Raw genomic sequence first — 144,179 nt, 5'->3', positions numbered from 1 at the left:
ATATTCAGCTAGCCCAAGTCAACTTTTAATTTTATATAGAAATTGCATGTTTTCCCACTGGAAAATATATTGTTCCTCTTAAGAAAATATAGCTAATGCTCAAGAGTTGGTAGCACCCAAGGTTGGATTAATGAAAACAGGTAAGACATAACAAATATCTAAATCACTAGTACTCAATTACTATGTATGGTTACAAAGGGTGGGTACAAAGTTGGACCATATTAAGTGGTTTAATGTGTGCTGGATATTTTAGGCACTTCATTAATTTCTCAAAGCTCTCTAAAGGGTAAAAAGTATCATTCCATTACTGGTGAAGATTCAAACTAGAGAGACAGTAAGCATCTAATTCAGGAACATAGGGATATTCATCCATGGAGCTGGTACTTGAACTCTCCATTATTGTCAATTCTAGATATCAGGTCTAGTTGATTGGTGGCTTGGGTGTTTGTTTTCTCTCTAAGCCATGCAGTTTCCTATCAGGGTTATGTGAATAACAGGTTACTTTAAGGAGAACTCTCCCAATCAGACCTAGTGGGTGGAAATGGACAAGTGTGACCTGATGGAGTAAAAGTGCCTTTTGGCCATCAGCACTCTTCCAGGTGCTGCACAGGAACACAAGGGTCTGGAAATGCAATTAACTACTCCAAAAAGCTTTCTGCCCATTGCTACTCTGACATTTAAGATTTGTGACAACTTGTTACCTTTCTTGTCTCCCCTGGAAATACTGTTTGCCAAAGGAACATAATCCTAAAGTCTCATTCATACTCTATTTACTAAGCAATCATGGACTTGTCACTAAGATATTAATTTGAGTTTAGAAACAAATTAAGCTATCTAGCTCTTGATGTCAGTGCCTTCACCCATGAACGGAAAACTCAACTCTTATTTATTGATAAGAAAGTATTTCCAAAGCCTCAAAAGTATTTTTTTAGTGTAATGTTTGACTCTCCTACAGTATTTATATTGTTTGTATATCAAATCATGGAGATTATTTGTCTTTTTTAATTCCCACTTGTATGTTTCCTTCTGGTGCAATGGGATACTTTTCATTTTAAGTAATGGAATTTCAAAATAAATTGCAAAACAAATCAATCTCCAATAGATAAATGAAAAACCTGCAATGAAGCTAAAAATATCCTCCACAAAGGTGCTAGTTGGCTGTGTTGCTTAGCTACCCATGACCACACAGGCTGACAGCACCATGAACTCCCAGGCTGAGCTGAGTATAATTACCAACCAGATTTCCATTTCATTAAGTTCCTCTTACAAATCTTGAGAATTTGGAAATGTGCATATTTAGATGATTTCACTACTGTAAATTAGGACAAAATTTGCTTCCTTGAAAAAAATAATATTCTACAGTGTGTTTATGAGTAACTTAACTTGCAAAGGTTGAAATGGCGACACTTTGAAGGCAAAATTTGAATTTTAAAAGAAATAACTAGATTCAAAGAGTTAGAGCCAGATAATATTATTTTTTTCTTTTTTAAAATCATGAAATTACTTTTCCAGTTTTGCTTTAAGTGCAAATAAAATAAGGAATGAAAAACTTAGAACTGCTTTATTTTCTTGAAAATTATAAAACATTGATTTTTCTTTGCCAACAGAGGTAATCTTTTCATGCTCTTTCCCCAATTCTAATGTTTAAATGGAGGTTAATTTCACAAATATCTTGTACCATTTAGCAGAGTCCTGTGCAGAGAACACAGTAATTCAGTTCATCAGACAACAAAGCCCATTAGCAGATATTACCAAGTCACTACTAAAAGGCAAGGATAAAGGAAATGCAGAGATTCATATCCCTTCATAATTAACACACAAAGCTTTGAGTGCAGATTACAGTAGGATTATGGTGAATTAAAGAAGTACATTTGATGCTCATTTTATAGATTTCTTATTATCATACTTATCTGAAATGTATATGCATTCATTTAATTCCATAAGCATATAATTGAAACAAATAGCTGAAATCCATTTATATCTTCTGAAAGTAAAAAGATTATCTTGCAAGCATATTTGCATCCATTTACAATCTAATAAACTGGACAAATTTTACTGTTTCATTTCCTCTATTCTCTTAAGAAAGAAAACTTTTATCCCCCTGATCTGGGCTGGATTTGTATTATTTAAAACATTTTTTAAAAAAATTATTAAAATAATGCATGCATAAGATAACATTCCATAGTATAAATAAATACTTGGTGAAAATCAACAGTCTCTGGCTTCTTTGCTTACCTCCCCAGTCCTACATTCATTTTTTTTTTTAGTAGTTAGAATTTTTTTTGAGGTGAAATTCATGTAACATAAAACTCACCATTTTCAAATGAACGAGTTAGTGGCATTTAGTACCTTCCCAGTGTTGTGCAATCACCACCTCCCTCTAGTTCCCCCCAAAATTTCATCTCTCCTAAATGAAGCCCCACACACCCATTAAACTGCGGCTCATACTGTCCCTTACTCCAGCCCTGGCAACCACCAAATCACATTCTGTCTCTATAGATTTACCTATTCTGGATACTTTATATAAATGGAATCATACAATATTTGGCATTCTGTGCCTGGCTTCTTTCACTTGGTATAATCTAATACTTATAACTTTCATTTTTCTGAAAGGAATTCTTATAATTTTTGATAATATATTTACACCTCTTCCAGAAAAATATCTATTGACTTCATGATATGGAATAAAAGTATTTACTCTATATTAACAATTTCCCCTTCGCATTCTATTGTTTGAGTGACTTTATTATCCTTAGTTTTTCATTAGTTGCTATTGTAATTTAAATGATATATTAAAAGCCATGTTTTTTGTTCCTCTTTCGATAGTTTCTGACTCCATATTTTGTAAATTGAGGGTATTCAAACTACATTTTCCTCTTCCTTTCTTCCGTCTTGTTACATCTTGTCTTCTCTCAGTTGTACTTTTCCACCATTGAAGTTTATGTATTTATTTATTCTTCAAATATTAGTGAAGAGTCACATTTATTATGGACTCTGTGTTAGGTATAGAAGGTATAAGTTGAAACATATTATTTTTATCTTGCAATCACAACCTAGTCTCCCATACCTTGACAGTAGATTGACTCTATTACCTATAAATAGCACTCTCAATAATAGGAAGTAGTAAATATTGTTAAACAAAGGGCTAAGTTCTCTATTAAGATACTTCTCATTTGTTACGTGCACAGTGTTATTTTCTTGAGCCAATTGAATATAAATGAACCCATAATTAAAATTAAAATGTGTTCTTCTTACTTTAGCTCTCAATTGTTTTAAAGCATACTTCATTTTAATTTGCTTTATATTTGGACCATGACTTTCTTATATATTTTTATTGCGTGTTGTTTACCTGGGCATTTCTAATTTTCTTTTTATCTGTCATCTGACATTTTCCTATTCACAAATTATCCTAACCTTTCAATCACAATTTCGCCTTCTTCAAGGCTTCCTTTTCCTTAGCAACCTTTTCACTGAAGGCTATAAGCCTCCTCCAATTGGGAACAATTGCCTTCTAATGTGTTACAGAGGGTTCTTTCAGGCTATTCTTCAAAGTTTGCAGACTTGTAGTCATTGTTTCCTGGATTACTTGCCTTCCTCTTTTGGGATTTATTCTCTCCTTTGACTGTAATTTATCTTCCAGTAATCCCCTAAGAGAAATGCATGAACGATAAATGTTATGTAGCCTTGCATATTGAAAATCTTCATGATTTTATTTTACTTGGATGACAGTTTTTCTGGGTATAAAATTTTAAAAGCATTGTACCTTTTTCATCGAGCATCCATTGGCTTTGAAAAAATTTATTATGCCAGAATAATTTTATTTTTATGTGTATTTTGTTTTTTATAACTTTTTTCTTCTCTACAAGTTTTTAAGGTATTCTGTTTATCGTTAATGTTTTGACATTTTGCCATAATATGTATATTCATTAATCCTTTCATCCTCATTGAGCAGAGTAATCATGGAGACCTTTTATGTTGCTGAACATGTCTTCTCACATCCCTTTTTTCATTTGTGGAACAAATAAACATCTAGTTTCATGTGTTTGTGTTTCATATTTTCTAATTCTTTTGCTTTTGAATTATTTTTCTATTTATAATCATGTTGAATTTTTTAACAGCCCTTTTAAAAAAATCTCTAAGAGGTTTTATTTGTCTAATAACATTTCTTTCTACAATTACATTGTGTTTTCTGGATGCAGTAGAGCCCCAATACTCTGTTAATGCATTTGATTTTTGCTAGGTCTCTTCTCTTGGTAGTGATTCTGAGTGGAAGCCATGAATGGATTCACTCTCCCTTTTTTGCTTTGTGTTGAGCAGTGGTCTTTTGTGCAGGCTTTGGGGCTGCAATCCAACATGTGTCAAAATAAAAGGGGCTTTAATTTAAGGCATCGAAATGGAGTAGAGAATTTTTTGGCTATCCCTGGAATTCTTGTCTAATTTGTTTCAAAGATAAATATTTAGTTGTTTGCCTGGATATATATTATAGCCTGTGACACTTTCACTCTCTGTGTGTGTTTTTGTGAATGTGTGTGTGCATATTAAGGAGAAAGTGTTATTGTGGGGATATTGCCAAGTAGAGTTTACCATGTATAATTAACCCCCATATATCACTTGTAAGCCCCCTGGCAGTCCCATTAATTTGGGGCCCAGAGGTGCTTAGAGATTTTGTTCAAAAGAACTTTCCCCAATATCAATATAGTTCAGTCCCTTACTTCCTTCTAGTTGTTACTCAGATGTTAGCTTTTCAATCAAGATGATACTCTACCCTCTTTAAAACTGCAACCCATATCCCTTCCCAGTACTCCATATTCCTCTTGTTCTGCTTAAATTTTATATTTTATGCACCATCTTTTGCAAAATGAATTTGATTTTTTACATTTTTGAATTAATATACATTTTAATGGACTGACAAATGTCTTAGCTATCAATTTTACTACTAGAATAATTTTAATGAAAAGCTAACAGCTTATTAACCCACAATTTTGTGAAGCAAGAAAACTTGTTAGGACCTTTGCACAGCAGCACACTCTAAGGAGGGAATAAGTGGATCACCTTGGAATTTAGCTACTAGGAGAACTGTAGCTCTTGTTCCTATTAATTGCACATCCTTCAGCTTCCTGTTGGCTCATGACTTTGCCATAATGATTTTTTGAATTGAACCTTTCTGGTTAATATTTCCTTTGGATGCTAGTTTTCTTCTTTAAATAAATTGCTGAAATGTATCTCAAAAAGAAATACTGGGATTACATCAGTTCAGCAATTAAAAAAAAATATGTGAAGAGAAATTGGATAATATCCTAATGGGATTACATGGAAAACCCCAAAGTATTCATATTTTTAAGTCAGCAATAAAAAAATCTCAACCTATCAGCTAAAATCACCTAGCTGGGAAAGTAAGGCCAGGTTCTATACATTTCTGTCCCCCACGGGAAGAATGAATTAATTACAATTTCTCACTTAAAGTCAAAGAAATTGAATTTCTGTTAAAATATTGGAAGATGTTAACAAAATGTGCAGGCTATCAGTTATTTCCAATGGTTACTTTCTTTTCAAAAAATACATTAGCTACTTTGTAGAGAATCCAGTTTGAATGGGCACATGATGGAGGTTTTAATAAAGATCATTTGTTTCAATGGGTACATATTAGATGGTTTCTAAATCTTTAAAATATTCTTTTCTGAGGAATAAGAAGTCTCAATATTGTGTGTTTGTGTGTCTTTATATGAGTGGGTGCCTATCAATGCTTTCAGGAATTTTTTTATTAAAAAATTATTTTTTTTTACTTAGGGAAATATACATATTTTCCCATATGAAACAGTTGATAGTAAATCTTGAAATGCATTTCTGAAAACACAGCTCAATCTAGTATTTTGTAATTTGATTCAAAGAATATCAACTAACACAAATAAATGTGACTCAAGTAATTTCTGTACCATTTGTTCATTCATCTCAGAACTTCTTTGTGTAAAAAGATTTATTTTGTATGTATTATGTATGCTTTAAGCAACATGAATTAATTTGGTAACTATTCCATTAGGCTTTCTTTGAATGTATATGTGCATATAGGGTTAAGGGGAGGGAGGAGGAAAAATAGTTGAGGGGAAGTTGGTTTAAAAAAACGAAATTATTCTGTGATGCTTTCCCAAATGAGAAATTAAGAGAAAGAATAATGATAATGATAATAATTAAAGAAGAATTGATAAAACTTTATTTAAGTTCAATAGAAACTGTTAAGAAAATAATGGGGTGAAATTGCTCATATCTCAAGAGAGCAATTGCAGTGAATATGAGAAAGTGGTAGGCAAGCAATTTTTTTCCATTCTTCATATCTTAATCACATGATCCTCTTAGGATGCCAAAATCTGGTCTTCTTAAATATTGCATAAGTACTTTTTGTGGGCAAATGTATTAGCTGTAGTATTTGGACTTAACTTTTTCTTCAAAATTAAATAGTGTCAAGAAGCTAAGAAAATAGTAAGTTGATAATACTCTATCTTGGAAGAGATTTATGTTACACAATTGTATGCATTTCATAAAGCTTATTGACTTATATGTTTATGACTTAGGTATTTTACTGTATATAAATTTTTTATCAAAAGAAGTATAAACAAATATTGAATTCTAGCAAATGATGTGAATGCCAAACAATCCAGGAGGAAGTATATTAGTATCTGCTACTTACTTTGACGTGTAAAAAAAATTAAGATAGATGAATGGGAAAGGGATGATTAGACATGTGATTAAGCAAGTAGAGTAACATGTTAATTGTACAAACTACACAATGAATATATGAAATATATTGAAATACATGAAAAATATTTCAAATTTTCAGTATGTTTGACATTTTGTCATAAAGTTTCAAAAAATCATAATAAAAACCCAATAGTAAATAAATTAAAACATTCCATGTTCACATGTTTTCATATTAACAAATATTTTTTAGTAAAAAATCTTTAGATATGAAAATTCAAATCCCTGTGTAATAATTTAATATTTTGAATTGAAGGCTGTTGGCTTAAAATATAAATATTTTACCAATGTATTCCTTTGGTTCATTATTATCTATCTTCTTCCACAATCAATTCAATAATTTGATAAGTCATTGATACTGGGTGGGATGATGGGGTTAAGAGGGAGTGCTAGGGACAGAGCATGGCGCATTCCCTGGGGAGAAGCCCCACATTAGGCTGAAGCCCAGAGTCAGCAGGGCTAAGCAGTCATGTGGTGGCATCCTCTCAGACAAGTTGTAACTTCACAGAAACTGAGTTGGTTTCAGTTCGAAGTAGCTAGAAAAAGATTTTCAAATGCATTTTAAAAAATAAGGTTTATTTTAAGGCAGGAGCAACCTCACTATTCTGAGCTAGTAAGTTTTTGGATGTTTGTTCATTTGCTTGTTTATTTTTTTTAAGTGGGAATTCTAGAATCAGAATTGACATCCACATATCACAATAAATATATCTGCAGTAGATACTACATCCTAAAGCAGATTTCAAATCGCACAGAACATATTTAAGAAATACACTTGCTTAGGTTTCTGTAAGACAGATGTATAAGACATAATGTACTAAAACGTTGTATTTGCCTAAATGTATAAATACATTTACCTTACCAGGGAAATTTCTTTGTGTTACATAAAGAGTAGGCAATACAGTGCCCTGATAGGTGTGGAGAAATTCATGAGTGTGATCAATGAACTCAATTATGGCCCCATTCCAAGGATTTCCAGCTTTCCTTTACAATGATACATAGTTGCCTATGAACCTGACACTGCTCTCCAGATCTTTTCAATAAATAAGAAGGATACTCTAGAGCATGTGTGCACATTCACTCTGCCTTTCTCTCTCTGTCTCTCTCTCTCTCACACACACTGGGTCCCCAGCTGATTTTCTTCGCAAGGTTAGTTGCTAATACATTCCTAGCATCCATGCATTATTAATGCTCCCCGCTCTCCAAGGTGGCAGTGACAAATAGGAAGCAAAATCTACTGACTAGTGGGGAATGTACTTTTTAGTCATGCTTGAATTTTTCAATCCATTCTGCTTGTTGAGGATTTTTCTGTACAGATTCTGTGACTGAATGTGCCTTTATATCCCTCTTCTCCTTTCACCCTTTCCCCACTTTTTGTTTTTCAAATCTAAGAGGCATTCAAGTAGACAGAGGAATTATGTATCAGGGCTTTGAGGGGGAGTAGAGCAAAAAGTAATTTTAAATAAAAATTTTGTTGAATACCTTTGAGAATTCCCAAAGCAGGAAGGTCATTGTTTCTCCTCACATGTAGTAAGCAGCAGTTTTTACTCCAAAAGGACTTGCATGTAGTTAAATAAATTGTACTATTTTAACTAGGTTATGCCAGCTTTAGTATTCCCAGAAATAATACCAAGTGTGTATCATGAGAAACATTGATTGCTTAATGTGCAGATTTGTTTCTTCAGATATAAAATCGTATTCATTCTGTAATATAAGGAAGCAATCTGTGAAGTACATTCTGAGATGATTCTTGGGTACTATAAATCCCACTAACAGCTCTATTCATTTGTTCAATTCAAAATTACTTCATTTAAGGTATTATACCTTTGCACATGTGATGAGAAGCTTTTAGAAAATACCTTTTTGATGTATAAAGATTTAATTGGTAGAGAACAAAGTAATTGGAATTCCCCCAGCAACTAGAGTTGGGAGCAAATCCTTTTTACTATGTTTCCCCAGTTTGAAGTTGGAAATCACAATCCTTTTTATTTTATTACTGTTTAATTTCAACAGCTTTAGGGGTACAAGTTGTTTTTGATTACACGGATGAATTGTGTTATGGTACCCATCACCTGAGTAGTGTACATTGTACCTACTAGGTAGTTTTTCATTGCTCACCCCCTTCCCACTCTCCCCCTTCTACATGTCCAATGTCCATTATAGTACTCTGTATGCCTTTATGCACCCATAATTTAGCTCCCACTTATAAGAGAAGATGTAATATCTGGTGTTTGATTCCAGAGTTACTTCATTTAGAATAACGGCCTCCAGTTCCATCCAAGTTGCTGCAAAAGAAAAACTTACTTTCTTTTCTGAGGCTGAATAGTATTCCACGGTGTATATATACCACAGTTTCTTTATCCATTCATTGGTTAGTGGGCACTTAGGTTGACTATATATCTTTGCATTTGTGAACTGTGCTGTGATAAACATATGCATGCAGGTGTTTTTTGATATCGTGACGTTTTTTCCTTTGAGAAGATACCGGTATTCAGATTGCTAGATTGAATAGTAGATCTACTTTTAGTTCTCTGAGAAATCTCCATGCTGTTTTCCATAGAGGTTGCATTAATTTACATTCCCACTAGCAGTGTACACCATACGCACACCAATATCTACCGTTTTTGACTTTTTAATAATGGCCATTCTGGCAGGGGTAGGGTGGTATCTCATTGCAGTTTTAATTAGCATTTCCCTGATGATTAGTGATGTTGGGCATTTTTTCGTATATTTATTGGCCATTGTATATCTTCTTTTTAGAAATGTCTATTAGTGTCCTCTGCCCACTTTTTAATGTTTTTTTTTATTAGTTTGAGTTCCTTGTAGATATTGGATATCATATGCATAATTTGTAACAATTACAATCCTTAACATCAAATAGTCAATTACCACAATATTCTTGTTTGTGAATTATTAATAAACCACTTAAAACATGGTGATCACTTATTCTCATATCAGAGAAATTAATAATTCTATAAATTAAAAGTAAGAACTAGAAAGTGATGGCAGAACCATGGTCTTTTATGCAGTTACAATTTCTCCAAGGGGGAAGATACAAAAAAATTTTGAATGTATATTTTCTACCTAATAATTTGCTAAGCGCTTTCAATATATTATCTCATTTATATATAACAAAGGTTCTATGAGGCAGGTATTATTACATCTGCTTTACAATTAAAATTAAAAACTGAGACTGAATAACTAATTTTGAACGGGCCTAATAAGTGGCAAATCTAAAATGAAATAATTCAATTTGATGTCAAAGTTCATGTTCTGTCTGCCACACAGTGGTTGCCTTCTTAGACCGTGAATTTCTGCATTACGATGTTATTATAGTTGGTTCTTATAGTTGCTTAGTAATGGTGATGGCACATGACCCAATGGAGTTATTTTTCAGTAGGTATCATTGGCTGAAACCCACTTAGAAAAGTTTTCTAACATAGATAATTGGCTCAAATGCATGACTTTTATGTCCAAAATCGATTAGAGTACATTTTGTGCTGGGATCTAACACAGGTATTGAGCCATGAAAAAATTAGCTGAAATAATTAGTGCCCTCTTGAAGGTGATTATTAAATTAATACCTGTGTATAAGTACAGAATCAGGTATTTTGCAAATAAAGGGAGAAAACTAAGGAAATCTTCTGGATTTCCAAGTATGTGAAATAGTCAAGTTAGGTATTCTAAAGTGAATATGAAATAAATAATAGAATAGTTCATAACATGGCTCTAAAAGTTACTGTACTGCTGCTCTTCATGATGATTTAATCCAAGTAACTGCACACATAGCCACAAATCTTCCAAAAAGAATACCGTTTAATAAGGATATCATATAAATCCACCTATAACCCACAAATACAACATAGCAGGGAAAACAATACAAAAACTTCTATTTGTATGTAAATGCAAGAATAAACACCTGAAATGAGCAGTAATCTCTGACACCCTGGCAGAAAGCTGAGTCAGTCTTAGATTGCACAAAAAAAGAGGAGCGTACCAGCGGGTCATGCAACTCAGTAAACCTAACCCTCAGAATTATTCAATCCCATCCTGATGGGAAAAAATACGGAAAGCAGGAACAGGTTTGACACCTTATGGATTAGAACTCTGATAGCTTCAAAAGGAATTGGCTTGAAAGTGCAAGGGATTACAGGTGGCAATTCTGAGAAGGTAAAACTCTAGAGCAGGTTGAAGCAATTTGGAAGGAAATGGAATAGTTTGAAGATTTGGGAAGAAGAGAAAAGAAGAAAGCAAGCAATCCTTTAGTGGTCCATAAAACAAAACAAAACAAAAATAGATTGTAGAATCAGAAGATGCACCAACCCATTCCCAAAACGTAGAGTTAGTTAAAGAAATCAAACTGCTCTATATCAATAAAAGAGAATTCTACTAAACTAAGAGGTCTAGTAACTACTCAAGCCTGTTATTTCCTTCCATATTTCACCTTTTATTGCTTGCCCTGAAAACTCTACCACATTTAAAAATGAATTACAACGAAATGGCAGGAACGACTCATGCAAAGTGAGACACAAAAAACTAAACAAAACAGAAAGTGGCAATCAAAATTATTCAATTGATTAAGGTGTTAACAGAAACCTAAACTGGAAAACAGAATAAAACTGCAACTCAATACTACAATATAAATTAAACAAACATTATTTGGCAGATATGAAAGTCCATGCCAAATCAGAAGAGAAATAATGATAAAACTAAATGCATAACATAAGAGTTGACTAAAATCATGAAAAATTCCAAGGAAAAGACATAATTATCTCAGAAACATAGATCAGATTATTAGGTGCCCATGGAAAATTAGATTCGACTGGAAATATAGTTATGGCAAGAGACTTTGAAAAACAAAAGCAATCAAGAGAATGAAAACAAAATAAATTAGAAATATGTAAAAGAAAGTAATACATATAGAGGAAAGGCAAAGAAATTACTTCTAGTCTTTCTAGTCCCATCAACTTGCACATTCCAATGGAGATTTTCTCCAAGTCCCGCTAGTTAGTGAACAGAGAGTCCTAGTGTCACCAGACCAGGCTTTGCTGAATTCTAAGGCTGGGCAAGGTTGAGTTTGAAAATGGCACAACTATTCAGGTTAGCTGAGTTGGGACTTGGGTAGGTAAAGATGATCATCTAAGTACCAGTTGCACTGGACCAAGCAAGATAAATAATGCAAAAAGCATGATTCCACTCTCAGTAGTTTCCAGTGTTGCCGGGAAGACAATATGAGCATGCTTGTAAGACACCACACCCAAGTGATTCATTTCTTATGGGAGATAAAGGTTAAATTGTACTGGAAGCTTAGAGGTGAGAAAAACCATCACCATCTGGGGGCAGAAGAGATCACCTATTCCAAAGATGTTGCAATTGCTTAAAACTTTTTTGCAACTTGAACTTTGAAAATGTTTTTACAATAAAAACAAAATGTTAGTCATGTTCTCACCAAAGTACACATCACCCTTTTTATTAACCCATGCTGTTCACTAGATGAGACTCCAAATGTTTTTATTCTGTTCTTAAAAATCAGATTCACTAATCAAATTTACAAAACATGCTGTCATTCTAGGTAAAGGTACAGGCTCTGAACTCCTCCCAAAGGTATGTTTAAATCTGTTATTTTCAAAAGTGATATTGTTAGAGTTATAAGAATATATTCTTAGGGTTGTGATTCACAACACCACGCATCTTTGAATATATACATTTCACATATGTTTTTTAAAAATCTGTCAAATTATAGTCATATCTCAAGTGAAATATGTAAACCACTATGATTGAATTCTTCCTTTAAGAAACCTTTGCCTCTGCACAGTCTCTCTCCAGTTGACAGCTAGAATATTCTTTTAAACTATAGATGAGTTTTCTTGTCATTGTGCTAATAAAATCCTCTAATGGCTTCCAGTGAAGTGTCACAGCTTTAAGATGCTACACGAGAAAGCCCCTGTTCAACGTTTGTCTCCATGCCCTCCATGGCCCTGAGGTGACAATTTTCCAGTCACACAGCATCCTTGAACTTTCTTGAACAGACCAAGCTTCATCCAGTCTAAGTGCCATCACCTCAGCTCTCCCTGCTTCTCAAAAGCCATTTTCTCCAAGTCTTTAGGTAGCCACCACCTGCTCTTTCTTTGTCAAGCATTAACTCAAAGCTACCTCCACAAAGTGTGCTTTCTCAGTCATCTTATCTAAAGTAATGCCAATTCTGCCTGCCCCTGCCCTGCTGGTCCAGAAATCTTTCTTCTAATAGTACCTACTCCAGGTATATTCGATTAAGTGTTTATTGTCCATCACCCCAAATGGTAAGTCCCATGTCTCTTTTTCAGTGCATAACATTGAACACTAGACAATTTAATTTATCATATTTTTTTAAATTAATTTTTTAAAAATTAGTCTAGGGCCGGGCGCGATGGCTCACACCTGTAATCCTAGCACTTTGGGAGGCCGAGACTGGCGGATCACAAGGTAGGGAGATCGAGACCATCCTGGCTAACACGGTGAAACCCCGTCTCTACTAAAAATAAAAAAAATTAGCCGGGCGTGGCGCCTGTAGTACCAGCTACTCCGGATGCTGAGGCAGGAGAATGGTGTGAACCCGGGAGGCGGAGCTTGCAGTGAGCTGAGACCGCACCACTGCACTCTGGCCTGGGCGACAGAGCGAGACTCTGTCTCAAAAATAAATAAATAAATAAATAAAATTGAAAAAAATAAAAATAAAAATTAGTCTACCATGGTTAGAACATATTTATTAAATAAATATGTGATTCAATGAATGAGGGATTAAAATAATAAATACATAAATGAAGATAGTGGAATTCAATTCATCTCATTCAGCTTTTCTCCTTTCTGATGGTTATAAGAAAATAGTTGCTTCCCTGTGGGAAGGAAAATAAAGGTATCCTTTATTCCCCCACTTCTTAGGGCTTTATTACAAATAAGTGAGGGACTAAGGAAACTTAGTTTAAAATATAATGATGAACTAAATCTAGTGTTCAATGTTATGTTACCTGACTGCTATGTTCTTCAATCCTTCTCCAACTAAACACTCACGTAGAGTTTGTTAACTGATATTAAAATGAAAGGGGAAAAATACACAGACATCATGTGCATCCAGTTTCACATTTATTGATAAGTAAAAATACAGGCTACTGTTTTGTTCTCCTACTGGCAAACAGACACAAGAGCAAGGAGGAAATACAGGTATTTCAGAGGAAAATGACAGCTGATGGATAGCTCTCTAAGATGAATGTTTTTGAACTATTTTCAAAGCTATGCTACCTTTTCCATTCTTAATTATGGAGACTTGAATTTTCTTTGACTCAAAGCAGAGTCTAGAGACAAGTGACAGTTACCAAATACAAGGGCGCCATGCAGTTCAAATTTATAAAATAGCAAATATGACAACGCACATTTTTATATTTCCTTGTGTGAGTGGATTTTATTATTTCTGACAGTGACTCAGCCATTAGGTAAGACGGCTAACTATCACTGGACAGGCATTGATAGAAATGGAAAAAAAAAAGCAAAGATCAGGAGCAGAATGAAACTCTATTATTTTCAGCCCTCGACAGTTTCTTTTATTTAAAGTTTCCAAGTATTATCTATGAATGTCACTTTTTAAACCATTGTGGTGAAAAGCTCGTTATCAAGGCCATCACAAACAAAAGGAAAATTGTTTTGTGTGTTTTAAAAAGTAAGGAGTAATTATTATGGCTGAGGAAAAAATCAATTCATTCTTTTTCTTGTTGTTCAGTTCTTATTTTTCTTTACCTTTAGCTTTAAATGATATCTAGTCCAGAGGCATGAGGCCATGAAGTCCCTTCATGGTGCTTCTCCTGGGAAAAGCAAAAATAAATAAAGAGAAAAAGCTGGAATGAAAACAGCAAAGATGAAGTCTTTATTCAAAAGCATTAGAGAAGCTAAAATATTGATATGCTACCCTACCTATAGGCTATGAATAGCTGCATATTTTTCTGAACGCCAAAGTCATGCATTTTATGGTGAAGGTTTTGTGTGAAAGCATGCCATGCTACAGCGCTGCATTTCATTATTATAGGATATAAATCCTCACATAGCATATTTGTCCTCACAGAGAATCTGTAGCTATATCTTACTCTGGCACTGTAAGTTTGGTTCCTGAATAGATTCACTTAAAATCTGGAGGAGAGGAAGGAGAGAAAGACAGGGAGATAGGGGAGAGAGCAAAATATAGGGGGAGGGTGAGAAAAAAAGGAAGGAAGGAAGGAAGGAAGGAAGGAAAGAAGGAAGGAAGGGAGGGAAGGAGGGAGGTAGGTTGGTTTAAAAATTAGCAACCATAAAAGCCATGAGTTCATGAAGGAAACTAGTCAAACAAACTTTTTGGCAAAATAGGATAGTTTAATGAAGAAGCAGCATCATATGTTTTTATCCAGAGAAACTTAGTCTATAATGGAATCCACTGCATGAGTCTTTGGAAATGTTATAAAGCATTAGCCTGGTAGCTCTTTCAGAGCCCTGTATGTACAGACCTTCATTTTATTCAAAAATAATATATCATGATTTTACTTGGAAGGCTGATGGGTGCATCAGCTAAATATTGTACAGTCTGACTTTTTAAATTTTGTTTTGTGGAAATTTTACTAATTATTCTATAACTAAAATAGCAACATGTGTTATATTACTTTAGGCAAGAAACAACCTATAGAAATATATATGTAAACATAAACTCAACACACACTATGTGACTGCACTTCATTTATCCTTTTGCCTTTAGTATGAACCACTGGGACTCACAATTACTGTCACAGGACAGAATTAAGTAGCTTATTCCCAGAGCCCAACTCCATTAGAACACATAGACTCTTTGTCACTCTAGGTCAGCTGTGAAAGGGAAGAAGGCACAAGTGCAGAAAGGCTAAGGAAGTCTCCTCTCCCTAGGTAAAAGGTTCAGTGCCATTTTTATCATGTATTTTAACCCAATGACTTTGTCATAATCTCAGGGGAATCTTCCCATTTACTTAATAAATTATTTATTGGTTATAGTAACTACAGCACAAAAGAATTTGTTTATACACAAGCCATTCGCTAGTGACCTTTAGTTGAGGTGTCCTTTCTAGTTCTGTCTGATGTCTGTAATGCAAAAATGTTGAATAGCAGTGGAAAAATGGTACAGTAAGGTTAGGTGACTTGGTCCAGTTGAAATAGTTATGTATACTCACAGTACGATAGGCATTTTTAAACTTCAGGGTACCATTGGCATCACATTCAAAGCATGGACTGTATTTAGGGTAATCATATAATTTATGGTCCTGGCCACAACAATTTTGGAAGTAGAAGAGGGCATTATTAATACACCAAAAAAGCAAGCACTAAACTGGGTATGTCTCAGGCAAATTGGGTATATGGTCACTTAATTATCTCATGATTCTACCAAAGAAAGTTCCATGGTTTCAACTAAAAGCTAGTTTAATTACTGAAAAATATGCACAGTTCAGGGGAAAATCTAGGTGGGTCAACACAAGTTCACCAGGCCTTAGGGGAGAGACATAGATGAGAAAATAGGTTACATTTATGCTTTTTCTCTTTTAAAATGTTGCCTTTGAATTAAATAAAGCAATAAAATCTTAAAATTTCTAGTGAAATAGGTGAGTTCATTCCTTGACTTTAAATTTGATTCCCTATTTAGAAGTATTTATTAAGCTTGAGAACACTAATTTATTCAATCATTCATGCAATCATTAAGAATTATTAATAGTTTACTATATTTAGGCACAGTTCCCAGTGCAAGGGTTACAAATATGAGTAAGATAAAGTCACTGCCCTCAAAAAGTTACAGAAGAGCAAGAGAGTCTATAACAAACAGTGAGACAGGTGTAAGATAATAATGTTAAAAATTCATACAGCATATTATGGAAGTTTTTTGAAGGCAATAGCCCATGACACATATGTATTCTGCAAATCATGTAATGAGAACTACACAGATATGGTCTCTCCCTCATGGAAGTAAAATTTAACTTACATAAGTGTTGAGGGGAGAGAACAGAAACCACAATGAAATGAATATATTAAAAAATGTTAGGGAGCAACCATTAAAAATATTTATTTTTAAAATGTACAAATATTTTTAAAATGTGTTCATTTTAGAAAATGGACAGTTTTTTCCTTTTCCCCTGTATTTTTCGGCTCATTGAATTTGAGTTAGCCTAGTGACTCTATGAAGAACATAATGTTGGGGAACCAAAATTTTACAAGTTGTAAGTCTGAGCTTTAAGATACCTTGCATGCTTCCTCCTGCTCTGGGGACCCCTAATATTGCAACCAAGTGAACAAGCCAGGGATAACCTCTTGTCTGATAAAAGAGGAGAGCCATGTTGCCCGAGCTGACAATCATCCAATTTGCAGCCTTATGGCAGAGGCGTGAGTGAGCCCTGAAGAGACTAGAAAAATATCCAGCAAAACTCAGTACAAATATCCAGCAAAACTCAGCATAAAAGCACCATCACAAGAACCAAAAATCAGGTGAGTGATCACAGTCCCTGGCTTTAACTTTATATTGCTGAAAGAGCATTGAAGAGGGTAGGAGAGACAGTCTTGAATTGCTGATGCTACCCCTCCCCTATCCCCTGGCAGCAGCCATATGGCATAGAGAGACTGTGCACATAGGAGAGGAAAAGTGCAGTGACTAAGGGTCTTTACATTATACTCAGTCCTGTCCTGTCACAGTGAAGAGTAAAGCCATGCTGAATTCAGCTAGCACTCATGCATGGAGAGAGCATTTGGACCAGACATAGCCAGAGGGAAATCACCCATCCCCATGGCTGGAATTCGAGTTTCTCAGCAAGCCTTCCCTCCATGGGCCAATGTGCTCTGGGGTACTATGTAAACTTGAAAGGTGGTCTAAGACACAAAGACTGCAATTCCTGGGCAACTCCTAGTGTGGGGCTAGGCTCAGAGCCAGTGGACTAGCGTAGCACGTGACCTAGGGAGACACCAGATAGGGTGGCTAAGGGAGTGCTTGTGCCACTCCCACCCCAACTACAGGCAGTGCAGCTCACAGAAACCAAAGTGAATCCTTCCTTCTGCTTAGGAGAGGAAAGTGAAAAGCAAAGAGGTCTTTGTCTTGCATCTTTGATACCAGCTCAGCCATAGTAGTGTAGGGCAGAGTCATGAGGCCCCAATTCCAGGCCCTAGCTCATGGATGACAGTTCTAGACACACTCTGGGCCATAGAGAACCCACTGCCTTAAAGGGAAGGTCCTGGCAGGATGCATCACCTCCTGACTGAAGAGCTCTTGGGCCCTGAATAACCAGCAGCGATACCCAGGTAGTATGCCACAGGCCTTGGGCTCTGAGACATGCTAACTTCAGGTGTGATCCAGGACATTCTTAACGATGGTGGCTATGGTGAAAGAAATCTTGTTTCAGAAATACAGAGGTAAAAGTAAAGGGGATTTGTCTTGTGGCTTAGGTGTTAGCTTAGCCATAGTGGTGTAGAGAAACTAGTAGGCTCTTCTGGTCCCTGAGTCCAGGCCTAGGCTCTTGGACAGCATTTCTGGACCTGCTCTGGGACAGAGGAGAGCCCATTTCCCTGCAGGTTGAGTCTCAGGCCTGGCAGGATTCAACACAAGCTGACTGACAGCCCTTGGGCTCTTCGTAAACACTGGTGGTGGTCGGGCAGAGTTCTGGCATGTGATAGTAATGGTGAACCCCAGTGGTTCATACCAAAGGCAAAAAAACAAACGAAGTGCAGTCACATACTGTATGTTGAATTTATGTTTAAATATATATTTCCATAGGTAGTTTCTTGCCTAAAGTAATATAACCCATGTTGATATTTTGTTTATTAGGATAATTGGTAAAATTTCCTTAAAATGAAATTTAAAAAGTCAGACTATACAATATTTAGCTGATCTACCCAAGAGCCTACCAAGTAATATCATGACATCTTATTTTCTAATAAAATGAAAGTCTATATATACAAGGCTCTGAAAGAGCTACCAGGCCAATGCTTTAAAACATTTCCAAAGACTTATACAGTGGTTTCCATTATAGAGTAAGATTCTCTGGATAAATACATATGATGCCACTTCTTCATTAAACTATCACATTTTGCCAAAAAGTTTGTTTGACTAGTTTCCCTCATGAACTCATGGGCTGGCAGTGGTGGTGGCCACAGGGAGAGGCTCTGCTGCCTGTGAAAAGGGGAGATACAAGTGGAAAGGACTTCAGATTGTGGTTTGAGTGCCAACTTAGCCACAGTAGAATAGAACATCAATTAAACTTCTAAGAATTTTGACTCTAATCTCTGACTTCCAGACAGCATCTCCAGATCAACCCAGGGCCTGAGAGAACTCGTTGCCCTAAAAAGAAGGACACAAACCAGGTTGGCTTTACCACCTGTTGACTGTAGAGCCCTAGGGACTTGAGTTAACATAGGTGGTAGCCAAGTAGTGATGACAGTAGTCCTTGGGTGGGACCCAGTACTGAGCTGGTTTCAGGTCTGACCCAGTGCAGTCCCAGTGGTGGTGTTCACAGAGGTGCTTGCATTACCATGCCCCTAGTTCCAGGCAGCTCAGCACAGAGTAAGAGATACCATTTGATTGGGAGAAAGTAAGTGAAAAGAACAAGTCTCTGCCTGGTAATTCAGAGAATTCTTCCAGATCTTATACAAGACCACCACGGTAGTACCTCCATGAGTCTGCAAAGACTACAGCATTTTTGGGCTTTAGGCCCAAGTCCCTTGGAATATGTGGAGAACCTTTGCAAAAAGGATGGGCACAATAAGCTACGACTGTGAAGACTACAATAAAAATTTAATTCTTCAATGCCCCGACACTGACAAACATACACAATCATCAAGATCATCTGAGAAAACATGACCTCACCAAATAAACTAAATAAGACACATGGAACAAGTCTTGAAGAAACAGATCTGTGACCTTTCAGACAGAGAACTGAAAATAGCTGTTTTGAGAAAACCCAAAGAAATTCAAGGTAACACAGAGAAGGAATTCAGAATTATATCAGAGAAATGTAACAAAGAGATCAAAATAATTAAAAAGAATCAAGAAGAAATTCTACAGTTGAAAAATACAATTTATATACTCAAGAATGCATCAGTCCCTTAATAACAGAATTTATCAACCAGAAGAAAGAATTAGTAAGCCTGAAGACAAGCTATTTGAAAATACAGTCAGAGGGGACAAAAGAAAAAAGAATAAAAAAATAATGAAGCATGCCTACAAGATCTAGAAAATAGCCCCAAAGGGGCAAATAGTGAGTTATTGGCCTTGAAGAGGAGTCAGAGAAAGAGATAGGGATAAAAATTTATTCAAAAGAATAATATCAGAGAACTTCCCAAACCTAGAGAATGATATCAACATTCAAGTATAAGAAGGTGATAGAACACCAAGCAGATTTAACTCAAAGAAGACTACCTCAAGGCATTTAATAATCAAACTCCCAAAGGACAAGGATAAAGAAAGGATCCAAAAAAACAGCAAGAGTAAAGAAACAAATAACATATAATGGAGCTCCAATGTGTCTGGCAACAGACTTTTCAGTGGAAATCTTATAGGCCAAGAGAAAGTGGCATGACATATTTTAAGTCCTGAAGGAAAAAACTTCTACCCTAAAATACTGTATCCAATCAAAATTTCCTTCAAAGTATGAAGAAGAAATAAAGACCTTTTCAGAGAAACGAAAGCTGAGGGATTTCATTAACACCAGACGTGTCCTATAAGAAATGTTAAAGGGACATCTTCAGTTGAAAGAAAAGGATGTTAATAAGCAAGAATAAATCATTTGATGGTAAAAAAAAAAAGAAAAAAAAAAGAAAATCACTGGTAATGTAAGCACGCAGAAAATCCCAGAATAGCATAACACTGTAATTGTAGTGTGTAAACTACTGTTATCTTAAGTAGAAAGACTTAGTGATGAACCAAGCAAAAATAACAACTACAAGAACTTTTCAAGACATAGACAGAATAGGACATGAAGAGAAACAACAAAAAGTTAAAAAGTTGGGGGACATCCCGGGTGCAGTGGCCCATGCCTGTAATCCCAGCATTTTGGGAGGCTGAGGCAAGTGGATCACCTGAAGTCAGGATTTCAAGACAAGCCTGACCAACATAGAGAAACCCCATCTCTACTAAAAATACAAAATTAGCCGGGTGTGGTGGCACATGCCTGTAATTCCAGCTACTCTGAAGGCTGAGGCAGGAGAATTGCTTGAACCGGGAGGTGGAGGTTACGGTGAGCCAAGATCGTGCCATTTTACTCCAGCCTGGTCAACAAGAGTGAAACTCCATCTCAAAAAAAAGAAAAAAAATGTGGGGGGACAAAGTTAAAGTGTAGAGTTTTTATTAGTTTTGTTTTTGTGTGTTTGTTTATGCAATCAGTATTAAGTTGACATCAGTTTAAAATAATGGGTTATAAGGTAGTGCTTTCAAGCCTTACAGTAACCCCAAAGCAAAAAACATACAACAAATACACAAAAATTAAAAATCAAGAAATTAAAGCATACCACCAGAAAAAATAAAATAAAATAAAATAGAACAACACCTTCACTGAAAGGAAGACAGGAAGGAAGAGAAGATCAAAAACAACCAGAAAACAAATAACAAAATGGCAGTAACTCCCTACTTATCATTAATAACATTTAATGTAAACAAACTAAACTCTTCAATCAAAAGACATAGACTGTCCAAATGGACATAAAAAAGCAAGATCCAATGATCTGTTGCCTACAATAAATAAACTTCACCTATAAATACTGAAAATAATGGGATAGAAAAAGATGTTCCATGCCAGAGGAAATAAAAAAAGAGCAAGAATAGCAATACTTATATCAGACAAAATATATTTCAAAACAAAAACTCTAAGAAGAGACAAAGAAGGTCATTATCTAATGAGAAAAAGGTCAATTCAGCAAAAGGATATAATGATCATAAATATATATGCACCCAACAGAGGAGCACTGAGATATATAAAGCAAATATTATTAGAGCTAAAGAGAGAGATAGATCCCAATACAATAATGGCTGGAGACTTCAACACCGCACTTTCTGCACTGGACAGATCTCCTGGAGGAAAAAATCAACAAAGAAACATAAGACTAAATCTGTATAATAGACCAGATAAACCCAATAGATATGTATGGAACATGTCATGCAACAGTTACAGGAAGAAAAGAGAGAAGACCCAAATAAATAAAATCAAAGATATAAAGGAGATATTACAACTGATACCACAGAAATTCAAGGTCCCTAGTGGCTACTGAGAACAACTATATGCCAGTAAATTGGAAAATCCAGAAGAAATGGATAAATTCCTAGACACATAAACTTACCAAGATTGAACCATGAAGAAATCCAAAACTTGAACAAGCCCAATAACAAGTAACGAGATTGAAGCCATAATAAAAAGTCTCTCAGTCCAAGAAAGACTGGTACATGATGGCTTCTCTGCTGAATTCTACCAAACATTTAAAGAAGAACTAAAACCAATCTTACTCAAACTATTCTGAAAAATAGAGGAAGAGGGAATATTTCCAAACTCACTCTATAAAGCCACCGTTACACCAATACCAAAACCAGACAAAGACACATCAAAAAAATGAAAACTACAGGTCAGTATCACTGATAAATATTGATGCAAAGTCCTCAACAAAATACTAGCAAACCAAATTCAACAATACATTACAAAGATCATTCATGTTAATTAAGTGGGAAGCAAGGCTGGTTCAACATATGCAAATCAATCAATGTGATATATCATATCAACAGAATGACAGACAAAAATCATATGATTTTTTCAGTTGATGCTGAGAAAGCATTTGATGAAATTCAACATCCCTTCATGACAAAAACTCTCAAAACACTGGGTATAGAAGGAACATATCTCAACATAACAAAAAGCTATATATAACAGACACACAACTAGTATCTACTGAATGGGGAAAAACTGAAAGCTTTTCCTCTAAGGCCTGGAACATGACAAGGATGCCCACTATCACCACTGTTACTCAACATAGTACTAAAGTCCTAACTAGAGCAACTAGACAAAAGAAAAAAATAAAGGGCATCCAAATTGGAAAGGAAGATGCCAAATTATTGTTATTTGCAGGTGATAAGATCCTATATTTGGAAAAACCTAAAGATTCCCCCAAAAACATATTAGAATTTATAAATACAGTAAAGTTGCAGGATACAAAATTAACATACAAAATTTAATACCATTGTTATATACCAATAGTAACCATTCTGAGAAAAAAAATTTTAAGTAACCTAATTTACAATAGCCACAAATAAAATTAAATACCTAGGAATTAACCAAAACGTGAAAGATCTCTATAATGACAAGTATAAAACACAGATGAAAGAAATTGAAGATGACACAAAAATGAAAGTTATTTCATATTCATTGAATCAATAGTGTTAATCCATACAATCCAAAGCAATCTACAGATTGAATGCAATCTCTGTCAAAATACCAATGACATTCTTCACAGAAATAGAAAAAAAAAAACCCTAAAATTTATATGGAACCACAAAAGACCCATAGTAGCCAAAGCTATCCTAAGCAGAAAGAACAAAACAGGAGCAATAACATTATCTAACTTCAAATTATATTACAGAGCTATAATAACCAAAAAAGCATGGTACTGGCATAAAAATAGACACATAAACCAATGGAACAGAATAGAGAACCCAGAAATACATTCACATACCTACAGTAAATTCATTTTTGACAAGGGTGCCAAGAAAATTCCATTGAGGAAAAAATAGTCTTTCCAATAAATAGTGCTGGGAAAACTGGATATTCATATGTAGAACAATGAAACTAGACCCTTATCACTTGCCACATACAAAAATCAAATCAAAAATGGGTTAAAGTCTTAAATCTAAGACCTCAAGCTATGAAATTACTACAAGAAATCACTGGGGAAATTATCCAGATCATTTGTCTGGGCATAAAATTTTTTAGTAATACACCACAAGCACAGGTAACCAAAACAAAAATGGATAAATCAGATCACATCAAGTTAGAAAGCTTCTGCACAACAAAGGAAACAATTAAAAAAATGAAGAGAGAACCCACAGAATTGTATAAAATATTTGCCAATTACCTATCCGACAAAGAATTAATAACCAGAATATATCAGAAGCTCAAACAACTCTACAGAAAAAAACATAATAATCCAATTTAAAAACGGGCAAAAGATTTGAACAGACATTTCTCAAAAGAAAACATACAAATGGTAAATAGGCATATGAAAATGTGCACATCACCAATCATCAGAGAAATGCAAATCAGAACTACAAGGAGATATCATCTCATCTTAGTTAAAATGGCTTTTATCCAAAAGACAGGCAATAACAAATGCTGGTGAGGATGTGGAGAAAAGGGAATCCTTGTTCACTGTTGGTAGGAATGTAAATTAATTCAACCACTATGGAGAACAGTTTGGAGGTTCCTCAAAAAACTGAAAATAGAGCTTCCACATGATTCAGCTATCCCACTTCTAGATATACATCCAAAAGAGAGGAAATCAGCACATTGAAGAAATATCTTCACTCCCATGTTTGTTGCAGCACTGTTCACAATAGTCAAGACTTGAAAGCAACCTAAAAGTCCATCGACAAATGGATGGATAAAGAAAATGTGGTACATATACACAATTAAGTACTATTCACCCATAAGACAGAATGAGATTCTGTCGTTTGCAACAATACAGATGAAACAGGAGGTCATTATATGAAATGAAATAAGCCAGGCAAAGAAAGACAACGCATGTTCTCACACACTTGTGGGATCTGAAAATCAGAACAATTGAACTCATGGAGATAGAGAGTAGAAGAATGGTTCCCAGAGGCTGGGTAGGGTAGTGAGTGGGAGGAGGGAGGTTGGGATGGTTAATGGGTACCAAAAAAATAGAAAAATGAATAAGACCTAGTATTTGATAGCACCACAGTATGATTATGGTCAATAATAAATTAATTGGACATTTAAAAATGACTGAAAAAGTATAATTGGATTGCTTATAATACAAAAGATAAATGCTTGAGGGGATGGATGTTCCAGTATCCATGATATGATTATTATGCACTGCATGCTTGTATTGGAATATCTCATGTAGTCCATAAATATATATACCTACTATGTCCCTATAAAAATTAAAAATAAAACATTTCTTTAAAAAGCGAACTGGATTCTATATAAATCCATACACATGTAAGTATGTATATACATATATAATTATATTTTTATTGAAATATATATGTTCATGTGGGTCCATTATAGGTTTTATTTATTCTTTATCTTATATGAACATAGATGTATATAGCCATGTAGGTCTTTTCTTTTTTTTTGAGACTGAGTCTTGCTCTGTTGCCAGGCTGGAGTGCAGTGGCATGATCTCAGCTCACTGCAACCTCTGCCTCCCAGGTTCAAGTGATTCTCTTGCCTCAGCCTCCTGGGTAGCTGGGATTACAGGCACCTGCCACCACGCCCAGCGAATTTTTGTATTTTTGTAGAGATGGGGTTTCACCATGTTGGTCAGGCTGGTGTTGAACACCTGACCTCAGGTGATCTGCCTGCCTGGGCCTCCCAAAGTGCTGGGATTACAGATGTGAGCCACTGTGCCCAGCTGTGAATTTTAACATGAGCCCAGAGTTCTCCATTTACTTTCTTTTAGCAACTTACCAAGAAAAGTTTCTTCCAAACACCCCCACTCCCAAAATAGAAGAGATACATGACTAGTATTTCTTTTGCTGACTATGTGAAACTGCTATTGGATGTGTTGGTACGTGGAGAATGGACTGTTTATAGGAGGTACCCAGGTGTTGGTCACTGTTGCTCTCAGAGCTCCAGATGATGCACAATGTGCTAAATGGCTATAAAAAGAATAACACAGTGGGGAAAAATGTTGGGGTGATGGGAGGAGCAGAGCCCTTAGAGATGCTCAGGTTGATATTTCTCCTTCTAGATGAGTTAGTGGGAAGAATGTGCTTCCATGTATTGAAATAGCTTCAGATGTATTTGGCTTAAGTATTTTTTGAAAAAAAAAACTGCTACATCTCTCTCTCTAAATTTCTTTGATTAAAATTGCTAAATTCTGCAATTTGAGAAAATAGAAATTTTGACTAGAAGTTTAGGGAGAAGACAGGAGAGACAAATATGTGGAAACATTGTATCTACATAAGTAAAGATACCCTAGGTTAAACACTTCCTATATGTTCCTACTTAGGAGTAAATGAGTCATAGTAAATAGAACCCATAAAACTGGATATTTGAAATGTATCATCTAAGATAAATTGAGATGACCTGGAGATTACAGTTATAAAACATGAAGTCAATACTGAAAATGAATAAAACATTGGAATTATGGATGGCTCAGTTCTAAGCCCTGTTTTCTTCTTACTCTCTTCCCTCACTCCATGAAACCACTTTCTTGCCCATGTTTAATTGACATGCCACTAACCCTCAGGTTTATATTCTTAGCCAGAAATCTTTTTATTTCTGTACCTGTATATTCACTTGACTATGTCACTTTTAAATGTCACAAAGACACTGAATTCTCACTGAGTCCATAATTGAAATGATGATTTTCTCAGCAAGATTGGATTCCCTTCCACTTTCCTTTATTGGCAAATGTCCTAGCCATCCATCCAGTTCTGTGACTGAGAAATCCAGGAGTTATTTGTGACACTTGACATTTCCTCACTTTAGATCTGATATTTATGAGGTCCTATCTGTTTTATGCACTAAAACCTCAGCAAACATCCACTTCTCTCCCTCTCCATTGCCATTTTCCTAGTGCAGTGTATTATCAAGTGTTTCTAGAAGGACAGAACTAATAGGATCGATGTATATAGGAGAGGGAGTTTATTAAGAATTGACTCACATGATCAAAAGGTAAAGTCCCACAATAGGCAGTCTGCAAGTTGAGGAGCAAGGAAGCCAATAGTGGATCAGTCCAAGTCCCAAAGCCTGGAAAGTAGGGAAGCTGACAGTGCAAACTTCACTCTGTGGCCAAAGGCCCAAGAGCCCCTGGTAAACCACTGATGTAAGTCCAAGAGTCCAAAAGCTCAAGAACTTGGAGTCTGATGTTCGAGGGCAGGAAGCATCCAGCATCGGAGAAAGAGGAAGGCCAGAAGAGTCAGCAATTTTGCTCTTTCATCTTATCCTGCCTGCTTTATTCTTGCCTACCTGGCAGCTGATTCAATGGCACCCACCCAGGTTGAGGGTGGGTCTGCCTCCCCCAGTCCACTGACTCAAATGTTAATCTCCTTTGGCAACACCCTCACAGACACACCCAGGAACCATATTTTGCATTCTTTAATCTGATCAAGTTGACACTCGATATTAACCATCACGTGCTGCTACTATCAATCCTGCTTGGACTGCTTCCACAGCCTTCAGATTTTCCTCTCCATATCCACCCTTATCCTGTAATCCTCTCTCACCACTGCAGCTAGCATGATCTTGCAAAAATGCAAGTATGATCATTTTTCTATTCAAAACACTTCAATAGCTTTTTATTTTTTTAATTACCAACACAAAAATATTTATCATGGTCTGGAAGGTTCTGCATGAACTTAACTGTGCCTATTTTTCTGCTGATTCCTCTCTGAGTTCAGATGTCCAGGTGATTCAGGCAAAGTAATACCTTTGTCTCTAGGTGGAGAACACTCCCCTTTCCTCATTGTTGGGTGTAAGTTGCTCCCTTTGCTTCCACCCCACCCTCATCTTCCTCCTCCAGTAATTCCTACTCACTTTTCAGATCTTAGCTTAGGTATGACTTCCTCAGGAAACTCATTTCTGACCATTATGTCCCAGGCTAGTAAGGTCCCCTAGGTCAGCTTTATCATTCACATTATTTTTCTTTCAGAACAATTGTGATTAGTAGTTAAATACTTTCTTGGCTGTTAGATTGGCTGTCTGGATTTATGCTGGTCAATAAAGTAGCCAGTAGTCACATAAGTCTATATAAATTTACTTAGACGTTTAAAAAGTTTGTTCTTCAGTCAATCTACCTACTTTTCAAGTGTTCAATAGCCACATTGACTACTTATGACTGTATCAGACACTGCAAATACAAAGCATTTCATCACTGCAGAAAGTTTTATTGGATAGTGTAGGCCTTGATTCTATGCTGTGTGAAAGTAGAGTCAATACCCATTTGCTCAGCATTAAAAGCCACTTCTAGTAGATGCCTATATATCTATATATATATATATAGTTTGCTTGTTATTGAAGGGAAATCTCCCCAGTCCTTAGATCAAGCCTTTTCATTCTATATTATGAAATGATTTGATTAAAATTCTTCATACTGGATTTGTTTACTTCCTAAAAGATTAATGAATTTGCTCATATGCTCATGTCATCATGGTTTAATATAGCGCACATTGACGGTCCCATTTTTAATTCAGTGTTGTCCTATAACTCATAGCTAAAATTTTCCTAAATCTGATTCTAGGTGCTGATGATTTAGTAACATCTCAAGATTAAGAACCTCTGTGGTTTAAGGGCAAACAATTCTCTTCAAGTGTTCCTAAATCACATCTGCCTCTCCTTTTAAATTGCAGTATCACCTTTTTCCTGTGTAGATTGATCATGGGCCAGTTGGCTGGCATCCATGTCTTTAAATCAAACATGCACTGGTAGAGCAGGCACGTTGCAGAAGGAATGAGAAACAAGGCCAGAGAAGCTCATCTTAAGTCATTCTATCACAACCTTGAGTCAGGATACCTTCTAGTCTGTCACATCTGCAGGAGCAACTAGAGGATGGCTTCACCTGGAACTCTTATTTTTCCTTGTCTTTCCACTAAAATATTGAGGACTTTAAAAAACTGAAAAGAAAGACAATTATTTGTATGAATATGGGATCCAAATTCCTGACCGCTTTGAAATGAAATGAACTGTCAAAGAGGTCCTGGGGCATTTATATCTGATCCACCACCTAAGGCCAAACACAGTCTGGCACCTTCCACGTATTGATGTTAGGGCCTCGGTAAACTTTTTGAAAGAACCTCAGAGATTCTCTGAGATGGCAGAATTCTCCAATTGTTCTCTAAACAATTAGAGAGTACAAGATTCCATTCAAAAACAGATTAACTTTAGTGAATAAAGATTTAACTTTTTCCTAAATAAAGGAGCATCTGCACTTAAGAAAATGAATTCTTTTGGACAATCACAATTCAGTGAATATGTAATTCTGTTCAATTAACACGGACTATCTTGATTTTAAAAACTTAGCATCATAGTATAGACAAGATCAGGATTCTTCCAGTGTGTAAGATTAGTGGAATATAGGTCACAAAACTTCAGAACACTGAGTCTAGGCAGAGATAATGGTTTGGATTTTTAGTTTTACTTTATCATTTGCTATATCCATGGTTGGAATGATTAAAAGTTAACATCAAAAGATAACTCTCTGGCACTTCTAGATTCTTTGTTCATAATTATGCATAAGTGTATAATTATTCTATATAGGTTTTTTTTTTTCTTTTCTGAGATGGAGTCTTGCTCTTTCGCCCAGGCTGGAGTGCAATGGGGTGATTTGGCTCACTGCAATCTCCACCTCCCAGGTTCAAGTGATTCCCATGCCTCAGCCTCCCAAGTAGCTGGGATTACAGGCACACACCACCATGCCCAGGGATTTTTTTTTTTTTTTGTATTTTTAGTAGAGATAGGGTTCCACCATGTTGGCCATGCTGGTCTCGAACTCCTAACCTCAGGCGATCTGCCTGCCTCAGCCTTCCAAAGTGTTGGGATAACAGGCATGAGCCACTGTGTCTAGCCCTATGTAGATGTTATTCTATAGTGTTAGATCATTTATTCTGTTAACTTTATAAAGTTCAAATTCACCAATACTGATAACAAAATAAAATGTAGACAATCTTAAGTATTAGATATATGAACTATTGTCCAAATCATGCAGGGATAAGGGAAAGAAAGAGGAGGGCAAACCAATGAAACATGTAGTAGAAAGTCTAGTACCAGTCACATAGCCACCACTTTTGCTACATGGTTCCATAAGAAGTATATTTCTTTATTAGTATTTTAATGAAATTGCAAGATAGTATACAAAATGAGTAATGTAGACTTTAGAATCAACAGGTACTAAATTTAAATTTTTATTCTACAGCTCAGTAAAAAATTATTTAACCTTTTCCACTCTTCATTTCTATGGTACGAGGCTGCTCATTTTCCAGGGTGATTGTCAAGCCTTGGCGATGCACATAAAAGCACTTATCACATTGCAGGTTCCTAATAGTCATCCACTAAATAAAAACATTGTGCTTAAAAAATAAAATTACGTTTTTTATTTGTAATTTATTAAATAACATGAGCATAACTTATGATCAGATGGCTACTGAAAAAAATGCAGTTAACATAGTTTAAAAAATACTTTAGGATCAGAAGAAATATCTCCTAGAATACCGTATTCACCAGGCCCCTCACATCTAACTAATTTAGTCAATATCTGGATATTTTTAAAAGTGTAAAATAAATATGTACTTCTATAAAATTCATTTTATTCTGGGTACTATCTAGACATTTCAAATTTTTGAGAAATTATTTAGTGGCTTAGATATGATATATCCAATATGAATGGTATAATTTTAAGTCTAAAGAGTCTTTGCCAACTTTAATGAAAACACTTCTGGATGCAGTTTACTTTTTTACAGCCTGCAATCATTGTTCCTTGTTAAAACTCATGTATTTGGGAAGGACTAGAAGTAAATGTAGTAGAATATTTTGTAAGGACTATCTTCATTAGCTTTTTGGTATTTATTTATTTATTTATTTATTTATTTGATGGAGTCTTGCTCTGTCACCCAGGCTGGAGTGCAGTGGAGCAATCTTGGCTCAGTGCAACCTCCTCTTCCCTGGCTCAAGTGATTCTCCTGCCTCATTCTCCTGCATAGCTGGGATTACAGGCGTGTGCCACCATGCCCAGCTAATATTTTTGTATTTTTAGTAGAGACGGGGCTTCACTATGTTGACCAGGCTGGTCTCAAACTCCTGACGTCAAACGATCCTCCGACCTCGGCCTCCCAATGTGCTGGGATTATGAGCGTGAGCTACCGTGCCCAGCCCTTCATTAGCTTTTTAAAATTACTAAAGAGCATTATGTTTGTCATGTTTCTGGGCTGCCCATCTTTTTATATGTACTGAGAACAACTACAATAATGAAATATTTAGCAATGAATAGAGAATAGCTTCAAAGGAGAATTTCCATATATGTGGTTAAATTGTTTTTGAGAAAATATATTATAAATTCAGCAAATCTTTGCTACAATCCTGGTATATTGGCTCAAACTGTATTTGGAAAGTTTCTTGGTCGAGGCATATTATATCCCTAATAGTATAGAACTCAACATTCACATTTTATAAAAAGTGAATTGCAATGGGCCTTATCAATTCTAAAAAATACATCACACCCATTATCTGATTTCACATGGAAAGCATTGTGTGCTATACTGTTGGAAATATGATTTTACATGAAGCACACAAACTAATGTAGGTACCCAAAAAATGTTCTTTAAGAATTCTTCCCTTACTGAGGCCCCAACTCAGTAGGATGAGGTTTTGGCAGAATAATCATTTGTATTTTCTAAATGAAGCCACTTTGTGCCAATCGAATTTTCCTTCTTTCTTCTTCTTTTTCTGGTAACTAAGGAAGGCCAAATGCATTTCATGGTTTGAAAAATAAACATTGCTACTGGCTTGAGGCCTAGCCCACCAAGTATTGGCTTGTAGTTAGTTCATTTTGTCAGTCATTGGTATACCCAGAAAATGAAAGAATGTTCTGTAATAGGAATGCCAACAGACAGCTAGTGTGATACAACTCTAATGTAACTGTCTTGACTATTTTCTTTTTTTATCTAGTCATCTTAAGATGATCTAAATCTATCTACTTCTGGCTGTCAGTCTCCACATATTCACCTTTGCTGCCAATGTAGTGTCACCCATCTATGACTGTATTTTTTGGTTTCTTGCTCTCGGTCTCTAATTTGTAGAGCCAATTTTCCACTTCTCCAAAGACTCCCACACCAAGTACTCTGCCATTAACTGCTGATGTGGAACTCTGTCAAAAATTCTTTCAAAATGCAAGTGTTTTGTGAAAAAAAATGTGTAGTTTGCTATAGAAACATTTTTATATTTTATCAACAATATAATTACTTTTGTATTTTCACTTAGAGCCATACATTTTAAAGGTTAACAGAGTAAGGATGCACTCCATTTTAAAGATGAATAAAAATAGAGGCTAAAGGATAGATCCTCAAATAAAAAGAATAACCAGTAAATATTTCTATAGCTGAGATGAATAAATAGCTAATATCATTAGAAAACCTGTTAAAGATGATAACATTTGATCAATTCATAAAACAGTAGAACTGGAAAGACTTAGCATTTAATCAGGTTTCCTACATAGAGGAAAAATATCAAATCACTTATTTTTTAATCACTTATTTTTTAAGGTAAAAGTTTTCTATATGTTAAATGCTCAAACAACATTAGAAACATAACCTTAAACTCTCAAGAACAGGTCCTTATAAAATAGTTAATCTAAACATAAATTAAAAATGTAAAGATTAAGTTATTTTAAATTAAGGTGACTTATTGTGAAGCACAATAAAATATTTGATGTGGCAAGACAGGATCCAGACAGGACAATGAAGACAAGCTTTCAGGGACCCACACAATTAATAAGAAAGCATTTAGATAATCTTGTTTCTTTCCTCGAAGAAATAACTGGAACAAAATGTCCTAAAACATTAGTAAGTTAAACAAAAGCATTAGACAAAAAAAGCAATTCAGGTATAAGATGGATAGGATTTTAAAAAACAAGAGAAAACAAAAATAATTGTAATCTTACATTTTTACTTCCGCATTACCTATTATTACCTGAAAAAAAAGTTTCACAATTTTGTTCCACAGAACAACCAAGGATGCCATACAATAGAAAAAACTACTACATTTAAGTAAGTTTGGGAAATTCTGCAAGATATATCCCTTTCTTAGAATTTCAGATTAGAATATTAACATAAACATATTTAACTATATTAAGAGTGAAATTTCCTTCATGTATTTGACCATGGAAGGCTTTTAACAGAGTTACTTGTAGCAGACTCATTTCTGCAGAATGCACACCGAGAAATGTTGGCTAAGCCTAAAGCTCCTCCATTTAGGATGTAATTTGTTCTTAATTTGAACTTCAAGAGAATTTTCTTTTCCATCTTTTTTGTGTTATATAACAAAGCTTATTCAAGATTTTTTTTTTTGTCTGAACAGGTGAAAATAGAGAATACGGAGAGTAGACATGAAAGCACATTAAATCATAGTTTATTTTTTTCATGAAAACCATATAGACTTTTTCTTATTGTCTTTCCATAGACATTTTCTGAACCAATATTTTTTGTAATTGTTTATAATATATGATTCAATCACATTACAGAAAGACAAAGCAGAAATACTGAGCCTGTACAGGTGATATATTGTTCAAATCAAATAAAACTTACAACAGTGCTAATTTGAAATTTAAGTAATAATAATTGTTCTTCAGAATTCAGCATAAATTATACACAATTTGAATCACTTAATTAAAATTACCATTACATTTATCCTACAAATTCTAAAGCTTTCTTTTCTCCTTATTATCCATTACTTATAAAAATGTTACTAGTAGATTTTCCTAACCATTATTAACATTTAACTATTTACATTTGTAAATTTTCTCACACTTGCGCAAAGTAAATCTATTGGCATTCATTTATTTCCCTACAATACTGCATACATAGTGAGGCCTGCAAAACTACCCATCCTAATAATCTCCACGTGAAGGATTGACTGAGGGACTAAACTATTGTTTAGACACCAGGGAGGATGGAACTTATTATTAAAAGCCTGTGATGGATAGAGATATTGACTACTTTTCATTTTTAATAAAGATGATATTTATTTTTGATAGATAGTAAAACCCTCTTATACAACCTAAAACAATCACCCATACAGAATGCCTCTTCTTCACAGAGCTCTATGCTAGAAACTTACAACTCAAAGTGCTCTAAGAAATCTCTAAATGCCCTTCAGTGATAGACTGGATAAAGGAAATGTGGTACATATACACCATGGAATACTATGCAGCCATAAAAAGGAACAAGATCATGTCCTTTGCAGGGACATGGATGGAGCTGGAAGCCATTATCCTCAGCAAACTACAACAGGAACAGAAAATCAAAAACTGCACATTCTCACTTATAAGTGGGAGCTAAACAATGAAAACGCATGGACACATGGAAGGGAACAACACACACTTGGACCTGTTGGGGGGCCAGAGGGAGGAAGAGCATCAGGATAAATAGCTAATGCATGTGGGGCTTAATACCTATGGGATGGTTTGATAGGTGCAGCAAACCACCATGGCACATGTATACTTATGTAACAAACCTGTGCATCCTGCACATGTATCCCAGAACATAATATTAAATAAAATTTTTTTTTTTAAATCCCATTTTTCCCCAATTCCAGGCTATGTCCATGTCCTTTTGATACCTTGTCAGGGCTATGATTCACCTGAGATTACTTTTCTCTCATGAGAGTCTAACATCTAAGTGTGGACCTTCTAAGTGTCTACATTCTGTACAACCTACACCTGACAGAAACCACTTCATTTTCCTTAATGAGGAAGTGAAAAACAAAATATAAGAGTATATGGGAACGCATGGCTGATGGAAACAGGGACAAGATCCAGAGTCTCTCAGATTGTTCGCCCATTAGATAAAGAACAGAGATTGCAAACAGTATTTTTAAAGGAGATTTCATGAATCAAGGAAACCTCTAAAAGCAACAATAGTTTCATAAAGTGATGGCAAGGCAGAGAAAGATCAGGAAGAAAGGATCAGCCAATCTATGAAATATTGATACTATCAATTAAAAAAAAGTGAATGAAATAAGTTCTTTTGCTTACTTTATTGCTCCTTAGCTAATTTTAATCTAGTGAATCTCTTAGAAACACGATCTAAATTTAACATTTTGTTCCTGCACCATTATTTAAATAAAGGGTTCTGAGTCTTTAATCTTGCTGGCTGGAAAACGAAATTATTTTGTAGAAGCTTTTAAAGCAAGAGCACTGTAACTCTCTTTCATGAAAAAACATGATGTAGCAGAAAAGATCAAAGATGTATAGGGAAGTTCTTTTTCCTTTTTTTGAAAGCTGATGCCCATGGCTTTCACTAATTGAAAATTTTCTTTACAAAAACAGACCTGTAGGCAGTCTATTTGCAGCCGCCAGCATTAACTGCACATCACTGTAACTTCCTGCTTTTAGAAACTAACTAAGAGATCAATGGAGCTGGTTGCTGACAATTTGAGATGGACTTCACTAATTTGTAATGACATGGGCGTGCAGAAAAACAAGTAATTACTTAGCCATTATCTTTCATAATTTCAAGTGATACAACTGACACTATCATTATCCATGAGTAAGGATAAGAAAAAAAAAAAAGAAAAAACTCGGTGGTCATTAACATTGAAAACACTTGTGGTTCGTTTTTACTGAGAAGCTCTTTTTGATGTAGTAAATTTCACAAATTAACTATGTGTGTGCATGCGTGTGTATGTAATCATTGCTATTGATGTTCCAATGCTGAACCCTACAAAGTACCTTGTTAGAAATATCAAATATGTCATTAGATTAAATGTTTAATAATATTACTTCAAAATACCGAATCTATGATAGTCTTCATGAGTCTCCATGAGACATTAGAAAAGGATAAGAAGGCTGTACTGCTATTCTTGAGAAAGGATATTGTTTTATTTTTATTTTTAATCTGAATTAGAACTTTAGAATTTGTTAATGTCCACAGTAGAGAAGAGTCGAATCTGTTATTTGTCCAGGTCTATGTAATTTTAATCTCAGCATTACTGACGTATTTCTAAACCTTTGAAGTAAAACTATATAGCTACCATTTGTTTGCTGATATAGGCAAATTGATTTTTGTTGCTTTTACATCTAAATTGTCCTTTTTCATTATATTCAGATGAATGGACTTTGAATTCCAGATCAAAGTCTGGAGTCTGGCCTCAGGAGAAATGTGTGGGTAAGGGAGGGTGGTTTTGAACTTTATTCAGTTGGCCTAAGTGAATTATAAACTTTGATAAAAAGTCCCATTTTGTTAGACATATTTAATTAAATGGGAACATGTGTTCATTTATTATCTTTTTCTATCTTCAGATTATATTACAAAACTTATTTTTAAATAATTGTTTAAAACAGTAATGCATGACAGTAAAAAATATTCATTCAAAAAAGTAATATTTAAAAACAAAGAAAACAAGTGTCACCATTCAAAAATAGCCATAGAAATGTTTTGGTGCAGTTCCTCCCAATCTGTTGTCTAGGAAGAAGTGGGCACCTCTATTCTCTTCATGACAGCTGGAAAAATTCTTGGTACCATATGGAAACACATGAGTCACTCCCAATTGAAAAACCCTCGCTGGGGGCCAATCACTTGAATCAAACTCCAATATTCTTTCCTCATCCCACAAAGTCCTGCATAATTTAACTGCCTACTCACCCTCTGACCCTAGAACTTCAACAGGAAATTCTGCTCTTATCTACTGATTATCTTATAAACTATCTCATCAATTCTTTACACCATGACCTTCAAATTCCTACTTTGGCATTATCTAGGATGACCAAAATTGTCCCACTTTTAAACCAGAAAGTCCCACATCCCAGCAACATCTTCAGCTCTCAGAAAACAGGATAGTCCTGAAATAAGGATATTAATTACACTCTTAACATGATAGTCATGTTAAGTCATTTTAAATGATACTCTGAATAACAATTGTTCTTAAGTCCATAAAGTTGTGTTTCACAGTATGATTCATTGATGTTATATCTTCCCCACTAATTTTGGATGCCGTCTTTATTAGCAAAGACAAATAAATAATAAACCTAAAGACCAGTTTTATGCTATCTATTCTCATTCATTTATCTATAAGTCTGCATTAGGAATAAGACTGTACTTCCTGAGTACCTCTGACTTTATAATATGCTGTAATATGTAGGAATAGAAGTATCCGTCTTATTTTTACTTTTAATATGCTATGTCTGTTCCCTTATTTTTATATGAATTTCAAAATATGTTGACAAATTATTAAAAATACTGCATTAAAATAGAAATTTGAATTTCATGGAATGTACAACTTAATTTGAGAAAAATGCCAATAGTAGTACTATGGAAATTATATATTCAGGAACATATTCATGTAATCCAATTATTATAATGATTTTTAATAATATGTATTTTATATAAATACTAAGCATTTTAAAATTGAATTTAGTTATATTTTCCATTGCTCATTTTGAGTTGTTTTAGTGGATAATTATGTTAAACAAGATATTTTATTTCTAATATTATATTTTTTCTTATCTTATTCCTTTGACTAAGATTCCAGAATCATACTATTAAACCATAACTACAGTGGACGTCCTCCCTTTCCCACCATATGTAATTTAAAATAGACTGAACCTCATACTAAGACTAAGGAATTTGAACCGTTATGATTTTCCACTTAATATGATTTTTTCCCCAACTATCTGTTTCAAAACATTTTTTTTCCTTTCTGTTTCTATGTATCCCTGCTTTTCTGCAAACCAAGGCACACACTAATCAGCTTGTTAAGAAACCCTACACGTGCTCATGCTGCCTTCAAGAGAGGCTCTGTCAATTCCAGTTAAAGCCTCGCTGATTGCCACAGCTGCCTACATTTTAGCTTTGCCACTCACACAAATTCTGTCTATTCTCCCTAAGCTCCTACTTGTCATGGCGGGGGGGCAGTATTGCCTCTTTTTGAAAAAGCCCCTCTTTTTTTTTTTGCTACCCTTGTTCTCACCAGCTCCACTGATTATCGGTCTCTGCCACAGGATCCTGGAATGTCTGCCTTTAAATCTCACTTGGCCTTTTAAGAGAAACAACTTCCTCCATACTCTGTCCAATAAACCTCTTGAACTTCTAATCCCATCTCGTTGTCTGCTTCTTGGAAAACTCAAACTGATATAAGTAGTATTGTACTTGTATTGGAACAGACTCACCCACCAACTGGTTGGCAAAGAGGAAGGCTTTAATTCTAAGTTCATATTGTACACAGTAATGTTCCAGTTTCCAAATATTTCACTGAGGTGACCTGGGTGAAAAATATCCCAGTGGAGGAGAAAGCTCTTGCAGGTATAATGATTCAAAAATATGAAAATTACAAGGGAAAAATGCTTATAAAAACAGGAGAGATGGCTGCTTTCTACTAGGTTTTATTGATGCCCTGCAGAAGGATGATGAGAAACTGAGGGAAGTTAACAAGCAAAGACTAAATAGAAGAACAGACACAGATGATTTAATACCTAGAGATGCAGAACCCCCCAAATGTCTAAGTACTTAGTCAAAGCAGATCTGCTATGCATGGATCCATGGTTGGAAATCCTTGGAACATGAAAAATGAGATAGGGATAGTTACATGGATGCCTATGATGATGTTGGCTTCTGAGACTTTCTAGAAGCCTCAGAATTTGCAGAAATTATCCAAACTTTTTCAGAATTAGCACTTATTATATGCTGGAACAAAGCTCTGAAACCCCTCCTCTGCAAGGCAACAGGTTGTCTGCTCAGACATTCTCACCTCCTCACCTGACTGCAAGACAGAAACTAAGGTTAAATTCCGTCCTTAAGATGTTCTGGGCCTTGAAAGGGAGAAAAGAGATGTAGAACCGCAAATATTAGCAAGCATAACCTGGCAGGAGTCAGAGGAGCAACACTGGGACTGGCTTTTGAGAGTGCTTGATGAAGGAAGCTGGAATATAAGACTTGAAAAGTGTAACTTCAACTTAGGGATACTTTCTCAGGATATAAGATTTAATATTCTGGCATCTACCCCTAGGATAGGGAAAACTCTCTTAGGGTGACATTTAGAGGCCTGTGAAAAGTGATGGCCAATGATTAATGCAGTAGAGATGCCCAAGCTGGCCTAGAAGATGGTAGAGAAAAGAGTAAAGAGACTGAATAAAGTTGGCATTCTAGAATATATATACATATATATAACATGAGACCAGAAAATCCATCAGAAGATTATGTCCCACAGGAGGACAGGCCTTTAACCAAGACCGACAGGAATGCACTGATGAGAGGGCCACCCTAATTTCACTGGTGGCTCTGTTCCACCAGCCAGAGCTGGAGATTGGAGAGTCAGGGATAGCTCATAATATCCATCGGTATGAAGGGATGCCAAGTGAAAGAGACCAGGTGGTCGTGCTTAACATTCAGGAGTCAGGGGATATGACTACCATAACAGTTGGCAAAGCAGGGGTTTGGCCAAGGCCTATGGGGAGTTTTGGAGATGATTAATAGACCATAGTGTTCCTAGGGCCAAATTTCCAAGACAGTAGCCAACAAGTTGCTGTTTAATATCTACAATCAAACAACTAGAACTGTATAGTCACTCAATAAAAAGTCATGATAAATTGTCCAGTTCCAGATCCAAGTCAATTTTCAGATTCAGAAGCCACTGACTGAAGTGGAAGCCCTTAGGACACCTAGCAGCATTACAGATTATGATGATTTCTCTCATTGCTCTTCCATAGGGGCATAATCATTCCCCCTCAACATTGCACTGATCCATTTTTATTAAGGTGACTATACACTGAGGAAAGGAAATACCCAGGCATTAGGAAAACTCCGGGACACAGTGTCTAAGCTGACAATGATACCCAGAGACAAAATATCATCATGGCCTCCCTCATTAGACTAGAGGCTTATAGGGGCTGAGTAATAAATGAAATCCTGACCAAAGTTCAGCTTAACAGTGGACCCCAGTGGTCTTATTCCCAATAAACTGGAACAGATATATTGACAATTAGAAAAAATTCCATGTTGGATCCTTCCTATGGGAAAGGTTGAGTGGAAACCTCTGAAACTGCCTCCCACTCCCAGCCAAGATAGTAATGTAATTAAAAACATATTGCATTCTCAGTGTAGACAGGTAGGAGATGGCAGAAATTAGAATCACCATCGAAGACCCAGAGGATGAAGATGTGGTGGACCTATCATATTTCCACTTAGGTCACTGTTCTGGCCCCTGTAGAAACTGGAGAAGAAGTACTTATGGTCTCAGGCCTAACCATGTAGGAGTCCTTTCCATCTACTGAGCTGGATGTGGTATCATTACTAAACCAGATAAATAAAGCTTAAAGTATCTGACATATGGCCTTTGAGCTAGAAAATGCATTCTTTTCAATCTCAATGAAAAAGAAGGATCAGAAACAAAAATATCCATTTGCAATTTTACATTAGGAATACATTAGCTCTCTTTCTTCTGTCATAATAGAATCTGAAAAAATCTGGCCATCCTGATCATCCCTTGACTGATGACTTACACTGACCCATTACATTAGTGGCATCATGTTGATTGGACAAGGCAAGCAAGAGGTAACTAGCAGATGACCAGGATGATTTGGTAAACAACACAATCACTCCAGGGAGTAGGAGACAAATCCTAAGAGGACTTAGGAACCTGTTGGTTCAGGAACGGTTTTAAGGTCCCTATGGGCAATGGATGTGCTTGGATATTCCTCCTAGAGTGAAAGAAAAATTGATGCATCTTGTGTCCTCAACTACAAAGAAGAAGGCACAGTGCCTGGCAGCCATTTTGGGATTCTTGTGTTAGCATATTCCATCCAGAACTTATCAATATGTGAAAATATCTCTTTATTTAATAATTTGCTTACTTATAATATAAGTCTTTCACTTAAATGCAAGCTTCAAGAGAGAAGAAAATTGCTGTATCTCCAGTATCTAAAATTGTGTCTGGCTCAATGGCGTATGAAGGTTAGGGTGGTAGAAACCATGAGTCCAGGATGCAAGAAAGGAAGGGAAATCATAAGATAATTTTAAACAAAAAATAAACTACCTACAAGTTGATTTGTTTTTCACCATATACCAGCAATAGTAAGTGATTTTAATAATAAAATAGCCTCCAAAATCACCCTCTAAAAACTATTTTGGTGTAAGTTCTAAAGAATTGTTGCTATTAAGTATTTCGCATAGCTAAAAGTTTGTTTTTTTACTTCATTATTTTATTTTTTCTTTAATAAATATAGTATTATTTAACTTAAATATGATATAACTTATATAATTGAAGATAATTCTCAGAATTCCTGGTTCCAGTTGGCTCATAACTCAAAAAAAAAAAATGAGGACCAGCTACATGTGTTTAATTAAGACAGCAAGCTTACTAAGGTTTAGAATTAATGAAGTTTCCTTCAGATTCAGTTTCTGTCACCAAATTCAGGGCTACTTTATATTCCTGCATTTGAACAGTGGTTATTAAACAAACAAAAAAAAACAGTGAAACAGAACCTAAGTGACTTTACTTCTGCCATTGTATGTGGCCACTTGGGATTTTTATGTGTGTTTAGTATTTAAGACAGAAAAAATTTGAACCATGGGATGCAATATTTTCGTTTGGTAAGTGCAAATTTTAATTTATCCATGAAATACATTACTGAATTTAGACATCATTCATATGACATTTCCCCTTCTTTTTAAAATAAATTTTTAGTTTCTCTTATTATTAACATCTTACATTATAATGGTACGTTTATTACAATTAATTAACCAATACCAATACATTATTATTAACTAAACTTATAGTTTATTCAGATTTTCTTAATTTTTACCTAAGGTCCTTTTTTGTTCCAGGGTCCCATCCAAAACAGAGCATTACCTTTAGTCCTCCTGTATCCTTGCCTATGACAGTCAGGAAAAGATACTTTCAAAAAATTATCACAAATGTTCTGTGTGGACTAATGGTGGCCTGCTGACCAAGAGATATTTCAAGCTCTTCCCAAGGGTATTGAAAAAATCTTTTACAGCAAATTCCTTATTTAAAAAAATCTTTTTAATATTGGAAGTTTAAATATAAACAGAAGTATATAATAGCATAATGAAATTCCATGTGCTCATCACAGGCAAATTCTTTTTAATTTTCATAAATTTAAAAATAAGTATATTAACTATAGCATGTTTGATAGAAGTCTGTTGAAAAATCAAATTATAAGATTTCATAGCTTTTAGACAATAAAATTCCCTGGCCTTTGTTACCTCCTGCCTTAAGGAAGTTTAGGTCTTTAATGTACTTTTCTTACATAATTTATTTACTTTACTATTGTGTTAGGCCATTCTTGCATTGCTATAAAGAATTACCTGAGACTGGGTAGTTTTTAAAGAAAGGAGGTTTAATTTGCTCATGGTTCTGCAGGGTGTACAAGCATGACACTGGCATCTACTTGGCTTCTGGGGAGGCCTCAGAGAGCTTTTACTCATGGCAGAAGGCAAAGCCAAAGCAGGCATCTCACATGGCAAAAGCAGGAGCAACAGAGAGAGTCACGGGGGGAGGTTGGTGGGGAGAAGAACCCACATACTTTTGAACAACCAGATTGCGAGAGAACTCATTCACGATCGCTAGGACAGTACCAAGCTATTAAGGGATCCACCTCATGACCCAAATACTTTCCACCAGGTACCAACTCCAACATTGGGGATTATATTTCAATATGAGATTTAGAGGAGACAACACCCAAACTATATCAATTATCATTCAAATTCTACTCTAGAATGAAAGGTGGACATTTTGATTTCAAAAAGGGGTAATTATGGTCTATCAGCATGACTGTGTGCTCATCAATAATAATTACTACTATTAGGACTACGTAATAGGTAAAAGAGGTCATTTATTAATGATAAAAAGGTAAACAGTGTAAAATTGTACACAGTGATGGCAAATGTGTAAACATATACTGTATATGGTTATGCATATGAATGAGAGGGAAATAGAAAAAAACATGAAGTCAGTGCTTGTGTCACATATGTTTGCAGTTTATCTATTTTGTAATTAAAAATATTATTTTGTGATTATTGCAGGTTCACATGCCATAAGAAATAATACAGAGAGATCCTGTGTATATCTTACCAAGTTCCCTCAGCGATAATACCTTGCAAAACCCTATACTATCACAACTAGGATGACATTGTTACGGTCAATATCTATCTTCTTTTAAATGTCAATTGTTTCAAACCTAAAGATGAATAAAGAAAATAATGATTATTACCTATTGTTCCATTAGTATTACTGAAATCAATTTTGTTACAGAGAAGAGGGAGTTGTATCCACCTGAGTATCAGATATGCCAAGTATGCAGTGGCCTGGCCTTTTTGGACAGTTGTAGAAACACAGAAAGTAGGATATTATGTTAGAAGTCAAAAGGCATATTTATCACATTTCTCTTTTCAAAGTGAGTTAACATTTCTTAACTTCTCATGAAAAACAGTAACCTGATGTTCATTCTGCTTAAGTGGCATGCTTTCTAATTCTCTACCTCAATGGTAAATGTTCTGCTTCATTCATAGTGTTCTGTGTGGGCAATGGAGCAACTGAACTCTGTCTCTGCCTCTCTTCATCTCTATTTAATTCCATTTCTCTCTAATCTTAAACAAAAAAGTAAAACTGATCAGTTCTCCAAATGAAACCAAAAGACAACCTGTCCCTTATGTACATTTAAGGAATCATATGAAGATTCAATTAATTGGATTCTTGACAATCTGAAAACAGATGGTCACTAAATAAAAACAGGATATTGCTATATTGTCAATCATATCAATGGAACTTGAAGTTGTTGATTTGCTTCCCACTTAAAAAATGAATATAAACTAAAATGCAAATGAATGATAAATGCAAGCCCATTTGTAACTTAGAATACGACTCTTTAAAAAAAAAAATAAGACAACGAGCCAACCATGAGGAAGGTAAGATGTCAATAGGTACTTACTTTTAGCTCACTTTGTCCTCAAACTAATGATCAGGATAATAAGGCTTGAGTGCACCAGTTGAAAACTGTGACTTTTTTTTTTTTTTTTTTTAACTGTATCTCAGAAAAAAACAGCATAATAGATCTTGCATGTTGGGTGAGCTACATGCAAATCAGTCAACAACTTTGGTTGACTAAGAATTATATTTAACAATTGAATGTCATTTCCTACATGAATTATCATAAGGCAATTGAAAAGTAGTATCATAAGGCAATTGAAAAGTAGTACTTAAAGTAGTCACGTTTAGAGAGGTCAATTCTAAAAATACAAGTTTCAAGTTGAAGTGGATTACTTGTTAAATTAGAAAGAGTGTCAAAATCCTTCCTGTTCCTAGGATGGAGATACAGGAGCCAATACATCATGGATGAACTTTGGAGAAAAAGGGCTAAAGAGTAGAAATGGAAAATACTAAGGCCTTAAAATATTTAACTATGGTTTCTTAAAAATGTCATAAACTTTTTCTAAAAAAAAAAAAACTGTAAAACTACAATTTGGATATACAGTAGTATATTGTCAAGTTTTGTCTCTTAGCCAAGTGACCTAGAGGTAATTTTAGATTTGTAAGTTTTTATCTCTGCTCTTTTATGTGCAAATACATCGTTACTGCTCTCCTATCACCTCTAACTTCTTATATTTCTATCAGACTACACTTTTGAAAGGAAACTCCTGTCATTTGGAATATCTGTCTGAAGCTTTCTGCTTTTCAATAAGTGGAATTTGGAGGAGTTATTTTCTTTTTCTTCTTGATATATTGCATAGCTAATAGCAACAGAAACATTTTAAAGCTTCTAGCTTTAAAAAAATTCTTTCAAACTTTTTAACCCTATAATTAATCCACGTTTGAACTGAAGGTTTGTCCTGGATATTGTCAGAAATGCTCGTCTCTAAAGAGATCTAATTGTTAATAGCATAGATAACACAGATTTTATATGATCAAGGATTTATTACATACAAACTATAAACATCTCTATTTACTGAAAGAAGTTTCAATATATAAATGCATATCTTCAGCTATGCTTGAAAAGTCTCACTGCTCTCATCTACTAAAAAGTGCCTTAGCAAATAGCTTATCTGTGAGTCCAAACCCCCAACATTATTTGTTCTTCTGATTTATAGCTTACCAAAAACTACACAGATTCAATCATTTCCACTGATACTTTTCCATGTGTTGGTTCATCATATTAGCTAGCCTTCATCAAGTTAAAATCAAACGCCAAGTGAATGAGACCCAGACCTGGAATCTTTTGCTACTGGAAGGAGTACAGATTATTAGGAACATAGAGGCCTCCTGGAGATATCAACTGAGTGGACCTTGTTATTCAAAGAAAACCATAAGGGCCTTGCAATCATAGCCTTGGGGTCAGTTGAAAAAAAGTTACTGTGAAGTGGATGTTGAAAGACCCTAAAATTTTGCCTGCTTCATGACTCTGTCTAAAGCCAGCCTTAATTGTGAACTTGTTTCACAAAATAAAGAAAGGCTGCTATGCCAGCAAATAGAATGACTCCCTGCTCTCCAAATAAGACTGGTCTGACTCAGGTAAGAAAATCTAACCCCTAACCCAGCCCAATCTCCTGGCAATTTCTTTCAGGCAGGGACTGTTTTTTCTTTATATTTATATTCCCAATATTTAGTATGCTGTCAAAGAGTAGATATTTGATCATATTTGATAATGAATTAATAATGGATAATAGAGGACTTTTTATTTAATTATGATGAGAGTCAAAAATTTGAAGACTAGCTCAGGACTACAGTAGCTATGCTGAGATTTTCCCTTGGGTTAAAAGTTACAGTTACCGAATTTGAAGTAGCTAAAATGAAAAGGCAATTTATCATAAGGATCTTGAGATGTCTCAAAAAATAAAATAAAGTAGGACAGAAGTTTTTGTGAATTCAGTCATAACTGGAACAGAGCCTCCCCTTATAGTCTGTGCTCTACTCACTACTTTTTCAGGTGGCAGAGGAAGGGCATGGACCAATTTTGCATGATATACGTTTCAGCATCAGAGAGATACTGCTGTTTCTCTCTCTCAAATTCCGTGGAAGGAGGTATGCTGACCAGCCTTGGAGCAAATGTTTAGCCCTGCAACTAGAAGGCAAGGGCCCACTGTAGAAACAGAACATAGAGATCATGTTCACTGAAGCCCTGAAGGGCAATTCACAGAGAATCAGGTGCTGGGTGGACAAGCTAAAGATGGTCACGACTTTGTTATTTTAAACCCTTACATTTTTTCAAGTAAGAAAATCAAAAAAAAGTGAACAGAAAACTACTTGGGATCATTGAGTTGGAATTTGAAGAATAACTAATAGAGAACTGGCTTGCTAAGATTTCAGATTCTGGGAGCTTAGAGAGAGGTTTCCAAATCAATATTCAACCTCTTCTAGATTGTAAAACTTGAGTAAGTAACTTGATTCTCTCTTTTAGATCTTAGTTACCTCATACGTTAAACAAGGATACAAATCATATGTACACCTAAGTGAGAATTAATAAAATGAGGCATATGCCAGATATGTAAAAAAATTTATAAACAGTAACTGTGATATTCATAACCATTATTGTCATTAGTGTAATACTCTGTGAAAAAGCTACAAGACACAGCTTCCATGTGCTCACCCCTTTATCAAAAAGCTACCCTCTTAGAGCAGGGCTTGCTTTCTGTACTCAGTGTTTCCTCTAATTATGTTAGATTTCAAGAAGAAAGATTTGTTTATTTTTTGGTGCTGTAAGAAAATTAGATAGAGGATAACACTTTTTGTGCCTTTGATTGGCTAAGACATACATATATACACAAGTCTATATATATAAAACATATATATAACACATTTAGAAATACTTTGTCACACTATTGAGAAATGCACATTTTTATATCTACAAACATGAATATGGAGACAAAAAGGACTAATATGAAGGTTAGTTCAAATACAAGAAAGTATGTAACCTTTCTTCTTTACTCTTTTTATATGTCACTGTGCTTCAGATATCCTATTCCAGACCTGTTAAATGGGGCAGGGATGAATAGAGGGAAGGAGACAGCAGAGAAAATTCAATTTAGATTGCAATAAAGTTGCCAGATCATGCCCATAATATATCTTCAAAATGTAATCTGTAAAGTCACTTCAAATATACATCACTATGTAATTGTGATTGTCATTTTATATTAAATTATAATTAATAAAATACCCAGTAACAGAAATCAATTCATTCCTCGTTATGCTTCTTAAAATATATCTATTTTATTCTCCTTTATTTTTCTGTACCTATTTGTTGACTTGATCTGTAAACAATTATAGATAAGGCACAACTGCTGTGGTTCAGTCATGCTCAAGCCGGAATGCACAGAAGTCACTAACCCTAGGGGAAAACCATAACTAAAGTCAGAGGAGGTAGACTTATCTTTACCATCAGGAAGAAACACCAGAGGAGACAAGTACAGAAGCAGAATAGTCATCATATAAGAAGAGGGGAAGAAGGGCCCTAGACTAGCTCTACATTTTCTAAATATTTAAAACTAAACAAATTAATTAAGATCCCAGGGCATCCATTACTTTATTTAGAAAGAACAGGTTTAGCCCAAAGAATCTCTTAGATTTCATCCATATTCAGTAATTTGAATGTGTGTATCTTTTCTTTAGAAGAGTAGCTTCTTTATATAAACTATAAAAGAAGTTTATGCATCCATTCATTATTATTGAGCCCCTACTATATGCTAGGTGCAAGTAAAAGGAAGAAGCATAAAATATGAGTCTTTCACAGTTAATAAACTTCGTAAACAATAAGTTATGGATAAGTCTTTGTGGTAGCCACAGGGTATAGGGAAGAAACATTTAAATTTGCTCTATTAAAATCAAGGAAAATATTTTGTAGATGACATTTAAGCTGGGGCCACATAATAAATATTTGCCTCAGTGAATGGATCTACCAACTGCCCAAGTCCAAAACCCTGAAGTAGTCCTTGAGTCCATCTTCTTCATCGTATCTTGCCTATTTCTTCCCAATTATCTTATAATTCTGCCCTCTTTTCTCTATTTCTACTACCCCATCAATGTTCAAGTCACTGTCCTCTCTCACTGGACTGTGGAAATAACCTCTCACTGTTTGTCTTGCTTCCACCCTGATGCTTCTCCAGTTTTCTGACGGTAGCCAAAGTGATAAAGTGGAAACCAGATCACCTCACCTTTCTTCCTTCCACAGACAATAGCTTTACCTGGGTATTTGGATAAAGCCAAAGCGTCCTCCCCAGAGTTCACGATGTCTTGCATGGTCTCGTATCTGTTTATCTCTCCTCTTCATTTAATTCTTGCATATCTTCCCTTTTAGCTGTCTCTGGTCCATTGCTTACTCTTCTTCTCAAATGTGTCATGTTCTTGTCTGCTATGAAGTTTTTGCCTATGCATTCTCTCTACTTGATATGTTTTTCTTTTCTCTTCCCATTCTCGCCAAGTTATCACCTTCCCATCTTCATATCTTAGCTTAAGAATCATTTTCTCAGCAGAGATTTCTTGTGTGGACCCCTCTAACTATCAGCATTAGTCAAAGGCAGATGGCCTTGCTAAGTCCTCTCATGGGACTTTTTTTTTCTTCATAACAATATTTATCTTTGTTTGTAATCACAGTGATGAGGTTATTTAATAAATATCTATCACTATCAACTAGACCAAACCTCATGCTGACAAGGGCTGTCTGGCTCTGTTCACCATTGAATCTCCAGCTTCTAGAAGATTCCCTGATCAAAATTAGGGGTTAATTGATAATTAAATTGGAGGAATGAATGAATTAATCAGAGAGTGAATGGATTAATAGATGAATAGAAAGACAGATGGATAAAGAAATGGATAGATGGATGGGTGGATGGATGGTTGTATAAATGGATAGGTGGGTGAATGGAGTTTGTCAAAGGGATTAAGGAAAAGAAGAGACCTCCAGGCACATTATAGACAAAGCCAGAAGGAAATAATAGCCTATGGCCTTGCTTTGGATGGGCACAGAATGTGTGGGACACAATGTTTGAGAAAATGAGGCCATAGAAGTGAGTTTGAAAACGACTGCAAATTAGTTGTTTGCCAAGTTAAGAAGCTTAGACTTTTTATCCTGTGGGCATTTGAGAGTCAGAGTAGGCTATTAGGAGGACAAACAGTGTAATCATATTTGCTTTTTATTAAGATAACCCTGTCAGCAGTGGGGAGTAGGCAGTATTAAATATAGGGAGACTATTTACAGGAAAACTAGTTGGAAAGCAGTTCTGACTATGCAGAATAGGCATTCAACCTGGAGCAACGAGGCTGCAAAAGCACAGAATACACATCCCTGGCCTCTGTGCAGGAGGAACTGAAGCTGGCTCACACATAGGATGGTGAAGAATCCTAAAGGATGAGGGTGAAAGGAAAGACTAGAGTGTGAATACAAAGAGTTGGGAATGACAGGTTAAGTCATTCAGTGATTGTTCCTTATCTTTATGTAGTTTAATCATTGTTTATCCATAGCTTAAGTGAGGCCAATAACTAAATTAAGACCATGACAACATATTATAATATGATCAGTTGAGAGAACATTGTAAGTTACTAGTTTGTGAAAAAATAAAGAAATAAAAAGTTTCCAGGCACATATTTTACTGCATGAATTAGGTTTAGTCATTAGTTATATAGTTATGGTTCACAATTATTTGTACTTTTTAAATACATTTTATACATAATAAAACTAAAGTTCCCAGGAACATGTTAAGTTAAACCCTATTTAAAGGAAATGTTACATAATATATGCTTAGTTCATTTCAAGAAGAAATAAAAAAAAACACTTCAAAACTGGGGTGCATGCACATGAAAATATTTTATTTTTTAATAGGGTTTGTCAGATATTTTATGGGGATATTGCCTTTTCTTTGCAAGGTGAATTATCTCCCAGAAATAGACCATAGCAGGCAAAGGCTGAACCTCCATTTGAAAGCTGGAACATTCTTGCTATGCAGAGAGCCAATTGGTTAGTATATGTATTTGTTTGTCACCCCTGCCACCGGCCCCCATTCTTGCTCTTCCCTTCTTTGCCCTATTTTGAGATCTAAAATACTGGTTCTGGAAATTGCATCACCCAGGCTCCTTTGTGGGCTGGCTTCTAGTAGGGTGCAGCCCATGGAGAACACAGGCAGGAGGAGGTGAGAGGGTGGAGAAAGAGAGAGGTCTAGGTGCCATGCCTCTGTCTCTGAAGTAGATCTTTCTGGATGCTTCTCCTAGCTCCAGCTCTTACTACTCTCCAGTAACTATGATCTTTGATCCCCTTACCCTCTTAGCCCCAGGGATGTTAATGATATGCATTCTTGATCATATCTACACACCTCCATATCTTCGCGGTTCTCTTAAACTTGGCCACAGGTATATAGGTGGTTCCTTTATCAAAATCTTTATTTGAGATGAATCCTGTTTCATTATGGGACCCTATATGTTCCAAAGTCAGATAGAGTTCATTTCAATAGTTGCTTTACCCCTGTTACCTATGGAGCTTGAATAAGTTATGAATTCAAGTATCTCCACCTGTAAAATATATATCATAATGAGATGTACTTTATAGAGGACCTATGAAGACTAGATGAACAAATGCATCAAAATTCTTTGCACAGAGCTTAGCACTTAATTGTCATTGCAATAAATGTTAGGAAGAAAATAAATTTTCATGAAGTCTGCCAAGTAAAATGCTTATATTCTCTTTTGTTGTCCCAAGTGGGTACAGATTGAGTGCTAATACTATTATCCACTACTAAACCAATGTTGTTTTTAATTGAAGAAAGAAATTTCAGGCTAAGGTTGTCCAATTCTCTGGAATTTCAGGCAGGGTGTAGTCACCTTCCCCTATCAAAAAGAGCATGAAGCATAATATTTCTACCAGGAATTTTTTATATCATGTTTTAAAAAATCAAATTCTTGACCGGGCTCAGTGGCTCATGTCTGTAATCCTAGCACTTTGGGAGGCCGAGGCGGGTGGATCACAAGGTCAGGAGACGGAGACCATCCTGGCTAACACGGTGAAATCCTGTCTCTACTAAAAATACAAAATAAAAAAAAAAATTAGCCAGGCATGGTGGCGGGCACCTGTAGTCCCAGCTACTCGGGAGGCTGAGGCAGGAGAATGGCATGAACTCGGGCGGTAGAGGTTGCAGTGAGCATAGATCATGACACTGCACTCCAGCCTGGGCAACAGAGAGAGACTCCATCTCAAAAAAAAAAAAAAAAAAAAAAAATCTACTTCTTGATACCCATTTGGGGTTATTTTCAGATTTTTTAGTTGCTGTTTTAAATAATAGCTTAAGTTTTTTTTAATTTTTATTGGCTTATTAGCATATTGTACTTAAGAGAAATATTATACATTCTTCTAAAATGACTAGGAAAGCACATTGAAAATATCATTTAGTCTTGATGCCTAGATTTTCTACAGCAAGTTGTAAAAGAGACCAAGAATAACTAACTCATAAGTTAATAGACAATTCATCTGAAATGAAATGGAGCGTTACCGCAGGAAGACAAGCTTATAGTGAAAAAAATGGTGTAAAAAGAGAATATATACGTGATACTAGAATCAAAGTTTGTAGATGACAACAAACTCTGAGAAAGACTATGTTGTGTAGCAGCCAGAGAGGCAAGGGAAAAAGAAAGTGCTGTAAGGAATGTATCAGTTCCTCTTGAGCCGTCCATCTACATTGGATCAATAGCTCTTGCAAGCATGGGACATTCAAGCTTTCAGCTTGAGAAATTGAAGTTCTCAAAATAAGTCAGGGTTGCAACACAAGTCCATCATGGTGTGTCACAGAAATGAAATGAGTTGTCTCCTGCTCGATTGATGACTGACATCAAACCAGGAGGAAAAAAGAGGAAAATAAACGAGACACGGGTTTTGAAAAGTTGTTTCAGAGACTCCTGTCAAAAAGTTTACACTAAGGGTTCTGTTCTCTGCTCGAAGCACGTGCATAACTCCCTTCACAATAATGAGTGTTCCACAGCATGCCCAAAAAGCAGTGAGAGGAGAGTTCCCAGGAGAATTGTTTACTGATATGATGTTTTTGTAGTAGCTCTGCACATGAAACTCAGAACTTCTAAGACTGGTGTTGGGAAAAACCAGCAAACGCCCAAGGATTGGCAGAAGATGAGATAAACGAAGGGTAGAAACAGGTGATTTTTAAATACGAAGTGATAATATAGATCTTATATAATGACTGGAGCAACACATGCTGGCAATGGCCTATCCTGTAAAACAAACTTCTAAGAAAAAAAAATCAAAGGCTGTTCAGCATATGTCTGTGTTGTACAGCTAAAAAGACCCCTGTAGTGCCAACAAACAGGCCAGTGAAATCAATGCTTGGTGCAATTGCTAACTGAGCTTCATGTTGATAAAAGAAAACAACAACAAACTTTGTTGTCAATGCTACAAGTCCTCCTGCTCTTCTATAATCCAGGCTTTCAAAGCGATTGAACTGAAAATACTTTCCATCAGTGTAAACAGATGCCCAGATACGTTAGAGACCTGTGAACCGCTCTCTTTTCTTTAGCCATTGCCTGGAGCAAAGAAAATAGAGTGGAAAGAAATGAGCATCTCTGGCATCAAAGGTGAAGGATAGGATGCTCAGAGGTGAGATGGCTGTATTGCCTCATACTGGCCTAGTCATTGCCTCCTACTTAGCAGCCATTTTCTCTAGGAGGCTCTATACCTTTGACACTTACTGGGAGGCCTGGGTTGAAGCTACTACAATCAATAAGCTGCGATTTATCTTCCCTTCCTCTTCATGCTCTTGATTTGATGTTATTTTAATAAATCATTTCTATTTATCATTACCTCAATCAGTTCGTCTCTAAAATGGGCCTTTCTCCCCATACCCATGATAGTAGGGGATGCTGGAGCTTCTCCAATTAGGATGTGAAGTGATTGACAGGGTATTTAAGGATTTGACTTCAAAATATTAATGTATACAAATTCCCCTCCTCTGTGTGCCTGCTGTGCAAAAATCATGGGGCACCACGATGAATACAATGCAGCTATGCAATGTTTACTGAGCTAGCAGTCACTCTGCTATCAAATATATAATTTTGTACAGAATTCCTGCAATATATACAGTATTTACATCAGTGTAGCTAGAGGAAGCTTGAAGTACAGTTGTAAATTAGTGTTCAGAAAATTGCAGTAGGAATATAATGGAGCACGCTTGGAAACATATGCTAGTAACTCTATCCCCCTAATATGTTCACAGATGTGATTACGTACATGAAAACATGATTTTTAAAAAAAGCATACAGTAAATTCTTCTGATATTTTGCTTATTAGTAGAAATTAGAGCCAGGCAGCTTGTGATATTTCTTTCATTGACATAAAATGGATGGGTAACTATCTTTTTCTTAGCAATGACTCTCCCACTCTGTCCCTCTCTATCATCATCTCTCTCTCTCTCCATGTCCCTTTCATTTCTCTCTCTCTCTCTTTCTCCCTCTCTCTCTCTCCTTTCTTACCAACAGAAGGAAATTTTATCTTCAAATTTCTCTGCAAGTTAGTATAACATTAAAGTAACAGAGAATCTGAAGTGATATTTCAGATACTGATTTCATACTTCGAAGTTCACAGATATTGGCATTCTACTTAAAAATAAGTTGTTTATGTGGATATATTTGAGCCCCTTCTATTGGCAAAGTTTTTAATTGATTTATTCATTCATATCATGTATTTATTTACACATTTCTTGCTAGTATTTAAAATATTAATTAAAAATATTACTTTATGATATGCAATAACTTTAATCATTTAATTGCTTGATTGGCTAAAATATTGAGCATGCCTTTAACCCCTAGGACATAATTCCAAATTGTCTCTAGGCTCTGGCTAATTACAAGATACAAATTCCATCTTCAGTTCATGAAGAAAATTCAGGACTGTGTTCTGACTTCAGTGGTTCTCTTCATTTTATTTTCCTAGTTGAGCATTGAAAAAAAGTAGCTAGGACAGAGTCCCATCGGAATAAATTTGAATATTTCTAATTTGATGAGGTTGGAGGGAGTGGTCACCTGCTATGTGTGATAGATTAGATGTGTCCCCTAAACTAGGGTAACTGCCTTAAAACAGAGAAATCAATTTTAGGCAAATAAGTAAATTCTTGTTATCTTAGTTTATTTAATCAAAGTGGATACAAGCCTAACTTGTTTTATTGCACTTTGCTTCATTGTGCTTTGCAGATTTTTTTTATTATACTTTAAGTTCTAGGGTACATGTGCACAACCTGCAGGTTTGTTACATATGTATACATGTGTCATGTTGGTGTGCTGCACCCATTAACTCATCATTTACATTGGGTATATCTCCTAATGCTTTCTCTCCCCCCTCCCCCCACCCCACAACAGGCCCCGGTGTGTGATATTCCCCTTCCTGTGTCCATGTGTTCTCATTGTTCAATTCCCACCTATGAGTGAGAACATGCGGTGTTTGGTTTTTTGTTCTTGCAACAGTTTGCTCAGAATGATGGTTTCCAGCTTCATCCATGTCCCTACAAAGGACATGAACTCATCATTTTTCATGGCTGCATAGTATTCCATGGTGTATATGTGCCACATTCTCTTAATCCAGTCTATCATTGATGGACATTTGGGTTGGTTCCAAGTCTTTGCTATTGTGAATAGTGCCACAATAAACATACGTGTGCATGTGCCTTTATAGCAGCATGACTTATAATCCTTTGGGTATATACCCAGTAATGGGATGGCTGGGTCAAATGGTATTTCTAGTTCTAGATCCCTGAGGAATTGCCACACTGTCTTCCACAATGGTTGAACTAGTTTACAGTCCCACCAACAGTGTAAAAGTGTTCCTATTTCTCCACATCTTCTCCAGCACCTGTTGTTTTCTGACTTTTTAATGATCATCATTCTAACTGGTGTGAGATGGTATCTCATTGCGGTTTTGATTTGCATTTCTCTGATGGCCAGTGATGATGAGCATTTTTTCATGTGTCTTTTGGCTGCATAAATGTCTTCTTTTGAGAAGTGTCTGTTCATATCCTTCGCCCACTTGTTGATGAGGTTGTTTATTTTTTTCTTGTAAATTTGTTTGAGTTCATTGTAGATTCTGGATATTAGCCCTTTGTCAGTTGGATAGATTGCAAACATTTTCTCCCATTCTGTAGGTTGCCTGTTCACTCTGATGGTAGTTTCTTTTGCTGTGCAGAAGCTCTTGAGTTTAATTAGATCCCATTTGTCAATTTTGGCTTTTGTTGCCATTGCTTTTGGTGTTTTAGACATGAAGTCCTTGCCCATGCCTATGTCCTGAATGGTATTGCCTAGGTTTTCTTCTAGGGTTTTTATGGTTTTAGGTCTAACGTTTAAGTCTTTAATCCATCTTGAATTAATTTTTGTATAAGGTGAAAGGAAGAGATCCAGTTTCAGCTTTCTATGTATGGCTAGCCAGTTTTCCCAGCACCATTTATTAATTAGGGAATCCTTTAGCAATTTCTTGTTTTTGTCAGATTTGTCAAAGATCAGATGGTTGTAGATGTGTGGTATTATTTCTGAGGGCTCTGTTCTGTTCCATAGGTATATATCTCTGTTTTGGTACCAGTACCATGCTGTTTTGATTACTGTAGCCTTGTAGTATAGTTTGAAGTCAGGTAGTGTGATGCCTCCAGCTTTGTTCTTTTTGCTTAAGATTGTCTTGGTAATGTGGGCTCTTTCTTGGTTCCATATGAACTTTAAAGTAGTTTTTTCCAATTCTGTGAAGAAAGTCATTAGTAGCTTGATGGGGATGGCATTGAATCTATAAATTACCTTGGGCAGTATGGCCATTTTCACGATATTGATTCTTCCTGTCCATGAACATGGGATGTTCTTCCATTTGTTTGTATCTTCTTTTATTTCATTGAGCAGTGGTTTGTAGTTCTTGAAGAGGTCCTTCACATCCCTTGTAAGTTGGATTCCTAGGTATTTTATTCTCTTTGAAGCAATTGTGAATGGGAGTTCACTCATGATTTGGCTCTCTGTTTGTCTGTTGTTGGTGTATAAGAATGCTTGTGATTTTTGTACATTGATTTTGTATCCTGAGATTTTGCTGAAGTTGCTTATCAGCTTAAGGAGATTTTGGGCTGAGACAATGGGGTTTTCTAGATATACAATCATGTCATCTGCAAACAGGGACAATTTGACTTCCTCTTTTCCTATTTGAATATCCTTTATTTCTTTCTCCTGCCTAATTGCCTTGCCCAGAAATTCCAACACTATGTTGAATAGGAGTGGTGAGAGATTGCATCCCTGTCTTGTGCCAGTTTTCAAAGGGAATGCTTCCAGTTTTTGCCCATTCAGTATGATATTTGCTATGGGTTTGTCATAAATAGCTCTTATTATTTTGAGATACATCCCTTCAATACCTAATTTATTGAGAGTTTTTAGCATGAAGCACTGTTGAATTTTGTCAAAGGCCTTTTCTGCATCTATTGAGATAATCATGTGGTTTTTGTCTTTGGTTCTGTTTATATGTTGGATTAGGTTTATTGATTTGCATATGTTGAACCAGCCTTGCATCCCAGGGATGAAACCCACTTGATCATGGTGGATAAGCTTTTTGATGTGCTGCTGGATTCGGTTTGCCAGTATTTTATTAAGGATTTTTGCATCGATGTTCATCAGGGATATTGGTCTAAAATTCTCTTTTTTGGTTGTGTCTCTGCCAGCCTTTGGTATCTGGATGATGTTGGCCTCATAAAATGAGTTAGGGTGGATTCCCTCTTTTTCTGTTGATTGGAATAGTTTCAAAAGGAATGGTAACAGCTCCTCCTTGTACCTCTGGTAGAATTCGGCTGTGAATCCATCTGGTTCTGGACTTTTTTTGTTTGGTAGGCTATTAATTATTGCCTCAATTTCAGAGCCTGTTATTAGTCTATTCAGGGATTCAACTTCTTCCTGGTTTAGTCTTGGCAGTGTGTATGTGTCCAGGAATTTATCCATTTCTTCTAGATTTTCTAGTTTATTTGCATAGAGGTGTTTATAGTATTCTCTGATGGTAGTTTGTATTTCTGTGGGATCAGTGGTGATATCCCCTTTATCATTTTTTATTGCATCTATTTGATTCTTCTGTCTTTTCTTCTTTATTAGTCTTGCTAGCGGTCTATCAATTTTGTTGATCTGTATGTAAAAGGAAATTTATAGCACTAAATGCCCACAAGAGAAAGCAGGAAAGATCTAAAATTGACACCCTAACATCACAATTAAAAGTACTAGAGAAGCAAGAACAAACACATTCAAAAGCTAGCAGAAGGCAAGAAATAACTAAGATCAGAGAAGAACTGAAGGAGATAGAGACATAAAAAAACCCTTCAAAAAATCAATGAATCCAGGAGCTGGTTTTTTGAAAAGATTTTTTTTTTTTTTTACAAATGGAAGATTTCTGGCAGCCCTGCATCAAGCAAATCTATTAGTGTCATTTTTTTCCAACAGCATGAGCTTACTTTGTGTCTCTGTGTCACATTTTGGTAGTTTTCAAAATATTTCAAATTTTTTCATTAATATTGTATTTTCATTGTGATCTGTTATCAGTAATCTTTGATGTTACTTTGTAACTATTTTAGAGCACCACAATCTGCACCCACATGGTGAATTTAATCAATAAATATTATATGTTCTGACTTCTCCACCGACTGTCCATTCCCCTCCTTCCCTCTCCTCTAGTCTCTCTATTCCCTGAAATAGAACAATGTTAAAATTACGCCAATTAATAATATTACTATGGCTTCTAAGTGTTCAAGTGAAAGGAAGAGTGGCAAGTCTCTCATTTTAAATCAAAAGTTAGAAAAGATTAAGTTTAGTGAAGGAAGCATGTTGAAAGCTGAGACAGGCCAAAAGCTAGGCCTCTTGCACCAGGTAGCCAAGTCGTGGAGGCAAAGTAAAAGTTATTGAACAATGTTAAAAGTGTTACTCCAGTGAACACACAAATGATAAGAAAGTCAAACAGCCTTATTGCTGAAAGTTTTAATGATCTGGATAGAAGATCAAATTAGCCACAAGGTACCCATTAGCCAAAGCCTAATCCAAAGCAAAGCCAGCCCTAATTCTTTCTGATTCTATGAAGACTGAGAGAGGTGAGGAACCTGCAGAAGAGTTTGCAGCTATCAGAGATGGATTCATGAGGATGAAGGAAAGAAGCCATCTCCATAACATAAAAGTGCAAGGTGAAACCGCAAATACTGATGGAGAAGCTGCAGCATGTTATCCAGAGGATCTAGCTGAGATCATTGATAAAGGTGGCTATCTAAACAACAGATTTTTACTGTAGAAAAAGACACAACCTTATATTGGAAAAAGATGCCATCTAGGACATTCACAGCTAGAAAGGAGAAGTCAACGCCTAGCTTCAAAGCTCAAACAACAGTCTGATTTTCTGGTTGGGGCTAATGCAGCTAGTGGTTTTAAGTTGAAGGTAATGTTTGTTTACCATTCCATAGGTGTTAGGACCCTTAAGAATTATGATAAATCTACTCTGCCTGTGCTCTATAAATGAATGAACAAATCCTGGAGAACAGCACTTCTGTATAAAACATGGTTTACTGAGTATTTTAAGCCCGCCGTTGAAATCTATTACTCAAGAGATTTCTCTCAAATATTAGTGCTCATCGTCAATGCACCTGATCACCCAAGAGCTCTGATTGTGATGTACAATGAGGTTAATGTTTTCATGCCTGCTAAAACAACATCCATTCTGTAGCCCAGGAATCAAACAGTAATTTCTAATTTCAAGTCTCATTGTTTAAGAAAAACATTTTGTAAAGGTCTGGCTGCAATAGATAGTGGTCCCTCTCGTGAATCTGGGCAGTCACCTGAAAACCTCTGGAAATAATTCATCATTCTAAATGCCATGAAGAACATTCATGATTTATGAGAGGAGGTCACAATATCAATGTTAACAGGAGTTTGGAAGAAGTTGATTCCAATCCTCATGGATGACTTGGGGGATTCAAGACTGTAGTAGAGAATGTAACTGCAGATGTGGTAGAAATAGCAAGGGAACTGGAATTCGAAGTCGAGCCTGAACACGAATGGATTGTTGCAATCTCGTGATTAAATGAAGAAATGAGGAGTTACAAAGAAAAGTGATTTCTTGAAATGGAATCTACTCCTGGTGAAGATGCTATGAACATTGTTGAAGTGACAACAAAGGATTTAGAATATTTCATAAACTTAGTTGATAAAGGAGCAACAGGGTTTGAGAGGATTCATTCCAATTTTGAAAGAAGTTCTGTTTAGTGGGTAAAATGCTATCAAATAGCATCATATACTACAGATAAATCTTTAGTGAAAAGACAAGTCAGTTATGTGGCAAACTTCATAGTTGTCTTATTTTAAGAAATTGCCGCAGCCACTTCAACCTTCAGCAACCACCAACCTGATCAGTCAGCAGCCATCAACACTGAAGTAAAACCTTCCACCAGTGATAAAATTAGGACTCCAAAGGCTCAGATGATTGTTGGCATTTTTTAGCAATAAAGTTTTTTTTTTTCTTGTTTTGTCGCCCAGGCTGGAGTGCAGTGGCATAGTGGCATGATCTGGGCTCACTGCAGCCTCTGCCTTCTGGGTTCAAGTGATTCTCCTGCCTCAGACTCCCTAGTAGCTGGGATTACAGGCATGTGCCACCACGTCTGGCTAATTTTTGTATTTTTAGTAGAGATGGGGTTTCACCATGTTGGCCAGGCTGGTCTCAAACTCTTGAGCTCAGGTGATCTTCCCGCCTCGGTTTCCGAAAGTTCTGGGATTACAGGTGTGAGCCACCACACACGGCCGCAATAAAGTATTTTTAATTAAGACATGTACATTGCGAACTTAAACATAGTGCTATTGTGCACTTAATAGACTACAGTATAGTGCAAGCATAACTTTTGTACCCACTGGAAAGCCAAAATATTTGGGCAACTCATTTTATTGCTATATTCACCTTATTGTGGTGGTTTGGAACTGAACCCATGCTATCGCCAATGTATGTCTGTATTCTCTTGTAAGTGTAGCCTATGAAATACTAGAAATTTGTCATCACAGTGAGCAACTAACACATATTTAATAGAATCTGTACTGTCTAAAAAGGAAATTCTGCATCTTCTTGGATGTATCTTTGGATCTACTAGGAATCCGTGTTTGTAAAATGTAGAGGATTCATTCTTTGGACTGTTCTTTCAATTCCCTTGGCATATTTGATTCCATACAGGTGACCCTCAACATCCAACAACAATTAGCATCTGAAAAATGTTACTTAGAGTGAATTCATTTCCAAATGAAAAGTAAAATTGTATTAGTAATATTCACAATTTGACTTTAAGAAACTGTCTGAAAAATTGTACTTCCCAGTATGGGTCTATTTAAAACCTTACCACTATGATTTTTTAGATGCAGTGGAACATTTACATTTCTAATAGTTTGTGGAGAAACTTTCTGCAAGTTGTCCAGCTCACGTTTATTTCTTTTTAAAGTCATCTCAATTACCACAGTGTGATGCTAGATCTTAACCTTCCTTATGACAGCGGGTGATTTCATTAGTTTGTTGTTATTAATTTTATATAATTTCTATGCTGCCAACTTCCAGTAGGGATATCACTTGGTTATACTACTCTTTCATGTGCTCCCCTTCACCACCCTTAGTTGCTATTGTTTATTTGTGCTTGTTTGTAGCAATGCCAAACAATTTGTACATTCCTGAACATGCCCTGTTGATGCATTATATGTGCAACTGCTTTCTCTGAATATTTTCCCCTTACCTCATCCTCCCTTCTTAACTCTGTCTTTTCCCTTCTTAACCCTATCAGCTCCTACTTTCTCATTTTATGATCTTTTCTAGAAAACCTTCTGTGATCTCTTCTCACCCACCATTTTGGGTAACTTGGCCACCTACCTTCTTTCTAAGATCATTTTTATATCATCTACCATACTGTATTTTGAATATTTGACAACTTATCTTCCCCAAATAAACCTAGAACTCCTTGTAGGAAGGAACTAAGTATTTGAGGCTAATATCCCATCATCTGCCATTGATCCTTGTTTGGAATAGTCATTCAATAAATGTTAGCTAACTAAGTGAATGAAGGCATTATCCACCTTGTTGCCCTATTCCTTTCCAACGAAATTTTCTCCATCTTAATAAATCGGAAAAACAGATCTTTTGAAGGCAGCCACTATCTAGATAAACTTACAGCAGGCAGGCACATAGTAGAGGCTCAACAATACTTGGTGAATTAATTCAAAATGGAACTTCTCCATTAGGCTGATTTTCTACCCACGTATAAGTTTTTCAGATGTGATTCTCAGAACAATTGCATAATAAGGCTCACTGAACTCTTGAGATTTAGAAGTTACAATTGATGTAGTGATTGTATAGAATCATAAGTTAAATGAGGAGGAATTAACCCATTTATGCCTAGTGTTCCATTATTGGAATGCTAAGCATGTGGGAGTTATTTATATCCTACTGCTCAAGGTCATTGCCAAGGTCTGATTGCAAAAATTCAAAAAATTGCAACCTCCAGTATAAATGGGTTAACAACTCGGCTTTCAATAGGTTAGAATTTTAAGTTTACATAGGTATTTACTTGTTCAAAAGATTAGTTTAGACTGAAATGATCTGAAGTAGAAAGTTACAGGGAGATAGGATGGTTGCAGAGAAAAGGGTTAAAAAAAATGGTCAGTGTGAATTACTTAGTTTTTTGCACTTGTCTCTTTGTCTGAAAGATCCTTGTCTAGTGGATCAATTTGTCATCAAGAAGGTAATCTATATTTACTTTGCGGCAGGTACTGTAGCTCTTAACTCTGCATTTAGCTGATTCAGCTCCTACCCAGACTACTTTGACCTCAGAAATATTCCCTGCTAACTGTCCTCCTGTTCACTCCAATTTGTACTGCCTAAATGCTTACTGCTGAATGTCCCTCTGGCCGTTTTGAAAGGTGTTTCATCACACTACAATAAACGTGAAATACTGATGCACTCAAAATGGCACACACACTCACACAAAAGGCAGCTGGATATCGACATAGAACTGGACAGGGGCATTTATTACACTTTACTCTTACATCATTGCCTACCTTTGGCAAAGGAAGATTGTAAGTGTCCTCAGTGGTCTACACCGATCAATGCTACATGGGAGTTAAATTAGACCTCAAGTCAAGCACACATCTACATTGGCTGAGATACCTTCAACCTAAAATCCCTGGAAAATTTACATTATTCCACTAAGTTAACCAGTAATAGAGTGAAATGAGTGAGAAAAAAGCAGCTGTCTAGTTTGTATCTTGCATCCTTTTCAAACAAACCTGGTCCAATTTTAAGCCCCTGTAGGTGTATTATAGTAATAAGCCTAACAGCCTTTCAACTTATCTTAGAAACATTGTTGATTTAATGACAAACATTCACTAAGGAAGATAAAACATCGCAACATCAAATCTTGAGAATTTGAGAAATTTTCTGATATATTATCAATCTTTCCTATATGCTCGGGCTCAAAAATGTCTTCTAAATCCTGAAAGTGAATTGGAAAACAGATGTATTTTTGGATGACAGAAAATGCTCATATGAATTAGTTGTGAACTCTGAATTGCTGAGTCAAAGGTAAATATAGGTAAAGTAGACAATTCATACCCCTCCAATTGGTATTTCTTCAATTATTTTGATGATTTGTAAGTTTCACACATTATCTGCAAAATATTTGGTCCTCTACAAACTACACCATTCATCTTAAAATTTGTTCTGTTTTGCACTGTGTAATTTTTATAATCAGACTATTTTTATGCTTCAATGTGTCACTTTTACTTCCATTTAATATTCTAATTGTTCTCCACATACAACAGAAGAATTCCAAACGATAGATCAAGTCCTCATTTAAAATGAACATTACAAGAAGTATTGTGCTCTAACTTTATATAATCAGGAATAGTTTCTTCTGGTCATGCTGACTAGGAATAAACAGGCCACTAAGTGGGTCAAATTTCTTAGAGTAAACACACATACATATGCACATTGTATCAAAAAAACCTGGCAACTGATCTAATAAGACTGTTAATGAAGAATTCTTGAGAAAATTGGCATACATTTTAAGACAAAAGCAGTAGGTTGAGGCTATTTAAAATTGACTCGGTAGGTTATTTTCTGCGATGTGCTGGTGAATGTTTAATAGCCAGCTCTTGGGATAAGGACAGGCCAGATTTGTGGTGTTTTTCAATTTCTATGGTATGAGTGTACCTACTCATGGCTGATTTTTATCTGTCAACGTGAAGTTACTAAGGGGCATCAGGAAGAGATGCACACCATCAGCTTTTGTGCACTGATATTAACTGGCTGTAATTCACCACTAGTTAACTTGCCAACTTAACTTTCCAACTCCAGGTTTATCCTGAGAAATGGGAATGTAGCACTGTGAAACACATGGAAAACCTTAAATGAAAAGTGCTATGAAATGCTGGCTTGCCTTCTCTTTTACCCTATACTACGTAGCTAAACAACAGCTACAACACATTTTATTTTAAATTTATTTTATTTGTATTTTTTACATTTTACAAATATTTTTATGTTTATTATATATGCCCCTCTTTATATTTGAGGATAGTAACCTTGTATTGGCTCCCTGAAGTATGATCCAGAATTTTTTGGCTAACTCAAGAATAAACATAATCTACAGCTTTGAGTGTTTACTATATGCAAAATACTGTTAAATATGTATTTGTCTCTAGAGATCTATGTGGCTATATATTTCCCCTCATCAATGTCTCTATTCAAATATAACTCTCTAAATTAAGCTTACCTTAAGTATCCCATTTAAAATTTCTTCTAGCCCTTTCAGTACTTTCAACTCCTCTTATGATGCTTCTATTATTTTCATCACACTTGTATCTTCAATTACCGAAAATTTTATTTTTATGTTGCTAATTACATACTGTCTATGTCTCTTCCACTGGAATGTATAAACTCCTTATTAAGTGTATTTTTTTTCTGTTTTGTTCACTTATGTCTCTTCAGTATCTAGAAATGTGTCTGGTATATAGTAGATAATCAATGAATATTTGTTGAATGAATGAGATAATCACTAATATCTGAACAGAATAACAAGCTACAGTGCTTACGAAGAATTTTCTGGCTGTGATGTGTACTTAATTGACTTAGGAGATATTATGATATCTCATTCAGAAATAGATTTTTAAAACAACCTCGATTGGCATTCTTCTGAAATTGTTTAAATATGGCCCCACTTAAAAACCAAACATTGCCCAGTTCAGTGATTTTTTAGGTTCTTTTGAGAGGCTCCAAGGCCTCAAAGACCTCAATAAGAGGCAAAATGCCTCGGGAGGGGCATATGGATGGGGCTTGGGTCTTTACCCTGGCTTCATGCCAAGGGTCCTCCTTTTATCGGCTTCTGATTATGTTGTTGGGGGCCCAGGGAAGTGTGTGTGTGTGTGTGTGTGTGTGTGTGTGTGTTTGTGTGTATGTGTGTGTGTTGGGGGGAGGGGTTAACATAACATTTTCTTTAAATAAAAAATGTTACTTGTATTCAAACCAAGTACATCTTCTAGGATGACAGGTACTTGGAAAACATTATTTTAGACCATCCCCTGCTTAAAATCCTGTGTTTTGTTTTCTGTGTTTCTAATTAAGTTCTTATAATTAATTAATAAACAGAGAAACATATCTTTCTTCTCCTTAAGATGAATAACAAAATTTCCTTTTATAAAATATCACCTAGTAGGCATGGGCCGTAATCTTTAAGTAAACTCTTCAGTTTTCAAAAATATGAAACGTGTCTAGAATGCACTTGTCCATGTCATTAAAAAATGGTTTTAAAGGAAATCGTATATAAGATTTCAGAGGATATGTTTTAAAAGACAGACTTTTACAGAAGACTAAACAATCTACTACCAAACTGGTATGGAAGAAAATTATTTTGAAATATGAAGCAAGTAGCACCTGATGCCTTCCTGTCTTAAGCAATTTGAATTCAATTTGTGGCAGAAAGTGCAGCCTTTCTCAGATCAATAGGGCACATTCAGCACAGCTGACACACTACACCTGATCCAGAGCCAACCTGGCTGGGGACCTATTAGTCATACCTGAGGGACTCTCCCTAGCTTTTATCTCCAAGTATATCTCCTAGGATTACAGGTACTTGAGACTAATTAGATCTGCTCTATTACCTGCCATGAGAGCCTCTGTTTCTACAACATCCCGTTTACCTTCCAATTTCAATGAGATAATCAGGGTGTCACAGTGCACTAAAGGTAAAATGATAGCCTTGCATACACCCCTGGCTGGCTTTATCTGTTAATACCATATGCCAGTGTGCACGTGTGTGACACACACATGCGCATGCTCACACACACTGGAGGGCTAGAAAGATAATAACTGGACTGACCTATTACAATTTTACCTTGTTTGCTTTGTTGCTATTCCTCAGAAGTCAGTCCCCCTTCCAATGTAATTATGTAATTAGAGCTAAAGACTATAAACAAATAGAGCTTTGTCCCCTCCCTCAGAGCTCTGAAGTCAACCCTTTTAAATGCTGAGACTTTGGAAGCCTACACGTCGCTGACACATGGAGGCAGACCTGAGGCGTGGAAAACACATCACATTACTGACTCTCTTTTCTCCTTCCTGGATTCAGGAAGAAAAGGAAGCACAAGTAGACAGCAGGATCTGGCCTTCATTTGGCATTTGTTCAAATTTGAGAAGATAAATGGGTGGGTTTTTTTTTTTCCTTCAAATTAGTATTTTATTTAATTGTTTGGAATATTTTTAATATCATAACAAATTAAGACCATGGATCAAAATGGGTGCTTTAAAGGTATTTACTACTTCTCTATAATATTCATTATTTGGGCAACCTCCTTGCTTAGTATATGTGCTAATTACAGGGCAAATATATTTGAGTAGATGGTAGGATACTTACAGAGCGTATTCTATTACGATGCACTTCTGTGAGGCCAGACCAAACCAGATTTTACCCTGAACATCATTCTCCAAGTTCATAGGGGAAAGAAGAAACTGAGCAGAAAATGTGTGGGTCCACTGTACTCTTCGGGCAGGAATGCACCTGCAAAGATAACAACAATTAGCAATATTATTGTGGGTTCTGGCTTTGCCAACTCTTTTTTCATTAGAAAACATCAAAGACATTTATCTCTGGAGAAATTTTTTAGTCTGATTTTTTTCTTTTGTTTTGTTTTTTGTTTTGAGATGGAGTCTCACTCTGTTGCCCAAGCTGGAGTGCAGTGGTGCGATCTCGGCTCACTGCAACCTCCGTCTCCTGGTTTCAAGCGATTCTCCTGCCTCAGCCTCCCAAGTAGGTGGGACTACAGGCACGTGCCACCACGCCTGGATAATTTTTTGTATTTTTAATAGAGATGGGGTTTCACCGTGTTAGCCAGGATGGTCTTGACTTCCTGACCTCATGGTCCATGTGCCTCAGCCTCCCAAAGTGCTGGGATTACAGGAGTGAGCCATAGCGCCTGGCCTGTAGTCCGCTTTTATGTGCTTTATTTTGACCACTGGTTTGTGCTTCCTTTGATTCTGTTCTATGTCCAGCTCCAAATCTTCAACACTCTCTCTGAAAGGATCCCTTGTAAACCATAGGCGTGGACACATAAGTCAGAAGTTACACGCTCAAAATCCTACAAGCACCAGGCAGGTGACATGGGTAGGTAAAGTGGGCAAGTTGTGGCATCACTGTGTAATCTTGTAAAGGCAATTTTCCCACTTTTTTAAATTAAAATTTTTGAGATATTTGTTGATTCTCATGCAGATATAAGAAATAATCCAGAGAAATCACATGTACCTTTTCACCACTTTTCCCCAGCAGTAACATATTGCAAAACTGTATTATAATAACATAACCAGCACATTGAGGTTGAAAGTCTGTCATCCTTATTCACATTTCCCCAGTTTCTATGCACTTGTATGTCTATGCAATTTTATCACATGTGTAGATGTGTGTATCTACAACCACAGTTAAGATGAAAAACTGTTCACAAAACCCAAATATCCCTTATCTTGACATATAATTAAACTAAAGCATTTCTGCACAACAAAAGAAACTATCAACAGAGTAAACAGATAACCTATAGAAAGGGAGAAAAATTTTGCAATCTATGCATCTAACAAAGGTCTAATATCCAGCATCTATAAGGAACTTAAACAAATTTACAAGAGAAAACAAACAGCCCTATTAAAAAGTGAGCAAAGGACACAAACAGACACTTTTCAAAAGAAGACATACATGCGGCCAACAATCATATGAAGAAAAAGGGCTCAACATCACTGATCATTAGAGATGTGCAAATCAAAATTACAATGAGATACCATCTAACACCAGTCAGAATAAATACTATTAAAATGTCAAAAAATAACAGAGGCTGGCTAGGTTGAGGAGAAAAAGGAATGCTTACACACTGTAGGTAAGAGTGTAAATTAGTTCAGCCATTGTGGAAGACATTGTGGTGATTCCTCAAAGACCTACAAACAGAAATACCATTTGACCCAGCAATTCCATTACTGGGTGTATACCCAAAGGAATATAAATCACTGTATTATAAAGACACATGCACGCATATGTTCATGGTAGCACTGTTCACAATAGCAAAGACATAGAATCAACCTAAATGTCTATCAATGATAGACTGGATAAAGCAAATGTGGTACATATACACCATGGAATACCATGTGGCCATAAAAAAGAAAGAGATCATGTTCTTTGCAGGGACATGGATGGTGCTGGAGGCCATTATCCTTAGCTAACTAACACAGGAAATGAAAACCAAATACTGCATGTTCTCACTTATAAATCAGAACTAAATGATGAGAACACATGGACCCACAGAGGGGAAAAACATACACTGGGACCAGTTGGAGGGTTGAGGATGGGAGGAGGGAGAGGATCAGGAAAAACAACTAATGGGTACTAGGCTCAATACCTGGGTGATGAAATCACCTGTACAACAACCCCCCATGACACAAGTTTATCTATATAACAAGCCTGCACTTGTACCTCTGAACTTAAAAGTTTAAAAAAAAAATCCCTCATGTTGCCCCCTTATAACCACATCTGTCTGGATCCTGTACCCCACTTTTTCCTTTTTTCCCTAATTTCTAGCAACCACTAATCTGTTGTTTATCTCTATAATTTTGTGATTACAAGAATGCTATACAAAAGGAATTATGCAGTATATAACCTTTTGGTACTGAGCTTTATTTTACTTAGTATAAGTCCTTTGAAATTCATCAAAGTTGTTGTGTTAACCAAGTATTATTCCTTTTTATTGTTTAGTAGTATTCCATGGTGTAGCAGTTTGCTTAACCATCCATTAATTGAAGGGCTGGGTTGTTTTAGTGTTTGGCTATCAAAAATTAACCTGCTATAAACATTTGTGTACAGGTGTTTGTGTTAATATAAACTTTCAATTTCCTTTTTCTCAATTTTGGCAGAGACAGAGACTCAGAAAAAAATATCTTTACTATTAAAATGGAACAACATGAATGCCACAAAAACTGGCAAGTGACACTTAGTGTGATGGAACAATAAGTATTAGTGGGTACTGCCTGCCGTAACTGAAAAGCATGTGTCCCAGGAGGAAGTCACTTCCCAGATACAGAAAGCCTTGCAATGTGTAAATATAGACCCAATTATTTCAGATCTGTCTATTTTGAAGAAAATTCTGATATCTAGGAATTTATATGAAACTTTCTTATTTATATATTTTATATTTATGCTTGCATGTTTTAAAATATTGCGACAGCCAAATAAAATTGGACTACAGGACAACTTTTTAAACCTTGGGCTACTTTTAAAAAACTTCATATAATCAAACAGCTCTGGTATTAACTTTCTGAATCCCATGGCTTTACTGAATTTATCCATTCATTGTTGTTTTTCCCATTGTTTGAGTCTCATTTTTGAATTCATGTTAAGCATAAGATTAGGAGAAACAGAATACATGTAATAAGTTACTAAAACTTTTCATTCTTTCAGTAACAATGGAGGGTCTATCATGCATCAGTCGGTTTTCACTGTGGACACACAGTGAACTGCAGATGAAGCTCCATTTTCACTGAGTGCATAGACTTGTGCAATGTTTACAGACTGATAGCAGAGGGTAAGTCTGGCCTTGATGTTGTCAATTTTCTGACCACAAACCGTAGTAATAATAAAAATTGATATATGATATATCTGATTTTTTAAAATCTAGATTTCTGGCTTTTGTTGAAAAACTGGAAAATTAGACATAACTGAGGCCACGTTTCAGCATGGACAAGTCAGTTGGAGATGAAGCACAGCTGACCCATTAGGCAGAGCAGTCACCTCCAATCAGTTATAGTCCCCTCAGCCAGCCTCACCGGTCGATGTGACCTGCCTGACCTCTATAAACATGGGAGTTTGCTACCTCTGGTTGAGTGGAAAACATTAAGCAAACAACAAACATACTAAATCTTGGCTTGCCCTAGTAGCCATTTGCTCCTTCCAGGAAAATTACCTCTGAACTTGAGTTAGTCAATCATCATGGATAGACATGGAGAGACCATGGTTGTGAAATACATTTTGTATGATTGCATTTACCTACTTCTATATATGACTCTTCATTTTTCAGTAAAATATCCATCTTAAGATTCACAAGTAAGACCTGAACACTCAGAAAACTAAGAGAAATGCCTGATTTTTATATGTATTTTTTCCAGCTTTATTGAGTAAGATTGACGAATCTCAATTGTACATGTTTCAGATGTACAGCCGGATCATGTGGCACACATGGACATTGTGAAATAATTACCTAATTAACATACCCATCACCTCACATAGTCACACCCCCCTTTTTTTGTGAGAATATTATGATCTATTGCCTTAGCAAATTCAAGTATACAATACAGTATTATTAACTATAGTTACCATGCTGTACATTAGACCTCCCAAAGTTCATCTTATAAACTTATGTTTGCAAACTTTGGCCAGTATCTCCCCAACACCACTATAACCAGGCTTCTGGTGTCCGTTATTTTACTATGTTTGCATGAGTTTAACTAACTTTTTAATATCATGCAGTATTTGTCTTTCTGTGCCTGACTTATTTAACTTAATGTCCTTCATCCATGGTGTTGCAAATGGCAGGATTCCTTTCTTTAAGTCTGAATAATGTTCCATTGTGTGTATGGGTATATGTATATGCACATGCACACACACATACATATAGTGTGCATATGTCTGTATGCATATCTACACCTATATACCACATTTTCCTTATCCATTCATCCATCAGTGGGCACTCAGATAGTTTCCATATCTTAACTATTGTGAATAATGCTGCAACGAACACGGAACTGCAGATATCTTTTTGACATAACTGATTTCATTTCTTTGGAATATGTATCTTAAAGTGGGATTGCTGGATCATATGGTGTTGTATTTTTTATTGCTTAATAAACTTCCAAACTGTTTTCCATAATGGCTGCACCATTTTACGTTCCCACCAATAATATGTAAAGATTCTCTTTTCTCCATCTCCTTTTCAACATTTGTTATCATTTGCCTTTTTTATAGTAGGCTTTCTTCAAGGGGTGAGGTGATATCTTCTTGTAGCTTTGATGATTAGTGATGTTGAGTAGCTGTTCATATACCTCTTGGTATGTATTCTTTGGAAAGATGTCCAGTCAGGTATTTTGCCTATTTTTAAATTGGATTATTTGTTTTTTGTGTGTGTTGTTTTTGGTTCTTGCTTGTTTTTTGCTATTGAGTTGCATGAGTTCCTTATATGTTGTGAATATTTATCATTCATATGACATATGTTCGCAAATATTTTCTCCCATTCCATAGGTTGCCTTTTCAATTTGTTGATTGTTTCCTTTGCTGTGCAAAAGCATTCAAATTTGATGTCCCACTTGTTTGTCTGTGTTTTTGGTGTCTTATCCACAAAATTATTGCCAAAGCAATGTCAAGGAGCTTTTCACCTATGTTTTCTTATAGGAGTTTTATGGTTTAAGGTGTTACATTTAAGGCTCTAATTCATTTTGAGTTGCTTATTGTGTATGGTGTAAGATAAGAGTCAAAATGTATTATTTCGCATGTTTTCCCAACACCATTTAATAAAGAGATAATCCTTTCCCCATGGTGTATTATTGTTGCTTTTGTCAAAGTTGAGTTGACTATATGTGTGGGTTTATTTCTACACTCTATTCTGTTCCATTGGTCTATATGTTTATCATTATGCCAATACTATACTGTTTTGATTACTATAGCATATTAGGATAATTTAAAATAAGGAAATATGATGCCTCTGGCTTTAATTATTTTGTTCCAGATTGTTTTAGCTATTTGGGATCTTTTGTGGTTCTCTACAAATATTAGGATTATTTTTTCCTATTTAAGTAAAAAAATGCCATGCTTTGAATTTGCAGATCACTTCAGGTAGGGTGGACATTTGAACAACATTAATTATTTCAATCATTAAGGCTACCTTTTCGTTTGTTTGTGTCTTCTTCAATTTCTTTCATCAATTTTTTATGGTTTTTAGTATACAAATCTTTTACTTCATCAGATAATTTATTTCTAAGAATTTATCCATTTCTTCTAGGTTATTCAATTTGCTTGTGCATAGTTGTTAATAGTTAATAGTCTTTTATATTTCTTTATTCCTATGGTATCAATTGTAACATTTCTCTCTTATTTAGGAGTTTGCTTATTTGCATTTTTTTCTTTATTAGTCTAGCTAAATGTTTGTTAATTTTATCTTTTCAACCAAACATCTTAATTTTGTAGATTGTTTAATTGTTGTTTTTTGTTTGTTTGTTTGTTTGAGATGGAGTCTTGCTTTGTCCCCTAGGCTGGAGTTTAGTGGTGCAATCTCTGCTCACTGCTACTTCCCCCTCCCAGGCTTAAGCAATTCTCCTGCCTCAGCCTCCTGAGTAGCTGGGACTACAGGTGTGTGACACTGGGTCCTGCTAATTTTTGTATTTTTTGCTAGAGTTGGGGTTTCACCATGTTGGAGATTTAATTTTTTTCACTAGTTTCTATTTTATTGTCTCTGCTCTTTGTTATTTCCTTCCTTCTCCTAAATTTGTGTTTAGTTTATTCTTCTTTTTCTAGCTCCTTGAGGTTTAAAGTTAGGTTTTAAAATTTGAGATCTTTTCTTTTTTCTTCATGTAGGTATTTATTGCTATAAACTTCCTGCTTAGAACTGCTTTGCTACATCACATAAATTTTGTTATATTGCATTTCCATTTTCATTTTCCCCAAGATTGTTTTTTTATTTTCCTTTTGATTTATTTTTTGACCTATTGACTGTTCAGAAGTATATTGCATAATTTCAACATATTTTTGAATTGTCCAGCTTTCTTCCTGTTATTGATATCTAATTTTATGCCATTGTGATTTGAAAAGATACTTGTTATGTCTTCAGCCTTCTTAAAGTTGAAAAGACTTGTTTTGTGGTCTAATATATGTTGCATCGTGGGGAACGTTTTGTGTGTGCTTGAGAACAATGTGTATTTTGCTGCAATAGAGGTAATGTTCTGTATATATCATTTAAGTCCATTTGGTCTAAAGTGTGGTTAATGTCCAACAGTTTCTTATTAATTTTTTCTGGATGATCCATTGTTGCCAGTGTCATATTGAATTCCCCTACTATTACTGTATTGCTGTCTATTTCTCCCTTTACATCTGTTAATATTTGCACTATATGTTTGGGTGCTATGATGTTTGATACATATATATATATACATATACATGTATATGTGTCTATATACACATATACGTCTATATGTGTATATATATACGTATATATACATATATACATATATATGTGTAAATACATCTGTTAATATTTGCACTGTATGTTTGGGTGCTATGATGTTTGATGCGTATATATATGTATATATACATGTATGTATATATGTGTATATATATGTATATATACATGTATGTATATATGTGTATACATATACACATATATACGTATATATACGTATACATATACACATATATACGTATATATACGTATACGTATATATGTATGTATACGTATATATACATATACGTGTATATATACGTATATATATGTATAGGTGTATATATACGTATATATACATATATACACATATATATGTGTGTGTGTGTATATATATATACTTATATCCTCTTGATGCACTGAACCACTTATCACTGTCTAGTGACTCTCTTTGTGTCATTGACAGTTTTTTGCTTAAAATCCATTTTTTCTGATATAAGTGAAGCTATCCCTGTTCTCTTTTGGTTTCTACTTGCATGGATTACTTATTTCCTTCCTTTAATTTTTAGTTTATGTGTTCTCAAAGTGAAAGTGAATTTCTTGTAGTCAGCATATTGTTGTCTTATTTTTTATATCCTTTAGCCACCCTATTTTTTTATTGGAAAATTTAGCTTATTTACATTTATTTTGATAGGTAAGGAATTACTATTGGCATGTTGTTAATTGCTTTTTGGCTACTTTCTGTTTCTTTTGATCCTTTCCCTCTGGCTGTCTTTCTTTGTGATCTGATGATCTACTATGGTGGCGTACTTTATCTTTTGTGTAGCTGTTATAGCTTGTTGCTTTATTCTTACCATGAACCTGACGTAAAACATCTTATTGCTATAGCAGTCTATTCCAGGATGACAATAACTTAATTTTGATCACATATGAAAGCTCTAAACTTTTACTTCCTCTCCCAATATTTTGTTTACTTTGTCATAGTTTACTTCTTTTTATATTGTATATAATTTGATAAATCATTGTAGCTATAGTTATTTTTAATACTTTTATCTTTTAACTTTTATACTAGAGTTAAAAATCTATTATATACCACCATTACAGTATTAAAATATTATGAAGTTGACTATATACTTGACAAGTGCATTTTGTAGTTTCATATGTTTTCATGTGGCTAATTAACATTCTTTTATTTCAACGTGAAGACCCCTCTTAAGCATTTTTTTATAAGTCTAGTGGCAATAAACTCTTTTAGCTACTGTTTTTCTGGAAAGTATCTTTCTCCCTCCATTTCTGAAGGCTAGTTTCTCTGGGTAACATATTATTTGTTGGCATCTTTTTTTTTTCGGTGTTTTGAATATGTTATTCCACTCCCTCGTGGCCTGCAAATTTTCTACTGAGAAGTCATTGTTGTTGAATTTGGAGGGGGTGGATCCTTTATGTGTGACAAGTCTCTTGCTGCTTTCAAAAATTTGTCTTTGTCTTTAATTTTTGACAATTTGATTATAATGCATCTTAGTAAAGTCCTCTTTTGGTTGATCTTATTTAGAAAACTTTGAACCTTGACACCTGGATGATAATGTCTTTCCCAAGATAGGAAAACATTGTAGCCATTATTTTAATAAACTTATTTTCCCTGTCTCTCTTCTGCTTGTGGAACTCCCATATGTACATATCATATTCCTTGATGGTTCCCATAAATCCCATAAGATTTTATTTTTCCTTTTTATTTTTTTTCTCCCCTAACTGGATAATTTCAAATGACCTGTGTTTGAGTTTGCAGATTATTTTGTCCTGCTTGTCAAGTCAGCTGTTGGAGCTCTCTATTGAATTTTATATTTCATTCATTGTATTCTTTAGCTCCAAAATTTCCTGCTATTTTAAGAAATAATTTCTATCTCTTTGTTGAAATTCTAATTTTGTTCATGTGATTTTTTCTTCATTTCATTGAGTTGTCTGTCTTTATTCTCTTTTAGCTCATTGATCTTTCTTAAAACAATTATTTTGTATTCCTTGTCAGGCAGTTCCCAGATCTTCATTTCTTTGGGATTAGTCTCTGGAAATTTTTGTATATTTTTTGTTAGTTTGTTTGATGGTACCATGTTTCCTTTTCTTTTTTAATGTTTCTTGACATTTTGCATTGCTGCCTTCACATTTAAAGAAACACTCACCTCTTTCAGTCTTTACTGATTGGCTCAGAAGAGAAACACCTTTACTACTCAACATTGCTAAAGAATCTGAGACTCCCTCAGTGCTTTCTATATATTTGCCCACTCTAACTTTTTTGTTCCCTCTTGGGTAGGATTCTTAAAATTATATGCCTTCTGTCAATATCCCAAAACAAGGCTGTGTGCTGAGAGTCTTCTGTTCATTTTGCCTAGGGTAGTGGCCTGAAATGATAAAGTTTGTGTGCGTTTTCCCAATCCTACTGAATCTAGCGAATTGTCTGCACAGGCTCACTATCTGTCTACAAAGGCTTGTACTCACCTTCTAGGGTGCACCTGTGGATGTGGACAGCCAGCCGTGGGATGGTGGAGGGATGTGGGTGAGGCCCTTGGAATGTTGGGGGAACCCACGGGCCAGTTGGCTGGAGCCCACAGACAAGGAGTCCCATGTGACTCATGGTTGGACCTCTGATGAAGTCTAAGAAGAGGTTAGCAGTATATGTAGTCCTCTATTGAGTTTCAAATTTTGGCTGCTATAAAAACCTGACTCTCTTCCCTGCTCTCAGCCTCTCCTAGACATTCAGCTGTGTTAATACCCCCAATATTCTTGGTGGTAAAAGAAAGAAGTGAGCCTCTTAGGCAGCTTCCCACATAGATGGGTGATATGGTTTGGCTATCTCCCACCCCAAAATCTCATCTTGAATTGTAATCCCCATAATCTTCATAATCCTCACATGTCAAGGGAGAGACCAGGTGGAGGCAATTGAATAATGGAGTTGGTTTTCCCCATCCTGTTCTCATAATAATGAGTTCTCACAAAAGCTGATGGTTTTATAAGTGAATGGTGGTTCCTCCTGTGTTCATTCTCCTTCCTGTCACCTTGTGACTATGGTTCCTTGCTTCCCTTTTGCCTTCCACCATGATTGTAAATTTCCTGAAGCCTCCCCAACCGTGGAGAATTGTGATTCAATTAAACTTCTTTCCTTTATAAATTTTCCAGTCTTGGGCAGTTCTTTATAGCAGTGTGAAAATGAACTAATATAGTAAATTGGTACTAGGAGTGGGTCACTGCTATAAAGATACCTGAAAATGTGGAAGCAACTTTATAACTGGGTAATGGGCAGAGGTTGGAACAGTTTGGAGAGATCAGAAGAAGATACAAATGTATGAGAAAGCTTGGAACTTCCTAGAGACTTGTTGAATAGTTTTGACTAAAATGCTGATAGTGATATGGACAATGAATTCCAGACTGAGATGTCTCAGATGGAGGTGAGGAACTTCTTGGGAACTGGAGTAAAGGTGACACTTGCTATGTTTTAGCAAAGAGACTGGCAGCTTTTTGGCCCTGTCTTAGAGATCTGTGGAACATTCCATTTGAAAGAGATTATTTAGGGTATCTGGTAGAAGAAATTTCTAAACAGCAAAGTGTTCAAGATGTGACCTGGGTGCTCTTAAAAATGTTCAGTTTTATGCACTCACAAAGAGATGGCTTGAAATTTGAACTTATGTTTAAAAGGGAAGCATGGCATAAAAGTTTGGGAAATTTGCAGCCTGATGATGTGATTGAAAAGAAAAACCCATTTTCTGGGGAGAAATTCAAGCCTGCTGTAGCCAAATGTTAATTACCACGACTATGGGGGAAAATGTCTCCAAGGCATGTCAGAGGTCTTCCCAGCAGCTCCTCCCATCACAGGCCCAGAGGCCTAGAAGAGACACATGGTTTCATGGGCTGGGCCCAGGGCCTTGCTGCTTCACAATCTTGGGACTTGGTGCTCTGCATCCTAGCCACGGCTAAAAGAGGCCAATGTGCAGCTAAAGCCTTTGATTCAGAGGGTTAAAGCCTCAAGCCTTGGTGGCTTAGACACGGTTTTGGGATTGTGGGTGCCCAGAAGTCAAGAATTGAGGTCTGGGAACCTCCACCTGGATTTCAGAGGATGTGTGGAAATGCCTGGATGTTCAGACATAAGTTTGCTTCAGGGGTAGAGCCTTCATGGAGAACCTCTGCTAGGGTAGTTGTAAGGGAAATGTGGGGTTGGAGACACATACAAGTCCTGACTGGGGCACTGCCTAGTGGAGTTGTCAAAAGAGGGCCACCATCCTCCAGACCCCAGAATGGTAGATCCACCAACAACTTGCACAGTGTTCCTGGAAAAGCTGCAGACACTCAATGCTAGTCCATGAAAGCAACTGGGAGTGGGACTGGATCTTGCAAAGCCACAGTGGTGGAGCTTCCTAAGGCTGTGGGAACCCACCTCTTGTATCAGCATGACCTGGATGTGAGACATAGAGTCAAAGGAGATCATTTTGGAACGTTAAGATTTAATGACTACCTAGCCAGATTTTGAATTGTGTGAGACCTGTAGCCCCTTTGTTTTTGTTAATTGTTCCCACTTGGAATGGGAACATTTGCCCAATGTCTTCACCCTCATTGTACCTTGGAAGTAACTAACTTGTTTTGATTTTACAGGCTCCTAGGTGGAAGAGACTTCCCTTCCTAGTCTCTGAGTTAATGCTGGAATAAGTTAAGACTTTGGGGTAACTGTTGGAAAGGCATGATTGTATTTTGAAATGTGAGGACGTGAGATTTGGGATGAGCCAGGGGCAGAATAATATGGTTTGGCTGTGTCGTCACCCAAAATTTTATCTTGGATTGTAGTTTTCCTAATTCCCAGGTGTCAAAAGGGAGACCAGGTGGAGGTAATTGAATCACATTGGTGGTTTCCCTCAGGCTGTTCTCATGACAGTGGGTGAGCTCCCTCGAGATCTGATGCTTTTATAAGTGTTTGGTAGTTCCTCCTGCAATTATTCTGCTTCCTGCCTCCTTGTGAAAAAGGTGCCTTGCTTTCCCTTCATCTTCTGCCATGATTGTAAGCTTTCTGAGGCCTTGCCAGCCATGCAGAACTGTGAATCAATTAAACCTCTTTCTTTTATAAGTCACCCAGTCTTGGGAAGTTCTTTATAGCAGTGTGAAAATGGGCTAATACACTGGGGGACCTGAGCACCAGTTCATTATGCTCTCATTTTTTCCTGTAAGAAAAATCATGGGCCAAGGGGGTCTCTCTTGGCACTCAGCCGTGCAGCCTTGCAGGAGTGGTAAAATGGGCAAAGTAAAGCTATTATTTTTATCCCCTTTTGAGTGTTTGCTGGTGGAATTTTTGCTCCAATGGTGTGCTGAATCTTCTTGGCTAAACTTTCAGATTCCTACAAATGTATTCTGGTCCATTGGTCATTGTCAAAATCAGCACACTTTGGAGATCGTGACAGAAAACTCTTATCCCACCATCTTGCTGATGTCACTTGTTCCAGGATGCTAGGTGAGATGATCTTCCTTTTTGCATATTTCTTATTTCATAGGAAAGACTGGAGTAATTATACCAGCCTGTGCTTTTGCCCTCTTCTTCTGGGATGTTTGTATTTTTAAACAGATTGAAACAAAATGGGAAGAGTTTAATTAAATAGAATGGTAGGATTCCAGACACTTTTTGATCCTTTCCTTTGAGTGGAAGATGTTCTGTATTCCTGAAACCAAATTACAGAGGCCTGTGGCCTATTATGACCATTGGAAATGAGTGAATTTTTTTAAAATTTTATTTTTATTTTTAATTTAGATAATTAGCTTGTTATGTCAATGAATAGCTGCAGACTAGGATGGGTTAGAATTTAGAGAAGGCTTCTTAAACAAATACCTTAAATTAAAGTTCAAAATTCCAGACATTAAAATAATTAAAACAGCATACAATGGCTATGTCTTTATATTTATCAGTAAAACATCAGTTACTATAGGTTAGTATTTGGAGCAGGAGGAGCAAGTAATTTGCCAAAGTGGCTGTGGCTTTAAAAACGAAATCACATAACTTCTTTCAAAGATAGGAAATATTAAGGCATCATTGGCACTGTACAGTGATGCTTTTGGAAGAGACACCATAATGACAATATTGGTACACACTTTTATTTTTTAACTGGTACACTGCTTGCTCAGACCATATAAAATAATAGAAAATGATCAAATCCCAGGACATCATTGATGAACTTTGCTCCAGATTCTGTGGCTAAATTTCTCTATGTTTCATAACATTCTGAAGTGTATAAACCTATAAGAGTGTATTATGAGTCTTGGTTTTTTATTTTCTTTAATATACAGTAACTAGAAGCAGAAAAAAGTTTGTTTTTTTTTTTCAACAAAAGGCTACTTGAAATGCACTGCTTTGTTCACACATAAACTACTCTTGTACGAAATATTTGTTCTTTTTTGCTCATAACCTGGCCTTATGACAAGGGTGAGGAAGAAGAATAAGTTGCCTAAGGCATTTACAAACCTTACAAAGACTTTATTAAAAAGAAACCTACCCACAAATTTACTACCAATCCATCTAGATCTTTTACTATGTTGTGTCAGCTCTCACGAGGAACCCAGAACTTGAGAAATTTAAACACAAAAAGGCACAAAAGCAACTACAAAATGCAAAGAGCAAACCATTCAAAGATATATTTTTTTCTAATATCTACTTGAGGGAAAAATCAGAAGCTTCTGAAAAATGGAATCTGCCCCTATCAAATTCAATTAATGTTCAGTCTGGCTAAACCACTAAATATTTACAAAATCACTACTTGTGTAACACATGTTTTATAATTATAAAGTATATTTATGACATCAGTAAGCCTACCAAACAAAGAAAATAAAGTTAGAGAAATTTAAATGATAAAGGAAAAGGCATAGCACAACTTACAGATTTAAGTAATATTTTATTACTTAACATTTTAAGATTCTTTATATCTTTTTTGCAACTAGGTTGCTGCCTCAAAATGGAAGGTGAATGAGACCTGACATTTGCCATAGGTATTTGCATTAAATTCTCTAGACTGTCAATCCAGAAAAATGTAGTAATACTTCTAAGCTTTCCAACAAAACAGGGGTTCTTCTGGTTAAATTTTAACCTGTTTTGAAATAACTATTCCATAATAAAATTTGTTTGAAGTGCTGAAAATACCAAAGGCCTGAATTGGGCAGCAATCAGTGGTGGGCATTCTGCAGGTGACTAAATAACTATTAAGGCCCCCCCACTTTATGAAAAGGAGAAATTAAATTGTTTCAGTGACAATAAAGGCATATCAGACAGGAAGAAAACAGATATTAAAATTCTAGCATTGTTCTTAAATTGACTTGTTTTATTGAATATATTTCTTTGCCACTTTTTCTAATCACTGAACTGAAAATGATAGTTTCTATATACCTGAATGAATTCTAAGGGGTAAATAAATGTACCCTGAAGAATACGTAACATAAGTAGTTACATACAGATGATAAATCTAATGCAGCAATGCAATTTACATAAGTGCAGCTAATATTTGAAGAATCTTAACATTGCTTCTGCTTAGAAATGTAGAGAGCTGGAAAGAGCATCCCATAAAATCTTACAACAACAACAACAAAATATTAGGGCAAATAGAAAACATATGATTATTTTTAAACACACTGAAGTGCTCAGGTTTTAGGGTAACCAACTGGCCCAAAGTCAGAGCCAAGTGCCTGAAGGGAAAGATAAGACATGAGCTCTGGTTTGCTCAGGCAACATAAAGCCAGAGATCAGTAAGTAGAGTTCAACTGTGATGACTGATGAGTTGGTGGAGGGAAAAGAGGGTCAAGTACTTGAGATCCTCAAATTTCTATCTTGTTTTGAGATTATCCTTCACATGCCCCACTTCGTGCTCATAGAAAATACTGGAACAGAACTGAGAAAGTCCATCTCAGGGCCGATAACTGAGGAAGAAAGCTATAGCTATTAAGAAAGGGGCATCAAACTCCACTGAGATCTTTTTCCCTATCTCCTCTATAAGACCATGACTTAATTTGTGGAGGAAGGGCAATGACACTGCCACCTTTTGGGTACCTATGGAAACTTACTGAAACTTGGAAAAGAAACAGGAACAAAACCTTGTATCTCTGAGGAGGCAGCAAGAACATATGCCAGGGTCAGAATATAGATTTGGGGGAAAGAAGGAATACTGAAAAGGCAACATTTATGGAATTCAAAGACAATGATTGTGTAAGATGTCTAACACTGAGGTTTAATTGGAATAACAGTGAATACTTCCCCACACTCCACTACCAAGCTGATATGTATCATGTCACAAGTAACCTGAAAGAGTGAGACCCTCTCTGACATTTAGAGAAAAAAGATAACAATAGAGTTGTTGGTAGAGCAAAAACTGAAAAAAAAAAAAGCATTCTGTCACACCAGCCTCCATCATGAATGCAACATATTGCTAGAAAACAGGATGTTGAAGCTTTTGGTGTACTGAGGTAACCACAACAACTACAAAACTCATACTCAGCTCCACTTTCAATTAGATTAACTCTCTCACCTAAGGCCTAACAGAATGAACATGTACATAAAACCTACTACCTCAGTCTCTACTATCCTATGTAAAATGTCTATCTTTAAACAGAATATAAAACATACAAAAAGGCCAGGGGTGATGGGGCAAGCTTCTAAGAGACAAAGTCATCATTAAAACTAGACTCAGGTATAATATAGATGTTAAATTATCAGACATATAATTTAAAGTAACTCTGATTAATGTGTTCACAATCTAATGGGAAAGTCTGACAATGGGCAATATGTAATGGGTAATTTCAGCAGAGCAATCAAAACTAAAACGAGAATCGAATTATCATGCCAGAAATGATAAACACAGTAACAAAGATGAATACCTTTGAGGAGCTCATCAATAGATGTGGCATGGTTGTGGAAATAATAAGCGAACCAGAAAATAATTGCATAGAAATTACAGATGGAAAAACAAAGAGACGTATAATGGAAAAAAACACTCACACAAACATACAGAACAGAGCCTTCAAGAGTTATGATACCACATGTCGAATCACATGTCCAAGAGGCTCAGAGATACCAAGAAGAATACAAAAAGAGTTTTTAAAAGTCTAGCCATGCCAAATTCAACGTGCTGAAAGAAAAAAAAAAAATACAAAGAAAACATCTTGATGGCAGCCAGAGAAAAAAGGCACATTACATTCTGAAGGGTGAAGGTAAGAGTCCCACAGACTGCTCTTCCAGAGTCATGAAATCCAGAAGACAATGGAATCACTTACTTTAAAATGCTAAAAGAAGAGTCCACACAACCAAAATGTTCACAAAAGCATAATTTTGGCTTTCAGTTAAGTCTGATTGGCTACACGTGTTTACCACTTCTCCCTCCTGCAAATTAATTAAAATAATGCAAAGGAATAAAAAGAACATAAATACACTACAACAGACAGGCTAAGAAAAGGTTCATTAGAGAAACAAAGACATTTGGAAATGTATTAGAAAATGAAAAGTTAGTGGAGAAATGATAAGTGATAAATTAGGAAGGAGGAAACTCTGGGTCACAGGAAGAAGGATGTAGCTAAGATGGGTGATGATTCTTACCAATGTCTGGAGACATTTGAGTCACAGATATGGCATATAAAGTAAAGAAAAATAAGAATATACACAATATCAAAGATAAAAGTGCACCAATAAGTGGAATTTTTAAAAAGGAGAATAAAGAAAACAGAAGAATTGAAATTATCAAAACACTAATAGAATATAATTTCTCAGAACTGGGAAAACATATATATTCGGATAAAAAAGACCCAGTGAATTCTAAATAAATAAATAAAAATATAAACACAACAAAGCAATTATTGTAAAATTTCAGTTCAGACAAAGTAATATCAGCTATCATTTTGGACCACAGAATTTTGCCAGAGGAGCTGAAACAGTGACCAATCGATACACTAAGCCTCAGACTACTGCTTAGGTAGTTAAATATCTATCCAGAGAAGTGAGAATTCATTAGTTCTGTCACACACATCCTTCCTCATACATACACACTTTCCAAGACCCTTCTGAGTGCTGTAGTTTAAAGTGAGACCTGAGGATTTTAATATAAACTTTCCATACATAAATTTTGCATTTTAACACAAACTTTGAGGTAATTTCTTTAGCACTCATCCTCTAAAATATCCAAGTTGAAGACAGCCTTTGGGTTTTGTGCCTAGAAGTTAGTCAGGCGACAGCATCTTTTTCTATAAACAGCCACATAATAAATACTTTAGGTTTGGAGGACCATGCATAGTTTCTTCGTCCTCCTTCTCCTCCTTGTCTTTTCCCCACACCACATCCTCCTCTTTTTCTTCTTCTCCTCCTCCTCTTTCTTCTTCCTCTTCTTTTCTTTTTTGCTTTTCACAACCCTTTACAATATAATGAAAAATTCCTAGCTACAGGTAAACTATAGTCATTATCAGAGTTTTTAGGAAGAGTTGACAAGATGTGTCAAGATTATTAAGTCTACTGGACATTAGGTCCCTTGCACTCTCATTTTAAATGCTAAGAACATATAACCCATGGTATGCAGATTCTAAGATGGTCCCTGAGATTTCGACTTCCTTGTGTACATGCACCCCCTGTGCAATCCCATCCAATTGAATGTGTGCATAATTTGTAAAACATGATTGAATTTTAATCCCAATACTAGTTGGGTTGACTAATCTGTCAAATTTGAGTTAATTAAAAGAACAATTACCATGGGTGGACTGGACTTAAATATGGTAAGCCTTTAAAAGGGAGACTAGGTCCTTCCTGAAGAGGAAGGTTTAAAGCAGCAAACACTCTCCTGCTTGCCTGAAAGAAGGAAGTTGCCATGTCTATGGAGGTCTATGGAGGGTGCCATATGGCAAGGACCTGAGAGAGGCCTCTGGCAGCTGAGAGTGCTCCTTGGACATCAGCTGGCAGGAAAATAGGAGCTTCAGTAATAGAGCTGCAAGGAGTTGAATTCTGCCAACAACCATGTGAGTTTGGAAGAGAATCCTGAGGTACAATGAGTAATGCTGCCTAAATGACACCTTGTTTGCAGCCTTGGGAGGCATGGAGGAGAGGTCCCAGTGAAGCCAGACACCAGACCTACAGAAAGAGAAGGAATAAATATGTGTTATCTTAATCAGCAAAGTTTGTGATAATTTGTTATGCAGCCATAGGAAACTAAAACAATCACCACACCCAAATGCCCTTTATTGTTCTTTTTACCTGTTAATTTCATCTTTCTAATCTCACCTTCTTCATGAAGCTTTAAATACAAACAATCTCCTTTGCACAGTAATCCCACATATCTTACTAGCTTTAGCACATATTGTCTGAGCAAGTGATAGAATACATAGTAGCGACAACGTTTTCTCTTTGAATCATATCTTCCCAGTTAAGAAGAGAGTTCTTTCAGTAGAGGAACAATCTCCTATACTTATTTATATACCCCACAGCCCTTAAAAGTGTCACTAGTTATAAGAGATAATAAATAATTAACAAATTACTCATAACTTCACTTTTACAATATGTCATGGTCATTATACCACTATTCAAATCATTTCTTATGAATTCTGAAGCACATGGTAAGGAAAAAATGAAGACTCCATAGTCACAGAGTCAACTGGTCAGATGACATCTTGGACTTCAAAATACTGCATCAGCAAATTTCAATTTATATCAATTGTACATAATATTCTTCAGGAAAAAGTATAGCAAAACTTCTGAACTCAAAGCCCATAGAACCTTATGTAAAATTTTCTGGCTATTGTATTTGCCAATGGGCAAGGAGATTTGTAGAATACAACTTTGATGCACACAGACTCAGAAGACAGCTCAAAAGAAGCTAAGGCATAGCACATGTGTGCCATTTATAGGCAAACACATGCCACATCACCCACTACCCAGGTGGACATATCTCCTCTAAAGCTGTAATGGCGAGTCAAGTAACCTGTTCAAAAACCCCACAATCTCCTAACCACAGCCACCTGGCTTGTAATTATAGACTTTATTATAAATAGATATAAGCTTTGAGTGATTAGTTATTGTGTACAAAGTATTCAACCGTGGACCACCTGATTTTCACATACTGCTGTACCTTCTCCTTCCTTTGATGCATCTTGGCTATTAATAGAAAAACACCTGTTTCCTGATAGTTCTCTGAGCTATAGAGACATACATTTATATAGAAACAGCTGGGAGAAAGGTCCTTGTGAAGGACAACAAAATCCAATTCTTACCATCACAAAACTTTCTCCTGGAGCTGCTGATGGAAGCAGTTAAGCCTGCGTTGCATCACTCCTACACAAACTACAACAAACAAAGTGAAGCTAGGGAAAGTCTTTAACTACTGTGGGAGGATTAAGAAAATCCTACAGCAATAAGGCTAGGATTTCCATTTGATCCTAGAAACAGAAAACGTTTCTAAACCCACAGGTGAATGACATAAACGGAAAGCCAGGAGTGAGGTTGCAAGTGTTTACTGCGTTCCTCTCACATCTTTTTTTCAGCATCTGCACATACCTACAGTCTTTCCTCCCCAATGCCCAGGAGCACGGGACATCCATCTACACTGATAAACTAGCAGCAGCTCAAGAAAATGAATGATGACAGGAAATGAAAGTGACAGTGACAGTTTGTGGTTGTTTGATTTCTTAAATGCAATGAATGGTGGCCACAGAGTTTCCTGTCAACAAGTGTCTGGATAGAAAAATAAAAAAGCAATCAAAACAGTAACTGACACTTCAGGGCATTTCAGGGAATCCCAGGGCTCACTGTGCAACAAAACCACCTTCTTAGTGTTCTCCATGGGAACTACCACTCACCCCAAGAGGAATTATCAGGATAAAGCCAAGGTGGGTGAGTACAATGCCAGCTCAGTAGTTTAATCTCCAAAGAAAGGTGGACCAAATGATAAAAATCCGGACTAAATGACCTCTGTGGTCAAATCCAGTGCAATGCTCTGTGGTCAAATCCAGTGTAAAGATTCTAGAAATAATACAGGATGAAGGGGTAGGAAATGTGACCCTAATGCAGATACCATTAGTAATTTAATTATAGGAACTTCAATTAATTTACTTCCCTCTGCCTTAATCCCTCCCTCATGTAAAAATGCTACCCTTCCTTTCTGTCTTTAAGCCAGAAATCTGCTAGTTTTATGAGTTACAGGAAGAAGATCCACAATATTAGAGACACAGGGAATTAATAAACAATCGTATACAAGTATCTGGAAAAAGAGAAGAGCACTGAATGTGATATTGAACACGTTTTCTTGGCCTAATGAACATAATTGCATCCCACCGTATTTTTATCTCATCTCTCCCCTGTGGCATCCCTACTGTCAAGCCAGAGTTCTTGCCATTTTCTGCTTTGAATCTTGATCTAGCCCTACTTCTTGACTTTATCCCAGTCTGATTTCCACTTCCATCAACTCTGTCTGAGTGCCAGCTCCCCGTTCTCCAGCAAGTGGCCCTGCCTATCGCCTTCAACCCGATGCGTTCCTCTCCACTCAGAGAAATGTGAACCTATATCGCATGGTGTAGCCTTTCTCCTTGAAATTCTTCTCTCTTTTTTTTAATCCTTAAAAAAGAAAACGCTTTAGAGAAATATGACTGTAATTAACAACTGACAAAAATATCTGGGCTTGAGCTGAAGTGGGAAATCACAAACGTTAGTTACTTATTTTCTCATGCAGTTACCATTTGTTCTCTTTTCTCAGGGAAGTTGAAAGACCTGAGGTTCAAACTTAATAAGGCCCCATACTGTTTCTAAGAGTATTTGCAACATGTAAAGTATAAGTCAGTGCATTGCTGATATTTAAATTTGTTTTCACTCATCTGAGCTATTACACAGTATGCAATCCCTAAACCCTTCATAATAAAGAACACACACTTCTCAGCCACGAAAGGGAATGAAACGTTCAGCAATTTAAGCTCTCCGGTACTAGAAAGGTGACAAAACATTTATGTGTATCCAATCCATTCCACTGATTTGGCTCCAGCATTAGGAGGGACTGCCTCAGGCAGAGACCTTTTGCTATATACACATTCTTGGGAATTAGCAAATGGCCCATAGTGATGACAGCAACATCTTTCAAAACACTCAACTTTACTAAATGGATTTCATAAATACATTTTCTCTTTCTGAACAATATTTTTTTAAGTCTAACTGATAGTACAAATATTTTTTGCCTTTTTAAAAAGAAAATTCCAAGAAACCAAGGAGTAAGCTATAAACAAATCATTTTCACTTGTGTAAGAATGGCTGTGTAACCTGTGTTCTACCAGTTATCTTCATGTTTTTCATTGATTTTTACAATCCGTTGTCAATGGTAAGTTACTCTAGGAGAGTGATGTGCTAAGGAGGTCATGACATGAAATTTAATATTTAAAATACTAGTCTTTACATACCAAATAAGTAGGAAAAATTCACTATCTGAATCATTTTTACTCCTTGGATGGCGTGTAAAGATCTCTGGATTCTGCTATCAATCTTGTAAATAAGCAATTTTGACATCTAGAGTAAGTCACTTAGTTTTTATACCTCCAACTTTCCTTAATTGTACAATGAAGAGATAATAAAATAATCCTGAGATCTTATCGCTAAATTTTATTATTGCATCATTTGAAAATAATTTCATAGCACATAATGAAAAATACACTTCCAGAGTTTAAAAGTATGTACTTCTAAATTATGCTTAAAATACTTTTTATGTTACTTGCATGTTCATAATATTATTACTGCCACTACTCATATAAGAAAACATTGTTTAATTTTAATAAAAATGAACTATTACTTCACATTCAAATAATATATTTTGATTTTTTAACAGTATTTTACACCCATTATTGCACAGACTAGCTTTATATGGTTGATGGGTCCAAAATAATTATTCCCATTTTAAAGGTCACTTGTGTCCAAGGACATGCAAGATTTTAGTGGCAAAACCTAGAAATAGGAAATTTTTTGAACTTTAAGAGCCACACTTCCTATGTGTGATTTGTATACCAATGTATCTTTCAAAGATAGCAGCCCTGGCAAAGGAAATTTAAAGAACTATCATTTTGAGCAGTTCATTCACTTTCTGCCATCATCAAGAGGTGGCCAAGAGGTGCCTTTATGGCATTTTCTGCCTCTACATTTGTCTTGAGTCATGACTATGTTTTTCATAGTTTCCAAGGTGAACATATGTGTATGTAGTCATTGAAAATTTCCAGAGGGAAGGTAGTACTTCTTTTAACACAGAGATGCCTTTTACTTTACATAAATTTAGAAACAGAAAAAAAAGCTGAATATTTAAATTTTAGTATGTATGAAAATGCCAAAAAATAACAAAAGACAATGTTATAAAATACCTTTCATGTTATCATTGCCCAGCAACCAACCTGCTCTTCCCCATTGCCACCCACAGTTCAGCATTGTGAATTCCTGGACAACGCAGCTGGATATCTGTGTCTGAATTATATTCCAGGACGATCCTTGGGGTAGATATCCATATCCCTGGATCAAAGGATTGCTTTTAAGAAATTCTTAACATGTGGGATTGTATTAGCATGTGTTGTCCACCTCCCTCAGTGAGCCTCTCTAGAATCTTGGAAGTGGCCTGACATAATTCATCTTTGGTCTTAGTGGCCAAATGAAAGTGAGACAGATATAGAATTGGCCAGAATGTTTACTTTACTCTAGGAAGTGTTAACAATCAGACTCATCCATTCTTTTATTCATCCCATAAATATTTATTGAGTTTTTAATATGTTCAATGTACTATTTTAGGTGCTAGAGATATACTGCAAACATTATGGTTGAGTGGAATAAAAAAATAGCCAAGGAAGCATGAATAAACAAGACAATTTCAGAGTGGAAAGACGCTATAAAATGTGATAATGTGATAAACACTTATTGGGTTGTAGAGAGGCCTACATTATTTTGGAGGGTGAGAAAATCCTCTGTAAGAATGCTTAACCTTTCTGAGAAAATAAAAATAAATAAAAATTCAACATGTCTTGATTATCCAATCAGGAAATGGAGAAATGGTGCTAAGAGCAGTCTCAAGGAATCATCCCTGCTCCCAGAACAGTCTATCCTGAGTCTAGCAAATATCTCAAAACCCACTATTGAACGAATTTTTTTTTCTGTTTTATTATTCCACTAAAATTCAAACGCCCTTGAGGAAAAGAACCATATTAAGTCAGTCCTCTTAACACTAGTCTGAATTGGCTTAACAGACATTTTTTCAACCAACAGCCATACTTATTTTTGTAATCATAATTTTTTATTCGTTGAGGTAAAATTTACACGTATAAAATATTACAGATCATTGTTGTATAACTGGCTAAGTCTTAAAAATGTATACCACCTTACTGCTAATCAAACCAAGGTACAGAACATTTGTATCACCTCATAACGTTCCCCTATGTTCTTTTCTCTTTGCTTTTCTCACACCTTCAAGAACAACCCCTATTCAAATTTCAATCTTTCTGGGTTAGTTTTGCCTGTATATAAACATAATTCTGCAGTACATGCATGCTTGTGTCTGGCTTTAGCTCAGCATAACACTTCTGAGATTTGTTAATATGATTGCACGTATAGGTAGTTTGTCACTATTTTTTAATCTTTGAGTACTCAGATAGCATTTGATGTGGGAAGAGAAGACATGAAGAGTATAGAGGGGAAATTTGAAAACAGAGATGCACGGCGGATCTCAAAAGAGGTACTCTGGACTAGTAGCATCAGCATCAACACCACTGAAAACTTGTTAGAGAGGTACATTCTTGGGTCTCACCACAGGCTGAATGAATTACAAACTCAGGAGGTAGATCCCAGGAATCTGTTTTGTTTGTTGTTGTTGTTGTTGTTGTTGTTGTTTTAGTTTTGTAAAATAAGGCCTCCAGGGAATTCTAAAGGATATTAAAGCTTAAGAACAAATAACTAGGAGAAGGCGTAGACAAAGAGTAAATTTTACTTAAAAGGATATGGCAGCCACGGAAGATGAAAATGTGTTTGTTTGCCTTTCCTGCTTCTCTTAGAACTCTTGAGATTGCAGAAAGGTGAGAGCAGGTTTTATAAAGATAAATTTTGAAAATCATCTTTAGTATTGATTCGTACTTTTGCTTTAAGTAGCTCAGTGACCGGTTCCGACTTAGACTCTGAATTGTCCATCTGTAATGCAGTCCTAGAAGCTATATGGGAGACTTGTAGTAATTAACAATAGCATCTAATGAAAGGGTGGTAAACTAGTTCTCACTAAGGAAAACTCCATTATACTAATGTGAAAATGAACAAGCCAGTTCATCTGGGCTTTGGAAATATTTTATGTTTCTTAAAAATGAACATTAAAACTCTATAGTGTAAGAATTGTTTGAAAATTATTTTAAAATATACGGACATTTTTGCAACTAAATCATTTTTCAAATCCATGTCCAAAAGTAAAGGAATTAACCATAAGAGGGAAAGTCTTGCAAAAATATTAATCAGTGTCTTGAAATTGGAGAAAAAGACCAGCAATCATTATGAAGCTTTAAAAGAAAATTTCACCCAATTCAAATGAGTGCAATCAAAGTGAGAACAAGAAAATCCCAAGAAGACACTTTCCCTACTCTATGGAGACCTTGACTAAAGCTATCTGACACCTTAGTTGTTATTTGATTTAATTAAATTATATTGGAATTAGTTTTAACTGTAGATAGTCCCCAACATAAAGACATTAAGTAGTCACAGCACAGTGTTTTAATCGGGAATGATAGATAGATGACAGATAGATAGATAGATAGATAGATAGATAGATAGATAGATAGATAGATAACTACATATATGTGTGTATATATATGTGTATATATATATATGTGTGTGTATATATATATACCGGCACAATATGACCACCAAGTTCAATTTCAACATAAGGGGCTTTGCAGTCTGAAATACAGCCATTTTACATTTGCAGCCACCCAAAGTAAAAGGACCAGACAATACAGCAAAACTGGACAAGAACCTGGTTTCTATAAATGAACTTTCACAACATTCATTTAATGTTTATCACCAACCTTGAGCTACCAATTCATATACTGGCCAAATAGTCATTTTTTCTTTAAATTGAAAGACAACAAACCAATCGACTGGCTAGTTTTACACTATATGTCATCCAACATGTTACAGAAACCTTTTCCTGGAGGATACTTCCTGAGTCCCTTAAAAATCCATTCATCACGCTGAACTAAAGGACATGAAAAGCAGATGATCAATTTGGGAATATTTGAGTCAACACAGAGAGTTTGAGTCAGGAAGCTGTTCTTAGAGTGAGAGTCACAGACATCTCCAACATCTAGATAGTGATCGTCATCAAACCAAAGTATAGTTCTATGTTCATGTGAACTATCCCTTCTGCAGGTATAAATCCCAAGACAATAACAAAGAGAATGGGAAAGTAGGTCAGCTCCTACGTAAAGCACTATATATTCATAGAATGCTTTTTTCAAAGAAAAAATATTTTCCGACACACCTAAGACACATCTGTGAAATATTTTCTCTTCCAGCTGCTCTGAATAGGCTACACTTTTACTACTCAAAAGCATTTATGGGCAATCAGTATTAACTAGGTGCTTGCTTGAAATGCAGAATCTCAAGCTCTAGTACAAAGCTCATGAGTTAAAACTTGCATTTTAATACAATAACCATTGATTCATATACACAGTAATGTAGAGAAGCACTAGAAAATGGAATATTAAGCTATTGGTTACTCTCCATGCTATTGTTTTTTTCCAGTTCATATTATTAGATTCACCTGGGACTGTTAAGCCTATCAGACCTATCTCAGAATGACTTAATCAGAATATCTGTGTTTTTAAAAATGTCCCAGTTTCTCATGACTATGTAAGTTTGGGAAGTTGCTGATTTGGGCAATCAGGCAAGGGCTGACTCCACATGTTTGTAATGTAAAAAAAAAAAAAAAAAAAAAAAAAAAAAAAAAAAAAAAAAAGTCAGTTTACATACAATTTAGTGTTTTTGTTTTTGTAAATTTTGAGTAGATTTAGTTGTAGCAAAATAAGTAAATGCCAAATATAAGGAATAGGAAGAAATAGGAAAATGGTAACATTGGTGTGATGAAACAATGAAAAGCATGAGGCAGATTGTGTATGTACTTAGGTATGTCTTTAATGCTTTGTCTACATAGAGAACACCTAGTAAAATCATGCAAGCAAATCTATCTGCAGATGGCCATGTACCTTCCAAGGTGTAAACAAGGTTGAGGCAGATTTCTTACTTTCAAATAATCATATTACCCTTATAAAACATATAGCCCACGTATTGATTTTGTTTTGTTTTTCAGTCTGAGTGTCCATCCTAGGTTGAGCTCTCTAGGAAACAGATTCTGAGTCTGAGATTTGTGTGCAGCTTGTTCATCTGGGATGCTCTCTGGATCAGCCTTGTGGGGTGGGTTGAAGGACATAGAACTGGGCACAGGGAAAAGAGGAATTTGATGTAGTCACAACAAAAGCCATTCCAGAAGAGGGACTCATCTGAGAGCTGTCAGCCACCAACGCTTTGCAGCTGGAGAAATCAATGCCTTAGTCCTGTGGGTAGCACCACACAGCATTCATTATAGTGGAGCCACTACTGTGGTAACTACATTTTCTCTTTTTAAATCTCCAAGAGTCTGTCAGAAATGCCTCATGTCTGTCTTTATCTCAGAATTTTATTTAAAGAATAGTCAGTGTAATTTTGTTTGTATTCTCTAGTTTCTTCTGGTTGACAGTTTTTAAATAAATCCCTCTATGTCTTGATTGTTTTGGGAACCACAAAGTATAGAACTAATTTTTTTAACCTACTTTATTAACAGATGAAGATTTTGTTTTCGTAGTCTGAAAAGAAATCCTCAAAGGTGTCAAAAATTAACTAGGTCATTAACCAAATTCCACATCATTTTGCTTAATTTTTTGTAAAATTATATGATTTATGTCATAATTTTCTGAAGGTGCTGACATTCCTGATTGGATTATTAATTTGTGTTTATTATAGGGACTGTGGTATAATGTTCTATCTTAATTAGCATTTTTATGCTTATGATTTTAAATATGTATATAGTCAGTTTTTATGTTGTTTGCCTTTCTGACATAACTAAGGTTAAGTGTTTTCTTGCAACAAAGGGAATTTATATTGGAATTAAAAGTAATTACAGTAGCTTTATCAAAAGCAAAGCAATTGGCAGTTGTGTGAATAGACATCTTTACAGTAATAAAATGCAGACTGAACAACCTCTGAGTTTATGTTTCTGATGATGTTTCTTTTACAGGAATAATAATGGTAAGTTTTATATATAGAATGTATCTGAAAACAGAAAAAACATCTTTCCTTAATTCCTCAAGGTATCTTTCTATTTTTCAGAAAAGTTAACCAGCTTTCATACTCCTAGTATATCTAGAAAGTAGGCCTGAATTATATAAGCAGATTGTAAAATAATAGATATAATTTTTGTTTTTTATTTACTATTTTCACAACAAATTGAGCAGCTTTAAAACTATGCACACATCTTACATGTATTAACTACCCTCCTTTGACTAAATACTACAACATTTGCTAGAATCGCAAAGATTAATAAAAAACAGTCATGGTCCACCAGGAGTTCAAATTCTAGTGGACGGGTTGTGTTGAGGTTCAATGATTAAGACTATCAACAGAACTGAACAAATGTTCTAATTTTCACTTATTTCAGTTGTCAAGAAGTAGCTACTGCAGCAACTAGAGCCTCAGAGATAGTTGTTTCAAAGAACTGATGAACAGTTCATTTAGATGGTGTAATATTCACCAAAAAAAATTGTAATCTATATTTAATTATTTAAATACCAAAGAAAATAGCTTATTGCATGAACAGCATTTTTTAAAAAGTAAGAAAGAGCATGCTTGTCTTCTGGCCCTGACTGTATATAAAGTGTTAGGAATCTGAGATACAGGTTAGAAAATGGGACCTGGATCCCACACTCTGGTCAAAGTTTAGCAATGCCTATACTCTGTGTAAGTGCAAAACTTTGCATTCAAAACAACCCTCATCAAATGAGGCTTTGAATTACTGACAGAGGAAGGGCACCTAAAATCTACTGTGTAATATCTTTTAATTTGCTCTGATGGCCTTAATTTTTACATCAGAAAAGAAATGGGAAGGTCATTTATTTATTTATTAAAAAATATTTGTTGAATATGTGCCAGGTATTAGGCCATGCACTGAGAATACAACTCAAAACAAGAGTAACACACTGTCTGTTCTCACAGAGTTTATAGTCTAGTGGGATCTACTGAGGATGAGGTAGGAAATTGCAAGATGATGTCATCAGTACTATCTGGAGTGGCAAGCCATGTGTTAGAAAGTCACATATGATGGATGTACAACCTGGACTTTACAGTTTAAGAAAAGCTTCCTGGAAGAAGTGAAGTTTAATCTGAGGCCAAAGAGGTAACCAGGATTGCTCTGGTGGGTGAGTAAGGGGAACACGATTGTTAGCGTTAGTCATATTATATGATTCATGTCATATAATGAAAAATTGTGTAAAGGTTCATTAACATGGCTGGGACAAACACAGCTTGAATGCTGGGGAGAGAGTACTGATGACCTAGAGGATGAAGCAGGAGAGATAAGCAGGTCCTTGAAAGGAAGAGTCACTAAGAAAAGTTTTCCTAATGGAGAGAATTACATGATCATATTTTGATTTTAGAAATATAATGTAACAAGGTAGAAAACAACTTGCAAGCTATATTAATTTAAAAGGGTAATTCCTCACTAAACTGGGGATGGAAAGAAATTTAGGGATTTAAGAAACAGTTCAAATGTATAACTCATAAGACTAGTCATTGATCAGGTGTGTAGGATGAGGGAAGAGAGAAGAGTCAAAATGATGCCTGGATTTCTGTAGTGATTGAGAGAATGGTTTTGCCATTTGCTTAAGAAAACAGGAAAATAAGTATATTTAGTGTTCTAGATGATATATTTTCTTCTGGCAAGTTTTTTTGGGGTAAATCTGTTAGCAGTATGTAGGCATATTGATATATATACCTAGATCTCATGAAAAACATCTCAGCTGGCAGTACAAATTTTGAAATTATGTGATCACATGAGGTCACCCAGTAAAAATATGTGAAATAGGTCTTCTTGCCTCTATATAACTGGTAATGATACCATGTTTAATGAGCAAGGAAAGGTATAAGATGCAGCAAAGAGGGCTTCGAGGAGCATCCAGAAAGCTAGGAAAATAATTTGGAGAATAAATAACAGTGGCCAAAGGAACAGAACATTTCAGAAGAGTAGTGGGCAACAAAATCAAGGGTTGCTGAGAAATCAAGTTGAATAAGGGGTAAAGGTTATCTGGAGGATGCATTAATAAGGGAATACGTAGCCACCACACTGTGATCAATTTTAGCCATGGGGAAGGTAAGAGCTAGAGTGGGCACGGAGGAAATAAAATGGGAAGCAATGGAAGCAGTGCATCTAAGAGTGCTTTGGTGATGTTTGGGTTGTTAGGAGATCTATGAATCAAGGCTTCAGGATAATGAGGGAATAAAGTGTCTTTGGATTTTATTTTAATATGGGAAATGTTTGACCATAGTTAAGTGCTACTTGGAAGAACACAGTAAAGGAGAAGGAGCTAAAGATGAAGGAAAGAGGGGAGGGAAGCCGCTAGAATAATTGACAGGGTGTGGGAGGAGTTTCCATCTGGTGGCTTCTATTTTTGCTCTGAACTGGTAGTCAAGTTGATCTGCTGACAGAGGGATTAGGTTTCTCAGTCAAAGGATTGAGAAGAGGAGAGTAGGCTTAAAACATTTGTGGAAAATAAGAGAGAGTGGATAAGGAAATCCTTGATTTCTAAGCAGGATGTAAGACCACCTGAACTGGGAAACTGTGGAATTATAGTTGTGATCAGCAACATGAGGTAGATAGGGTGCAGTCAGACAGATGAGTTGATTCATGGTAAACATTTTTTCCAGAGGGGTCAGGAAAAGATGAATGAGACTTGAAGATAGGACTATTTGTAAGAATTGAAGTAATGGAATATGCCACTTTACGCTAGATAGGTAAGCAAATATTCTGGTTTTATATATCGCTGTGTAATATACTACCCCAATAGTTAGCAGCTTAAAACAACATGTTCACAAATCTGGAGATTGAAAGAGTTCATCAGTTTCACAGATCATCACCTGGAGAATCTATTGGAACTGAAGAATCCACTTGTAAGATAGCTCACTTACAAGGTAGTGCTGAGAAGTCAGTTCTGGCTGCTCCCTGGGAGCTTTGCTGGAGCTGACAAGAAGCAGCCCAATTTTCCTCCATATGGGTCCCTCAAGGAGCTGCTTTGGGCTTTCTCGCAGCATGCTGGCTGGCTCCAGAAACACCTATCTCAAGAGGCAGGAGGTGAAAGTGGATGGGCTCTTAAGGCCTGAGACCAGATAGTGACATGGTATCATTTTTGCTTTATTCTTTTGGTCAAGCAGTCACTGAACCTGCCATGATTCAAATAGAGAGGATGTGGAATCCTCTGGTTGGGAGGAGTGACAAAGAAATGTGCTGCCATCTTTAACCCATATCAGTGAGAAAAGGCAGAAGGGACTGAGAAGAGACTTCATGAAGCAAAAGGATTAACAGCTGTAGTGTGTAACATGGATTCTCTGCCCAGATCCCCTTGGTTACGACACATTTGTGTCCTTTTTTGTGCTCTGAAGGTCACCTTGGGAGAAAGCACACTACGTGAAAGCACATGGAATTCAGAAGGATGAGAAGGTTTTACTCAAAAGAGGTAGAGAGTTTTCTTGGAGGAGTACCAGATTTCTGATATGAGAGAACATGGAAAACTCTTGCATGGGGAGGCTGAGGTTGGAGCTGTGCTTGTTGATTCTTAAATGGGGGGTCTGGAGGACATAAAGGAAAGTTTTAGGAGAAGGAATAGGATGATGTTGTGTGGCTGGAGAGCAGAGAGCTGGGGGATAGATGGTAAATATCCAAGTCGATAGCTGAATGAAAGGTAATGTGTTTGAACTGGCCACTTAGTTGCCTGTAAAGAAGCCCCTGATGGATGTGAGTGAGGGAAGGCACTTGGATTTCTTCTTCAGAGTCTACCAGAGCCTGGAAGGAGTATGTCTATCTAAATAAATTGTCTAGACTTCCAGAGGGTGTCAGCTGACATCCATTGCTGATATCTAATGACATCCATATATTCCTGCACACGCGAGGGCATGTGTATGTGTGCACATGCGTGCATGCACATGAGTGCCTGTATACACATTTAAACTGCTGTGCAGGGGCTGGCTGAGAGGCCCAGAGTGTGGTAGGAGGCCTTGGCTCTGAGATCTTAGCAACACCCTGTCCAGTACAGGTCCTGCTGACCACAGTGGCCACTAATCCTAAGCACCCCGCTGTCAATGGTCCTGGGCAGAGATATCTAAAATATGTGTGGTGCAGGGATAAACTTAAGAGAAAATACAAGACATATGATTTCAACATCCCCTTCAGTTAGAAAGAACAATGAATTAATCTCTTATTGATAACTGAATTCAGGGAATTTTAGACCTCTACCCTTAACTCCAAGTAGAATACTTGTTTATTCTACACTTCGAGTAAGTAATCTGCCCTCCCCAGGATTCTGGAGTATCCAAACCAAGAAGCTTGTATTTGCCTTCCCTTCACTTGCTTTGTCCCCTGCTGTCTTATACACTGCCACCAACAGATGCCTTAGGTTATTCCTCTTATGGGAAGGTTGATAACTTTTAGGATGGAAGCGCTTTCTCAACCCAGCGGTTCAAGAAGAGGTATGACTACCTTTTAGGTTATGGGATTTTTTAGTAGCACACAGACATAGGTAGTTTTAGGGGATCAGTTATTAGCTATTCAAATTCCATCTAAAGTTTCTTCCAGAAAATCAAATTGCCTGAGAATGACCCTCTTCAAAATATTCCCTTTACCCATTTTACAGAGGAAATAATCATCTCTCATCTATCCCAAATTTTAAGATGGTGCATTTTCCAGATATATAAAAATCTTCTAGTACTAGTCAAAGGGAAAATCAAAACACTGGGTGTAAGGCACCTTCCTTTACAGATTAATCAAGACTTTCTGCCTTTCCTTGTCTTATGCATATTTCCACTAAAAATGAAGACTGGCATTGAAAAAAGATTGGCCAGTGTTGGAACGTCCCAAATTCAAACTTCCCAAATAATATAAGTTAGCGATATTGATTATTCCAAATGTAACCAGAGAGTTTTCCAAAACAATTTTTTTCCAGGTAATATTGAATAAAGCCAAAGATATAAAAGTTTTATATGATTTCTTTCAGACTTAGTGTACCTTATTTAATAAGATAGTTAAAATCTATTTTATCAATATATAAATTTTTTGTTCTAATTATAGTCAAACCTCATCATATATCATTTTCCAAAAGTGTACAATATTTTAACTTTCTATTATCCAAAAATAGCCTTATTTAAACCTATAACAAAATCTTTCATGTGTCAGCTTGTGAATATGCAAAGAGGAATACATAAATTTCAAATTTATTTTATGAGGTACCTAAGTAAAAAAGTTTGAAGATTGCAGTTTTCATCATAATTTTCCTTTCTTCTTGGAGACTTAGACCCATGAGCTACTGAGCGATGGGAGATTCCCTGTGGTTCTTTTTTATTTTAACTAAGTATCTTTGTTGTACTGAATATAGGCACATGCAGACAGTGGCCTTGTGCCGTTTTTATTCTGGTTTTGTCCTTGGTGTATTTTCCTTAGCAGTGGAAATTAGTTTTCTCCTATTTCTTGATGTAGAGTAATCTATAAGGCATTCATTTGCAGGGCCCTACTCTAAGCCCTTTGGGTTTACCCTAGGTAAGAAATTCTGTTTTGGGACCAAAAAGTGGCACACTCCACCCCTTTTGTTTCTATTGGTAATTAAGAGAGGATGGGTACAGGCCAACAGATGACATGCTGGCTCAATCTGATGATTTTTAACTCCCCTAAGTATCCATGTAGTGACGGATAGGTGCAAGTAACCATTACAGTTGTACCCTCAATCTTCCTAATATTTCTTCATTCCAAGAGATAGTTTGTGCTATTATATAGTCAGTCTTTGAAAGAAGAATTTGACTCACTAAATCTGTGGTAAATAGAAACAAGTTAATTTGCGCTAACTCTCTTCTCAAGATCAGCTAGGAGGAATTTTGGAATATTAATTTTTGTACAGTATGACTTCACTAAATTTGGGTGGGTTTTAATGCAAAATTAATAATAATTAGGCACGGTTGGACTAAAGCTTAACTTTTTACAGGTTGTATGAAAACAAACACAGTGTAAACACAATTGCATTAGAACCTTTGGAGAGCATTTTCCTCTATGGATTGTCAGTGCATACACTGGTAATAAAGAACAATTCTTTTCTACTTGTTTTTGTAAAGGCCCTGATGAACCTCTCTTTGTAAGCATATAGACTTTTATCATAAGCATTGAAAGAAAATTGTCCTGTGTGTGGTCTTGTAGTCTTAGTTCCTGAACAAAAATAAAGCAAAAGAAAAAATAAAATATTTGAAGTGTTCTAAAATTAATAATTTTATTATTTTCTTCTAATTAAATATAAAATACGTTGAAATAATAATAAGTAAGGACAATTACAACCAATAATATTTAATGGTTTGCCTATTGCTTTTTTTATGAGGGGCAAAATCATACAGTGATTAAAAGTAAGGACTTTGGAAGTCAGACATCTTAGGTCCAAATTCTGGTCCTGGATCAATCTGATGATTCTTAACTCCCCTTATTGCCTATTTAGTGAAAGAGAGGTACAAGTAACAATTATAGTTATACCCTCCATCCTCTTAATATTTCATCATTGTAAGAGACAGTTATCAGCTGAAAGTACATAAAAGCTGCAATTAATTTTAGAAAATCGTTGATAGCACCTAATATTCTACGTACTTTTTCTTTATGCTTGTATTCATTTTCTACACAAATGTCTAGTGTGTGTAATTTTGTGCCGTTCTAGTAACAGCCACAGCTTACCTGGCAACTTCATTTTTCTCCATTCCTCAGGCCCGGTTGCTTCCCTCCCCCAGTTTCAGGATGGATTTCCTCTTAGTGATACGATAATCTTTTCATCCATTCATCTTGGTTTCCACAATTTCATTAGAGATACAGATATATATCTGAGCCTCAGAAATTAAAAAATGTTTTATTTATTTTCTCAGGAGACTTCTTAACTCCCCTTTTGAACCAGCCAATGTCAATAGGTTGAGGAAGAGGAAGAGAGCCAAGGGGCAGAAGGAAGAGAAGGAGTCATTTCTAGGCTCACAACCATAATCCTGGTTGATACACAGAAGAGGAACTGAACAAATAGTTCAAAGAGAAAACAGCAATTCTTTCTTTATTATGAGATTATTAGAGATTAGGCATTTTTATATTCCCCAAGTCTCCTAAAATGGTCATACAGTTGACTAATAATTTATTTTTTTCCAACAAGATATTAAATGATTAATATTATCTTTCCGTTCCTCTAACATCTGGATGCTTCTGCCTCTCCTTATTCCTCTTACTTCTCTTGGCCATTTTTGATGAGAAGTGAGCAGATCAAAACTGTATCTGAAATAGCTAAACTGAGATTTTCCATATATATGTGTATGTGCAGATGTATGTGTGCACATACACTTATCAATATATATGCATCATCAAGAGACTCAAAATTTAGAGGCCAACCAAACAATACTATAAAACCATATTTTTTTCTAAAACCACTGTATTGTTGTTTTAACAGGAGCAAAAAAAAGGGAGGGTTATGTTTGATGGTCTCCAACTGAGCTGCAGAATGAGAAGAAAGAGTTAATATGAATAAAACCCCAAAGATAATATTATAAAGGCTTTCCACAGTTATCAGACAAATAGAGAATGAGAGAAAAAGAGGACAAGCATGGAGAAAAATTTTCCCTTTCCCAAAAGCTCTTTTTGAAAATTACTTGGAGACTTAGAGACTCTGTTGACTTTAATTAAGTGCTCATTAGATTGACAAACTTTTTTAAAAAGTGATCCTGCTTGCCATGTGGGTTTTCATATGCTCTCCTGGCTTTCCCTCTAAATTACTTTAGAACCCTTTCAGAATAACTTGTTTATTCAAGGGAAATTACTCACAACCGTTTAAAGAATTCAGATAGACTTTTATGTCCTGTGGTTACTGCTTTATTATTTTTAAACAGTTTTATAATTTTCACTGAAATCTCTTAACTTCTCCATACAAAGTCAAAGTCTTCCTAAATTGGACTTAATTCTTCTGGTACCAGTGGGGAAATAACTTACAATCTTTAAAATCTCCAGAGTCAGATGTCAACTCAGACCTAATTAGTAGGTAAAGTCGTTAGAAGATGTAGCTATACCCAAACAACCAACCAAACAATTATTCTAACCATTCATTTCAACAGAAAAAAAAAAACAGTTAAATTGGTTCTTTATAACTATGTGGCCACATTGATACCTGTACTATCTTCTGGCTGAATATTTCACTTTTGAAATAATTTTGATAGACTTGTCTTAAACAGCGGCAGCTTACCAAGGTACTCAGAAAGTCTAACGTCAGAGATAGTGTTCTGAAAGGATTAGAATTAGGACATAATTCCAGGTCTGAGATAAAAATGACTACTTGGAGGGACTACCACTTTAAAAAAATTAACATTAATTACCATGTAATTGTCTATTCTCTTTCTTCTTTTCTTGTTGTATACTTCATTCATTATGGCATTAAAAAGTTGGCATCATCATTAATATTAAAATGGCACATTATTTAAAACCAGAGCAGTTAATTTTTTTATTCTTTATTTTTATTTTTAGATACAGGGTCTCACTGTGTTGCCCAGATTGGTCTCAAACTCCTAGACTTAAGCAATCATTCTGCCTCAGCATCTTGAGTAGCTGGAATTATAGGCATGAGCCACTGCACTCAGCCTAAAAGCACAGAATACAGAAACCAGAAGGTATACTGATAATTACAGATTTCATACCATTGCCTTTAGATCTTCTGACTAGCATCAATATTAATGTCTTCTTTATAGTTTTTCAATTTTTTATTGTATTTTAATTTTTGTATTCATTTTTAAATAGTAGGTGTATATATTTATGAGGAACATGGGTTGTTTTGATACAGGCATGCAATGTGTAATAATCGCATCATGTAAAATGGGGTACCCATCCCCTCAAGCATTTATCCTTTGTGTTACAAACAGTCCAATTATACACTTTTAGTTATTTTTAAATGTAGAATTTAATTATTTTTAACTATAAGTCACCTTGTTATGCTATCAAATGCTAGCTCTAATATTAATGTGTTCTTGATTTAAGGGTTTGAACAAGCTGAAAATAATGTTCAGTTTCACATTGCTTGGTATAGTATCACTAGTGGCATGATGGTTTTGCCTGGATATATAGTTAAAATTGTTTTTAATCTTGGTGATTTATTATCTAATTCAGAACTATAGGAAACTCCTAATAATAAAAAAGGAAACATTAATTTGAAATTTTTCTAATAATAAAGGGAATATATATTCTGATACTCTTAAAATACCTAAAACTTTCTATTCCATATTTGCTATTTACACTAATTTGATTAAAATTCCTCTAGCACATGTAATGCCATCTTTCATACTTCAGCAAAACAATGTTAATAAAAGCAAAAATGCAATACCATTTCATACCGGCTAGAATGGTTAAAATATAAAAGATTGACGACACTGAAGATTGGTAAGGACTGGTAAGGATTGAAGCTTTCATATGTTATTAATTAGAGAGTGAAATGGTACAACCAGTTAGAAAATGTGTGTGCAGTTTCTCATAATTAAACATGTGTCTGCTCTATGAACCAACAAGTCCTCTTACATTTACCAAGAGAAATATAAGCATACGCCTTCTAATAAATGTCTACAAGAATGGTTTATAGCAGCTTTTTAATAGCTCCAAACTGAAAACAATGAAAATGCTCACCAAGAGGAGAACAGATACACAAATCAGGGTAAATTCATGCAATCAAATACTACTACTCAGCAATAAAAATAACATATGTTTATGTGCACAATAACATGAGTGGATTTCAAATATAAGTTAAGTGAAAAGAGCCATAGATTAGACAACATACTATATTTTTTCATTTATATAAAGTTCAAGGATAAGCAAAGCTAATTTATGGTGAGAGAAGTCAGAATTATTGTTGCTTAGGAGATGGGAATTGACTGGAAGAGGCATGAGAGAACACCCTGGGGTGTTGAAAAAGTTCTCTGTCTTGACTGGAGTGATGGCTAAGTGGGTAGATACATTCATCCACTAACCCTCTGAGTTGTACAATTGAGTACATCATTAACTCATTGAATTACACACTTATAATCTGTGAAATCCTTCAAAATATATATTTAACCATATAAAAACATGATTATTATACTTAAAGTAATGAAATAAATCATTAATTTTAAAGCAAGTCAGAATTCTGAATATCTGCTCATTAAAGGCTTTTGTTTTTGACAAAGATGTAACACAGAGTTAAATTTCAGTCTACATTTTACTCTACTATTCAGTCCTAAAACCAGACCCAATACATCATTTTAATATAGTTTCCAGCAATCATGCATCTGGTTATAAGATTAATTTAAAATTAATTTAATTGTGTATGGCACATATTAGTTTGTAGAATGATTTAAAATGTCTTTAATACATCATAAATATAATTAAAATTGGTCTTTAAGTTATATTTAAAATGCTTCTTAAAAATACATTGATCTAAAATTAAAAATGTAAATGTAAAATCAGTTATTATATTGTATCCTAAATTATGCACATTATTTTAAATATTTAATTATTTGAGTATATGTTGCCATGAGATGAAACAGTTTGGATAACCCTGGTGTAGTAAATTGAATACATTTCTTTTTTGATTTTGCCCATTTTTTCTGCTTAGTCCCAATGTTGCAGATTCCTATTTCCTGAAAGTACCCTAATGATTTAGTAAAGAATAATTGTAATACTCTATAGCAATGCACCAGTTGTGTAACTTTTCAGATTCCCAATTTCCTCATCAAAGATATTGAAATTTAATTCTCCTGAGCTTGCAATTCTGAGGCAGAGCTTCCAGCAACTCGATCAAACTAGATGTTCATGGTGAAAAATGGCTTGATGAGCTGTCCTCTCCAATAATATTTTGATCTTAACAGAGGCTCTCATTGCCTTGGCCTCAGGCACAAAAATTTGGGGAATGCTTTTGGAGGGATTTTCCTTAATAGAAGATGTTTAAAACATAATACATAGATAGCGTTTTTCTACCTACTTCACATTGCAAATAATACCACTGTAATACTACTTTAAGCAAACACATCAGCCAAAAGATTGTTCTGGGACTATCTATCGTTTTTGGTAGTTTACACCACCAAGCTAACTTTCCCAAAGACCAGCATTCACCCATTCATGTCCCTACTTGCTTTGATTTTGGTTGCCACCAGAATTAAAGGCATCTCAGCTTCCCAACTGGCTTAGGTCCTTACTGCTTAAGACCTACAGCTTCAACTGTGTCTGAGTATGTGTATATTTTGATATTCTCTCACAAATCTATAAAGATATCAGAAATCGAAAGAACAAAATATACAAACACAATGTGAATGATCAAATAATGTGCTTTCTCTACAGTGGACTCTGGATTATTTGAAGGCAGGTTCATATTTAGTCTCGGCTCACATTTTGCTATTGAATAATTGATTTTGTTTCTTAATTTTTCTGGATTAGAAACTGGTCATTACTGCATTGTCAGGCTTTAGAATTCAATCAGCTCAGAGCCTCAAGTCAACTCTTAAGATGGCTAAAGTAGCCAGATCAACCATTTTGTGGCTTTGCCAAGTTTGTATGTATGTGTCCTTGCCCAAGGTATAAACGGATAGGAAGTTTAGATGAGATTTCCACACTGACAGCTACCACTGTAGGGACTGGGGGAGAAGGTGGATAATAGCTTATACCAGCATGCCTGGTAGACAAAAAAAGGGCCCGTTTTCCATAATTCGCTCAAACTCCAAACAGCAACTTAATTTTCTTTCAGTTTTCAGTTTGAGATGCACGGCAGGGATCTCCTCCCCAAGCAAAAGGCAATATGAGGTGAGAAGAAGAGCCTGCTGCCAGCACAGGTATAGGCCTGCATAATGGAGCTGTGGCACTCAGAAAGAGGCTCTTCATTTTAACAACTGTGATAGTGAGGAAGGAAGCATAATGAAGATGGCATAATTGAAGTGGGAGAAGGAAACATTAACCATGTATTGAGAGGCAGGCTTTGGGGACTAATTTTGACTTCTTTGCTAGATCAAACATTAATGCTGGCCTACAGGTCAAGAGACCTACAGAAGGTAGCACCTATACCACAAAAAAAAAACCCAAGTTCTCAAAAATTAGTTTTATTTTATTTTTAATTATGTGAAGCCAAACTCTTCTGAACTGTTTTGTGTTTTCTGATTTCCATATTTATATTGACTCTGGGATACCAGACGAAGATTCAAGTTAAATATGGGCCTGAAGATGCCCAAACATATCTTTTTCTAATGCCTGTGTCTCTTTGCCACCAAAGAGTTCCATAGTCTTCACAGAAAAACTTAAGCAGGAAAAATTTGAAAATATGAAACAGAACACAAGTAGAGTGAGGAAATTAGAAAAGACAAAACAAGAACAAAAATATACCAAGCTCCAAAAGACCAAGACAAGCAGGTAATAGGCACATGATTCCTAAAAAGATTAAATTCAAAGAAACTATAGAATCTTACTACTGCATTTACAAATAATACACAAAGTTAAAATCATTGAAGGTTGTATGTAATTGCTGAGGTCAAATAACTTCTAATATAGACAAACATCATATAATCATGAATAGTCCTTATGATTGAAGTTTTAAAATAAAAATTACATTTTAAAAGTATCTGTTAAATCTTTATTAAAAGAAATGCACATAAATATGTTTGATATTTTTCTATCAAAAAGTTGTTACTAATTATTTAGACTCCTAGCCAATTGGTTTCCTGAAACTGCCATACCCTCAACAATTCTTAGGAAAAGCAACCAATACATTGAATGCACTGTGGACTTCACTGGTGTTAGAGAATTCCTGAGGCATGTTTAATAGGAATAAACAGAATATCTCTAAAGGAAAATCATTTGTGTTCTTACTTACAGGAAACTCAGGAAGAACCCATTGAGAATAAGAAATAGTGTTTATTTAGTTAGATTCTTATGTCTTTGACTCTATTGATCAATATCACCCCTGAATAGGTTACTATGGGATTGAGGCTTTGCTTGATTCGATAAGCCCCAAGTTTCTTAGTCCCTCCCATTGTTTTAAAGAAAGGTGAGCAAAATACTTTTAAAATAATTCTTTATTTTTTATTTATTTTTTTTAGTGCCTTGAGAGATTCTTTAGCCATACTTTAAAGGTATGTGGATGTTTTGAAATGCATCATATTCTGATATAGCCATAGGCTAGAAAGAACTTGAAATTATTTGTTTGGCCCTAAAAAAATCAATGTAAAATATGGCATTAAAGTTGGTAGCAATAAATAAATGCTATTTTTATGCTGCAAATATATACTTAGAAACAAGTATTTTAAATAAAATAAAACAGAGCATATGTTGGTCACCTGCAAATCTTGCCCACCTGCAAATTTACTGAAGTGCCTATGTGCATGCATAGTTAATTAATTAATTCGACCATTTTTGAATATCTTTTGCATAAGGTTCTATGCTAGTACCAGAAATATGTGCTTTTCACGTGAGATTAAGTCCTAATAATCTTGGTATTTTATTATTTGATAGATCCTATGAGACATAATACCTGAGGATTGAGAATGAGATGACTTTACTTAAAACAATGAACACGTAATTTTTATTTGAAAATATAGAAACTAATTAATCAAACTCTTAATTATAGTGTTAAGCATTTTTATTGTATTCTAGTCACGGGAATTTGGTAAGCCATATAATTGGTAAGTCGCATAGGTTATATAGAATAACAGAAATATTTAGTCAAGCATGCTTTTCTAAATTATCATAGATTAAAATGGACTAAAGCAGTATTTCTACCATTTGTTGAGTACCCACTATATGGCAAACACTGTTCATATATTTTGTATATCTTTGTACCACATTTGACATTAGTATCTTCTGGCCAGTAGAGAAACAATACAGTAAGTATTATTCTGAACATTTATTAAATTTTCTGGCTAGCCATATGCAGAAAATTGAAACTGGACCCCTTGCTCACACCATATACAAAAATTAACTCAAGATGGATTAAAGATGTAAATGTAAAACCTAAAACTATAAAAACCCTGGAAGACAACCTAGGCAATACGATTCAGGACATAGGTAAGGGCAAAGATTTCATTGCATAGATGCCAAAAGCAATTGCAACAAAAGCAAAAATTGATAAATAGGATGTAATTAAGCTAAGGAGATTTGCACAGCAAAAGAAACTATAAACAAAGTAAACAGATAACCTATAGAATGGGAGAAAATATTCGCAAACTAGGCATCTGACAAAGGTCTAATGTCCAGCATCTATAAGCAACTAAACCGATCAACAAGCAAATAACAAGCAACCCCATTAAAAAGTAAGCAAAGGACATGAACAGACACTTCTCAAAAGAAGACATATATGCGGCTAACAATCATATGAAAAGAAAGCTCAACATCACTGGTCATTAGAGAAATGCAAATCAAAACCACAATGAGATACCACCTCATACCAGTCAGGATGGCTGGTATTAAAAGTTAAAAAATAACAGATGCTGGTGAGGTTGTAGAGAAGAAAGAATGCTTGTACACTGTTAGTGGGAGTGTAAATTAGTTCAACTGTTGTGGGGGACAGTGTGGCGATTCCTCAAAGACCTAAAGACAGAAATACCATTCAGCACAGCAATCCCATTACTGGGTATATACCCAAAGGAATATAAATCACTCTAATATAAAGACGCATGCATTTGTATGTTCATTGCAGCACTATTCACAATAGCAAAGACATGAAATCAACCTAATGTCCATCAATGATAAACTGGATTTTAAAAAATGTGGTACATATACACCATGGAATAATATGCAACCATAAAAAAAGAATGAGATTATGTCCTTGAAGGGACATGAATGGAGCTAGAAGCCATTTTCCTTAGCAAACTAATGCAGGAACAGAAAACCAAATACTGTATTTTCTCCCTTATAAGTGGGAGCTAAATGACGAGAGCACATGGACACATGGAGGGGAGCAACACACTGGGGCCTATTGGGAGTGGAGGGTGGGAGGAGGGAGAGGATCAGGAAAAATAACTAATGAGTACTAGGCTTAATACCTGAGTGATAAAATAATATGTACAACTCCCCCTCAACACACAGTTACCTATGTAAGAAACCTACACATGTACCACTGAACTTAAAAGTTTAAAAAAAGGAATGAGAATGCGAATATTATAATACAAGTCTCATATTTAAAAATTCCTTTATTATAGTTTGTTTATTGCATATGCATCATTCACTGACTATAGAGAACATCTATAGTAAATTTGTTCTTAGTCATCCAGTTTGATGGAAATGGCACTATATCTTAGCTAGATAATGGACTTATCATATAACACTTCATTGAATCCTTAAATAACATTTAGAAAGGGGCTGCATTTTTTTTTTTGATAAGGCTTATACCTATGACTGGATATTTCACTCCAGTCTTCTAAAAAGGGCCATTTTACTTTTCAGAGTCACTTCTAAAGTCATGTGGTCATTGGCCGGGCACAGGAGCTCACACCTGTAATCCCAGCACTTTGGGAAGCCAAGGTGGGCAGATAAACTTGGGGTCAGGGGTTCGAGACCAGCCTGTTCAATATGGTGAAACCCCATCTCTACTAAAAATACAAAATTTAGCTGGGCCTGGTGGCAGGCACCTGTAATCCCAGCTACTCAGGAGGCTGAGGCAGGAGAATCGCTGGAACCCAGGTGGCGGAGGTTGCAGTGAGCCAAGATGGCACCATTGCACTCCAGCCTGGGCAACAAAATGAGACTCCATCTCAATATAAAGAAATAAATAAATATTAAGTCATGTGGTCATTAACTTTGGAGACTGTTTTGCATATGAGTGTAGATACAAATTAAAACACAAGTAAACCTCATTGCATGTCACCCTATACATGTCGACAGTGGAAGGAATACCTTGCCTGTAGTGGACTGTCACTTCTGGACTAAAAGGCTAAGAAAGAAACCAACTTTTCTTTTTTGCATAAGTCAGAAAAACTTATAGCTAGTATGTCCAGTTTCCTCGTCGACCTCAGCAGGTGAAGTGAACAAATAGTGATAATTCAGATATAAAAAATGATCTGAGTCTTGGTTTGTATGAATGTACAATCTACATGCAACATTAAATCACATAACTTTTATAGTTTCACATGTGTACATAGGCTCCCTCTCAGCCGCTTCCATATCCATTAGTTATTAAACTTTCTAAACTGGCATTGAAACATTACAACAATGTTTTGTTGCACCAATTTTATAAACTTACGCAGTGCAACATGTATTAGTTTTCTGAGGCAAACCAGTGGTAAATTTCTCAAGGTTCTTGCTGCCTTCTTTAGCAGCATTTGAGGAAGGATCTTTTATACATTTGTAATAGATAAAAATAAACTATATTGCAAATCCTTTTAAAAAATCCTACACCATGTACCAAGTTTTTGGTGCAAATTGTGTAAGATAAATTAAACTTAAATCACATTCTATTAACCAATATGAGGGAATTTCTAGTAAGCACAGTTAAGTTGAAATAAAGTTTTCAAAAGCAAAAAAAAAAAAAAAAGAATTGATTTTATATGTGAAAGCCATGGTCAGATCCCCTCAACAATACGTACTGTCTCATTAGATTGCCAGCCGGTGGTAAATGATAATTTCTAAGTAATCGAGATGCTTCATGTATTTCTATTTTAAACAAATGAAATGGAATAGTTCCCTTGACCCCTTCATGGTACTCGTGAAGGGGCGGCTTGCTTACTCTGCCCACAGCTCTCAACCCCTCATGGGATGGGGAACATGCAGGTGAGTGGGTGCAGGGGCTGGGACAAGTGCTTTGGCTGCTGGCAGGAGAACTCCATGTGGTCTCGTGCCACTGTCTGGGCTGGGGGGTACCCATGACCCCTGGAGCCCCAGAGGGCAAGGGTTACAGTGTACTCTTTTAGCTTTGCTGTCTATGGACAGCTTAAATGTTTAACAGCTCAGTGGAAGGTCAGGGTGACAGCCTTTTGCATCCACCATTTTGGTACCCAAATTCTTGTCCAGCATCCAGGAAGAGTCAGGTCACATGAATGAATTGAAGAGTGGTGAATGTGGAGGATTTTATTGAGCAATGGAAGTGGCTCTCAGCAGGATGGGCAGCTGGAAAGAGGATAGAGTGGGAAGGTGGTCTTCCCCTGGAGTTCGGCCATCACCAGCCAAACTCTTCTCTGAAGTCCCACTATCAAGCCATCCCCCTGAAGTTAAGCTGCTTCTCTCTGACATCCAGCTGCTCATTCTCTCCTTCTCTGCCACTCTGCCTCTCCACTGGTAGGGCCTGGGGTTTTTAAGGGTATAGGATGGGGGCGGGGGCGGGGGAAACAGGGTGGTTTTGGAAAAGGCAACATTTGGGCAGGAAAACAGGAATGCATGTTCCCACTTTAGACTGTGCGTCCAGGCCTGAAAGTGGAGCTTCACCAGGATCCCCGTCCTTTCCTGCCTAGTTTTCACTGCCTCCTGTCCGTATCACAATCAAATTCTGCAGTATGTATCTGATACCAAAGACTGGTATAATTAAGACAGCTAGTTTTCTACAAACAAATCAAATGATGAAAACAACTCATTTCTTATACTATTAATCAGAAAAATATGAAATTACCTGCCACATAAATCAAAGGACGCATTTCTGTCCCCAATATTGTATGTATTTCTGCCCCCAAGCCTTGTAGTTTGTCCTCAAGTCTGTTGCCAAGTGTCTTTTTCCCAAGAGTTAACTAGAGTATGCCCTTCATTTCCCCTCTCGGAGGACTTTTTTTCTTATTTTTTGTTTGTTTGCTTTGTTTGTTTCATTTCCTAGACCATAACCTTCCAAGACATCTTTCAACTTTTGTTCTCTTTTTCTGCTCTCCCATATTGCCAAATCTGTCTTCTTGTTAGACATTCTTCTGCTGTCATGGGCCACCCTTGCCCACCTTCAATCTCATGCCATGAGCATCACATTTCCTCCACCTGAAGTATGACACTAGCTTTCTGATAGCCATTCCTAGCATCCCTCCTCACATTCAATCCACTGCTCACACTTCCATTTGATCCATACTCCTGAAACATATTTCAAAGCATTTAAATTATTTGCAAGTTTAAACTCTGTAGTTACTGAAGACCCTCTTTGCTTTTATTGTTTCTCCCTTTCTAACCTAAAATTTCACCCAAACTATTCATTTAATCGTTTATTCATTCAACAAATATTGAACATATCTCATGTCAGGAGCTTTTCAAGGCATGGTGGCTATAGCAATAAACCAAGTAAGTGCAAGCCCCAGCCTTCTTGGGCATCTCATTCTGGTGGAGGCAATTGGTGCACTGATGCTCTGCCAAGACATTCTGGTCCAAGCACACACACTCAACTTACCCCTGCCCTCCCCAGTTGCTGAGACTTTTGGATAGCTAACTGTTCATTCCTCTACCCTTAATAGCGGTGTCCTCTACAGCAGGGAACTCCCTGGGCAAATTTCCACCCTGTTTTAGGAAGATGCTTGGAACCAATGGCTATTATATATGAAAATACAAAGGCCTGCCTTACTGACCTCAATTTTGGACAACTCTGAAGGTCCGCCAAGCTCCAGAGCTTTCTGTAGGGTAGATTGAGTCTTCGGTTGCAACCACATTAAAAGTCAGTATCTCCCTCTGTCTAATCCTGTCTTCCTCACTTCCATACATGTGAATTTCCAAAGGGCACTCTCTCTCTGCACACAACCTCTATCTCAGAGTATGTTTCCAAGAAGCTTATCCAAGATATAAAGCAAGACAGATAATATCCAAGTAAATAATAACTATTTTATGGCATATAAAGTGGTGGATTTTATTACTGGTTGCCACATATTTCAATACTCCTCGCTATGGTGCATAAGAATTCTACTTTACCACTTGATTGACATCAGGTCAAACCGTATTTCTCATTTTGAACACTACAAAGTGTATGTAGAAAAGATATTTGTCACTTCCAGGAAAAAGCTTTAAGAGCCAGCTTGTGGTTCAACAATGTTTTATTTTTCTTTGTGGAAACAACCAGTGGTGTTCCATATAAAGGTTATTTATTGTCCTGGGACCAAGGGAGAAAATTATATACAACTGAGCCACAACTGACCCATCTGGATATACAGAATGTTATAAGAGGCTGGGGGTTTGAGGGTCACTAACTGCCCCAGCAGAACTTAATTTAACCTGCTTGAAACAGCTAGTGGTAAGTGCTATCAAGCTAAGTGGAAAGAGGAATAAAGGAGTCTGGGGTTGGGATGGGGGCCAGAGCTGCTGATTTGAATACGATTGTCAGAGACAACCTCACTGGTAAGGTGTTCTTTGAGCACAAGCCTAAAGTGAATAAGACAGCAGTCATGGAGACACCTGGAGGAAGAGTGTTATAAGCAGAGAGAGCCACAATGTAAAGTTCCCTAGGCCATATCCCAGTTGACATAAAGAAAGAGGACAGTGTGGACAGAATTCAAACAGGGGTGGAGATTTGCCAAAGATGAAATGAAGCTAAAAACAGGATCCAGATTGTACAGAGTTTGAGAGATCATTAAAAGGTCTTTAGCTTTTTCTCTGATTGAAAAGAGAAGCCTTTGTGTTTGTAGGCCAATAGAGAGATTGAGAAAAAATTGGATTCTGGTTCTATTTTGAAGTTAGAATGAACAGATTTGCTGACAGGTTGGATGTGGGTTATATGAGAAAAAAAGAAGTCAAGGATGACTCCTTTTTTTTGACCTGAGCAACTGGAAGGATTGAGTTGCCATTTCCTGATAGACCAAAACTGCTGAAGTTTGTTCAAATAATTTTACAAACACAGTGCACTTGTCAAATTTCTTTGCTTGTTTTTCTGGTATTTCCTGCATACTTTTCATACTTCCTCACTTCTGTATTTTCACACTTATTCTCTAATCTTCATGTCTAAATGTTATTGACTCTTCCAAGTTCAGGTCATAGGCTACTCCCTCCATGAAGTTCTTATAAGCATCTCCATCAGAAGTACACTGTCTTTTCCTGTCACTATAATCTTTTATTTAGGTTCCTTTAACCTCACTAATAACTTTCCCTCTTATTTTATATTATCTCTATAATTTTGGGGGTTCAGCCAAATAAACCTGAAATTGTCATCTATATTACTAATTACAGCTGATTGCAGAGAACAATGCTGGTGGGCTTATTACTTCACCTCTGTGTTAAATTCACTGTATCACATTTACAAGCGTTTTCCTCCCCCACCACCCTTCTCCCAGTAGGTGCTTTCTCCAGTGAAATGTCTAAATTCCAAAATAAATAAAGAAACAGTTGGAATTAAGGTATGTTGTAGCTTCTTTCCAATTTCCAATTCATTATTGAGATAAATCAACTCTCTTCACCTAGGGAAGAATGTGAGTCAAGAGGCCAAGTTTTTATCCTACTGAATGACGAAATGCTTTACATGCAGCACTTGCCCTGTCTGTCTTATTCTGGTCTTGAATAAACTGTAAGTTAATTTCAATGACATATCCTTATAGCACCCAGTATAGCACCCTGTGCCCAGGAGGTATCCCAAATGCTGAATAAATGGAATAAAAGTAATGGTCGTAATGGGAACATAAATGGAATACGAATAAATGGAATAAAAGTAATGGTCATAATGGGAACATAAAATATAATGAAATCAGGTTTTTGAAACTTTAAGTAAAAACAAAATCAATTCTTTTTTTGCCAGTATATATATATATATATATAAAATATATATATATATACTAAGACAAACTCTTAAATATCATTTACTTGATATTTACCATGTACATGACTTCCCTCTTCCTACCAATTATGTTTCCTACTAAACAAACGTTACCATAATGCGTATTTTTAGTTTTTAGTCACAAGATGTTTATGTAACATATTATTTTAAAATACATAGTTGCATTTCCAATGTAGAGAATTTGTCACTTTGTAAGGAAATATTAAAAGCAAAAAGCAAAGACACCAACACAATTTAAAATACTTCAGTTCCCTAAGTCAAGGACTGAGTGGAAACATTGAACATCAGGTCTTTATATTGCACCCAAAGAAGTAACAATTGGCAGAGCAGTAACTAAAAGTGAGAAAAGAGGAGTCCCAGGCAGAAAAAAAGATGTAACTCTCCATGGATCATGCAGTATAAAAACCCAACTCTGGTAATTATATTAGATATGTTCTGAATAATTAGTATTAAGGTGTTTTAGGTCATTTATACTTTCATTCTCAAGAAAAAAATCAGAAAATATCTGGCATTAGTACAAAATCCAGCTATTTCCACTACTGTGGAACTACCTTTCTTGATCACTTCAGATTGTCTTACATTATTGAACCTGGCAGAATTTTCATCCACCTATAGGCATTAGGATAGTTCAGTGTTATCTCCATTTACAAAATAGTTACTTATGGGAAGGAACATCTCTGTCTTTATCAGTTTTTTGCCTTCAAACTGGAAAAATAAACTATTAAACTATGGCTTTGATGTTTTCGGAAGTTAATGAAGAGAACTTCTTGGTCATATATCCTCTTTCTGTAGATTGGTGGCTGTACCATCATTAAAATTTAGCCAGCCTGCTGTTTGAACTTATGTATGGCAAAGAGGGGAAGGCACTGGAAGAACAGCAATCTGAATGAGGGGAAAAAGAGTGGACAAGAGAAAGCCTTTTAGGAACTAACTGAAAGAAGGGAGAACTAGGTAATTCACTACTAAGAACCCGTTGTTAGTGCTGGAACCAGCGTCAGTCTAAATGAAGAGATGCTATGCTTCATTTTGAAAGATCTTCTTTACACCTATTTTCAAATCCTGTCTAATATAAACTTCCAAGTTTATACAAGAAACCCAGGAATTCCAAGAGTGCTTAAAATTAATAGCAAAAAATGGCAAAAGAAAGTGGTGCCTTACATACAGAATACTGAACCTAAAATTCTCTGTTATTCTAATGCCAAAAATCAACAGTTGAAAGTCCACTTTGACTGTTAGCATGTTTGCATGTAACTAACAGAAAGAGCACTTGGCCAGATCCCTAGAGTCTTATGCCCTTTCCTCTCTCTGCCATCATGTGAACGTAGACAAGACCATTGGTCTCCCTGAGCCTCAGTTTCCCCAGGTAAACAATGACAGAAGTGCACTAAATGATCAACTTAGGTTCCTCAATGGACAAATCTGACATTACGTCAGATTTCCTAATCTCATTTCCATAGATAGTCTACTATGTTAAAAATTTTAGCACGTATACTGCTGATTAATATGTTTTCTTTATCACCAATATCTTTTTTATGGAGCAATTATTGGAGATCAGAAGAACGTGCTCCCCTCCAATTAAAGACTATGTTTAGTACACACCAAATATACTCCTTTCCTTCTAAGTCAGTTTGGTGTGGTTAACACCTCTACCCTCACCTAAGGCCAAGATAAACGTGACCAACTGAGGCTGCCTTCCTCTGCAAATCATCTTCTGTTCCTGCACTTGAATTCTCTTATTCTAACTTGTCTGGCTTTCCTAACAGGCATGATTCTCATGTTTGTATCTACTTATTTCTTTCTATTTGAACTCTTTAGACATGAAGATTAAAATTACCTTTGTTTTCTGAGTTTACTTCAAACGTGTGCCATTTAAAGTGAACTGAAATTACTTATGGTATGTACTTGTATTTATGACCTCTGTTTCATGTGGCATAGCTATTCCCACACTCAGTTCCCCTCATGGTCCCCAAGTGTTACTTCAAGGAGAATTTGCCATCATTCAACTTATTTTACATCATGTTGTTTATTAGAAAAAATAAAAGTTTATTCTGATAAAATTACTTTTTAGTGTACAGCACAAAATTTTCTGCAATTTTTCTTCCATATATAGTTGTAAAATAAGCAATGAGGTTGCGGCTTACATTTTAAAGATATATCATCTCTTAAAATAAAGAAACAAAATTCTTGTTATTGGCTAGATCAGAAATAAGTTAACAGATTTATTGGAAAAATATCTCTAATCCTAGTTTTCAGAATGTAGCCAGATTGGAATCTGAGCATCTTTGGAATCTGCAATGACTCATGCAGGGCACTTGTGTATGATGCAGTCTTGACATGGTGCCAAAACAACTGGTCAAATCAATCAAAAAAATTAGTTAAGCAATTCTTCCATGCCATGTAGACAATGGCCCAGTTGGTTGTATTTTTCATCCTTCGGCTAAATACTTTGGCAGCATGTCAACATGGTGGCAATTTGGCTGTGCTTCTGATGAGTGTGATGCTGTGTGTCTGATACGTATGACCTAAGGCTTAATTCTTTGATGAAGCCTTTCCACGGAGGCTCTGAGGATTCCCAGTGATTCAAACTTCATGCCCCTTGGAACTCTAAGATTTTTGTATATTCCTCTAGAAAGCAATGCTTCAACAAATCATGAGATCATATAGCACAAAGAGGCCCTTGAGAGAGCCTTTGGTCCAGCGGTTGATTGTGTATATTTATTTCTTGGAGTCACTTGTGTTTATATCCATATATTTATGTTGGTGCTGTCTTCCCATTATCCCAGAAGGTCCGTAAGGACTTGCCTTGCCCTGTTCCTTTTTTTTTTTTCTTTTTTGAACTCCCCAAAGTCCAATAGCATACTCTAAACCAGTGTTGGACTCATTTCTCAGAGCAGTCTGTTAAAAATTCCTATCATGCCAGATAACTAGGGAGAATTTACAAGGGTAGCAAAAACCCTGGCCCTCTCCCCTCTAATAAATATACATCCAAAGTACAGGTCATTTCGCAAGCCACTGGATACATTTTTAATTGTCTCAAGGTGTTCTAATTTTGCTTTCAACATGGGTTTCACATTGCTGTTGGTCATTTCACGTGGTTACAAAGAAGGTGCATTTTCAAATAGCAATCGTTAGAGGCGTGGGTGAGAGGACATACGTAGCCAGGCTACTTTAGGACAACTATAAAAGCTAGACCTTACATGGTCTGAGAAGGGCTAAGGCTAGATCTAGTTTGCTGAATACCATATCTTCAGCGCCTGACATATGGTAAGTGTTCAGGTAATGGTAGGTAAATAATTACAAAAGTAGAAAAAAAAGAAAGTAAATTTACCATTGTTTCTTCCACTAGAATTAATTATTCCTTTGATTAAAAAAATAGGAATATTGGCCCACTCTAAGAAACAGAGCCTATTGATTTTTTTAAAAATTTTACATGAGTTTTATAATTGGCTTTCAGGTTTTCTTTAAATTCTCATTTCAAAAATAACCTCAAATAATTATCACTGCTGCTTAAAAACTGTTTTCTTTATTATGCAATCAGACACTGAGTTACTTATTCTCCTTCCTCTCATTGAATGTTGTTTGCTTTGTATGGATTCAGAAGGTCTATAATAATAGAGATACTCTAATTCCATTATTATATAAACAATATTGTGTATGTGCTTTAAAAGATGCACTTTAATTTGAGGTATTTATAGATTGCTAAAGTGTCAAAAATACAACAAAAAGGGAAAAGGGAATAATGCTATTTAAAACTGTTCAAGATGCCAAACCAAATTAAACACCTAATTTAAAACAACATTCTCTTTCAATATCAAATATTCCTGATTAAATCCAAATAATGTTGAAGTCATCATTTCTGATAAAGAAATATATCTGATAAAGACTAAAGATACTGTATCTCATAATATGTGTCAATAACGTTTTTTTCTGTTCAACACCTTCTTAAGAATAGGAAAAAATTATAAAATATAACTCATAAGAAATATTTTATAATGGTCCAAAAATTACCAGCTTGTTGAACTCACCTTTACTGGACAGATGGCAGGTGACAAACTGATCTCAGCCAATAAAATCTGTCAAAACAATCTGCCATGAGCAGGTGTCAGATAATTATCTAAATGAACAGATATGTAAAGTAATAAACAAACTAGAAAGAGATTCTGAACACAGGGAACTTCACAAGCAGCTAAACTTGCAATCTAACCTTAAATCATACATATGACACAAAAATTAGCTAGTGCTTAGGGCAAAGTTATAACTATTAACAGCAGATTATATTTTCTTTACCCAATTTTTACTTTGTGAAAACAAGTTTTAAGATTCCCTTTCAATCAGAACTCTGGGTATATAATTGTGATGTATCAATAAAATATAAAGCTTTTTGTTTGGCAAGTATTTTTTAATGCTATATCTTAAGTCAGAGCAATAGGAAAGTTTATGATATTTAAAGTCAGTTTTATAAAATATTATATATAAACACATAAGTTAAATATATATAATTTATACTGTCAAATAATAAAAATCATATAACCAAATACACAAAAAATCTTATCTTCCTAAGTAGTTCTGTAAATTATGAGAGATAGTCATATATGTAATTTTAGATATATTTGCATAAATGGAAATGTGAACATATCTATAATTTGCATAGTACAAATGATTGCCTTGAGTTAATAGCTGACAATTCATCAATATATATTTGAGAAATTAGTATTTGCCAACATAGGCATTAACATTGCCAGCTCTAAGTGATATTTTCTTTGCTGACCTGAAGCCAGTAATTTTGATTTTGGTTCAGTTTTTCTTAGTAGCTTATGTTGCCATTAGCAAGTTTGATGAGCAGCAGGGAGCCCAGTCAGGTGGAACTTCATAGAAAGAAGCTACCTTTTAAGTATTTTCTATTTAGGACACGATATTTTTGTCTCCAAAGATCACTCTCTTACTTGTGACATCTTGCTTATGCAAATAAAAGCACGTTAAGCAGGCACCCCCAGGTGGGAAAGATATGTCATTAAAAAGCCATTTGTGACTGGATCCTAATACCACTCACAGAGCCAGTCCATCAAAAGTGGACATATTTGTGTAAATCCAGGATTCCTGAAAGAAGGTGTTCCGTGGGGCTCTGGCTCCATCCTCCTGATTAAATGCAGTGGCACTGACTGAATTCCGAATGAGTTCTGGCACTGATTCTCACATATGTGGCCTCAGGACCCATTTACACTCTTAAAATTATCAATGCCCCCTCAAGAGCTGTTGATTATATGAATTATATCTTTCAATGTTTATTATATTAATAATAAAAATAGAGATATTTTAAAAATATGTACTAAATAACTTAAAATAATACTTATCCTTAATCCTTATTTACATAAATTGCATATTTTATTAAGACTATATTAAAGTAAAAAATATTCTTTACATTTTACAAATTAACATCTGACAGTAAAAAAAGACTGGATTCTTATATCTGTTTCTGCATTCAATCTGTTAAGATGTGTTATTTTGGATGAAATATGTAAAGAAAACTCAATCTCACACAGATAGGTAGTTGAAAAATGGAGAGATAGTTTAAACTTTCTTCAACATAGTTTTTATATTATTTAATATACCAAAACTTGACAAGTGGTAGTTTCTTTAAGGTGAGTTAGATTCCAATATGGAACCTAAAACAATATTGATGGATTTGTTATACTCACTTGCATCAATACCAATTAATCTATCACACATTTTGAATAAATCTTTTAACCATGCATGATTTTGTAAAATCATGCATTGATCATTTGAAAAATATTGGTTCACTGAATTATGCAGATCTTTCAAATGCACAGTACAAAATTCAAACTGTGCTTTTTTGCGAGAGAACGAAAATGAAAAAGTTGAGTAATATCTTATTATTATTATGAAAATACATTGGATCTCATAGATATCTCTGAAAGAATCTTAGGATCTCCAAACTCCCCAGTCACACTTTGAGAATTACTGACATGAGGGAAAGGACAGCACAGCTTAAAGACCCACATTCAACACCAAGTGCCAGATGAGCTGCAATCACAAGTGCCTGGGTAACGAAAACAAGTGAAGGGAGTGAGTGTGGCAAGACCCCGGCGAGAAAGCAGCTGCTCCCCCACCCCCTCGTAGGAATGTAGATCAAAGGTTGTCTGATCTCCCTTTTAAAGATAAACCAGAAACTTGGATTTTTATGTGAACTCTTTGGATTTTTTTTTTTTTTGGATGGAGTTTAGCTCTGGTTGCCCAGGCTGGAGTGCAATGGCACAATCTCAGCTCACTGTAACCTCCACCTCCCGGGTTCAAGCGATTCTCCTGCCTCAGCCTTCCGAGTATCTGAGATTACAGGCATGTGCCACCATGCCCGGCTAATTTTGTATTCTTAGTATAGATGGGGTTTCTCTATGTTGGTCAGGCTGGTCTCGAACTCCTGACCTCATGTGATCCGCCTGCCTTGGCCTCCCAAAGTGCTGGGATTACAGGTGTGAGCCACCGCACCCAGCCAACTCTTTTGATTTTTTAAAAGGTGTCCACTCTATACACTCTTTATAGGCCAGTCAGAATCCACCTGTAGATTCAGATGTTACCATCTAGTATACAGCTGAAGTCAGAAGTCAACTATGGAAATGATAAAAGGGCAACAGAAGTCAGCTAACATCTGTAAACGTCTATAAGCTTGGAATAAAATCTGGATATTTCTTGATTAATCTAAAGTGCAGAAATCATGAGGTGGTGGAATCAACCTCCCTACATCTGGTAAAGCATCACTATAGCAGTGAACAAGGGCACTTCAAATTGTGTTGGACCAGTTTTCATTAGGGATATGTATGTTATGATCAAACTACACATAGCAGAACGCAGAAAACTGGGCCCATGGGTAGCAGATCAGTTTCTCCAGTTGTCTTTCTCCTTCACATATGAAAGCAGGACAGGTTTCTTTAGACTAAATAAGCTCTAGGTGTTCATGAACTATTTAAGAGAGGAAAGGTACTAAAATGTAATGGGTGCCCTTCCAGTTACTTGGAAAATTTATTTAAATATTGAAAAGAAATGAGTCTTTAATTATTCCTCAAGCTGGTGAAGTGAGTTACACTGGAGATACACCTATAGATCTCTATATTCACATATCACTAACTCTCTCTCTATTCAGTTTGACACCCTCAACTTTAGTATGAAAACATAGATTATATTATCTGTGTGAAACATTGAGAGAAAAGGATCCTTTCATAGCTGTGCATCTCCCTCCTATTAATCTTATGTCCCTCTTAAAATTAAAAGTTTAATTTTTATACATAGTAAAAGTGCAAGCAAGTCATTCATTCATTTTATAAATATTATTTTTACAACTAATACCCTGTTTAAAAATATAGAGAAGACTTTGGCAACAACTCTTAGTTGTCCCGTTATCTTTGGTATTACTTGAGCTGGCATCACTTGCATGTTAAGCATGGATAAAATTGATGACTCAAAATAATTGCAATAGTCTTCCGTATGTTCTCCTAATGAGCTTGCTTGGTTTTCTCCTAACTTTAATATGTCTCTTTAGGAAATGCTACAGAACAGTTTGAACCAAATAAAATCAGAAATTTCTTCCAAAAAGGAAAATAAAATATTTCTTGGCTTTACATTTTTGATAACTATGCTTTTCATTATGCAGCCTAGAAAAGCCTAAGAAATAGCCCTTTATTTGTATACTTTGTAAAGGAATAACTGCATTTATTTGGAATTGCTATCTGGATAATATTGATTTTGTTTAATTTACTCCTTTTGACACAGATTGCTATTTGTTTACTAAAGTCCCTTTTCCTTCTTCACAGTATTAGAAACATAGCCCCTACCTCCCCAGATAGAGATTATTACATTTCCAGACACTCTTGCAGCTCTATGTATCCATGAGATGAAGTCCTCATAAACAGAATGTGAGAAGTAATGTGTACCCCTTCCAGGTGTGGGCCTAGAAACTGTAACTATGTATCCTCTACAAACTCTCTTCACCTTTCCCACAAACACTAACAAACTCATGCCAGCTTGAGTTAGGCAGATGAGGAAAATAATTAGAGGTGGGTGAACAGGAAGATGTAAGAAACCCTGGGCTTTGAAAGGCAGTATGGATCAGAGCTACGCCACCAAACGGAACTTTTCATGCAGATGCTATTATGTAAGAGGGGAAATTTTGTCTATAAAGTTATTGTAATTTTGAGTTTCTTTTTTACACCAGCTACGTCTTTATCTTAATTAGTATATTCCCTCTTTTCATATAAATGAGCTAAGACGAATATATTTGGAAAGCATATCTGTACATGTTTTTAATAAAGGAATCCTCTTTGTGTATGACCCTGTGTTCCCAAATGAATAAAAAAATGTGGCAAGTTTATCAGCTCTAAAGTAATGCTGATGACAGATGCATCAGTTCAGTTGTGGACCATTCCAAGTGATCTATTTTTTTTTTCCTCTGGGTGTGTCATCATAGATAACTTAACTTTGTATACTGATGTTAGCTCTTTTCAATAACTTTTTTTAATGAGCCAGATGAGTGTAAATAAAAAAGAATGATAAAAATAACTCTAGTAGTTTTGTCTTATTACTTTCTACCCTCCCCCAAATAAGCCTGTATTTGAAGGACTGATCCTCCATATGCAGATCATAGATCTGCATAGCTTTGTGCAGAGGAAGATATTAAAAGCTGAAAAAATTCGGGGCTTCATACAGTGCTTTATCTTTCAAAAAGCAAAGCTGACCAAAGGCAGTAAATTTATCTGAGATGGGTTTGATACTGAAGGGTAAGGGTGTATACTACTTCAGATTGTCAGCATGAGCAATTTCCTTCCTTCACCAGTCAGTCTTCCTCAGTTTGTTAACTGGATCCACAGACAGCTGGTTCAAGTCCAAGGGCACTTCAACCTGAATGAGCAAACTGACAGTCTATAAACACTTAGGAGAAGAATTGAGACAAGGAGTGCTCATTTCTACATCCAACAGAGAGAAGTAGTAACATCACACAAGACTACATTATTTTTTGTAATATATTATTTTATATTCAAGTAGATTTCCAACTCTATGCTTGGGATTTTTTACCCTAACTCAAAATGACCAGTAAATAAATAAGAAGGATGATGTCACCATGAATTGATTGTCTACCATCTTCTAGGTGACTTACAGGCACGATCTCATTTGATCACCATCATTCTATGAAATAAGTACAATTCCCATTATATAGGTAAGTAAAATGGATGTTAGGTTACATGACTTAGCAAAATCAGGTTTGGTAAGACATGAAACCAGAATAGGCTCCAGAAATGTATGGTGACGCCTATACTAACTAACTCCCAGTTGTTAGTAAAAATATCAGTCCCATTTATCAACATCTTTCTTAAGAGCACATCAATCAGTCTGTTTGATACCTTCCACTTTATCATATTGATTCTCAGTTACAAAAATAATCTATATTTCCCAAGTTTCCTAAGATGTTCTCTACTCTGACATTTTGTATTTCCATCAATCTGATTCTTTCGATACAATCACATTTCCTGGGCCTCCACCTACTACTGATTTTCAGTACCATTTTACTGCAGATTTTAGCTGTGGTGGCAGAGGGGCCTTGCTGTAACCTTGAATTGCTCCATATCAAATGTCTGGAAATCCTGCATTTTTATCTTTGACCATGAACTTTCACCCACTATGTTCTCTCTCATTCCAATTTCTCCAATAATCTCTTTTATTATATAGAGCCCTAAAGTCTCTGGTCTCTGTCATTTCATTCCTCTCCTCCACTCTTTTCCTGCCTAGAGTTTATGATGCCAAACTGTGAATAGCCTCTCACTGTCTCAATATGCTGACTACCTGTTCTTCTACAGTGACCACTGAATTCATTCCAGTCATAAATGAGTTCCAAAAATCAGCATTCTCTTCTTTCTGTACCTGGATGATGATTCCAAATTATAAATTGATGCCAAAAATATTAATTGACCTTGACCATATCTGATCTCTCAGCTCCTTCAAGACTCTTTACTTGTTCTTGCTCTTGGTCAAGTTTTTCTGTTTCATTCAGTAGATATTACAAATCTTCATGTTATTCCTCAGCCTTCTAGTCAACACTTTCCCCTTCACCTTCAGAGAGACGTATTTGAGAAATCTGAGGCCATCCTGTGTGAAATCTCTCAGCTTTATGTGCCCCTGTTTTACAAATATGCTGCTGTTTCCGTACTGTGGGATACCATTCCTGAAATGGAGTCTAATGATGGCTGGTCTTCAGGCCCTTGTTTAATCCCTACCTCTCTTGTATGGCATGGACCTAGTGACTTGCCTCTAAGGAACAGAATACGACAAAAGTGATGGGATATCTTTTTGGATATTAGATTATAGAAAACAGAATTCTGTTTTGCTCTCGCTGTCTTTGTCTCTCTATGTCACTCTCCTTGGCTTGCTCACTTTGATAAAGAACATTGCCATGTTATAAGCTGCCTAGAGAGACCAGCAGGGCAAAGGACTGAGGGCAGCCTCCAGTAACCAGCAAGGAATTAAGGTTTTGGGTCCAAGATCTCACAGGGAACTAAACCCTGCCAGGAACCAGCCGTGTGATCTTGAAAGGATATCCTTTCAAGTAGATCTTTGATGGCTTAGGCCCTAGCCCACAACTTTCCTAGAGCCTGGGAGAGACCTGAAGCAGAGAACACAGCAAAGATGCATCTGAATTCTCGATGTACTGAAGCTGAGAGATAGTAGTATTGTCACTTCAAACCGTTAAGTTTGGGGATAATTTGTTGTGAAGCAAAAGATAACTAATACTTAAGCTATCCTTTCCTCTAGGCTGAAAGAATCAAGTGCTCCCAAACAACCTCTCCCCTAATCTCTTCATCTCACACCTTGCCTGATTTGCTGCATCAGTTTTCTTCTCTTTCCTTTTCACTCTCAACTTCCCCATTCCCTCTCTTACCAAAATGAATTGCACCCTGTGCGTGTAACCTCACTCACAGGTGCCTTATTTTCTACTGTTCCATCTCAGCTACACTTCATAAAAGATTCTTCTACTTTTGTTGTCTCTACGTTCTCCCTTTCAATCTGGCCATCTCTTGACGCATTATAAACTGGCTTCCATATGCATCTGAATTTACTCTGGCAAATTCAATCACAGACATTCATATTGACACATCTAAGTAATGGTTTTCACTGTCCAAGATTAAAACTACCTGTCTTTAAAAACCAATGAATATTCTCTCAATGTTTTGAAAGTATTTGTCCTTGTGGTTTTCAAGAATATTAAAATGCTGTTTTCTTCCTACCATGCTGAAAATTCCTCTTCTTCTACTTCACAATTTCCCTTCTTCTGTTTCATCAGTTCCAAACTGGAGGTGACTTTGTCCTCTGGGGGATATTTGGCAATGTGTGGAGACACATGCCTATAACCGGAGAAGGCAGGGAATGCTCCTAGATTCTAGTGAGAAGAGGTCCAAGGAAACTGCCAGATATCCTGTATTGCATAGGACAGCCTCCCTCAACAACAACAACAAAACGTTATTCAGTGCAAGACATCATTAGGGGTGAGGTTGAGAAATTCTCCTCTGTTTGATATCTGAAGCTGATTTCTACCCAAAATTTTATTCCTCATCTGTTTCTTTTACCTAACAAAAAAAAAAATCTTATCTGCTCTGTGGTTTCAACTACCACCTACATTCTGAAGATTTTCAAATTTACTGTGTCGGTACTGACCCTGGTATTTTGACTCTAAATGCCCACCAGATACATTTAATTGACTGTGTCACAAGCGGAACTAAATTAACATGTCCCAAACTGTAGATAGACTTAATTTCCCCATCATAAATATCCTCCAGTAGCCCTACATCTGGCAATGGCACTGTCAGGACCATATGATAGGCTAATCCAGAAACTGTCCCACATCAATTCCCAAATCCTGTACATTTCATTCATACGCCTTTTTATGTTCCAAAGTATTTTACTTACCTCAGTAACTCCTGGTTTTCCTTCAAGTCTTGGGAAATGCTGTCCCCTCTAGGAATCCTCCCCCGACCAGAGTCAGAGCCAATGTGAATTCTCTGTGCTCCCATAGACCCAGGTCGTGCATCTAGCATAGCACTTGCCATGTTGTGATGAAGCGATTTGTTTATCTTTTTGTGTCCTCGGATAGAATTTAAGTTTTCCTAAGTAGGAGTCCATGTCTTTCTGTGTTTATGTGTGTATCCTCCAAAATGTAGTATAATCCATGAGAATTCAGAGAATATTGATAGTAGCTAACTTTGCTTGAGAGACTATTATATTCCAAGCACTGCATTATTTTTATTTAATCCTTCTATCAAACCTTTGAGATAGGTACCATTATTATGTCCTTTTGTAAGTTAAGTAAACAAAGCAATAGAGGAAGTTAGGTAACTTGCCCAAGTCACGCTGGCAAATAAATGGCAGATTAGAATTTTAAAATTATGTTTCTAGCTCCAGAACTCACCATCTTATCCACCAAACTATACTAATTTCCCTAAGCTTATACCTACTGTCCCACTCTGGGCATGATATAAATTACTTTAATATTAATAAAATATATTAAACAGTATTAAATTAATCTATAATATGTCATATATTATATAATATATATTATTATATACCTCATAAATCTTTATTATGCATCTATTTATAATATATTGTTAATAGTAATACAATTTAGTAAAATATTCACTTTAATATTTTTTGAAATAAGGAAACTGCAAAACTAGAATGTTCTCAGAAAGATAGTTTTCCTTTCCACGTGCAAGATATCCAAAAAAGCGTGTCAAATGTTCTTTGTGTAAATGAGTGGAACTGGGTGGAAGGGTTTAATGAATTCAGAGAAGTTAGTCATAAATCAGTGAAAACAAGTGGAATTTGCAGGTTTAGATTGAGCTTGAAAATAAAGGTTGAGATTGAAAATAAAGCACATAAGTGGCCTAAGAGCACCCTAGACCCATAGAATATGTTCTTGCTGAAGCAGTTGGGCAGAACCAAGACTGGTCGTATGATTCCAGAACAGCAACAAAGGACACCCAGTTGTTCTGAGTGTGCACTGAAGGAAGTGGCAAAGTTACTCTCCCGCAGGTCTCTGAAGGGCCTGAGTTAGACCCATCTTAACTCTTTCAGTGCCAATTTTCAAGGGTGACTTTTTTCCACGTTAAAATACATGTTGGTTCTTTTATTAAGCAACATGTTAAAAATTAATTTCCTATTTTTTGGTGAAAAGCATTTGGCAGCAGGGAGAAAAATATGTTCAAGATATTTGAGCTACTGCCACATACCTGTTCCCTTATAACCTGGAGCAGAAGTACTGCTCCATCAGGGAAGAAATTCCATGACCTCTTTAGCCTCTTTTTAAATATTAATAATTAAGACACCTTAAGGATTTGTCTCTTTAGTCACAATTTGCTCCCGTTTGTTTATTAGTTCTCCAAAGTGTGTGAGAAGTTTAATAAATGACTGATCCTCACAGAACACATTCGGCACTTTCCCTAGAGGACATCTATAGTCACAAAACAGGCTCGAAATAACTCAATTAATGCCCGCTCCCTGCTCCTGGACAGACGGAGGACTGTTAGGCTAAGAAATCAGGACAGACTATCCCCGGAAGCTAAAGACCCAGCACCTGGTAGTAAATCCATAACACTCAATAGCATAGGACGTTTATTCTTTTTTTTTTTCTCGCTTTTCTTTGTCCATTAAGTAAAAATTCTAACAATAGGCAATATAGCATAAAGGAAAGAACACTGGCTATAGTCCTAGATGGATGGGGTTCTTTCTTCTAAGATCTTAAACAAATCTCAATTACTGAATCTGCAACATGAGAGATGATAATATCTATTTTGCAAAAGATTATGAATTTATATATAATGTATGCACAGTGGTCATCACATCTGTGGTCTCACGAAATCAAAGGTATTTCTTTTCCTGACACAACTGTATTTTAAAATAGGCAAATCAGAAAAATCTCAAAGTGGAAATGTGTCCTTAACTGTAATAAAAAAAATCTTTTGATTTAAAAGTATGTATATTTTGTCCTGCTAACTCATTAGAATAGTCTTACAAACAGATGCATTAACAGAGTGCTAGACATATCATAGATGTTTAATAATGGCTTATGATTGACAAATTAAAAATTAAGGAAAATCTGGATTCTTGTCCCTTGGAGTCCCTTTTGCATTATTTAGGGGTAAGGGGCCTACTATTAGGGCAGAGAATGCTCTGGGCCTTCTTTGATTTTGGTTATATCCAGACTAAAATTGTTGTGTTATGAAAAACATATATTTTCTAGGCTCGTAGTTCTTACTTATTAAAAAAGAACTACTATAGTCCCTATTATGATTATAAAAATAATGCATTTTGTTACAGAAAATTTGGATATATAGAACAATGTAAAGAATAAAATAGCATCACCTGTAATCCCACCAAACAGAACAAATATTTGTTAAAATCGGTCTTTTCCTAATGCTTTCTCCACTGTGTGGATATATATATGAGCATATCTATCTATCTTCTATTATCTATCTATCAATCCATTAATCATCACTGGTATATGTAAACACATGCATATGCATATCTTATATGTACTATATGCATACTTGTATATATACAGACATTTAATATAATTTGATAATCTACTTCACACTTAAAAATAACCATGAAAATTCCATATAATTTTAAATACTCGTTTAAACTATCAGTCAATATATTTTCCTAGTATTTCACAGTCTAGACATTTCAGCTCATTCCCAGTGATTTAATTTGGATATTTTCTGTTTTTAATATACTCATTTATGCTATGGTTCATATCTATATGAAAATACCTTTATACACATCTTGGAATATTTTGCTAAAATAAGTAGAATTACTGAGTCATATGATAGAAACTTTCAATAATCAATTTTTTACTAGAAATGTTACACTCTGTAAATATGTTCATAACTTATTTACCTCACAATTATTTTAACATAAAAAAGTTTTACGTGTATTTTGTCAGATAATTGTTATCCTTTGTAGTTTTGCCTCTGTTTTATACTTTAAATGACCCCCCCATTCTGAGTTTATGCTTATTTTATAGTTTTATAATTTGATTTCTTTATAGTATTGAACTTTACACAAGATTTTGCAATACACCTGGCAGTGACTTTAGTATTGATGTGAGAGAGGAAGATGATATTCTTTGCATCAAAGATCTGATCAATTTCCTCAGCACTAATGATAGGCTAAATCCTTCTTTCCTCATCGGTGAAAATATCTACCTTTATTATTTACTAAGTTCTCATTATATTAGGACCCCTTTTTCATCACTCCATTCTGTTCTATTGATCTATTGACGCATGGAATTATCCTTTCAATTATTCTTTTTTCGTTAACCTGTGTACAACCTTGCTACACAAAGAATGGTCTGCTGACAGGCAGCATCACCCTCACAGAAGCATGTTAGAAATGAAGAATCAATCGCAGACCTGCACAATAAGGGTCTCTACATTATTCCTATGCATATCAAAGTTAAATACATGCATGCATATGTTTATTGCAACACTATTCACAATAGCAAAGACACGGAACCAACCCAAATACCCATCAATAATAGGCTGGGTAAAGAAAATGTGGTACATATACACCATGGAATACTATGCAGCCATAAAAAGGAACAAGATCACGTACTTTGCAGGGACATGGATGGAACTGGAAGCCATTATTCTCAGCAAACTAACACACGAACAGAAAACCAAACACCACGTGTTCTCACGTATAAGTGGAAGCTGAACAATGAGAACACATGGACACAGGGAGGGGAACAACACACACTGGGACCTGTTGGGAGTTTGGTAGCGGGGAGGCAGAGAATTAGGAAAAACAGCTAATTTATGCTGGGCTTAATACCTAGGTGATGGGTTGATAGGTGCAGCAACCACTATGGCACATGTTTACTTATGTAACGAACCTGCACATGTACTCGGAACTTAAAATAAAACTAAATAAAATAAAAGTTAGAGAGGAACTGGTTGGTATGCAACAATTTCTTTTAGACATTGAGCCTATTCTTGTTTTGCTGGTTGAATGAGGGGAGGAGAGTAGTTTGAAGTCAGGAGAATCTGGTAAGCTAAATGTTCTAATTTGTTCACTGTATTCTGAAAAACGAACTCACAAAAACAAGGGATGCCTATTCACATCCTTCCTATCATTCCCACAAGTTATCTTAAAACATAAGACCACTTTTTACAATACAACTTCCACCTCTGGGAGGCCTGTATTCTGTTTTCTTCACTTAAGGCCTAGGGAAGAATAAAAGAAAATCATAAATTCAAGAAATCAAAAAGTTTCTAGCCCAGAAGCTTACATTTTATAAAAGGCCAGCTTTTGCTAAAATAAAATAAAATTTGAAAGTTTCTAATTTAGTTTATGAAATCAATCACTTGACTCATTGCAGACTTTAAGTTTCTCAGCGAACTGTTTTACATGGTACTATTGAAACGTTAGCATTAAAGCAATGTAAAACTAACCCCTTACAAAGAAGGAAAGAAAAAACTTCCTTCTCGTCTTACCGACACTGCTATTATCACATAGTGTGTTTCACATGATAAGCCATTCATTAAAGCATCACCTACTGTTTTTTTCTCCTCAGAACCAGCTAGAACATGATCTGTCTCTGCATGAAGATGTTGGACCTCTGACCTTTTCTGTAGCTATTCCAGACAAGTATAATAAACAGAGTTCACTAGGTTTCTGTAAATCTCTGATTATGTTTACTGTGGAATCCAAGTGTTCATCTCAGGCAGAAAAATTAAGGTTGATTTTCAAATATTATGTACAAACTCTAGCTACTAAGCATTCCATAATGAGCACTTTGGCAATTTAAAGCAAATTAGGGTTCCCACTAGGCAAAGATGACATGCACTGCAGTCAAAGAAAAATGTTATGTTGTTAATGGAGAATATTCACTGAGAATTTACAATAAATCCAAAGAGCTCTCCTCATTGTAATTTGGGGGAAAGAAATCTTAGTGCACTTCATTACTGGGACTTTGTGTCAGTTTTAAACTCTCCTTCCCTGGTTTTCAAATCTTAGCATATAGAAGGCGGCTAATGAGTAACAGCCCAGTATCAATGGGTGGTTCATTAGGGTGATGCGTTTTTGGGAAAACAGTTACCTTTCACAAGATTATCATTGAAAGAACAGTTCACTATACCCAACTACTGCCAGAGATTAATGCAGGGGTTGATTAAAATGAGAAATGAAGTTTTTATTTTCATCAAAGCACAAAATGTAATCAGAATTGCACTGATCACACATGTGAAAGAACCAAGATGTTACTTACTAACTCATTATAAAAAAATTATTCACATTATTTATTTAATTATATAGCAATATTCTACATAGCATATCGTAGAAAAGTTTAAAGACATAAATAAGCAGAAAGAAAATGTAAAAATTGTTACTATTCCTCTTACACAGGCATAATCATGGTTAATATCTATGGATTATATCATTTGAGGATATGTATATATATATATGTATGCATAGATACCAATATATGGATACATGGCAAATAAAAGAATACAGCTATAGTATGTTTGTGTGTACAGCTATAGTATGTATGTGTATTTATGTATATGTATGCATATATGTATATGTGTATATATGTATGTTTATATATAGTGATTTATTTGTCTATGTGATATTTAAATGTCTCGTATGTGATATATGTAAATTTTATGCAAATGAACACATGTATATGTGTATTTATATTCTCTGTGTGTTACTGTATGTGGATGTATGTGTGTGTATGTGTGTGATATAATGTTACTTTAAAATCAACTTAACAAAATTGCATCTATACCACACACATACATTTGCACACTCACACACACATACACTTATTTCCATGTCAAAAGATCAATATCCATTTTGGTGATATTCCATTGTGCAAATTTTACTATAATTTGTTTTACTATTATGGGACATTTAGATTGTTTTATGTTTTCTTACTATTATAAACAACATTTTAATGAAAATCATTTATATAATTGTCTGATTAGTTCCTTAAAAATAATGGAATTATTGGGTCAATGACTATGTTCTTTTTGGCCTTATGAAAAATATTACCACATTATCCTCTAGAAAGCATGTATTAATTTACCTTGCTCCTGGCAATGTATTAGAGTGACCTTTCTTATCCTTAGCCAAAATAGATGTTATCATAAAATATTGTTAATTTGATAAAGCAAAAACCAATATATTGCTTACTAAGAAAGTTGAACTTTTTTCCTATGCATTTTCCTACTTTTCTATTATTGAATTCATTTTGTCATTACTTAGTTGCAGAACTTCTTTATACATTAAATATATCATCCAAATATAATACATACGTAGCAAATATTTCCCCCATTAGGTCATTTGCCTTTCTTTTTCTTCATGGTGGAAATTTTCCTTTGTTCATCAGAACAAGAATAATTTTTATATGGTCAGATAAATCAATCTATTCACTTGTAACACCATACTATAAGATAATCTTTTTACCTTCAAAAACACCAACCAATTTTTTTTTTTTACTTCTTCTGGGCATTACTTTTTGATGTTTAACTCTCATAACCAACTCAAAATTACTGTGATACAAGGAATAAAGTAAGGATCCAATTTTTTCAGATAATTAATCATTATCTCAGTACTATTTATAAAATATATTTTTGTACCACTACTTTGGAATAATATTGTTGTCTACGAATACAGACATATATTATATATATAAATGGTGTATACACACATGCACACACACACATATGCACACACACGTACGTGAGTTTGTGTTTCTGACCTTTCTTCTCTATTCTATATACATTCTTTGTTTTTGTTCCAGAACCACTTCTTCACTGTGATAATTATTGTTATCATTTAGTATATATTTTAGTAGTTTGTAGTAAGATTCCTGTACTAATTATCTTTTATCTTCAGAATTCCATTACTTATATTACCCAATTATTTTTACATTTATTTATTTATTTATTTATTTATTTATTTATTTATTTTTGAGACAGAGCCTCGCCCAGTCTCCCAGGTTGGAGTGCAGTGGCTGGATCTCAGCTCACTGAAACCTCCGCCTCCCAGGCCCAAGCCATTCCCCCTGCCTCAACGTCGCAAGTAGCTGAGATTACAGGTGCCCGCCACCATGCCCAGCTAATTTTTGTATTTTTAGTAGAGACGGGGTTTTACCATGTTGGCCAGGCTGATCTTGAACTCCTGACCTCAGGTGATCCACCCGCCTCAGCCTCCCAAAGTGCTGGGATTACAGGTGTGAGCCACTGTGTCCAGCCTATCCATTATTTTTAAATAAAATTGGGGACATTTTCGCCAATAGATAAAAGTGTTTGTTTATTTTAGACAGGGTCTCACTCTGTCGCCCAGGCTGCAGTGCAGTGGCATAGTCATGGTTTACTGCAGCCTCAACCTCCCTGGGCTCAGGTGATCCTCCCACCTCAGCTCTCCAGTATCTGGAACTACAGGAACGTGCCACCACATCTGGCTAATTTTTTTGTATTTTTTTTAGAGACAAGGTTTTGCCGTGTTGCCCAGAATGGTCTCAAATTCCTGGCCTCAAGCGATCCTTCTGTCTTGGCTTCCCAAAGTGCTGGGATTATAAGTGTGAGCCACCACAACTGGCCCATATAAATTATTTTTAACTTAAATGAATTGATTCAAAACTAACAAGATTTGATATCATGGTCTTTCCATATAAAAGCATAGACATCTTTTTCATATATTTAATTTTCAATCTCTCAATAAAAATGTAGTAGTTATCTTCATATGGATCCTGTGTTCTTGATTAGTTTTATAACATATATATCCCTAGGGATATGTTATACCTATGGATATATAACATATATATATATAGTTATATATTTTTTGTTAAATATTAATGGGTTTCTATATTTTTCCTTGCTTTGTACAAATTATATTTACTTTTATAATGTGTCATGCACAACATTCTTATCTTTAGATCTAATCATTTATTTCATGCTGATTTACTCAGATTTTCTAATTAGACCTATACTATTATACCTACCATATCTACAGTTTCCAACAGATTTACCATTACGTATGTCAAGAATATAATTTTTAAGATTCCATGAAACCTGATGACAGACCTGTAAACTAATCAGTTTCTGGTAAATCCAATAATGCCAGTGTTCATTCTCTTTTCATTTAGGTTAGAATGCATCCAAATCATGTTGTATTCCCCTTCCTCTACTGTAGCAGGTATTGTTCAGAGGATCTCATATGGCATCAATTAGAGTGCAGACCTCGGGCTGAGGCATTTGTTTTCTGCTGACACCTTTTGAAATCCCCATTCCTCATTCACTGGTGCTCTAGTTTTTACTTAAATGTTCCATACTCCCTTTATCCTTGATCACTTGGTGCATACTACAAAACAGTGTGTGCCTTCTCTCATGATAAATTCGATATATCTTTGGGCTAAGGCTCTCTCTCTCCGTGTGTGTGTGTGTGTGTGTGTGTGTGTGTGTGTGTCTGTGTGTGTCTGTGTCTTTCTCTCTCCCTCCATGCCTCCTCCAATTTCTATACCTGTATGGGGACATGGGGAAGATTTCCCTATTCTCTGTGGATGTCACCAGACACTTCTGCCCACAATATCTACCAAGTGATCCACACTGTGCTGCTCTGCTACTTTTGTGGCATGGGCAAAATCTGCAAGGCCATTACCTTCATGTACAGTTGGGTAAGTAACCACATTTTGCCCAACTACTATAAAAGGTGTTAGCCAGCATTTTATTTAGACTCTATAACACTATGATAACTTTTGGCCAGATCTTACAGATAAGAAGGACATTTAATCTCTCCTTTCCTACAATTTTTTTTGTGAAAGTTAATTACCTTTTGATTTGTAAATCACTATGCTAGATGCCAACCAATTATTATTAATAGCCATGTGAACATTGTTAATAAGCTATAATAGTAACAATACCTGACCCCCTATTCTTGGACATATCGATTCATATATAGAGTTACATGTTTTCTATGTAATTTAATTAACATTTATTGCACACCTAAGAACTTGCTTTTATTATCGCCGAAGACACAACACTGATGCATATAAATTAAGGAGTTTGTCAAAGTTATAACCCTTGAGTGAGACTGAACACAAATTTATCATAGTGTTAAGTCTTTGTCCCCTGCCCTGAAATTTTCCATCTAATTGAGCACAGGCTTTGGAACCAGATTGGTTAGGTTCAAATCCCAATTCTGCCACCTTCTAATTGTGCGATCTCAAAGAATTTACTTAACCTCCCTGTCTCAATTTCCCCTTCTTTAAATGCAAATAATAATGGTTTCAAACTCCTAGGATTGGTGTGAAGATTAAATTAGTTAATACAGACAAAGTCCTTACCGGCACATAGTAAGCACTCAATACATGTTAGCTATTAGTATTACAATCATGTAATTGAAAGTATAACTGTATAATAATTATGCAAATTGCCATTATGAGTATATAATTATATTTATTCATATTGCTGCTAAATCAACGATTTTGCCATACTGTAAGTCTAATCTCCATGTGATGGAATATTTACTGGTCCTTTCTCTTGCAATTTATTTTAATTCTGTAAAATAGAGGTTAATCTGGGCACAGAGAGGTCATAACAAGGTCCAGCTCTATGCTAAAAACATGAAGAATGTTTAAATAGAGCTTTACAATTTACAATGCACTTTCACAATCTTGCAGCCATTTACCTATATATTCCCACAAGAAATTGTTGCAATAAAATGCTTCATGAGTGTGTTCATTTAAAGTGAAAATGTACTTGAGACTTTGGGGCTTGAGAATTGCCTTTTATTTATTGGTCCAATAAAAAATATCATATTATCTACTTCATCTACTTTATCCTCAAGGTGCAATATTGTTATGAATATATTCTGCATGCATTTATGGATTTTATCTTTATCAAATTCAACTTAAATAGCAATTTAATCCGAGAAATCTAGTTCAAATGGGAAAAATAACATATGATCATTTTATATTTCTAAAAATCGGCTTGATTTTATTTAGAAATGGTATTGTGGCAGTTTTTAAATCTATATCATTTGTTTGAAACCAGTCTGTCTAGGTTTTGATGTAGGTGCTTTTAAAAATTTATTTTTCCGTTTTCTTTGTTTACATATAACCATTTCTATTAGCTTCCCATTCCTTATGTCTAAATGATCATCTTTCTTACTACAAAATGCTGATCTACTTTCAAGTTAGCCTTTGTTTTAATCAATACAAATAGTTTTTCAGTAAATAATCTGTATTAACCTCCTCATTTCTACCTAAGGAATAACTCAATTGATATGATTAAAAGACTAAGTCACTCTTTTTTGGGGGGTGTCAATTACAATTGACACATAACATCTTGCTTTTATTTCTGCAGCTGCACAGGCCCCTCATTATATGCTACAAGTTTTAACATAGCAGAATGTGATTTAAAGTCAAGTTTTGTCAAAGGAGGTCATGATCCCATTAAGGGCAAGGTTTCAATCTCAGATGCTAACAGGTGCCAGTCTGGGAACTTAAATGAGCGAAGTCAGCACATTATAAGACAAAGAGGGAATGAGGACAATCTAAGAGATCAAGGAAATGGATGCCTCATGTAAAGGATCAACTATTATGAAATCCACTTACTTGCTGCCCGGGAGCAACGTGTGGTCAGTGTCGCCAGCTCTTGAGATTTCTTTCTTTTTTTTTTTTTTCTGGAAATTTAGATTTACTTTAAATGTAAAATCTCTCAACTTTTACGTCTTGGCAATCCACTCAACATTTTTTAAGACACTGTAATTATCAAATGTGCCATGCTTGTAGGCCATCTTTGGTACACCAGCATTTGGTTAGTAATTTAGGCGTAATCTCTTTTACGATATAGAGTTACAGCAAGCAGGAGGTGGAATTCCTCAGGTTTGTAATTGAAAATCCCTGCAGTTTATAAATTCTCCCTCCTCTTACATCAAATGACATCAAATTCTCGAAGATTTTACACAGGAAAATGAGTGTATTTTTTAAATCATGTGTCTATATGATTTCCAACTTAATGTTTTTATTTACAATACCCTCCAAACATCATTTCCTAATTAGAACCAACCCCCTTAGAGATTTATTTTGCTAGGTGTCTTTTCTTATCTGTATTAAACATTTTATTTAGTTTAGAGAAGAAAGCACTCCTTCCTCTTCTTTGCTTTACCGCTTACTTTTTTCAGATATATACCCATATAAAAGGCTAATTAGAAGAAAAGATTGAAAATGCAACATGCCAGACACATAATCAAGGACTTCACTCAAATACATGTCAGACATAGTGAGAAGTCCCCAAACAACTATACTATAGGTTGAAAACTATAGTTGGTCACAGCTCTTTCAACTAGCACACAAAAGTTTAGCCTGCAATTACCACACATAACACCCTAATGATGAGCCTAGTGACAGAAGCCACCCAGACACACTGGTTGCTTTTCAGATAGCTATGTTTTCTTTTAGACCTTTCAGGCCTAGAATGCTGAATGAATTTGCTTGGGTAATTTAGCGCATTTGTGTTACTCTCTTTTCTTATCAATTCTCCAGCTTTTGAAAACATCCATTTACCCTCTCTGCACTTCGCTTCCTTTCTTTCTGATTTAAGTTTTGCCTAGGTTATTTAAACTCTACGTGGTAATCTAATTTCTTTCAAAGTCTAAAAACTCTCCCTTATTTGAGAAAAACCTTCACTATGTTGTTAGCTCACTGCTTCATATACCATGAAAAAATTAAATTAAAAATAAAAACACCATGACTGATATTGTGGGAACATTCCAGTCATTAGTGCTGTTGCCAGATTTTCCATAGTTATTCAATAGCTAAAGCTTAAAGTTATTCATTTTCCCTCTGAGTGTATTTTTTGGACTAATGTAAAAGATCTGACATAACTATTTGCTTTGTTTATTAAATTAGCATTTATTTATTAAGTAGATGAAGGCAGTGTGTGCCTAACTCTCCATTTCTCACAACACAACGAATATTTCAGATTTTCTTTCTTGTTTCAGACAATAATTCCTTCTATTTTTGCCACTTTCAAAGACATTCATATCCATCTGTTGACTTATATTTCCCAGCATTTGTAAGTAGACAGAACAAAAAATCATCACCACCACTTTTTGTCAATGGAAACTGAGGCACAGTAGACGGGAGACACTTCACCAAAAGAAACTGTGCATTTCACCAAGTAAGCAGACAATCATATACACAAACGCTCAAGGGCAACAAGCTACCCTAATGCTAATGCGATCTAGGGAAAAAGCACAAATCCCATTGAATGAGGGGACGACAGTAACTTACAGTGATCATAGCTGCAAGGATGATGTGTGTGTTTGTGTTCGTTAGGCCACAGGCATAGTTCTCCAATAACTTCTCAGGTCTATTGTAGTTGCCTTTAGAATTGACACCCTCCTACTTTTCCCTGTTAGACAGTATGGCACATTACTTCCAAAACAGAGCTGCCATATTTGTACCTTATATTTCATATTTTCTTTTTTGAGTTAAGATCTATATCTATTATATTAAATCAGAACTCCTCCATCTTTTACCCAAGGCTGAAGGTCATTAGACAACACCATATGGCCCCATTTTCGTCTGCTTCTTTATGTATGTATTCATTAAAAATACCTACTGATAATTATAAGCCAAGAATTTTTGGAGTCACAGGAATAAAACACATGAATAATATCCAGTCTGCAGCTTTAAATCTAATGATTCAGACCTGTCAATAGTTGGTTACTACGCAGTGTTAAAGTGTCTTAAAATATATTTACCAGATGCAATGGGCATAAAGGAAGAAGAATCATCTGTGACTTGAAAAAAATTGAGAAAATTTGTTCAAAGTGATAAATTCATTTTGGATTTTTCAGGATGAATACGGGCTAGAAACTTTTCGGTAAAGAGAACAATATAACAAAATAAAGTGTTTAAAAGGACATGCCATGACTGGGTAATGATGAGACTAGTCTGAGATATAAGCAAGGTGCAAGCTGAAGCTGGAGTTTAATGTAATGCTAAGTAGTTTACAGTATCTCCTAAGAAAAAGAGAGGGATGATATATTCTGCACTATATAGAACAGATAATTTATGGTGGCACAGAGGATAGAGAGGAAGAGGAGGAAGCAGTCAAGGAGACCACTTTGGAAAATGTTTCAGGAGATCACATCAGTCCTTATCAGCTTGATTTCCGAGGTCAATCAGTGTAATCGTTTCCTTGTTTACAATCCCAACTCCCTTGCCTCGCTTGCTGCTTTATTGTACTCTCTGGAAGACCACAAGAGTGCATCAATCCAATTCTTTTCCTACTCTATGCCTTCCCAGGGCTTGAGAGAAACATATAACCTGCTACTTGTTCTTGCCTTAACTTCATAAATAACAACCTAACCTTAATGTTATCAGGCAAACATGCTCTGCTTATCTCATCCCACCCACCCAGATTATTGCATCCTTCTCTTTATACAATACTCCAACATTTCTTCCCTGATCCTACATTTAGCTAATCATTGGGCTTCCCATTTCATTGAGAAACCTGAAGCAGTGAGAAGAGACAAACTCCGATTATCACATCCGCTCACCTACCAACAACTGAAATCATACAGTTTGCCCTTAGTTACTAATAATATATGTATGCGTGATGGACGTTAACATGTAGATAGAGTGATAGAGATACAGATAGGCATAGGCATAGCTGTATTTTAAACCAGTGTTTCTGTCTAAATCCAACCTCTCCATTTGTATACTAGACTCAGTCCTCTCTCACAGTCATATATCATCCCATCAATTATCCTTTTCTTACAACATCTGTTTTTCTCTCTGCTCACTCCTATCTTTGTGTAAACATGCTATTTATTCCATCTTAATCTCTCTATATACTCTCCTTCCCTTTCCATCTACTGCCCCCTCACTCCACTCCCTTTTCCAGCAATGTTCCTCATAAGGGTTGTTCAAATTTCCTGTCACCAATTTTTCTACTCTCATTCTCTCTCAAGCCTACTTGGATGGACATTTTACTAGAAACATCGCTGACGCTGCCTTTCTTCGAATCACCCATCGTCTCCATATTGCTAAATCCAGTGCCGAACTCTCACTTTCTATCATGTTTGATCTGAGAACACTTTTCTCACTTGTCTTCCAGGATGCCATGCTGTTTTCAGTTTCCTCCCACCTCCCTATTTGCTTTTTTCAGATGCTTTTTTAGCTGTTCTTCCTCTTCCCAACCTTGTAGTGGTGGATGCCATAGAACTTTGTGTGTGTTATTTTTTGCTACATACATCCATTTTCCTTGAATTTAAAGGTCATCTATATGTTGATGACTCTCAAATGTTACTTCTAAAATTGAGATTCTATGTTTCAAAGACTTTATCTCAGCTTCCTACACTTACAGATATTTATATAAATAAAAGTTAGAGGGCTGGGCACGGTGGCTCATGCCTGTAATCCCAGCACTTTGGGAGGCCGAGGCGGGTGGATCACCTGAGGTCAGGAGTTCAAGACCAGCCTGGCCAACATGGCGAAACCCCGTCTCTATTAAAAATACAAAAAATTAGCCAGGTAGCCAGGCATGGTGGCAGGTGCCTATAATCGCAGCTACTCGGGAGGCTGAGGCAGGAGAATTGCTTGAATCTAGGAGGCAGAGGCTCCAGTGAGCCAAGATCATGCCACTGCACTCCAGCCTTGGTAAGAAGAGCTTAACTCCGTCTCAAAAACAAAAAAAACAAACAAAAAAAAGTTGGAGACAGTTTAAGATGAATATTAACACAAATGCATGCTAAATATTTTCAATACCTACTAAGTAATTTTTATTAAATAAATTTTCATTCCAAAGCTATTCTATATTTTTCTCTCCTCCAGATTCCAGCTATGAAGAAGAGAGAGAACTTTCTGGGGGGAGAAAACAATTCCTTTCATGTGATTCACTATTTTCCCCCTTTCCAAAAGACTTCTACAGGAAATGAATTTACAGTCTTTACAAACCAACTTAGAAGAAAAGAACCATTCTCACTAGATACTCATCTGCTGACAATCAGGAAAAATAAATAAATAGAATTAATTGATTGGTTGAGAATTCTTTGGTAAAACATTTATAAAATGTGAGAAATTTGCATAGTTGCTATTTAAACAGGCTGGATAATAACACTTTCTAAGAAAATAAATGAGGAAGAAAAAGCCTTTTTAACCCTACGGCTGCATATACTTATATAATCTCCAAACTGCAAATCAAGTATGAATTACTCATTATTTCAGTATCCATATTTTCCAACAGATATTTTCTATTGCCAAAATGTCTTTTTCATACAGTTGAACTTCAACTGTATTTTATAGAATTTTGCTGTCCACACAGATACCCATTGAAAAGTAATGACTATTTAGAAATTTTAAAGATTTCTTTTTTCTAATTTGGCTGACCAAGTTAACAGATGTCTCATATAGTGTTTTGTATACCAATTTTCCTGATGTTAGCAACATTTCCAGCTTAAGACAAAATTACCCTCCACCACCTCTCAGATTGACAGAGCCACTAATCCTTTTTTACTTAGCTTCTCCATTTGAAACTTTTTAGAACTTCTTAACATTCTCTACTTCATTATTAGGAAAAGCCTTATCTGCTGTCATTTTAAAGGAACTATTTCATGAATTGTTGACTTGATTCACACTTTACTGGAGAGGAGTTAAACAATTCACAACTTAAGCTGCCAATCCTGGTATTAAATGCAATTTCTAATAAATTAACTGTGGGCATGGGTCTCAAGAGAGACAGAGGCATCTTAATTATTTAGGTGTTGTCCTCTCAGTTTTTAAGCCATTAGCCTTTTTGTCCCTCCCTTTATTGCCATTTTCTACTCACCTTTTGTTAAATTCACTAAGACAATGAACAAAAGAAAAAAAGACCTTTCATTTATTATAACAAAGTTAACAGTATTTACAGTTGCAGTATTTACTAGCAGCTGACATCAAAGCTTCAAAACAGGAGAGAGATAAAATTTCCTTGCTAGAATAAAATGTTAGGACTCTAAATAATTTTGGTTATATACAAACAGTTTCTATTCAGAATTGTATGAAGTCTTCTACCTCTCCTGAAGCTAGGCTTGTCCTTTGCTTTCATAGACTTCCTTCAGTCTCTTAAGGTCACACTGCAACAATAAGAAACTAAGAGATAGAATGTCAAATATTTGATCAACCAGGTATTTTAATTTAGACACAGTGCCACGTCACCAATTTTTCACCATTATCTTCACATATTGGAGTGATGGAGCCTAAATAGACTAGTTGATTCAATCTCAATTAAATATTATTTGGGGTAGCCATAAAATAGAAAACACACAAACATGTCCATGTTTTCAATAAAGCAAGCCATAATGTAGGAAATTATTCTGGCCTAATTCTACCAAAAAATATTGTAGTCTTCAACTATGGTATTCAGAAAGCACTCATCCCTCTGTAATGGAGAAATAGTTAATAGCCTTTTAAAAGGCTAGCTCTGATTTTCAAAAGGTTTGGACAAAAATAAAACCAAACAAGCAAACAAAAAACCAAACACATTTAAAAAAAATCCAAATGATGAGCAAATGAAAGCAAACCCATAAAGTCACAGTATCAGGAAGGACAAATGCAAGCAAATCCTAAAAGAGATACTCCAGCAGATCTCTCTGGCCAAGTCCCTCTAGGAGAATGTTCTCAGTTTAAGGTCCCATGGCATTCTACCCTGGACAGTGTGAGACTTAGCCTGGCATCAGACTTTGACCTCAACCATTTACACAGGAACTTCTTCATGGAGAGGAGAATTACATTTACTATGACTGGGAAGGGTCAAAAGTTTGACCCAAGGTAACAGGCAGTGGGGCATGGTGACTAGAGGGACCTACAGACTTACTTGTACTGCCTGGCTTCAGATCCTGGGCTCTCCATTTACTAGCTGTGTGACCTTAAGCAATTGCCAATGTAAAAATTGGAATAATAATAGTTTATATATATATATATATGTGTGTACACACACACACACGTTCACTTTTTCTGAAGATTAAATGAGACTTAATCCATTATATAACATATTTACTACATTGCTGCATTAGAGATTAGAGCAGAATCTTCTGGAAGCAGAGAGGTATCAGGGCATTCTTTTCTGGATGAAATAAAAACTATGCCCCAAACACAGTATTAAGTTTTGTGGACAGACATCAAAAACATGGCCCTGATTCTTAAGGACATGGTAGAATTTAGACCAATTCAAGCCTCAACTTAGGTCTTTTGGTTCAAAAGTCACTGTTTGCATAAGATAGGACTGGGTCACACTCACCCCCATTAGCTTTTGCAATCTTATATTTCCCCATTTCTCTCTAAATCCTAATATCTACAAAACAGTATCCTATGGGGGAAAAATTAAAAGAATCAGAATTAAAATAAAAGTCATTATGTGAGCTTCTCATTTCTCAATAGGGTTTCCTTCATGTACATAGGAATAATAGTTAAAATGTGAAGCCAGTAACATCTGGAAGGAAATTCCAGAGTACCATATAATTTGCTCTCTGGCTCTAAAATTATTTTCTCTGTATTTCTAGTATCATTAATATATTAACTATAATTACATTCTTATGAATGTGCAGTAGGTAAAACACCTTCATGCCTCTCAAAAAAATATTTGATGAATAATGTAAAAAATATATACCCCCACCTGCTGAGTTCCAACTATAAAATAAAACTGGTAGTAGCAATTTTAGATTAGCATTCAACAATTACCTAACATTTATTAGTTCTTTTAAATGTTTTATTAGAATTGAAACAACCAATATTTGCTCATGTTTCATTAAATCCCATTTTCAATGTTCAGCTCAAACCTAGTGATAAAGGAGGGTCCTTTGAGCTTAGTGGTAATATCATCTAAGCCTGAAAATAACAGAAAAGACTTCAGAGTCAACATCTCTTTGGTCTAAGGTAACAAGAATACCTGAATAATTACTCAAAATTATAATACTAATAAAACATGAATAATGAACCACTTACAGTTCATCCGGTATGAATTATTTTAAGCATGTCTAATAAAAGAAAGCTTTAAAAGAGCATTAGCAGAATTTATTTAATTGCAATGCGTGCAGGGCAGTGTTATATTATGTACCTGTGGCTTTTCAGAATCACACACAGTCTTGTGCTTAATGTGTATAATCAAACAAGAAAATAATAAAACTGGGAACCATTCTTCAATGGTAAATTTTAGCCCACTGAGCTGTCAATTGTGGATGGACTCATGATTGATCAGAATAATACACAATGGCACGGTGTAATTCTTTAGTGTGATGTTGTAAAATGGAGTATTGCTTCTGTTATTTTATCCAGTTTGCTTTTATATGACAGGGTTTATTGTGCGTTATGTTGTAGCTCATTCCTCTGTTCACAATGCCTACTGATGTGTAATTATGACTTGTCTGAACTGTAAGAAGGAGCAGTAAGTGAAAGGAAATCTGCAAGCAAGCTTGATTTATGAGTCCTGATACTATATTACAGTCCTAATCTGTCTGCTTAACTTAGCTTCGGGCTAACTTACTGTATAACATGCTTACGATTAGCACTATAGCAAGTTGTGGAAGATTTACTCTGAAAGAGCTACTAGACTTTTCCTTTAATGATTTAGTCATTATTTCAGTCACAGGTAGGACAATAAATAATTTCTTTTATAAAGACCTTGTGTCAAGGAACAACCATTATGAAGGCATTTTTATGTGGTAACAAAGAGCAGCGTGTGA

This window comes from Pongo abelii, chromosome 11 (genome assembly GCF_028885655.2).
Source record: "Pongo abelii isolate AG06213 chromosome 11, NHGRI_mPonAbe1-v2.0_pri, whole genome shotgun sequence".
Taxonomy (NCBI): Eukaryota; Metazoa; Chordata; class Mammalia; order Primates; family Hominidae; genus Pongo; species Pongo abelii.
The sequence above is the reverse complement of the archived record's forward strand: the minus strand, read 5'-3'. Positions refer to the sequence as shown.